This window comes from Cinclus cinclus, chromosome 2 (assembly GCF_963662255.1).
Source record: "Cinclus cinclus chromosome 2, bCinCin1.1, whole genome shotgun sequence".
In the NCBI taxonomy this organism is placed as follows: domain Eukaryota; kingdom Metazoa; phylum Chordata; class Aves; order Passeriformes; family Cinclidae; genus Cinclus; species Cinclus cinclus.
The window spans coordinates 46,186,983-46,331,161 of NC_085047.1; the positions used below are offsets into that span (position 1 = coordinate 46,186,983).

Consider the following 144,179-nt stretch of genomic DNA (forward strand, 5'->3'; position numbering starts at 1 on the left):
AGACAATTGGGTAACTTGTTTGCAACAGGGATGTCTAGGAATAGAAGCTTTTCAGTTATAGTCTGATTTTTCTGCAGGTGTATTCTGTTTTTTAGCTGGCTGGCTGAGAATTTTGTAGAGTTCCCTTTGAACTGCTTTGTTTAAGTCATCAATGCATTTATTTCATGTTTGCCCAATCCCTGTTTGAACTGGTTGCATTTCTAACCTCTGTAGCCTTCTACAGCAGTGACTCAAAATTAAGAAGAAAATGTCTTAATGCACATTAGATCCATAAAGCTTCTTAACTATTTATTTTAGCACCCTTTTGTTCTTGTAAAACACTGGACAACTCTTATAATCAATGTATTTGTTGTATTCTTTCAGATTTAGGATCTTCCTTGAGTTGTTTTAATAAGAAGTGTTTTCCATGAGCATAAATGGTTCATGTGTCTTATCTGTTTTTCCCCTTTCTCTGAAAAGTGGGTGATCTGATCTCATGATAAGCAAGATGCTGGTGGAGTGTGATTTTTTTTTTTTTTTTTTTTGTAGTAACAAATGTGCTCTGTGTCATTTGATATTTTTTTTTAATTTTTTTCCTCTTTGGTTATTGATGATTGAGTAGCTTTGATTTGAAAGAGTAAGAGAGTTGCAACTTGGATCTTAAGTTATGTGTATTCTCTTCCTGCCCTGTTCATTACCTTGCATTTATCACTAGTGATTTTGCCTACCACACTGTTTTACAATCAGTTTGTGTTTTCAGCTGCTGTAAATAAGTTCGTATGACTAGGAAGCACTCATTTTGGGAGTCACTATATTTTTGGCTGACTTGTATATGTTGATCTGTGTAATTTTATTTTGGAACCCCTGCGGTCACTTGTCTTTGTGATAACAACAAACAACACATGATATTTTTCTCTTTAAATAATTACAAATCCCACAGGGAAGGTCTTCCCACAGTCTTTATTATAGATAATTTCCACAGCAGTCTTCACTGAGTACAGTGTTTGAATGCATTTTGGAAGACTTCAGTTGGATATACCATTTTAATCAGGATTGGTCAAAAAGTATGTGAACCCTTTTTTTGATTTCAGCAGTGGTCCTTTGAGATGTTACATTTTCATTGGAAAATTGGTGTTACTCCCCTCCCCCACATTTTTTTTTGGTATATTTATTCAGCTGTAGTTTCTATCAATTTATTTAGTGATAGAGATAGGGCTGTAGTCTGAGTAATTGTTCTTGCTTTCTGCTTAAGTAATTGGTTGCAGATACTGAAAAATTGCTGACTGCCTTTGGAAATCTTCAGTGACTGCCACATGGCCCTAGTGATTTGTTCTAAAATCCTCTTGTGTTAGCACTTTGATGCAACATTTTTCCTCTGACCTGACCTGTAGAAAGAGAGCTTAGATGTGATCTTCCCTGATCTTTTCCTTACTGAACGTCAGTGCAAAGAATTTATTCTGTGTTTTCTGGTTCAGGCTTCTTGGATACTCATTCATTTCAGGAAAATTTGACTGATTGTAAAATTGACAAGAATTGGGATTTTAGAGAAACTGTTGCTCTGACACAGGTCAGTAGTCTGTCTCTAACCAAAAGGTGTGTGAAATATATATAGAACATCACCCAGTACAATTCCAGCACCTTTGTAGGTTAGAGACTCCCTGATAGTAGTCTTTATAGGGTTTTTGGAGTCTTTTTGGGCTGGTTGTATGCCATAATATAGTGAGTTTTTTTAAAACTTGGCCTTCATGCTTTCAAGCTTTTTGTTCTAGCTGCTCCATTTCTTTTCTTCCCACCAACATTGCTCTTTCTGAAGCCAGATGTTGAAGTAATGAGGTTTTTTTTGTATTCGTATTTGTTTATTCCCCATGGAATTTAAATATGCTTTTCTGGAGTGCTGTCTGGATAAGTACATCTTGAACTACGTTGTGTGGCTCAGAGTTAGACTAGGACTGTTTTCTTGAGAGACTTCTCTGTGTGGTTGAAGTTGGTTGTGTTGTAAAAACTTTTTCCTTCATTCAGCGGCGGGCTGACTTTGCTTTTCCCTTCCTTAGTTTGCACACCAGGAGTTAAAATCTTCAGTTACTACTTTGCAGTCTCATTTCCATTATCTCACCTATGGTGTCACTGTTAAATGGAAGTGATTGATAGTGAATGCTAGTTAAATTAATTAATTCTAGTTAAATTCTAGTTTTTGCTTTGGTTAAAGCAGAGGTTTTTGGGGTTTTTTGGCTTTTTTTTTTTTCTTTCATTTTGGGGTAGTCATACACCTCACCTAGGTTTCTGCAATTCATGATATATTTAACTCTCATCATTCATCAGTGGAGTTGATGCTACAGGTAATACTCTTGGCTGTTTTAAGAGCTGTAGTAGTTGTCATCATTCTAAAGTAGTGCCTGCATTTTGTCTCTTATTTCTTCCAGCAATTAAGCCTTGAACAAAGCAATGGGATTATAATTTATTTCAGCGTGAAGACTTAATAGGTGAGTGTTGTAGCATAAAATTAAGAGGGAGACAAGGCCTGGTTCAGGAAGGGCTGTTGAATCTTTGCAGTGCTTCTGTTTCCATCCCGCTGTGATTTTGGTGTACCATCACAAACCCTTGAGCTTGTTCTTCAGCTGTATTGAGCATGTGTTTTCTGCAAACTAGGTCTCACTTATTTGTGGGGTTTTTTTTGTTGTTGGTTGATATTTCTTGTTTGAGATGTTTGTTGTTTTTAAATTATTGTTTTGTTGTTGTTGAGGGTTTGTTTTGTTAGTTGGTTGGGTTTTTTTTTAATTTCGGTTTAGTTTTTCCCCCCTGAATCTCAGCAGTTCAACCATTGATCAGTCTAATGAATGTCATGGGTTTCTAACAATTGTATTTCTGTTATAAAGCATCTTTTGCTATTGCCAGTTTTGAGGTGTGAGTTTCTTCCTACTTTTACATTATAAAGCTTTTTTTTTTTTTTTCCTAAGTCACTTATTTGGGGTAGTTTTCAATTTAGAAATACTTACTGACTTGACATTACCTATGCGGGTTTTACGTTTTTCCTTGCTGGCCCTACTTTTAGAAAAAAAGCTACCTCATTTTGCACATTTTATGGGTAATTTTGTTGTCAAGACGTAGAAGCTATTTGCAGGGAAATGCATACAGATTTTGGTTATGACTTTGCCCTAGTAGTTAAACATAAATTTTTCTTAGTTTTTTTAATACTTACTGGTACAGCTCATTAAAACAGAAGCTTTGTGGAAAAAGTGAATAGATTTAGGCAAAAGAATACGTGTTTTGAGTTTTAACTTTGCTACATGGTTCATGCATGTACTGTAATAGAGCCAAGCCTATCATTCTGCTAAGGCTATTTGTGAAAATAGGAATTATAAAGGTTTTGAGTCAGGCCTGGGTTATAGTCATGGCATAGTTTTTCTCTGCTCATGTCTCTTTTCGTTTGCATCATTTTTTCTCTTCTCACGTCTGTTCAAGTATATGTAAAACTTCATGAAAAGTCTTATGTGCTTGTAATGCTTTTGTCCTAGTTGAGAAAGGAAATATATAGAATAAACCTGTGAAACTTTAAAACCTGAGTTAATTTTTTTCAGCAATGTCTGAAAGACAGAAAAATCTAACTTGAAGTTATTCAGCCCTAGAGGAAAAGTTGAGAATTTTGAAGAAAGAGAATTTTGGATTAAATTAATCTTCAGTGTAGCTGACTGATTTCCAGGGGAGGTAGAGGCCAACTATACTGATTATACTTTTTTTTGGTAAGAGACTTTTTTCATTCCAATTCAGTGTTACCTCTGTTGTGGTTCAGATGCTATTATGTAATGGCATTTGGCTGTAAGGCTCACATAGGAAGGAATTAAAAGGTGGTCGCCTCTCTTCTAGGGTTAATCTGGTTCACAGCTTTACTGTTTGGTCCTTGTTCTGCCCCCTCCCCCCCGCTCAGTTAATGGACAGCAGGGCTTGAATAGTGTCAAATGTATAGAAGAGTATTTGAGGTTTGTTCCTCTGGGCATCTTTACTGTCTGGGGATTATAAGGGCTGTCCTCAAACTGTAGATAACTACACAAGTTGATGCTCACTCTTTTAAAAATGCTTCCAAGTTCTGGAAAACCTGATGACAGTTATAAAACCTGAAGAGTAAATAGATGCTTGAACTTTGAACCTTTTCAGTCTCTTGTGAGTGATCACATCTGTTAATACAGGCTATGGATGCCTGAATCTGTGCGAAGTATCACTGCAGTGCATATATACAAGTTGAAAAATATTAGCAGTGTAAGGTTTATATTGCATTGTAGGCCTGATTTATGTCCTGTAGTTTTCCTTTTATAACTTAATTTTAGCATGGTGTATTCTGCAATAGGCAGTAAGGTGGTTGACCCAATTGAAAAAGAAGGAAATGCAGCTGCGAGGATTTTTCTTCTCAATTGCTCAGTTTACTTAAATCATTTATTTCCTTGATATACTTCTGAATTCTAATGTTTGATTACTCAGTTGAAGTTATGTATGTATGTCTCTTACCAAACATGACATTTTCCCCGCTCCATAAAGCCTTCAGGATATGTGATGCAATAGAGTAGAAGATCTCAAATAGTACTGTTGCTGCTTTATTCAGAGCAGGGTTTAAATACTCACATTCTCTGTTACTGTACAATCGTAGTGCTGAAACTCACATTGGAACCTAAATTGTAAATTTAGAAGAAAGTCGGTTTAAGGAACATAACTGGTGGATGATGCTTGAGATGAGGAAATCGTTTTGGGTAGCTAATGTTTGTTTTAACCCTGTTTCAGACCACAGTACTGTTGTGAAAGGCAGCAAGTTGGTACAAGAGCAATTTCCCCACAGGAAGGAAAATAAAAGTGCTTGGAGCAACTTATTAAGGTAAACAGATTGCAGTGGATATCTGGATGGGTAAGTATAGATAAGCAGGATATTTCTACTTCTTGTATTTACATTCCTGTATTAAGATTTTATAAGAAAGCACAGATAGCTACTTCTGACCTTCTACACAAACTCAGTGATGTCACACAGCAGCATATACTCCAAGATATATCCAAATTATAATTATGTCTGTATTGTTCTTGTGGTATTATATCAAGATCAGTTTAACTTACTGATCTTTTCTAAGGATGTTTTTTAGAGCCATCTTACGTGTTTTAGCTTCGATTATATCCAGGTTGACTTTTACAAATTTTAATTCGTGCTTGAATTGACAGTTATGAAGAGCAGATTCCCCAAACTGAACAATTATTAAAAGCAAATGGATCTCCCCAGGCAAAGTAGCTGTTGGAGAGTAGCCTGAATAAACACTGCTTGCTCTTAAAAGAAATAAGGCAAATTCATTGAAAGTTGCAGGAGCGTGAGGTAATAAGTCAGAACCTGAAATGAGCTGCCAGTCTGTAATGGCTCAGGATGAGAGGTTGCTGTCCACTTTCTGCTGCTCACTAATAGATCTATTCCTGTCATGTGCAAGGGTTTCCTACATATCTGTTCCTTACTGCTTTGTACCAGTCATCTTGTGGCTATCTAAGGATCTTTGGCAATGTGAGGTTGGGGGAAAATCAATTGAATTTCAAAGTCATTACCATTCCTAGTAGGGCTGAAATTTAATAGGAACTCATTTTTTCTTTCTGTGTGCCTAACTCTTCATCTTGCTTTGCAGTCAAGCAAAGGCAGTGTTAGAAGATTGTTGCTTGCATAGCATGTGGGGTGGGAAAGGGACTGAGAGATCAGGATCATGTATTAAATAGCATTGAAAATTCTGGTTCCTGTGTGTATGTATTGATAAATACAATGTGTAGTGATTGTGTAGTTTTTGCTGGCATAGGATTAGAAAGTAAATGAATGTTAAGACATTCAAAGAAGAGCATAGAAAAACTTAATTCTCTTTCATGTTATCTCAGGAAGAAAATAAAGTAAAAGTTGGAACTATTAATTCTGTAGTTATTTTTAAGAACTGTTACTGGAAAGTTGTCTTATTCTAAAGTTGGATGTGTTTTTTTTTTTCTTGCTTTGTTTTTCTTCCAACAGCAGATCTGGAATGGACAGGAGTCCTCTGGGAGGATTAAACTTGTCTGAACATACTCCTAGTCTGCTAGGGAGTAACACCATGGCAACAGGTCTTGCAAATGTAGGAAATACATTTGGAGGGCCACCAAGTTCTTTAGTTTCTAGACCTAATAAATTCCAAAACTCACCTATAGAAGATGATGATGATGTAGTTTTTATCGAACCTGTACAACCTCCGCAAAATTCTACATCACTGGTAGCAGAGCAAAGGAATGCCGCATTTACATCATCTAAAAATGAAGAACTTAAAGGAAATGATTGCAAAATGCTTCCTTCCCCCAAAGACTTGAATTCTCGAAAGGGGAGTATAAGTGAAACTATTATTATTGATGATGAAGAAGACATTGAAACAAATCAAGGACAGGAGAAGAATGCTTCCAGTTTTAATGAACGAAGACTACCAGAGTGTAAAAATAGAACCAACGAAATGGAATTCTCACCTTCCAGTTTTTCAAGAAGTAAGGTAAATTCAGGAATAGGTAATAGTGGTATAACCACAGAACCAGACTCTGAAATTCAAATTGCTAATGTTACTACATTAGAAATAGGTGATATAAGCTCTGTCAGCGATGGTCATTTAGAAAATGATGCTGACAGGCATGACATGAACCTAATGATTACACATGTAACGTCACTGCAGAATGCCAGCTTGGGAGATGTATCTAACGGACGGCAGTCAGATAATTTTGATGTTAATTTGCAAACATACACCCCATCTTTGACTTCACAGACCAAGACTGGTGTAGGACCTTTCAATCCTGGTAGAATGAATGTGGCTGGAGATGTTTTTCAAAATGGAGAATCTGTGACTCATCATAATCCTGGTAAGTTGCAATTTTGAATGTTTCCGTAAAGGTTGAAAATAAATCGTGAAATAAATTGATATGGAATTTTTGATTGAAGTATTTTTGGCAGTGGCAATGATTAGTCTAGTAGCTGAAGTTGTGTGAAAGATCTTGATTCCCTTCATGCCCATCACTGCTTCATCTGTGATTAGAATAAAATATGCTCAATGGCATAATACATTAGGAAACATGTCTTCACAAAAGGATTATTAAGTATTGGAACAGGCTGTCTAAGAAAGTGGTCTCCAACCGCGGAGATATTTAACAGGCGTGTAGCTGTGGCACTCAGAGACATGGATTAGTGAGAGTGCTGGATTAATGGTTGGATTTGATGATCTTAAGCATGTTTTCCAACCTAAATGATTCCGTGCTTATATATGTGGTTTGGAAGATTTTTTTTCTGGCTCTGTTAGTCTGTTCTCCTTGAGTAGGTACCTCTTCTCTATATGAAGCAGTAGGTGCATGACAGAGAAACATCAGTCCAACACATTAATTTAGAGTCTGATGTCCCCAATAAAAATTGGAGTGCCTATAATAGAATGGTTTGGATTGGAAAGGTAATTTAAAGATCACCTCATCCATCCAACCTGCCAAGGCACGGAAATCTTTCACAGGATGAGTTTGCTCAAAGCCCCATCCACCCTGTCCTGGAATACTCATGGATGGGGCATCCATAGCTTTTCTGGGTAATGTGTTCTTGTGTATTGCCACCTTCATTTGTAAGAGTTAAGCCTTATGTCCAGTGTAGGCCCACCCTCTTTCAACTTAAAGGTACTGCCTCTTGTCCTGTTACTACAGGTCTTGTTAACAAATCTCACTGCATCTTTTTCTGTAGTCCCCCTTTATATGTTGAAAGACTGCAACTCCCAACTCTCTTTGTGTGGTTTTTTTTTTTTGTTTGGTTGGGTTTTTTTTGTTTGTTTGTTTGTTGTGTTTTTTGTTTGTTTTGTTTGTTTTGTGGTTTATTTTTTGTTGTTTTTTTCTGTTTTGCTTTGGTTTTTTTGCAGTAGATGTGTTCAAGCTTTCTGTCACTTTTTGTGACCCTCTTTTGTGTGCTTTAACAGCCCCATTTCTGTCTTATATAGGGGACCTCAGAGCTAGATGCAGTATTCCTGGTGGGGGTCTCAGCAGAGCAGAGAAGAGGGACAGAATCACCACAGACCAGGATACAAATGACTTTTTGTTCTGTAAGCACAGGTTTTTGGCTCGTGTCCAGCATCCATCTACCAGTCCTTCTCCACAGGGTTGCCCTCAACCCATTCAGCCCCCAGTTTGTATTGGTACTGAGGATTGCCCTGAGTGACCTTTCACTTGGCCTTGTTGAGCCCTTGAGTTTTCCATGTGCTCATTCATCCAGGCTGTCAAGGTCCCTCTGGCTGATACACTATTCCCTCTGGCTTGTCAGTTGCACTGCTCAGCTTGGTGTTACAAATAAACTTGCTGAGAGTCTGCTTAATCTCACTCTGTGTTGTTGAAAAAAAATCCTAAATGATATCAGTCCCAGTACAGATCCTTGAGGGACACATCTTGTTACTGGTTTCCAGTTGGACACTGAGCCATGGACTGTAATTCTTGGGACGTGGTCATCCAGCCAGTTCCTTATCCATCAAATGTGTCTCCATTTCAACATCAAAAGCATTGTGGGGGACCGTATATATCAAAGGTTGTGGGAGAGGTCCAGGTAGATGAAGTCCATGTAGATGTGCTTCGTAGTGGAACTTAAGTTTTGTTTCTCTCAATGGAATCTAGTTTTTGTGCTTTAAAAATGCTCCAAAGAAAGAGCCAACACCTAGTAAATTGAGGATACAGTTTACAAGTGCCCTGATTTGAACGAGGTTATCAGTGCAACTCTTTGTAGCTGATTATGTTTCAACACCTGCATACCTCTAAAACTGCAGTACTCTCTTCTTCCCCACCTCTGCCCCAAGTTGTACTGACACATTTTTTACAGCTTTTTAAGAAAGATTCAATTTTTGCAAGACGACTCTGCAAATAAATGGTCTAAATGGCAGGAAAGTATAATTTTATAGCACTTTAGAGCAGGAATGAGTAAGAAATAAGAGTAACAACCTGAAAATCCATAACAGTAAGAAGCAGTTGAACGTCAAACTGCATAGTCTCACAAACTTGGCCAGTATGGAATTGTAGTAGGAACCTGAAGGATGAAGATGTAAGGTAGTGAGGTACAAAAAGTCACCAGGCATGAACTAAGGAAGTGTGATACACCTCAGTTCAAGGACACGAAAAGTGGATTTTACAGATCTTTTGTAGAGAACTTAAAGCAAAGGAGGTAACATGGTTGAGAAGTGAGATGTGAAGAAAAGGCATAGTATAAAAATGGGTATCTATGGAGCTGGGATAATGGAAGAAGTCAAAGAAAAGGTAAAGGATTTTTAGATGTTCTTCTGGTATGGTTGTGGAAGGAGAAATGCAATCTGAGGCCTTAATAAAATAAGGAATAATTGTACTAACCTGAATGAGGTATTATTACCTACCTTAATTAGTGTTAGTGGTGCTGAAAATTTCAAACCCAAATGAGTAGCAAACTCAAGTTTTCATGAGTGGCAGTTGAGTGCTACTGGAATTACAGGCAGATGTAGCTCTATTGCACATGCTGTGCATTCTTGACGAGAGAGGCAATGTGCTTTCACTTGAAATCTTAGAGAAAAGAGGAGAATCTCAAAATATTTTGACGTGTTAAGGTGCTACCAGGATATTAGTGTATTTGAAGTAGTAGAAGTATAGAAAAGTTTGAAGAGGGCCCTTAAGTTGAAATTCATTTCTAAGCACTCTGATAGCTTGTCTTAGTTTGTCAGTTAGGATTTTCATGCCTTCAAAGGTAAACGTCTTTAATGTTTTAAAGAAAAATGTGTTTTGTTTTGTGTCCTTTTCCCTTTACCTCTTCCTTCTAGCTCTTCTGTTTACTCTCAAGCACTACAACAGGTAAATTTCTGGCTTGTCTTAAATGCCTGAGTAGTAGGACATCCATGACAGCTAATATGTCACACCAAAAAATTATCTTTTACCTGCTAAGGCTTGTATGTTGTTTCTTGCACTAACAAGCGTTCTTGGAACTTTATCCCTAAATGGATTTTAAAGCTATGCATCAGAATATGTTGTTAATAAAATGCTTTGGGGAAAGAAAGGAATGCAGAAAATAGGAGGAAGGAGTTCCTTCTATCAATGGACAATTAAGGACCAAAATAATGTCCCTTAAGAATATGGTGTGGGCAGTTACCATATCTGTAGGTTAATGATTTTGTTACCTGAAGTAATAGAATTTAAAATCATCTTTTTTATATTTGGGTATTAGTTGTGTATTATTTCTAATAACACTATAGAAATACTCTGAATTAGTGCAGTAAGACATTGAAGATGAGGTAAGTCCTGAGTGCTGTCACAGTATTTGAATAAGTGGCACACTATTAAAAATTTGTACAAATGATTTTTTGAAGTGCACCATTGGTTCTATTCAGATTTAATTCATGCTTAAGTAATATATTACTACTGGCTGTCTTCAGAAGGTAAATATTTCTGAATTCTGATAATCACTTTAAATTTAAGCTTAAATTCCAGAGAAAAGCCTTGAAATGACAATTTGTTGGGGGATTTCTTTCTCCCCCAGAACTGTATCTCCTGTCCAGACCAAGATACGGTGCATGTAATTTAGCGCATGATCTTTATAGATGTATTCCTTTAAAAAACGTTTTTCTTACATTCTTGTTATGTGACTTCTTCATATAGCAGGTTTTGCTACAAAAAGATTGGGAAAATATGACTTTGTTCCATGGTAGTTTATTTTCCAAAGATGAGGATAGAAAAATAGTGGAGTCTGAAACGTGGGGACTGTATATGGCCAGAACTTAACAAACTGTTATTTTTTAAGTTCATTGATTTCTGCTGAGGAAGATGTATCTCTCATGACTTTGCAAGTTCGCTGCTATACAGTTTAGTTCTGTGGCTGCAGGCTGGACTAGGAGCCAGTTCCAAGGTTTATCACAGAGGCTGGACACATTATGGTTGTTACAGCTTTAGAACAAAATAACTAATGAGAGTTTCAGATCTAAATTTGCAGACATTGTCTCAAACATTTGTTTAGAAATTCTGTGTTGTCTGTTGGTCTCTTTTTTTAAATTGTAGTTCTGTTTGTCTGAAGAAAAGATTGCCAGTTTGTAAACTCAGTACAAGTGAATTGAAATCTGCAAAATCTGTCACTAGATGTAGGATGGAACCATCCTGAAATTTGTTCATGTTCTGAAGCTTTGTAGCAATGGCGAGTGGTACCATTAAACAGGATTTTTTACCTTAAACCTGAATTTAAAATGTAATTATTCTGTGGTCATTCCCACAGAGGAATGATTTTATGATCATGCACCTGTGAATAGTATTCTGTACATACATATGTTTCTCTTGATTTACTTTTATGTTTGGGTTTTTTGTCTTGAAGATTCTTGGATATCCCAGTCAGCTTCCTTTCCTAGGAATCAGAAGCAACCAGGTGTGGATTCCTTGTCACCTGTAGCATCACTTCCTAAGCAAATTTTTCAGCCTTCTGCCCAGCAACAGCCTTCTAAGCAGGTTAAAGTCACATGTGCGAACTGCAAAAAGCCTTTACAAAAGGGACAGACCGCATATCAGCGGAAAGGATCAGCTCACCTCTTCTGTTCCACTACTTGCCTCTCATCATTTTCACACAAACCTGCTCCAAAGAAACTTTGTGTCATGTGCAGAAAGTGAGTTTTAAATTTTGTTTTACTCTAGCACCTAAATCCAGTACTGCTTAAGGTTCTTACGAATGCATGAGAGTTGCTCCATTAATGATATAAAAGCTGATTAAGTGCTTTGCATAGTGTAGCTCTAGTCTTTTAAAAAAAAACATCAAATTCACTATGTCTAACCAAATAATACCAGCTTTTGAAATCAGAGTATGGGATGCTGTTTTCTTGAAGGCCAGTACACAAAAATAACTGTTCATTTTTTTTTAAAGACAAAGTGTCCAAATTGTGACGAGATGTACTTAATATGTGAAGTCCTTCATGTAAAGGTGGACCTTGTATTGTGTAGAAAGTTTTTGTTTTGATAGATGAAGATGTAAAATCAAGAGGCTATAAAAGGATGAGAAAGTCATACTTGCAGGAAACTGGAAGAAACTTGAGAGTTCTTCCACTCTTGGTTGTAGGGGGATGGGAGAAGACTTAGATTTTCCCTGTAGTGGGGCAATTGTCAATATTGTAGCTTAAGATACCTTAAGTGGGCAGTACTGAAGGAGTAACAAGCATAGCTAGAAGTGGCTTGTTTTAAATTACTGGTTAGGCTTGACTTCACAGTTTTTCATGATTTGCCAGACTTGAAATAGCCAATGAGGAGTTTTCTTTAATTGTGTTCTTGTAGTGTTAAGTGTGCAGACTGGCTGTACTATCTTTTTCTTTCAGTGTACTGTTTACTGACCTTTTTGCACTTTTTCATATTCTCAGTCCAGTAAATGGTGCAGTGACACTGGTTAAAGGATGAATTTTTGCTGAACTAAAGAAAGCTTGCAATAAAGATTGCCTTTGTTAGTGTGTGCTCCAGAGAGCATGGTCTTTGCTCAATCACAGATTTAAACTAGTGAAAAAAACCTTTTACATCATAGTCCAGTGTGCTGGATTAATGGCTAGTATTTGGATGCAAGCTCTTGGTCTTTTTTTTCCTTGGCACTCAGTAAAAATATGCTATAAAAAACATTGATATCATGCATATTCATACCTTCTTTCCCTGAAAACCCACAAAATGTAAGATATTACAGCTTTTTAAAAATAGATGTAAATGCTCAAATTCTCTGAACCCTTCCTTCTACTGGGCTAGTTAAAAGTAATCCTTGCTCTTTCTATTGGCTTATGTGTTAATACACTTATTTTTTTTATACATAGTCTGGTGACTACCATATTCAGCTAGCTGCATGATCTATAAAGATGAAGATTAGAGAAATCTTTTCTGACTGAATTAATGGCAGAATCCATGCTCCCTCTCCACTTTGGAGACACTTAAGCTGTGTTTTGCAAGAGGCTATGTATGAAACTGCCCTAATGAAAAGGCTTTGTTTTTGAATGATAAGCAAAACACCTTATTTCTAGCTTTTGAGGTTAAAGAGAATCTTTGTGAAGTCACCTTTGACAGTTTTTGAGGTGATGTCAGTCTTTGCTTTTCCACCACTATGAAGTTTTTACTCAACCACACTTAAATAGAAGATGGTATATGCACTAAATTGTTCCCCTGTATAACTCCACAGGAAAAGTAAAAATTCTTATGTATTTTATTATAAATCCATCTTCTTGCATTTCTCTGAACTCCTCTGTAAGTACATAAATAGCAAGCTCCTAGGGGCAGGAGCTCTACCTTTGTTTTGCAGAACAGGAATGAAGGTAGCACTCCTGACACAAGTCCTAGTAGTTCTCCAAAAGTGTAAGCCAAACTCTGCTGGCTTTCCCTTGATGGAAGAAGGCAAGCTTGCAGGTGTTGGTATCAGGGCTGTACAAGTTTATTTTCAGGGAAATATGTCTAGGGAAGCATACATTATCCTTGTTTTCCCTGTGTTTGACTGTTTTCCCAGTGTTTTTTACCCATCTTGTTTTAAAGCTTAAAGGTATGAGTTTGTGGGGCATGTGTTTTACATCTGGTGATACAGATGTGCCCAATCAATTTTTTTATGTATTCTGCTTAATAGCATTTCCTGTATGTCAGTAATAGGTTTTAGATTTTTGTGGGTTTTTTTGCTTAGAGGGCAAAAGGGGAGACTTATTTCATCTCCTTACTTCTGATATGTGGTGTGTATTACTTTGAGACGGTGTAAGTCTGTTTGGTTAGAACAAGGTTTGTTTGATTTCAAATTACTTTTATTGATGGTTGGTTTTCTGGTTTAAGGTGTTAAATTGGCCCAGTTCCATGTGGAACTGCATGAAGTGCTCAGATGCTTTGGAACTTTTTAAAGCAATGATGGAATTAACTTTTGTAAATGTTGAAAAAACTTCTAGGCAAGTTTGTGGTAGAGTTCTAAGCTTTTTGTTAATTTATAACTTTGAGAAATATGAGAAAGCAACTTTCTCTCTCCTGTCAACCTGTCCTGAGATTAATACTGGAAATGGTGGAGGTGTACCTAGAAACAAAGACGGTTTATTGCTTTTTGTTATAAATCTGAAATTTTTTCATATGACATTTTCTGTAGAAGGACAAGCTGTTGGAAACTTGTATTAGTCTTTTTATGTAAAATTGAGTTTCCATAACTACATCTAGTGGTACATTAATACTGCTTAGTTCTAGAATAATTTAATGGGAAAATTAACTGAAAATTGAAGAAAAATACAGGGGTTTACACAGTAAAGATTTACTTGCAGTAGTTGTAAGAATATTGTAAAACTTAGTATTCATCCTTTGACTAACAACTTTACACTGAAAAAACTCTTTTGAAATGTAAACCTTGAAAGGAAGCATGACTCTTACAACATGTGTTCTTGCTTATATATGTATTTATACATAAACACACGATTTAGGGGGTTTTTTTGTTTGTTTCTTTTTATTATTTCAGAGATATAACAACAATGAAAGGTACCATTGTTGCTCAAGTAGATTCAAGTGAGTCTTTCCAGGAGTTTTGCAGTACATCGTGTTTATCCTTCTATGAAGATAAACAGAATCCCTCAAAAGGAGCCTTGAATAAATCAAGATGCACGATCTGTGGTAAACTAACTGAGGTCTGGTTGACTTGTTTTTTGTCTTTCTCAGTAATGATGTATTAATAGCTTATATACTGAAATAAGAGAAATGAAACAAAGAAAATGTAAAGTCTTCAGTATTTTGAGAGATTAAAATATGCAGGCTTAATAATCCCAAAGAGCAGTTGAAGAAAGAAAGTGTTCTGAGAGATTGATACTTGTTTAAGAACTTGAAGAACCTTTTGCTGGTGATGTATTCTGTTAGGTATAGAGTCTTGTAATTATAGCCTAGATCTCTCACATTAAAGAATTGCTGCTGAAAAAGTCAAGGTCCACTGTATAACGTATTTTTTAACTGTATGTTTTGAAAGGTAATGCAAATGGTTTTAGAGATCTGTAGAATAGGTGTTATTTTAAATTTTCTTGAATGTATATGTTTATTCTTGAGCCCTTCTTGATTACTGAGCCCAGCAGAGTTCAGGCTGCTGCTTCACGCAGCATATTGTCTGGCCAATCTTCATATGCCAGGTTCTTCACCTGTAAATTGACCATTTTATAAAATTGCATAAATTGGTGTTCTGCTCTCAATATGCAATTACCACATCCTTCCCTCTGGTCTTTCCTTCTAGGCTAATGGGTATATGAGTCTTTAAGTGTTTTCATAGAACTTGTGAAACTACGGAAACATCCCTTTCTCTTTGTATATTTCGTGGTCATTTCAGGTTTTTAAATAGATAGGTTTTTTGAATGTAAGACTTGTGGCTGATCTGCTGGTTTCAGGCAACTTTGTGCCTGTCTAGTGATATAATACTTTTTTATTTTTATTTTTTTTAGATTCGTCATGAAGTTAGCTTTAAAAATATGACTCATAAGTTGTGCAGTGACCATTGCTTCAATAGATACAGGATGGCAAATGGTTTAATTATGAATTGCTGTGAGCATTGTGGAGAGTATTTGCCCAGTAAAGGAGCTGGAAACAATGTCCTTACTATTGATGGTCAGCAGAAAAGATTCTGCTGTCAGAACTGCGTTGGTGAATATAAGCAGGTAACAACTTCTTCACATATAAATGAAAATTAAATAAACTTAAATAGTTTCTTAATTTATTCCATTACTAATAGCAGGGGTTTACTTTTCCTAAAAAGACATAAGTAAGAAAGACTTCTAAGAATGAAATGAATGCCTGTGAGGAAAAAGTATCTGCAATGCAACTTTTACTACTGTCTCTTTTTTATGCTAATGTAATAGCAATACCGATTTGTTACTCATGAAAGTATAATTGAAATTAAATTTTGTTAATAATGTCTATTTTTTCTATTGACATAGTATCTGATGTTATTATTATATATATATAATATTATATTAATAGCAAGCACGCCACACAGCCTTTACTGCTCCTTTAAGTTGTGGGGTTTTTTATATAAAAGCTCACTTGTATGCAGTTGAAACATTAAAAACCATGCAGAGCATAGAGATTGGGTATTGCTGTGATGAGGCTCTAACTGGTTACAGTTTGGCTGTGTTCTTGCGCTGTGTCTCATCTCCATTGTACAGCACAGGATTCAAAAAATCATTACTTTCATGATTCCATGTGTTAAATTTTATCCTCATTTTATTTACTTGATTTGTCTTTCATTTGTTTTTAAGACTGTTAAGATAGTAATAATTGTGTTTAAAAATAATTCCAAATCAAGGAATCTGATGCTGATGTCTTTTACATTTTGCAGAGCCAGCTTAGCTCTGAACTGTTGCTGATGCTGGCTAGATGCTGGCTAGAAGGTTTATAGTATAACAGGATAGTCCTGAAATACTAAATATTTCAGGGGAGGATGTAGAGTATGGGGATTTTGGGGGGTCTTATTATTTGGGTTCTTTTGCTTGGTATGTTCTACACTGGTATTATAGGGGTAATGTTCTGATAGTGCTGTTTTACTAGCAAATTTATGTTTCTGGTTTTGAAATGTACATTTGAATATGTGAGTGGCCCCAGTGCTACACACTGCTCGGGGATCATCCTTCATCTCTTTCCATTTTTAAGAAACAGTGGTCCAAGAGAAGAGGCATTGCAATGCTATGTTGTAAAGTTCTTTAATGTTGTATCGCGTGTGCTTGTATTTTCTCACTGGACACTGAGCTCTGACACTCTTGGGGATGGCTGTTCCTGTCTATGTGCTGTGTGTGAAGAGCAAAACTGGAAACGTGCATATGTAAACAGCCTAACTGGAAACATAACATAAGCATTATTTTTTTGCCACAGCTGTACCAAAAGGGACAGGATAGGTTTTCAAGCTGCTAAAAACGTAGGCATGCCCAGAAGCCATGGAAAGACTTGAAGAAACATTGAATACATTGAAGAAACAAAAGTACAAGAGATTAACCTTGAACATGAGACATTCCCACAAAACCAGTATAACTTAAACTGAACATGGAATTATGAAATGAATATGGAATTTTGAGGTTGAATGATAAATTTGTACTTTAATGACAGAATATACTGTATTTGTTCACATATTGTTGTATTTTGTGTTTAGATATATATTTGAGAATGAGAAGAATATGGGTAGTAAGTTGTATGTTCTGGTTTAATTTGGGGAGGAGGAGCAGTTTGCAGTACCAGGAATATTAACAAGTAGTGTGAAGTTGGTGTATTATTGTGAGAATCTTTAAAATCAAGACGTTTTATTGGTTCATTCACTTCTGACAGCAGATTTTATTCAAGCAAGTTCTTAATTCCTGTATCAAAATGTATGGTACTGTGCAACTATAATAGGCTGTGAGAAGCTTGAGTGGCTGTGTGCATCTGTTTTGGAATGGTAATTAGGTGTAATTCTTAACTGGCAAGTTTCAAATATTGAGAGTGTGAGGAGTTTGGGGTATTAGTAAGGGAAGCTCTTAAGGGAAAATCCTGTGTGACCACCCAAGTAAGTGGCTTTCTGTTAGAGAGTAACTAGACCAGTGGATAAGGGAAGGACTATAGATGTTTATCTTGACTTTTGTTAAACCTTTGACATGGTCCTCCACAATGTTCTTTCCAAATTGGAAAGTGATGGATGGAACAGGTGGACTGTTAGGTGGATTAGGAACTGGTTGGATGGTTACATCCAGAGGGTAGTGGATCAGAGTCCTGACAAACCAGAGTATCTGGTTCAGAGTCCTGATAAACATTGGTGACAAGTGGTGTCCCTCAGGGGTCCATATATGGACAGCTGGTATTTCATGTCTTCATTGAGGAATAGACAAAGGCACCAAGTGCATCCTCAGCAAATTTGCAAATTGCACCAAGCTGAGGGTGCAGTGACACATCTAGATGACAGGATGGCATCCAGAGGGACAGGACAAGCTTGAAGTGAGTGCATGTCAAAGGCTTCACAGAATTCCAGATGAAGGACCAAGTGCAAGGTGCTGCACTTGGGTTGGGGCATCCCCCAGTATCTATCTATACAGGCTGGGGGATGAACAGATGGAGAGCAGCCCTGCTGACAAGGACTTGGTGATGCTGGTGGGTGAGAGGCTGGACATGACCTGTCAATGTGCCCAGAAAGCCAAACGTGTCCTAGGCTGCATCCAATGGTGGGCAGCAGGGCCAGGGAGGGGATTCTGCCCCTCTGTTCTGCTCTGGTAAGACCACACTTGCAGTGCTGCATCCAGCTCTGGGGTCCCAGAACAGGAAGCTGTGGACCTGCTGGAGTGAGTCCAGAGAAGACTCACACATGATCACTGGGAGGGAGAATCTGTCCTATGAGAAGAACTGAGGGAGCTGGGGTTGTTCAGTCTAGAGAAGAGAATGCTTCAGGGTGACCTAATTGTGAGCTTCCAGTAACTGAAGGGAGCTTAAAGGAATGATGGGAAAAGACTACTTACAAGAGCAGACTATTTACAGAAAAGACTATTTACAAGAGCACGTAGTGATGTGGGGCAAGGGGAAATGGGTTTAGGTTAAAAGAGAGTAGTTTTAGATTAGATATTAGAAAAAAAAATCTTTGCTGTAAAGGGTAGTGAGGCAGTGGAACAGGTTACGCAGGGAAGTTGTGGATGCCCTAGCCCTGGAAGTGTTCTAGGCCAGGTTGGATGGGGCCCTGAGCAGCTTGGTCTAGTGGCAGGTGTCCTTGACTGTGGCAGAGGGGATTGGAACTAGGTGATCTTTCAGCCATCCATTCTGTAATTCTATGAATATATGAGAATCAAACCATTAAAGTGGAAGTTCTTCTAGTGTATGCTACAGGTGTCTAAAGTTGCTCAGAACATAAATACTTGAGAATATTTAGTTGATGTAATATTTAGGTTTGAAATTTATTTAGATTTTATTGAGCTGAGTATGTTCAAGGAGTTCTGTTTTTTTAGCAAAGAAGTTTAGACTGGAAAATGTCACTGACAACCCACTGGGCCACAATTGGTAAATTATGGGTTGTTTTGTTCAGTTGTTACCTTGTTTCCTTGGAAATGACTAGATCTTGCTTTAAAGGAGAGCTGCTGAAGGAGAGATTTTGGGAGAGCCGTTATTGCATACTGAAATAAACTTAATGAAAGTAATAATACAGAAAGAATTCATGTCATTTGATTCCAGCATTGTGTTGTACAACTAATTATTGTTTCACATAAGAGTTTTAGCAAATGTTTTCTTACAAACAGTTGTAAAATAAATAGGTATTATTATAGGTATGAGCTTTGTATTAAGCAGTTTATATTGTAAATGTCATACACCTATCAATATTGCTATACATTTGTAGTTGTAATAAATGAAAACTCCTTATTACTTGTACCTGCCTATATACAAAATCCTCTTTTAAAAAATAAATATTACACTGATTTGAACACATAATTTTTGAATAACTCATCATGGACTTTTTTTCTTCTTTTCTTGGAAAAAAAAAGTATTGTGGGTAATGAAAATTACGGTGGCTCTCAGAATGACAAGTAATTGGATTTCTGCAAGTAATCCATCTGTTGCAAAGTGTGTCTATCCTCTGCTTTAGACTGTTCTTGGGAGTAAGAAACAGTGTTATTCCTGGAACGGCCAGTAGGTTTTTTTCTCAAATGTTCTGAGTCACCTTTCAAGGTGATGTATGCACTTATCTTCCTATGTACTAGTTTCAGAACCTGTTTTAAAAATTAGACATACATAATCTTTAATATTGCATTACGAGTCTTGATTTTATGAGAGGTCATTGTTCTTTCTTTCCTAAAACATTAAGTGATTGCAGAGCTTAGGTATTTTTCAGTATTGAAATATTATTAAATAGAAATAATAATTTCTTAAATAATTAAAAATAATAAATATGCATAAGTAATGCTCACTGTAGTTATATGCAAGAGGAAGTTAATATCTCTATGACATAACAGCCACGTGTGAAAACAGCTAAGTGTAACTCAAGCTTTTTAAAAAAAGACAAACAATGATAATATCCCTTCTCAAAAAGTAAAGTGTGATGATTCAGATAAAAATGTAAAAACAGAACTCTCATTGGAAGTGTTTATTTTTTTTTAAAACCTGAAGCTGACAATTACCACTAGGTTATACACTCTGTTGCACGGAGGTTCAAACTTTTCACATGCAGAGGGTCAAGAGGAACTTAAAGGATGACCCTGAACAAAAGGGAAAGAATCCCAAAACCAAACAAAAGCACACTAGAAGAGAATGAAATTATATCTGAATGGGAGCTGAGTAAAATTGTCTGTTATTGTACAAATGCTGAAATACCTTAATTCTTTGAGATATTTTATATAGTTAAAATGAAAATGGAAGTATTTAAAAAATTACTATAGTGATTCATTGAAAATTAACTGTGTAGTAAACTGGAAGTGACCCTCAAATATGCCTGTCATGAAGATGTTAACCACATGCAGCACATACCTAGGTCGTTTCAGTATTTTTGCTTCTGCTACTATTGCATATTTTCTGTCACCACAAAATTAGTTAACTTCCTTTTCGAAGTAGTTCCTATGTTTGTGTCCTGGTTTGCTGGTTTTTGGTACAGGCTTGACAGCCTTGTTTTAAGAAACAAGTAGAACATCCTGTGATTTTGTGACTTAGCTTGTGCAACCAACCGTACCTTTTAAGCTTTTCCAGCTAAGCTAAAGTAGCATCTGTGTCTGCTTTTAAAAATATTTTGCTCCCTTGCCTGATCAGTCTATGGTGCTCTTGATTATACCAGGAATGTATTTCATCCCTTGCTAGGTAAAAATGTTCCTTTACTGTTTTTAACTTTGCTTCTATAACTGAAACTCATCTTAGAATGTGACCTGGGATTTGCTTGCTTTGGGGGCTTCTTAAATGAATGCAAGCCAAACAAGAGTTTTTCTAGTTAGAGAGGATGCTTGCAGTGTCTTTTCATTTAGTGAAAAAAATTTCAATACTGAATAAAAGTGCATTTGGTTACTTCTTGATTAGATGAAGATTTAATACTGAACATGCATCAAGACTTTGACAGGGATGTGCCATGCCCATAAACTATTCACTTACAAGCAGTAGAAAAAAAAACCCTCCTTAGGCAGTTGTGCTTCCTTGTTCAGTTTCTGCTCCTTGCCAAGGAACTGCTTTTATGAAACTCTTAGAACTTATTTGTCTATTTTATCTATGTGCAGGGGTTGAGGAGCCTTTGCTGTATACAGTAATTGTGTATCAGTTCTGCATCTGGCAATTAATTGCTTACATGGAGTTGGTACTTAGCCTCATAAAGTGTATTTTTATCTACTGTTTTAAATGTCAGCAAATGCTGTGGTGAAATGTCCTGTCACTTAGCACTTAAGTGGAAGAATCTAGGGGTTTTGACTTTGTTTTGTGCCTTGTCCCATGCAGTGTCTGGGATTTTTTCTGTGCTTCTTTGCTACTAAGACAGAGTGTCCTTCCTGTCTTCCTTTTTATCTTGATAGTACAATGAACTACAAAATCTGCCACTTTCTGCTATTTTTACTGTTTTATAGACTCTCATTTCCAAGCGTTACAAGAGTAAGTACTCTTGACAAAGTCAGTAATTACTAGAATTGAATAGCCCACTTAAATTGAAATGTTAGCTATACTGACTTTTTTTTTTTTAATTCTGGTCACTTTTAAATAGTTGTTTTGTGGCTTCAGCCAGATCAAGCTGCTTTAATAGTGGAGTTTCTCCCTCATATAATAAACCACTGCTGTTTAGTTCAGGTAATACTCAGTTTGGTGTTCAGTAATCTCTGATCATACTCCTGTCTCATACTATGCATATTTCTACAAATTGAGATAGCTAGATGGTTTTTATACCATCTAACATGGTTAAAAGACATATCTTTATAAACCAAGGAATAATCATTTTCTCTTCTTGCTTAGTGATATGGGAATGGTTTTTGAGACCTATTGGTATTTATGACCCCACATTTCTTGCATCTCTGATGCAAATTGAGTCATAGAAACTATCCTGTTCTACCTTTTCTTTTACTGTTTATTTATTCCTGCTTTCTAGAGCAATTTATTTTGCCATTTCTTCTTTAAAAGTCTGTCTTCTAACTGTAGAATTTGCTGCTCTTCAATAAAAACTATGTTACCAAATTCCTTAGACATCTGAATATGGTTCATCATAACAGTTCAGAAAACTTGTTATGTAGTTATTTTAGACTATAAAGTTAGATCTATCAGAAATTATAAAATGGCTTTGTAGTTCTGAAGAAGATGACATAGGGCAGATAAAAGTGTGAGGTGTGATTTGTGTGAGAGAGCACAGGAGCTTTTTGGAAAGAGGAAGCAAGCAGATGGAGTGACTAGGTATTATGATGGACATAGCCACGTCCATACACTGGTGTACCTGGAGTAGTTAGGTGGGTGGGGTTGTGGGGAAGACAGAAAAGGGAGAACAGAAACAGCTGAAACATCAAGTTAATGTAGAAGCAACTTGCTTTTTGAAGCAGGTATTTCCAGCTCTGCTTTTCTCAAAGGGAGACAGGTGTCTTGAGTCTTTTGCTCTTAGGACATAAGCAAATGCTTTTGACTAAGGGTTTACAGTTGTTACTCTTGGGGAAGAGATGGATGAAATATTTTAAGAGAAAATTAACAGTTTTTTCTTACTTTGATGCAAGAGATTCTGCTGATAACTGATTCTTTCTTAGACATACATGTTGCCTCTGGATCCTTTAGACCATGTTTTCAAATTAATTTAAAGTAGTTTAGCTGCTCTTTTCTTGATGATCTTTCTGAGGGATCACTCATACCATAGAATTCCATGTAGCATATCTATCTGCTTTTTTACTTACAGAAAATTTTGTCTTCTTTCTTATTTTTTCTTTGAACACAGGCATGCTGTGTTTCTCTCCTGGAATTTCCTGATGTTTTTCTTAATTCTGATCCAAACCTCTTGTTCCATAAAGATTACCAGGAAGGTTTGGCAGGATTGAGAAGTATTTAACAGTCTGTTTTGCCATGGAGTTTTAACTATAAAGCATTTCCTTTAACTGGAAGCAAGTCTTTGGGCTGCTACATAGCATCTGCATCATTGCAACAGCAATCACCTGCTGTTTGATATTTTCTGTTGACTGGCCCTTGCATGGGAGTTTTGTAGCCAAAACTCTCTTGTACAGCTTGCATGTCCATGTTCTCAGCTTTGTCAAGGCAGATGAAGCAGATGATACTGCTTTTTTTTTTTTTTTCAGTCAAGTATAGAAGTGTCTAGCACTAGATGCCTAGATTCAAGGCAGTAATAGCTTACTGAAGTACTGTTACAGCCAGAAGGTTGAAGGACAGAGAGGCTTCCATTAGTTTCAGTTGAAAACAGAAATCTGGCTTCTGATAATGCCAAGAAGTTACGGTATTGCTCTGACATTTATTTTTGAGCTTGATCTTAATTCTTAGTGGGGTGCATGCAGCAAGAGCTCTAGACTTCATCTTATGTGTTCCTTTCAATAAGATGTAAAGGAAGGTCAGGGTTCCTTCTAAAATCATAGTTGCTTATAGTGGCAAGAATAAAAATTACTCAAGAACCTTCTAAGTGAATTTTATTTCCTGGAATTAGTAATTTTGTTGAAACAATTCCTTCAGTTCTGGAATATGTCACATTAATCTGCTTTGTCTTGCATTTTGATAGCTGTTTTTGCAGTTGCCCTTTGAGTTGAACACTGTCCTAGAGAACAGAAGGAATATTTGAAATATATCTAGAACTAGTGATGCTGGAGTTTTCATATCACATTATTTAATGTCTGTTACTTGTCATGAGATCCCTATCATGAAACAGACCTAGAACTAACTCTCTAAGGATATACAAACAAGTCATGAAAGAATGAGTTTAGAATCAAACATAATGAGAAGAATATTCAGGCTTCTTAATCTACCACAGACTTTATGCTTTGGAAGAGGTCAGACATGCAATAGGATCTTGCCAAACTTAGGTCATCTCAATGCAGAGTGTAGATGGAGTAGTGAAGGAGAGGTGTAGTCAGATTACTGTGCATCACACTGTACCTCAGAGGCCACTGGCCCTTTATTATCTTGAAATTTTCCTTCTGGATTACCTTAGTTTATTTGTACTTAGTAACTGATAGTTTTCTTTAGTAATTCAATGTTGTTTTAACTTCAGTTTTAGTTGAAATTACAGTCCTCAAAACATGCATTTGACATTTTCATGAGATGTTGTAGATGTGAAATCGCACATGGGAGGAAAATGCTTGATACTTTCTCTTGCAGATTGGTTTTGTGTTAATTTCATCTTTGAAGGAAACTTGAAGTTGATGCTGGTTTGACTGTCCAGGTTTTGTCAAGAGGCATTTTTCTCTACTGTTGAAATACCATGGGGAGCACAACATGAAGCTAATACTTGATCTGAAATGGAAGATAATTGCCAAGAAAGCAGCTTTGGAGAAAGAGACTTGGGGGTCCCAGTGGAGAAGCTGAACTGGGATTAGTAGTATGCCCTTGCAGCAAAAATGGCCAGCTGGGTCCTGGGCAGTCTCATAAAATTCCTGACCTCTGGAGGTCATCTTGTCCACACCCAGCTCAAACTGTATCACCTGGAACAGGTAATCCAGGACTACATTCATTTGAGTTTTTTAGTATCTCCAAGGATGGGGACTCCCCCGCTTGTGTGGGCAGCCTATTGCTATATTGGCAAGAGTAGAGGCAGGAGGACAGAGGAGGTGGTTTTCTGTGCCCCACCACCCCCCTGCCCATCCTTCTGCTCTTGGGACTGCATCTGGAGTACAATGGCAAGTTTGGGATTTGACAGGATGCAAGGCATTGTCATGCTGATGGAAGTTCAGTGGAGAACTACCAAGATGCTTAGATGGCTGGAGTTCCTGATCTAGTAGGACTGGGTCAGGATAGGTTACTTTGTTCAACCCTGAGAGGCATAAAAAGGGAATGAGTTACCTAATTGGAGGAGACAGAAGACAAAGTTGAACTCTAAGGAAAGTTGCACAGTGGAAGGAAGAAAGGCAAGAGACAGAACTTGAAAACAAGGGGAAACTTACTTATATACAGAAGAAGGTGTTTGGTTTTTTTTGTGTGTGTGTGTGTGTGTGTGTGTGTTTTTTGGTTTGTTTGGGTTTTTTTTGTTGTTGTTTCTGGGTGTGTTTTGTTTTTCCTGTCCTATAAGGGTTGTGAAATCCTCCGCAGGCTTTTTGGAGTACTTGTCCTTGAAGATGCTCAGATTTAACTGGACAAGATCCTGAGCAAACACCTGTGGACCTGCTTTGAGCAGGAGGCTGCACTTGACCTCAGGAGGTCTCCTTCAGTCTTTATGATTCTGTGGTCTTGTTCTTCTGAAACAAAGAAAGAAGTAGTTATTTTTTAAAATAAAGGCTCAGAAAGTTTTGATTTTTTTTTTTTTTGTTCCCTCTGAACTTAGTCACTAATGAAGATTTTGGTATTTTGTTCTGGTTTTCCTCTGCCAGTGAAGATCTTTTTGTGTCCTGCCAACCAATATCAACAACATTGACACATCTATATGTTTTCCTTAATTATTTTCTAAGCACCCACTTTTCCTTGAGGATGGTTAAAATATTAAATTAAATATACACTGTAGTAAGAACTTGAGAAGGCTGTTAGGGTTCTCATCAGGGATTGAAATTCCTGTAGTGGTGTAGTTGGGTGTACACGGAAGAGTAAAACTAGGACAGGAACTTAAAATATTTTCCTCTGAGCATTCTCATACCTTCTGACTCCCTAGAGGTCAGGGCATCCCTTGAACTTCATGCAATGTTCATTTATGCTGTTTTTGGTAAATCTCTTTAATTAGTGCTTGTCCAGACTTCTCGTGAACACGTATAAACAGTTTTTCCATCCGTGACTGTCTTTGGTAAGAGGTTCTGCTGACCTGCTGTGTGTTACATGAAGAGCTGTCTCCTGTTTATTTTGACATTTCTGTTGATATTTGTGTGATTTTATGTAGTTGTTAATATAAAACATACTGAGCAATTGATCCATAATGCCCTACATAATAACCATTTTTGGTTCTGTCATGATTCTCCTAAGCTATCTTGTTTCCAGGCCAAAAATCCTTACCTCATAAGAATGCTCTTTGACCCTCTGTATTACTATACCTTTCCTTAATTTTAGTAAATCCTCTGTTTGTTTATGGCAGCTAGAAGGGTACTTTGAGAAAAGGATTCTCAAATGTTACTTCTTCTGCAGAAGGAAGTTAATACTGCAGATTTTAGAGATGAGAGAGATAATGTTTGGAAGAATTTGAGAGTAGAACTGTAAGTTAGATCAGAAACTTGATAGTCTCATTTGGAAATTTTACACTTAGGAACGGAAAAAAAATCTTGGTTTGCATTATGGGTATTCAAAAACATTAGAGATCTATGAAGGCTCTCTGTTGCTGTTGTCAGTGGAGGAAATCATTGAGTTAGACTTAATAAATTCTTGAGAAAGATGTATAATCCTGATTGAGTACTTTCAGGTGTGCATTAATCTTTCTTTATAATAGTGTGGTACTCCTTGGGGGTTTTTTGAATGGTTTTAATGTTTGAACTTGGAAGTTTAGGGAGTGCTGGAAAAAGTAATAAAAATACTAGAAAAAATGTTTAGCTTGAGGGAGATAATGATTATAGCATTTTAGAAGGTATGTATTTAAAGAAGGTTTGGGCCTTCTAATTTTCTTCTCTTCCACCATGCCCTGTCTTGTTGACTTGTGTAACAGTATGTTTAAATTCCAAATCAGAAATGCTCATTCTTTTAGTTGTTATTACAAGAATAAAATGAGAGCTTTGGTATTACAGTTTTGCTCCTACCCACAGAATCTTCTGCATAGTTGGCATGTTTTTTTGGAAATTCTTATTCTTTGTTATCTTTATAAATTAGATCTAGCTTTGTTAGATTATTACTGGATAGGAATAAAAATTTTTCTTGCTTTTAAATCTGACAGAGATGGGGTGAAGTCAGTGAACAACTCCAGTATTTTGAAGATGTACGAAATTCAGAAGCAATTGACATGCTGTTGCACTGTTCTTTGTGTGCATGATCCTTTCTTGATATCCCCTAAATGATGAGGTATTTGATATGCTGGTTAGCAAAAGCTATTTCTGCATTCCAGGAATTTTTGTCGAAATATGTAGTTTGCTGACACAATGAATTTTTTTCTGATTATGCTCTGATCAGTTTACTATACATTCCTTTATTAAAACCTATACTTTTGTCTTGCTGTCTCTTGAAGTCACTGTAGCCTCTGTTGGATTTCTCTTGTGGATATGGAACTTGTGAAAGTTTCATTTGCCTGTGTGTTGTTTCCTGATTGTATTGCTGAATGCTCTTGCTTAAGTTTTTTGCCAGCATATTTGCATCAATGCTTCTAGATTTATGTTTTGGTTTATTCTGGAGCTACCAAGGCTATTTGTGCAAACAGTTTTTTTTTTTATGGTGGTTTTCCATTAAGCACATTTCAAGAAATTAAACCCTTTGTAAATTGTAGCCTCCTGTACTATTAATAATATAACTCAAGAGTTTTCTGGATGCCCTGCTTTTGTTTCTTAGCATGCCAGAGGAGGTGAATGTATAACAGCAGAATAGCTCTAACTCACAGAACAATATATCTGCTAGATTTTGGTCTTGGCACTAAGTGTGAATTTTGTCAATATTTTGACTGATTAGGAAGATAGGTGATGTCCTGAGTAACACGTTTAAAGGCAAATAGAAAAAAAATTAAAAGAAGGGAGGAAGGAAGGATCCTAGAATTGTATTTCATACCCCCTTCTATAGGAGTTTGATATCTTGACAGGTACTCCTTTTTGAAGGGAATTCCCAGCAAATGTTTCATCAAAACAGCATTTTAAAATTGTGAAGTTTTCTGGAAATTTTACTGGTCTCTGTAAGGTGCTACATCCATTTTATGTCACAGGCATGTGGGTTTGTATGTTTTTATCTGGATGCTCTTAGTATAGGAAAGATGACATTATAAACCCATAAATTTAATCTCTAGCTGTCTGTAAGACTAGGATTTAACTAGTCCTCAAATTTGGGTATTGTAAATTAGGAAGAGCAAATATATCCTCAGAAACTTTTCTGACTCACAACAAAGTGAAGCACGTATGAAACATGCTTTGCCTTTCCTTCCCCTTTCCATCCTTGAGAAAAGGGGAGGAGGGAGAGAGCCAAAATAATTTCCTCAGAAGGGAAGGGATTTTAGTTGCCTAAGTGACAGTTTTCTAGTACTTAGTAAGGTAAGAGTCTGTCTAGTAAGAGGCCCATAATTTTTGGTGAGGAATGTTCTTTATGACTGTCAAAACCATGATACTATTTCTATGGACAGAGACGGTGTCTAGATGTTTTTTGCTGAAACTTGCTTTATTGTGCTTGAGATATTTGCCTAACACCGGTATATCTAATACATGTAGCACATCAGAATTATCGATTTTGTATGTTGACTATGTCATTGGTATTTCTCCTCTGTGTGGCTTTTTCTGGGCTTTTTGTAGAATATTTGTTCTATTCTGTGCAAAATTGTTGATGGACTGACTGCTGTGTTGGGAGATGTCAAAAGTGAGTCTGTTACCAGGTACATGGAGTCACAGTTCCACGTAGAAACTCTGCAGTATATAATTCCTGCCTGGAGGATTGGAGATATAATGTATTTTCCCCAAAGTTTATTTATTCTTCATATTCATAACTTCTTTGGCGTGCAGGTGACTGCACAATGAAACGGATTGCCCAGAGAAGTCACAGTGTCCCCCTCACTAGAGATACTCATGAACCATCTGGGATGCAATCCTGTGTCATGTGCTCTAGGAAGACCCTGCTTGAACAGGGAGGTTGGACCAAATGTCTTTTCTAAGTTTACCCATTCTGTGAATCACATTAACCATGCTAGAGTCCTGTTCCTTTCCTTACAGTCATTGTCCCATTAACAAGGAGAGAGGAATAGAGTTCTTTCAAACTCTGAACCCAGCACAACTTGTTGCACACTCTTACCACTGTTCAGTTTGCAGTCAGTGGGGTTTGGGGTGGAATTGGGATGTTGTGGCGGGTTTGAGGTTTTTGAAGGATGTATTTATATGTGTGTGTGTGTCTTTACACGGAAGGTTAGTTGTAGCCAGCTTTTTCCCAGGAGTAAAAGACCCAACCATAGTTCTGAATGCTTTTGACAGGACGGACGATCAGGAGAGTTAATATAGTAGGAAGGTTCTGATGAGGGAGCAGATGACAGAAATAAAACTTTTCATTTGTTGGTTTGTTTTTTTTTTTTAAGACCATAATTTAAGTCAATAGCCAAGCATAGTTTTAACTAATGTATTGTTTTGCTTTGTTTTATGTTTTAGAAATGTGGCCAATTAACATCTTGTACTGGCTGCAAAGCTCAGTGCAGGTTTTTTGACATGACTCAGTGCATAGGACCTAATGGATATATGGAGCCATACTGCTCAACTGTATGCATGAACACACACAAATCAAAATATGCAAAATCACAAAGTAAGTGAAAAGGATGATGGGTTTTCATCACTGCCAAGAGTAGACTTTTTTAAAAGTTTGAATACTGGGGGTGGGTATGTTTGTTTTACAGTTAGTCTATGCAGATATGACTTTATAGTTTTTAACTTCATTAAAAAAAAAACAAAAGATCTTCTGTTGAACACCAGTGAATGGACCCATGAGGCTTAATTTTCCTCACTGGCCTTTTTTGTGATGTTGGAAAGCATTTTCAACAGTCTTAAGGCTTGCTGTGAAAAAAATGCTGAAGCATAATGTGCTCCAGTGTGTCACAGGATGATAGTGCAGGTTTTTTGCATATGAATTCATGTTTTCTGAATTCTCATGTGAATCCCACCCCGGATTTTTTTTTCAGTCAAGCAGGAGATGGATAAGAAGGGAGGTAGTTACAATGCATATAGGTATTCTCTAGGTGAAGTTTTTGATCCTGTAAATAACTCAAAATGTGTCTTCTTCAGTATGCAAAGCAGATCTCAAGCTGTAGATGCTCCAGTGAATTTTATGGAAGAAGGTGTTTCCATATTTAGTACTGATCTTTAGTGGAAGTATTTATCCAAACTTCTGTAATTTCTTTTGTTCTGTGTGACTTGTAGAAGCTGATTGGAAAACAGACTAATCTTAGTTTTTGACTTTGAAAAGTTAAAACAGGCTCGCCTATAATATTCTCTTTTTTTCCCCCTATTATTTTGTTTATTTTGTTTGTAAACTACGTTTTTCTTTTAGGTGTGGAAATTATTTGCCACTTTTGTAAGCGAAACTCTTTACCTCAATATCAAGCCACAATGCCTGATGGAAAACTGTACAACTTTTGCAGTTCCAGTTGTGTAGCTAAATTTCAGGTTAGCTGTTGTGTTAAATATTTTCCTCCCTAAATTTTTTTGTGCCTGTGTTTATGTTAAATATTTGAATATTTAACTAACTTGCTGGTATATACATGCTTGGGAGTTACAATTAACGTAGCAGGTGCTTCTGGCTCATAACAATTTCTTTGCTCAAAGATCTGTTTCATAATAACACTAGCTACTGTCTTAAACTTATAAAATTGGATAAGAACAACCAATTTCTGCTTTATACTGTTAGAAAACACAAAGCTGTATCACTGGTTATCTTTATTTTTACCACTGAAGCCTCTTCATAAATGTGATCCATGCTGTTTTGCACTGAAGATGAACAATTTAGCCTCTTTTGTACTAAACACAGTAACAAAATTCTCATGTTGAATATAGAACTAACAAAGGTCTGCCATGGGGAAAAGTGATTCCTCCTGAAATGAAAGGTTGGAGCCTCAGCCATTTCATTTATGGACAAATGTAGCTGTTTAAATGGTGGCCAGAATATGGGGGGTTGCAAGGCTAATGACATGCACTCTGGGTGAGGCTGCTCTGCTTGTTGAAAGTGTCATATTTTCAGTATGAATTAAGGTTAGAGCATAAGTAAAATGTGTTGTAGCCATTAATGTTCTGGACGATCAAAGGATTTTTTTAAATAATAGGTTTCAATTTTTGTATGTAAAAACATTTTTCCTCAGATTTATGCAAAAAGTTGATAATTGCTCCCTCGTGGAAGGGTGTCATACTCCCACACAGGGTTTTCCCATTTGTCATTTAACTTTGCTGTTTTCTGTCAACTGGACAGCAAATTAGTCTTTTAATTGCTTTGTTAATATACCCTGGGTAGGTAGGACTTCTATCATGTAGCCATGTTCTGTGTTTCCCTCATAACCAATTTGGTAGGTGTCTCAGTGGAACTGGTTCACAGAGTGAATCACTTCTTGCTGTTAGTATGTAGTGACAGACCTGTAATACTTCTTGCAAACCTATTTAACATCTCTTTTGTTCTCTGTGATTTTACAATTAACTCCATCCCCAGGAGCTCTCGGAACAAATACAACCAGGGAATGATGAATTCAAACTGGGCCTTCTTGGATTTGCACATAAGTCAATATTGGGCAACATTATTGAATAGAACTGCCAAAACATTTAATGCTGGTTGTGGGTTTCTGGTCTTACTGAGTCCTTGTGCTCATGCTTCCATTGCAGTCTCAGTGCTGCACATCAACCTCTTGTCAGTGTTGTAGTGGAGTTTCTTTGAATCAATGTTGCAGTCTGTACATTCTCAGTAAAAACCAAGAATGGATAGGTTGCTTACAGTTAGTTTGTTCCACCAGCACTGTGGGATTTTAACTTTTGATAGGTTTTGAATAATCACTGTGTATAAGAATAAAATGTATTCCCCGTAAGGCTAGAGTAGAATGTATGAGAACAGCTTCTTTGTTCTGTTTAATTAGTATTTAGGAGGAAATGATGGTATTCCACAATGTGAGCACTGGACTCTTAAGTGTTCCCTTGAGGCTTTTCTTGTACCCAAGTGACATGTAAGGTATTGAACCTAAATTTAAAAAATGGTCAATTTACTAGGATGCTCCACATTTTTCAGTGTTTACTAATGGAGATAAATCTTGTTTTAATTTTCTGGCTTCATAGTCATCCCTTTTTCCTGCTGTGCTTGTTCTTCCTAGACCTTTTTCTTTAAAGGTTATCCTTCTCAGATTAGAATAATTGCTGTTTCAGGCCTGTGTTTCCTCCCTTCCGCATGATTTTAGTCCTTTTGGTTTACAAATAGCTACGTTTGTTTTACAGAACTTGGGGATTGATTATAATTGTTTCTTACAAATAACCTTTTGTTTCTAGCTGGTTGTTCTTTTAGTGTGTTGAAATATCAGAAAGATTCAGCTGAACTGCATGTTCTACAGTTTATGTCCATATCTACATTCTTCTTTGAGCAGCCATCCTTTAAGAGCATTTGATCTTGTAAGAAAGACAGTAAAGGAGAGAGACCAGCCTGCATTATGGTAGTTTGGTAGCTGGTGGTAGAACAGTAGCACTGAAACTTGTCTTCCAAACTCTGTCTTGGACAATGTTATTGCAAAGTTAGACAGATCTGTTCCCAAGGTGTATTGTTTTAAATCAGTATTGATTTAAAGGTACTTTTACTGGGTCAGATGTTGCTGTGGATGGAAAAAGAAACTGATTATTTACTGTGAACATGGAGGCTGTAACACAACTGTCTTCACAAAGTTAGCAGCTGTGTATGTGTCTGACAGTACAAGCTACCTGGCAAAACACAAGTCTGTGCAAAATTTGTGCTAAAGCTTGAATTGGTTTGAATTTTGCTTCCAGTTTATGGATGTATCTGGAGAATTGTAGGATCAGTATCAGTAAGAATTACAAGTACGATTTTTTTTTTTTAGTGGGATACTCTCTCTGGTTATTCACTAATGCTGTTCTTTTTCAGCATTGCAATGGTGCCTAGAAGTGTTCTTGGCTATATAACTTATATCTCTCTTGAATACACATGTGTGCCCACAGACAAATACTCTTCTAAATTTGATAATAAAAATATTTAAAGCTTCCATGCCTAGTCTAGAAGGTCAGTGTGTGCATGAGTGCGAGAGCAGTGTTTGTTTCCTTCCCTATTTAATTTAGTTCCTTTGATTTTACTTGTGGAACAGTCCTAGTGAATGACAGCATGTAAAAGATTCCTCTTAAGTGCTTCTCTCATGCACCTTAGGAACAACCCAATTCTTTAAAAGGGTTTTTTATATTTCCTCAGCTGGAAAAAACACCTAATCTCAAGTCTGGCTGCCTACAGCTCTTCACTTGTGCACTTATGTACAGAAATGTTTGCACAATTTGATTTCATGTAGCTGTGAGCAAGGATAACCCTCTGTCACATATGCTGCCATGGCAGGGGCAGGTTAGAAGTTGTGCTGCTGTGGTGGTCCTTTCAGATCCTGAGCTGTGCCTGCCTAGTCTTTGTTATCAAACAAGCAACTTAAAGCAATTTGAGCTGGTTGCATGGAAGACTTAAAAGGGCTTTACAGTATTTTTGTTTGTTTGTTTGTGGGCTGTTGTTTTTTTTTTTTTTTTTTCCCCTTTGCTTTGCTTGCACTTCCCATGCTCTTGTTATTCAGGGCAGGCTCTCAAAAGAAGAGACATAGGTATATGACTTAAAAGATGTCTTTCATAAAATGTAGCAGAGATAAAAGTTTGTGTTCAGGGTGACTGGTGAAAGATTTTCATGGATTTGTGATCTTTTTTTCTTTTATTATTCTTTGTGTGTAATTATGCTCCCAGATAATTCCTAAAGGTGTAGGAGTACCTTGGAAGTTAGAAACAAAGCAATATGGTGAAAATACTACATGCATGTCATCTTGGCTCAAAATATTATGCAGAAGCAGTCCTTAATTGTAAGCAGATAATTGAAACTGTAAAGAGGCATGGAAAATAATGTTGTGAATAACTTGATTTCAAAACTGTCTTCTGCTTGGTTTAGGACTTTAAGTAATATGAATTCAAGCCTTTACAGATTTTTCTGGAAAAATACTTAGAACAAAGAGCTATGTTTTACTTTTAACTTAGCACCTTATAATAGGGTGTTTGGGTCTCATGTTTAAAGGTAACTACAGATATGGTTGCTTTTCATTTGATGACCACTTAGTACATTTCATCTTCATTCCTCCCTCTGTCTGCAGTGTTTCTGCACAAGCTGCCACATCTGCTAGTGCTTTACATCGCCTTAATTCCAGAACTGGAGGTGCTGGCTATTCTTGATTTCTTTACATTTTCAGTGAGAGCTTCTAGACTCCCATAAGCCGCCCCGCAGCATGTGTCGAGCGTGGTGTTTGCTCTGTGAAGACACCTGAAAATGCAGAATTGCACAGCTTGGACGTTGCAGTTAAAAATGCCTTTGTGGCTCTCATGTTTGTGCAAGTCTTCAGCTGATTAGAGCAGCCAAAGTGAAGCAAACCTTGCTCAGCCGCAGGGACGTTTGCTGGCTCTAATGGGAGACATATGATGATATTGTGTGTAGGCATCAGAACAAAGTTGTTGTAGAAGTTATTTATATTAAGTTGTTATAGGCCTATGGGCCATAGAGGTAAAGGTGTCATCTTTCTGCTGCCTGGCATTTGGTTCTCAGGTCCTGCCTGTGATTGGGAAATATGCATGACTACTTAATGTCTGCAAATTCTTGATACAGAATTCATGCATCTGCATAAAATGATAGTGTTTGCAGTGCCAGCTAGCTCTCAGCAGTACCAGCCCACATAGATCAGGATTTATATCAGCAATAATCTCAACATTATTTATTTATTTTTGAGTGTAGGTGATCCCTTACTGGCATGACACTCTGAAGAAAGGTATCCTGTAACAGAAATGTTTTGAATTTTCACTGTTACACAGTGAAGAGTTAGTAACAAATTTGTCTGAAGAGAATTTTTCTTTGAATGTGTCCGTTTTGTTGCAAATAGTGTGGGAAAGTTTGTGGAGAAGACAGATGTAAGAAGTTTGTCCTGAATTCAAGTGTCTGTGATAACTGTTGATTCAGATTTTTGTCTTGGAACATCACATCTATAATACACCAATAGTTCATGCTTAATCAGGGAATATGCAAAACCACACTATTCTGTTGGCACAATATAAGGCATACTGAAAGATACAGGTACTGTGTAATTGAGTTGTCTTTTCTACTGATTGTCTCAGAAATGTATTAAAGAAATTACTCAGTTACAGAACTAAATCCTCACACCTATACATGTAATCCATAGTATTTTTCTCAGTTTTAAACCCCTGGATTTATTAGGGGCTGGCTATGGGAATAAATGCATCTTCCTGCCATAGGATTGATGTTACTTAGGACTGTTAGCTGTTTTTTTTCTTAATCTGAGTAGTTGTGAGGTTTCTCACTCAAAGCCTTTTATTTCAGTAGTTGTATTTTCATGTGGTATACTTGCATAAGATTTTGATAATCTGCCTTGGTGAGGTTTGGCTTTGAAAATATTCGCTTGTTGGTCTTTATCTGTCTGTCACCAAAATAATACAGGATGTGAAATGTATTTATTTGAAAATAAATGTTTTGTGATCACCAGAAGCATTCCCTTTGGGCATACTTTTTGATGATTTTTACAAAAAATTTGTTTACCCTTAAATAAAAGGCATAAGAAAGGTAAGGTAAAAAAATATGACTTAAAGTAATTATGGTGAAAGTAAGGGTAAAGATTCAAAATTGGAAAACCTGGAGATGACAAGGAAAAAGCTAAAGAACTAACCTCCTGTGGTTTTGCCAGAAATGCTCTTGTGTTTATTTATAAACTCTTAAATTCTCAAATACTTAATGCTTAATTGAAAAAAACCCCACGTTTTAAAAGTAATTTTATTTTTCTAGTGATGTATGTATATGTATTTATGTTTTTCAGACTCTCAGTGTGCAGTCTTCAACAAATGGTCAGTTCGTCTCTCCCAGTGATATTCAGTTGAAATGTAATTATTGTAAAAGCTCTTTCTGTTCAAAACCAGAAGTACTGGAATGGGAGGTAAGGAGAGATGTTGGTGTTACTCTTAGAATGATGATGTGTTTAAAAGTTTAAACTTAGAACTTTAATATGGTTTTTCTAGCTCTTTTATAATGTGTTGAAGTTTCTTTTTAAAAGTTCAGTTAAATCTACCTGGTTTTGTAGAATATAATTTAATTTCAGTATGGATAAAAGCAGATGTCTCTGTTCATAAATAGTATCTGTGGAATTAAAAAAAAAGTATTTTCTTACATCAACTGTATGTCTGATACCTGCTTTCATTTTCAGTTATTGTAGATATCATAGACCATTATTACACTTCTTTATGAACTGAGAGAAGTATGTAAAGAGGATATGCTGAGATTGAGTGGCATATTTTATGTTCAGTGTTTTCATGTGAAAGTATGAGTATTTGTGGCACTGTCAGTTCAATTGGGATTTGTAAGTTTTTAGCATTGGAAGTAATACTGTAATTATGTGTTAGCACTTCAGTTTACTTTGTAAGTTGTCTTAATGGCAAATATTATTTCAAGTTGCACTACTGAGACCTTAATATTTCATCCATTAACCTTATTCACCATGTTTTGCAACTTTTCATTTAGAACAAAGTGTATCAGTTCTGCAGCAGAGCATGTTCTGATGATTATAAGAAGCTGCACTGCATAGTTACATACTGTGAATACTGTCAGGAAGAGAAAACGCTCCATGAAACAGTGAATTTCTCTGGTATCAAAAGACCCTTTTGCAGTGAAGGTATGTATGTTTTTGTTCTTTTTCTGAGATACTCATCTTTGCTCTACTGCAGTTGACTTTTTGTTTATATGTAATATTAAAACTAAAGGTAACAACTTGTTCTGTTGTATTTGAGGCTAAACCACAGGTTTCTTCATTACAGTTATTGAGGTGATTGTACCTGTTATTATTAGTGCAGGTAGTTTTTAATTTATCTGAGCTGCCTTTAGAGCTTTTCGCCACTTAGTCCAGGTTAAGGGTAACACTCTTTAGTGTGTGTAAGTCCTTGCACAGATATATGGCAGTAGAAGTTCTGTGCTGGCTTAGAATGGTTACTTAAGCAATAACTTGAGTAATACCTGTTGCTGTGTGTTGATTACTATCACCACAATTTGCTTGACTAATTATTGAATTTTCAAAAAGAAAATGAACTAAAAGGGAACTCCATGGCCCTAGGATTTTTTAAGTTGCATTAAAGCATGGTTTTAATGGAAATAGCAAAATAGATTTTTAACAAGGACCTATCCCTTCCACTTCTGGTGAGCTCTCCATTGATACTGGTATTTAATCGTGATATTAGAAGTTTAGGTACAAGTTTGGAAGACCTGTCATTCACAAATATGGTGAATATTTTTTTTCTTTAGTTGTAACAGCAACACTGCCAGAGTCATTTGATAGGACCTGTGGAAGATCTCTGCTTTCAGGCAGATTAAATAGTAGGTAGGGGAGTTTACTTGTGGGAGGATCCTGTTAAGCTGGAGTGGCTTGGCATGCAGGGCTGAAGGCAGTCTTCCATCTATACCAGTCCCTGACAGCTCGGGAGACTTCTGTTTCTGAAGGATGGAGTTTGGTGTTCTGGACTGCAAAATGATAGCTGGAGAGTAAAAAACACAAATTAAGGCCCAGCCTTACAGTGTAGCATTACATTCACTGCTCAGCAACCTCTAGCTAGAAATTGTTTCTGTGAATGAAACAATTCCACAGAATACATTCAAGCAAGAGTAAGATAATTTTCTGGAGATTGAAGTATATGCTTCTATTACTGTGAATATTTAGGACTCCCTCATTCTAAAGCCAGGTGACTGTAACAATGAAATGAGTAGGATTCATAATGCCAGCTATGCAATTACTACTTCTGTATGAGGAGCCTTGAAGTAAGTGAGGACTTGTATTTTCTACTGGAAAATTTGAGGAAGAAAAGGAATAAAAACCACTCTCTCCTGTGTAAATATAGGTACTAAGTGGAGGGGATCTGTTGCCAGGTGTCTTAGTGTGCAGGTGTTGGACTGCCAGTCAAGAGCAAATACTATATGAGGGTGAACATGCAAAATGTTACCATAAAGACAAAGTTTATCAGCTTACTGTGATGATATGAACCACTGAGTAGTAGAGAGAGAGGATTGTCAAAAGCACCATTAAATAGATCGTAACTTGAATAAATACAGTGCATACCTGCCAGCTGTAGCAGAGGTCCACTTGGTGATGCAGTGATGAAGAGCTGTATGTGTTCCTGTTGGAAATAAACCAACGACCTGCACAGAAATTCTGAAGGAACCCTAGACCATTTATTTTGAAAGAAAACCATCAGTTGTCATCAATGGCTGTAGAAATAATGTAATCTAAGAATTAATAGTGCTTAGATCTGATGTGGGAAGGACAGGGTCAGGACTTTTGGTGGACAACAGATCATCATCAGACATCTTAGATTTTTCTTCCCCGTTTTTCAGGCACCTAAACATCACTGCTTTGTCCTTAATTTCAAAGCCTTTTTTCCAGATGTGTCCAGCTGTTTGTGAAATAACAAAACTGGTATAAGTATCGAATACTTTTGGATATGGAGGTCAACCTGGTTTAGATACTGCAGATTGTTCAAGGAACCTCACCAACACATATTATTTTTTTGAGCATGCATTTATTCTTCATCAGAAGACAATGTATCATGGTTTGAGAAGGAATAGCCAGAGGTACTTACTCAGTCACAAAAGCTGCTGGCATTTCTGGAAGGAATTGAACTCTCAAGAGAAAATATGGAGAATTTTCTGGGGAGTGTTTATAAAAGGCTCCTAGATAAAATCAGAAGTTGAAAACATGTTGAAATTTCCACGAGTGTACTTGCTTGTTCATCTTCATGCAGACTGATGGGAAAGCACTTATAAGACCAACCACAAATATCTCTTGACTGCTTACAGCTGCCGTGCTGCAGTACTGAGGGTGTCGTCATTGCTCCCCTTCTTCATGCCTGAGAGTTTTTTTGCACGTGCATATACATATATATATTTACACACAAACACTGTCTAAAGGGTTAAAGTCTTTTGGATCATTTTTTCTGTGCGGTTTTATTCCAACTCTCTTTCTTTACACGTTTTTCTTGAGACACTTAATAACATATTCAGGAAATAGCTGAGACCTCCATTACAATAAGGTGTGATTAGAACTGACCTTGACTTTGTGCTAAAGATGGTTATTAATTCTTTCATGGAGTACTGGATGCTTTTTCTGTTTTTGTCCAAAAATCAGATGCTATGTGGAGAATGAACAACCTGAACGGAGTAGATTAAAGAGTTTAGTCTGTTCCACTGGTGCTGAGGCTGTCCTGGTGTTTTGCCAGAAGAATGCTGCATTCCAAAATATCTGTATTGAAATTAAAGAAGATATATATTATGTATGCTAGAGTAAGAAGTAGCTTGTGGGTTTTTATGTATATGTAGTTGTGTAAGTGACAATTGAGGATAGGCTATACAAGTTTTTAATCCTGAGGAAATCTGGTTTGGGATATTTGGGGAGTGGGGTTTTTGTTCATATATATTCCTTCTGAGAGTCTGGTGGAACAAATCAGTCTTTGGCAATCTAGCAATGAAACTATTATATGATGATTATCACCATAATTTTATTTTATTTGTAGACTTTATTCATCTTTGCAGTAGAACTAAGTGCTATGACTTGAACAACACAGGCTTAGTAATTTTATAATGCGAATTTTAATACTATCTTAAAATGGATAATACAGATAAAAGACAGCTGTCAAACTAGCAACTGTGCTATCACCCTGATAGCCTGCTAATAAATTTCTGGGGATTATGGTTTCTGCAAATGAAACTCAATGCAGACATAGAGTTTTCTCTAAAATGGTCTCTGATATTTCAGCAAAGGAGAGATAACCTCTTACAATACTGTAGAGATGACAACTGGAAAATGAAATTTAGGAAATTAAGTAATCGTACCTTCATCTAGGAAAGGTCTATATTCAGTTAAAGCATTGTAGATTTTTTAGAGTGGGATTTTCCCAACTAGTACTGCACAGTGGATTGTTTGGTAAAGTACAGTAGTAAATGATTAGTTGATTAATTTTTGGATTTATTTGAAAATACTACAGATACTGAGACAGTCTTAACATAGGTGTGTTAAGTTTTATAGAGGTGCTTACATACCAGTATTTCACAATTAGGATACTACCTGATACTTATAGCAGTTCCTGTTGTTACTAGAAACAGCAACAAAATATGTAAAAACTGATGTGTGATATGAAGTGTTGGAAAGACTTAGTTATAGTTGCTGGGCTTCTGTAGTGGGTTGGCCAAGGAAGAGTTGGTGCAATGGCCCTGCCATGCTGAGCTGCTGTGTCCCCCTAGACAGAGGGAGTTGCCGTCAATACATCTTTTTTATAGTTTGCATTAGCAACTCTCTTTTTTAGAGACACTGATACTGCTTTTAAAAGTAACATGTACAGAATTTGGGCTAACATACAGAAGTTTTTGAAGACAGTACGAAATCACCCTTTTGCACACTCCTGGATTTGTGCTTCACAGAGCTGTTGGGTCCCTTTCTACAGCTCTTGATAGAGGCCTGCCTTGTTGAAATAATTTGATCTTGCTATGGTGCCTAGTTTGGTTTTGCTCATCACCACTTCTTTTGGCAGTGTCCCTCAAGATAAATTCTAACCTGGAATGTCAGTTTCCTTGTGCCTTTCATCTGAAGCTTTATTTGGTGCTGAGTTGGGATATCCTGGCAAAAGGGGACAAGCAAAAAGCAGAACAAGTTTAAATCCTGAAAAATGCATGATTCGTAAAAATACTCGTCCGTAATTGCAAGTCATGTTCCTACTGCAGGAAGATACTCCTTTCCTACAGACTGGGTTAGTAGAAAAGTAGATGTGAATGTTGGAGGTATATAGAGGTGGCTGGGCTATTCTGAGACTCTGTGACCTCCTTTGACTGCCATGGACAGAAGTTAGAATGGGACATTCCTGGAATCTCCTTTGAGCCATGGCAGTTTTTTCTAGGGAACTCTGATGGCATGGAGGCCATGGTCATGGCCATGGCTGTTCAGGCCATGTCATCTGATAAATTGTCTGTTTTTAACTCTTTGAGCCACAAATGACTATTCCAAACAAATTCTGCTACTGTAAAAGCTAAAATTATATTTTTTTGCTTATAAAAATGAGTTAAGGCAAAAGGGTCAGCATATTCAATTCTGACAAGTTACTTTGGAAGTATTTAACAGGCTCCCTTGTTTCAGAAGCACCAAGTGAAGGCTCTTGGCTATGCTGAAGGAAAGCATCTTTCTGCATCTTCTAGACAAACACACATGGAAGAACTGGACAGTTGGTTCTTGTGGTATTCCAACTTGTGGAATATTCTCATTGTAGATGTACTTTCCAATTTGTGCTTCTTGGATGCATCTTTTCTGAAGTTGCTTAACAGTTTTAACTTGTTAATCTGGATTTTGATATTTCTACACTGTTGTAGTTGAGACATGTAAAGATGGAACTATGCTGTGGCAGAGATTGTTTATCTTCCTTTCTCTTTGTAGAGAGAGAACATTGATAGTGCTCAAGTAATGTTATTTAAATTTTCTATAGATGTATCGAGTCCTGAAATTTTTGTTTTTCTTTGTGGAGAGATAATATGTAACATGGTAAAGAAAATCAAGTGAAATCCTGTGCATTGTTCGACACCAGTGGTCCTTGTTAGATTTTCATTCTTCAGTGTTAATTCCATGGTTGTGTTTCTTAAAGAGGTTTGAGATATTTCTTTGAGCAAAAACAGCATTCACTGTTGCAGATAAGGGCTGATGCAATTTAATGTGCTGAGATTATGAGCACAAGAATAAGAAAGCTTATAAAGATGCTTCTTATTAACATGAAGGAGTTATCACCCTGAAAAGATTTAAGAATAAGCAAAACATGAGTAACTGGATTGGAGTAGGGGAGAGGAGAAGGGACGGCAATAGTACTTAATATCAGGAAATAGTGGGTTAAACTGAGGTTGTATGAAAAATGGAGTGAATAATAATGAAAGGTTCTTAGGGTGAAGACAAGGAAGGAAAGGTGGGTGTACACGACTTCTCTTTACACAGAGGAGTGTAGGGTCTACTTTAAAGTTAATCCAAGCAGCACCCAGAATTTTGAGACATTGCATCTGTTTTCTTAAAAATAATAATGTTTATTATAAACCAGGAGGCAGCAGGTGATAGCAGTGTGGGTATGGAAGAGGTTTTGCATGTGAATCAGTACAGAGTGAGACAGAGCAGAAAGATCTGGATGGAACATAGCTCCAGAAAGCTTCCAAGACACAGCTGGTGATGCTATAGGCCTGTTGTTTTTCTTCTCCAGAACAGGTAACAGTTGAAGTTATTACAAGATGAGAGTACAGCAAGTCTTGTATGTAACTTGAAGGACAAAGGTAGTTTAGTAAAGACAGCCTTTCAGAGGTAAAAACCAATTATTTTAGGATGGAACCATTACTTTCTATAAAAGATATTAAATCCTTTGGTAAAAAGGGACTGGTGTTGAGGACTCGGGATTATTTCTGGTTCAGCATTCCTTTTTACAGAGCTACTTGATGTAGAAATCTACTCAGTTTCCTGTAATTCAGGTAGGTGCTGCTGGTAGATTAAGATCATGTTCTTATTAGCTTACCTGCACTGAGTCTGCAGTCAGTCAAGTGAAGCAAGTTTTCTGCCATGGGTGAACCTAGCAGTTCTTGGATCTGCCAAGAGAAAGGAAGCCGTCTTAAACCTGGAACTTCCCTGAGGTGAAGGTTTTGAGGAACTGCCTGAGTGTTTCTTGTCAGCAATCTTCTCTTGTATGTGTTCAGATTGTTGTTTTCTCTCTACCATTTATGTGGGGAACCATAATTTGGGGCTGTTAAGAGTTAAGTTTTGTGTTGGCTTTAGCTTGGAAGCCAGAATTCTAATAGTGTAATTAAGGATCTGTTAAGTTAGCAGGTACTTACCTACTCGGGTTCTTTTTGCTTTAGATTTTGAGTTGGAGATACTTCTGAAAAAATGGTCCTTAGTGGTTTTCCTGAGACAGCCAGCTTGTGGGCTGGTGTTAGAATTTCATAATTAAGGACTGGTGTAGCTTGAGCCAAATAACCTGTGCTTATATTTTCTTTCAGAGTAAGAGCTGTATTCTCTCAGAGGCACTTTAAAGCAGTAGAGGTTTCCATCTGATCACAGTATAACTTGTGGGTCTGGTGTTGTAGCAGAAATCTTGAGGAACATAAGATTTTACTCAGATTTTTTTGCTCAAAATGTTGGAACTATCAGCTGTTTTATAGTGCTTATACTCATGAACCCCAAGTCCCCAGGGGAGTTAGGCTGAACAACCCCTCAGGATTTTAGCGTTGTTATTAGAAAGGTCAGACATTCAGTGCTTTTTGTAGAACTCATCTACAGTGTGCTGTAAATCAAAGCCCACTTCATGGTCACATCTCCGTAACCAGCATGTGTGTTACTGTTATATTGATTCAGGATTAATCTTGTGCAAGAGAAGACCAAGTTGTTTGAGCTTAGAAGTCTGTTTTGTCAAAGGTAAATACCTGTTCCCATACAAAGCGTCTTTTTCAGTCAAAAGCATAGCATTGTAATAAAAGTGTATAAACTGGATTGCAGACTACCAAGAGCCTAAGAAAGGCATTTTGTTTTCTCTTTGTTTGGAGTCACAAGATCTTGAGGTTAAACCAAATTTTCCCTGGCCCCATTGATTAAGTTGCCTCTTACAAACATACAAGAGTTTCAGACAAATCTATAGAATTTTTCTCATTATGTTGGAAAAGAAAGACTTTGTAAAGATTCAACTTCAACAGTCTTCAGGGTTGTAACAATCTACTGTCAATATTCAAAGTTTTATAAAAATGGATTTTTTAAAAATCTTCTGTAGAGGCTTCCTTCTGCAAGAAACCCCATACTCGGTGATCTATTTAAAAAACCCCATGTTTTCCAGGCATTTAAGTCTTAAGTGCTGGAATTTTTTACTTTTTTTCTTTTTGCCTTACTTAATGTTCACTGATCATTTTTCATAAGTCACAGAGATGTGGGAGATGTCTGACTGTAGAATGGAAAATTTCTCACCTGATAACTTTTTTGTAATAAAACAGCAGCATCATCTTCAGCTTTAGTTCCTGTAGTTCAGCAGCCAAGAAAAATGTCAGTTTTTTCCATTCCTTTTTGTAAACTATTTAGCCAGGTGGACATAGGTTGCCTAATTGGTAGTAGAAGAGTAAAGTTAGTCTATAGTTTTGAAAGGGTGAGGCAGCATTGGGTGCCTTTTCTAAGAGACAGCTGAAGAGAAGAATACATGGTGGTGCTAAGATGTCTCTGGAATTTTAAAGAAATGGAAAGAGTATGATGCTCCATGCAATAGTGAGAGATACAGCCAGCAGGAAAAATACTGGCAAGAAACTTTGCTTTTAATTGGTTTTTTTTTTAACTAATAGCTTGCACACACTGTTATCTTTAGGATTGTAATTTCGTTCAAAGCAATGTATTTAAAGTCGAAATCGGTTGCAATGTAAAGATGGTTGCTGGATGTGGCACTTTCCATCTGTGCTAGTAATTTTCTTTATTCTGTTTTAAAGAACTTAAAACTCAAAGAACAAACGAAAAAAAACCCCACCCCAGCAAAACCACTTTAAACCAAATTACCTACAGTTTCTTATTTGTTCAATATTCTATAAATGTCTTGTTTTGACATTACTAGCAAATTTAATTCGTTAGCAAAGCTTGTTGCATTCCAAGTTAAAGTTCCTCAATAATGTTTTGTGTTTGGAAGACTCAGTCTGCTGCATCTTCCACTTGCATTCTTGTGCTTTTAGTGGTTTAAAAATAGTATTTCAGTTTCACACATATGAATTCTCCCATAATAGATAACAGCAGAGGTCACATAGTTGAAATGACTGAAAACATTCTAGTATTTTAGTATTCTGATGGCAGAGGAAGTACAGCACGTATGGTACATACTGAGTTTCATTAGTTATCAGAATTACAGAAGTGTGCATCTGTTAAATTATATGTGTGCCCTAGCAGAGTGGCCACTTGGAAGACCTGAGTTCTGATGTTTGGTGGTACTGTGGTATTTGGTAGATCATAAAAACGGGTTCAATACCTTAGATTAAAGGTCTGTGTAAATGTGATCTTGTTCATCCAGTATTCTATATAGAGAGTTACTTCATCTTCTCATTCTGTTCTCTCCTGTAAAATTAGGACAATTACAGATGTATACAGTATATGATTTAGGCATCAGCTGAATAGGCACTGGCTTTGAGGTCGTTTAAATGCAATAAATTCTGAAAATAGCCTATATAGTAGCTACAGCATTAATCTTTTAATGCATTTAATATTAGAATGTATTTTCTAATTTGCTTGAGGGAGGATCAGATTATGGAAAAATATAGCTGTCATCATTGCAACCTTGAAACTACGACTGCATGGTAAATTAAAACAAGCAAACAAACAAAAAAACAACAACAAAAAATCCCCACCTCAAAACAAAGAAAAAACCCCCATCAAAAACCAAACCAACATAAAACAACAACCAACCAAAACCAAAGTAACCAACACCTTCACCCCACTCCAGTGTGAAAAAAATGAAAAATTAATTGCCTACAAACTGTTCAGAAATTTCATTTGTAATTTCCTGTAATTGCATAATTCTCACTAGTGTCATCATTGCTTGCTTTACAGTTACATTTTTAAAGAAGTTTCTCAGTTCTTAGGTAATCTTGTACGTATTAGTTTTCTTAAATATTAATGAGTTATCTTAAGTGGTTTGTGGCATTAATATAAGCAAAGGTAGTAATAAAATTAAGTTGATCCATGAAGATAGGTATTTCTGTAGTAGATAGTGTTGTCTGGATGTCTAGCATTTTGAGGATGTGTAACTGGGCAATGTAACTCCAAGTCAATGCTTTTGCATGGGTCTGTATTAAAAGAAAATTAAGGATTTTTTTCCCTGACTATTCAGGGATTTGATAAACAAAGATTCAGCATAGGGTTTTGAAAAAGATTTGAAAATAGATGGAGTTTGTAGGGAAGGTATTTGGGTAAAAATGTTGTGAAATATAGTCTACTGTGCAACCTGAATTTGTCTGAAGCCCCAGCTGTTAGCTGTTTTTGTACTCATTTAATTTTCAATATTTAACCCTTAACTGTGATATCTCTCTGTAAAAATTACTTTGTTCCTAATGTTTAAAATCTGTTTCCAGGCTGCAAGCTGCTATATAAACAAGACTTTGCAAGACGGTTAGGACTGAGATGTGTTACTTGTAATTACTGCTCACAGCTGTGCAAAAAGGGAGCAACTAAGGAACTTGATGGTGTAGTGAGAGATTTCTGCAGTGAAGAGTGCTGTAAAAAATTTCAGGACTGGTACTACAAGGCAAGTAACTCAGAATTTTTGACGAGAGCTCCACAGTTAAAAAAACCAAAAATGCACATGTGAGGATATCTCAAGGACTGTGCAGAAAATATGGCTTATTTCAGCAAAGCATTTGCCATAGAATAAGCAAATGTGTTAATTTCACCATTTGAGTTTTTGTAGATCTTAGAGCAGCATTTCTATCACCTGATTTTATTAATTCGTTTGGCAAGGAAGTCTTGAGTTACAGAAAACTAAAAAATTACTATGTATATTTGTTACTTTACAATTCCAATTTTTTCTCAAGTTAATACCACATTTTTCGTGTCAAAACTTCCTAAATGTATGTTCAGAATGTTGAAAACACTGTTAGTAGCAGCTGGATACCTTGAGTTCACTGACATTAGCAGAGTTTTTCCTGTTCCTGTTTTTGCCTCCTTTTTTGCCTTTTCCCTTCTCCCACAGTTTGAACTGCAGAGGCTTTGATTGTTCAGTATTGCCCAGTGGAAAGGATGCCAAAGGAAAAAGCAAGACCAAATGGATTTCTAGTGAAAGTTTAAATCAAACATATGGCATCTGTTTCTAGTCTCTGGAAGCTTAACTGCCTTGTGAAGCACCAGCAAATACTTCACAATAAGAGGGTTTTTCCTTACATTTTTTGGAAGGAAAAGATGAAATTGGACTGGGTTTAACCTGCGATTAGTGCCATGGATAAAATATTTGATCACTGGTGTGAACGTCCTGGAAAGCTACACTGATAATTTCAAAACAGGAACTACACTGTGGATGCAATTGCAAAAAAAGACAGTACAAAATTCATCAGCGTACCAAAACTCTGCACACAGCCTGGAAGGTAGTAAAAAACTTGAAATGTTAGAGGGCTAGATAGAAGTCCTGTAATTCAAGATGATCTCTCTACCATAAAAGAAGTGAATATGAAGACATACCTGATATTTTGGAATGTCTGGTACCAGAAACGTTGCAGACAAACATTGTAAATTCTTTATTTTCAGTAATGTATGTAGGGTCTTGTTAGACATTCCTAAAAGAAAACTTCCGAAGACCACAATGTGTTTCTTTTGTCTCACATGAAAATAGTGTGACAAAGCTTGGCTGCAAAGTTCTTAACTGAAGTAGTAACTACATACAATAATATTTAATCTATCTATATGCCTTAAAACTCAGGATGTGAGATGAAATTTATCCCTGTGAAAAAAGTGCCTTCTGGTAGAGAATTTAAATCTTTGGTGTGCTTTAGAAATCTTTTGGTGATTCAGCAAAGAATATAGTCTGGAGATGTGCATACCAAACTACTTTCATGTACCTAAGCTTCTGTGGAAGCTTTTCCTGTGATTCAGCTTTGAGCACCACTTGAAAACTCAGGCTTCAGATTATCCTGATTCATGGGAAAAGGTAATAACTGGCCCATGAAGTCTGCTTAAGTGCTGTTGATACTGTGTTACAGGAAAGTTAGATCTGATGTCATAAAAATGCAATTTAAACACATTTGCTGGTAACTTTTGATATTTATGATGACAGTGAAGTGTTAGATACTTCTACTTTTTGAATCTTACACTTGCTAGTGGAAGTAATGTTCCATGATGTTGAAGGATTGTTAATTGTATTTTTTTTCAAGTGCTTCTTAAAGCCTTAATGCAATTTGGTTAAATTTTTTTTTTTTTGGTTTAAAAAAGCTTGAGATTTATTACATGGGAAAGACTTGCATTAGGGTTTGGGAAATTGTGTCTTTTCCTAAAATTTATCTTTTTTTTACTTCTTTACAACCTTGCTGGTAACTTCTCCTACTTTATGGAAGTCACTCCAGATAGATTAGATTTGGTAGTGCACTGTTAGCTCATATTCTTACCTAGCCAAAAATAGACAATGATCAAAACACAGTAAGACAGAATAGATAAGGACCTTTCTCTGAATTTGTACTTCATTAGCTGTTTTGTCTGTTGGCTTCTTAAAAGAATAGTTACTTATGTATGAGCTTTGTCTCATTTATGCAATGTTCAGTGTTATTTTGGAGTTTCAATGAATGTATACCTGAAGAGTAGTAATAACCTAGTAATGTTTTAACACCATCATTGTGTTCATTAAATAAGTGTTTGTCTCCATCTTCTTTGTCTACTTTTTTTTTATGGACACATCTTTCTCATGTAGTATTATCTGGAGAACATTGTAACCTATTAAATCAATCAAGTATTGTGGGAGCACTTCCCTGAGTGCCAAAATTTTCTTCTCAGAAAGGCAAAAGAAATTAGCAGTTGTAGAAGCACAGCAGCTTACCTAGAAGTATTAAAAATTCATTAGACTTACCTTGATAAGAGTCCTTTAAATCTAATGTGAAGCAGTGAAATGTAAAAGAATAGTTTTAGTCCTGATCGTCTGCTGGACAACAGCTGCAGTTACCAGTTGATGCCAAGTTCTGAGGAAATTTCTACTCTATGGGTTCCATGCACCTCTGAGACAAGAGGCAAAATTTTGGGTGTCTTGAAGTTAGCTCCCTAAGTTTTTAGAGCTCCTCCTGTAAGCTTTGATGCAATGGTTTGGATGTTAATCCAGAAAATGCCTGGGAAACATCAATATAGATCTTTAAATAGCCTGATGTTTGATGACAGTTTCAATCATTTGATATTATATTAGGGCATTGAAGTTACCTTGGAAAAGAGTGTACAGTTCTGAGAAGAGCACAGAAATCTATTTCTTTAAATATACACTGGGAAACGTTGATGACACTGCTACAGCTGAAGTGCACACACAGGTCACGCGAGGCCACAGTGGAGAATTGATTAGACTCAGCATGTGCAGTGATGACTCTATTCAGTGGGGGTCAGGTGTCTGCAGCAAAGAGTAAGTAGGAGGTGGGGAGCTACAGTCTGAGGTAAAGAAAAGTTATTGTGGCTGGTGAGCTCAGCAATGATTGTCAGCAGTGGTAAAATTTGAAAGTGGAGCCAGCATTAATAAAAATGGTAAAGACAGCAAGACAGCCGTGTGGAATTTCTCTTGTTGGAATTCAGCCATTCTCTAGCTAGACATCTCAACCTCCAGTAAATACTCTTTCAGAAGAGTTGATCTCCTCTCTGTTACAATCACTCGCTCTCTGGGAACAGCTTTTACTTCCTATTTACTGCAATTGAAGCTGGAACAGACAGCTAAGATTAAGTCAAGTTAATAGCAGTCCAAACCGTTGGAGAACGTTAGGAACAGGTGATGGAGGGATTAAAATGTAAATAAAAACCCCGCATATGAAAATTTCATTTTTTCAACGCAAATTTGAGGTGAACATTCATGATTTATACTAATCAATGTGCCCATTTGAACTTGTTGAAGTAATGGGAAAAGAAATGCAGCACAAAGCAGTCGTGAGTGGCAAAGGACTTGTGCAGTGCAAGCATGACAAGCAGAGATGGGCTTTTTGGAACACAGAGATAAGCAGACTTGAAGCAGGTATTTTGGAGATTCGGTTAAATTTACAAATATAGCACCAGTATCCCAGGTGAAAACAAATGAAAAGGGGAAGGAAATAAGGAAAAAATCATACAATCATAAAATGTCATGATAATCATTAATTCATTTTCACTTTCAATAAATTTGATGGTCAGAGAAGTGGGTAAGCAAGCAGCAGGAAAATTCAGTGCATGGAATGGTGTATAGCATTGATTGTGAGCAGAATTATTGAAATAGTAGAATTAAAGTGTAGTAAATGTAGAGAAGAGAAGCATCAGTATAAAAGAATCCCAGGCTTCCTGAGGGATAGCAATTTCCATGTGAAAGCAAACTATTTTTTTTTAACCCAAATAGTTTATTAGAGGCTCGGGAGAGAAAACGATATACTCATTCAAAAGCCTAAATGAAAAAAGGAAACAAGGAGAGAGAGAGAGAACACTTACAGAATAGTTGGGTTAGAAGAGACCTTTACAAGGCTGCCTAGTCCCAACAGCTCTGCAATGAGCAGGGACTTCTGCAATGAGATCGGGTTGCTTGGAGCCCCATCCAACCTGACCTTAACAGTTTTCCTATCTAATAACCTCTCTGGGCAGCGTGTTCCAGTGTTTCATCCTTAGTCCAAAAAGCTTCTTTCTTCTATCTAATCTAAGTTGACCCTCCAATTTGAAACCATTTCTCCTTGTCCTATCACAACAGGCCCTGCTGTAGGAAGACTGTAGTTGCTGGATTTGACAAGATTTGACCCCTTTTTCTTTCTTTGAAGGAGAGAAAAGTGAGCAGAAAGTAGTGCTTTGATAGTCAGGCAGTGTGGAACAGGTCAGAATAGATGGGCTTTTCTGTACATGAGTCAGCTGTCATTCTTAATCAGTATTAGGTGGGTTTGAGATTTAGGGTGAATTATACTTTTTTTCCTACTGTTATTTCAGTCTTCTGGTGGCTTTGGAAGTTGCATTTGCCTTAAAGGTGTGAATTCGCAGCTTTCCTGAACTGATTAAATCTACGCTATTTTGGCAGCACTCTACTTTTTATCTTCTTCCCCACTCCCTTCTAAGAATACAACTTACTTGCTCTTTTGTCTCACTGAGGTGATCTGCAAAAGGAACTGTGGATCAGCATCAGTGGAATATCCAAGTGACAAGCATAACAAAAACTGAGGGAGGATGGGGATAATGAAGTGCAGTAAGGTCTCTGACCTTGTGTGCCCTACAGGTGCATAAGCACTGCTGCTGCTACCTGCACAGAGGAGAGGGAAGAGAAATACCTGCTCTTCCAGGGCCACCTGGTGCTCAGTGTGAGGTGATCTTGAAGCTGCAGCTTTAATTGCTCCCATTTTAAAGCTGATTATTCTGTTAGAAACTATGTATCATCTTTACTTAAAAATTACAAGTGAGAGCTTAATTTCCTACGCTGCTGGAGAATGGTGTCACTGCTCAAATACAAAGAAACGAAACATTATTTTTTTTTTAAAAATTGAACTAATTGGCCTGTTCATACTTTTGGAGTCACAAAAACTACAGTTGGACTTTGTTTTGTTATGTTTTGTTTTTTTAAGCCCATCAGAGCCTTGTGCATAACTGCGATGTTGTGTATGGTTTTATGTATTAATGTTTTATGTTGCATATATTTTAACTTCCCTCCTCTCCTGGCTATATTACTAGGTTGACTTAGTTTGGATTCCTGAGCATCTTTAAGAGGTTTTAATTTTTTTAAGGTCTGCTTTAAGGATGGAGGTTGCAAACAATATTGAGGCCAGCTGTACTGCAAATAATTTTTTGCTTACTTGTAGATGTGAAATTGAGACTACCAATAATAATTGTCTGTCCAGATAATAATTTATGGCATGGTAGATAAAATGATGTGGAATCTATTTTGGAGAAAAATAGTGTCTGTCTTAGTGATGCCTCATGAAAATAACATACCAGGTTCATGATAGATATTTTACTTAAATGTTTGTGTTTCCAAGTTACATGCTAACTAAATTTTGGGGAGCTCTCTCTTTTTGAGAAAAGTTGTTTATAAATCACAGAGAAATTTGTATGAATTAAAGAATTGGAATCTAAAATTGTTGCTAAACAACTAAAATAATGGAGATATAAAAAATATTTATGCTGATTTGATACCTAGAGAAGCTATTATTTTTGGTGATTTTTTAAATCTTCTGATTCTTTTATAAAACAACAACAACAAAAAAAAGCCTGCCAGATCTTGGAAGCAGAAAAAATGGCTTGTGTTTGTCCTCAGTTCAATAGAGTTATTAAGGAGCCTAACGCCTTCTGCTCTTGTTTTGCAGAGTGATTCAATGAAATTAATTAAAATTGATGCACAAAATTCTTTTTTTTGGATGACTGTTTAGAAGTGAGCAATTTTTATTTTACATAGTGACAGATCAATAAAACAAAGTAGATTTATTCTGGGTGCTAACACCCAGCAAACAATTGAAAAAGAAGGTAGTTTAACTATTGTACGTGAGCGAGACTTAACTGTATGGTGGTACTGAATCCTCAGTACTCTTAGAAATGTAGCCTTCTGAAATGCAGAAATAATATTTTCCCAAGGCCTGTTTAAAAATGTGGAAATCTTCCTTTGCATTAAGGCTGTGCGGTGTGACTGTTGTAAGTCTCAAGGAGCCCTCAAAGAGAAGGTGCAGTGGCGCGGCGAGATGAAGCATTTCTGTGATCAGCACTGTCTGCTCCGCTTCTACTGTCAGCAGAACGAGCCCAACCTGGCCACCCAGAAGGGACCCGAGAACCTGCACTATGGTATGTGCTGCTGCAGGGCTGAGAAGTGTCCAGCCAGATGCTTTCTTTAAAGGAAAAATTGAAAGCTGCACGAATTATTTATTTGTCATAATAAACTGTATTAGAGATCATCCTTTTCAGTGTTATCGTCGGAGGCAGCATTGAGCTGTTCCGGGTTAAGTGTAATTTTAGTGCTGTATCATCATGGGAACAGAAAGTGTTTTCCTCTTTGGTTGTGCTCCTGTTTGTCATTACTTGCTCCGTGGAGACACTTCTCAAAATGTTTTTTGGTCAGAGAGACCACATGCACTAGGAATGAAAACAAGAAATACGTTACATGGAAATAAAGGAAATAAGTGAAATGGAAATAAGTATACAATGGAAGTATCTAGATAAGATGAATACATTGCCTTTTTTTTTTCCCCTTTCTGTTGGCAGTAGGTGCTGTGTGCAGTTTGCTGCTGGGCGCTGAATACATTTGTGTGGTTTAAATGGCAAGTCAGGAAAAGTTCAAATAAACCATCTTTTAATTTAATGTAATTATGGCAACTCAGCTGCTTTGTATAGCCATTTTCATGCTTGAACGTTTTGGTGTTTACTTTTCTGAAAGAGGTTGTATTCTCATCTGGCTGGGGCATTGATTTATCATTTGCCTTCTGTAAGGCTCAACACCAGAGTATTGAAGGAGATCAGTAGGGAGATGTCCATGAAGGAAAAGTCTTGTGTGCAGTTCTCGCTGCAATATGGTACTAATGAGTTCTCTTGATTTAATGTTATATTTGTGACAGGTGTTATCTTGAGAGGCTTACTGAAATTTGCTTTGATTTTGAAAAAGTGAAAAAAAATTCTAAAAATATTTCCTTGTGTTTTCAGATCAGGGCTGTCAAACCCCCCGGACAAAAATAACAGTAAGTACATATATTTAACACACTCATATATCTAACACACACTCTCTCTCTCTCTCTCTCACTCTCTGTCTGTGTGTATATATATATGTATATATGTATATATGTGTGTGTATATATATATATATATATATATATATATATATATATATATATATACACAAAACATAATTAGATGTACTTAAAATGTGAGATCCCGGTAAGTTAAAGGGATGCTATTAAAAAACACAAATTAGTGTTTTTGTATGATCCCAAGCTAAATCTATGAAGCTTTTTAGTCTTTTTCACATCTGTAGGTGAAATAAAAATTTCAGATAGTCATAGTTTCTTTTCAGTGTCTTCTGGGAAACTAAATCATCAACCATGTGTTTTACATCTATAGTGCATATAAGTATTAGTTATGAAAATGAAAGTTAATCAACAAACTATGAGTCTTATTCACATGTTTAGACTGAATAGGTGTGTTTATTGAATATAGAAAGGGAAGAGAATTTTGCTGTTGGAATATTAAGGTGGTAGCTCAGCTTTAAAAACCTGAAAATAAATCTTCAGTTCTCAAATTTTATCCTTCCCAGGAGCAGAATTCTCTAGGTGCTCAAGGTCTGATTGACTTTGCTGCAGAGTAAGGAAGCCTTTTGGCTATGGAACAATCACTGTCTGGAAGGGTGGGGAACATCAGTGGAGCAGCAGCCTTCATTCTGACTTTCAGTTTTTCTCAGCTTGTCAAAAATACTACTATTAGTATTATTTTCAGTTAGCTTAGTGTATTTTGTTTGAAACTTAGTTGTGTTTTGGTTTGTTTGTTGCATGGAAGGTCTGAGAGACTTGTCTTTTAACTGCAAATAGGCATTAAAGATAAGTCTTCGATTTAGGTGAAAGTTTTAATGACAGTATAAACACATTTATGCAAACACAGAAAATTGCTTAGGTAACTAGAGATAGCAGACCAGCTAAGGTGTCATGTGAATAAATTTTAGTATTTTATGTTCAGTGATGCTAATTGAGTCCATAAATTTTTAAAGATCGTGTCAAAGCTATGTGTGATACAGTATTTTTTAACATGTCTTAGGCAGTGTGCACCTGTTCTTGGGACTGGGCATTTCTTCCATGTCTGAAAGGCCAGTATGGGGCTAGTCTCCCTACATATGACTAAATAGAACTGAGAGTTTGTTTCTCAAATCAGGTTCTGAAAGAGGTTCTAGGGTACCAAAACCATGTCTAGTGCAAGAGGGTTTTTTACGTCTTGACTGTAAGGACACAGTTTGAACATTATGGGATGTTCCCAGGTATTTGTTGTCACTGTTGTCGAGCCAGCAGGGGGAGCTCGGAGCTCATACTTCAGGTAATAAAAAAGTGTTTAGAGCCTATTTATTCAGAAATTCTTTTTTTTTTTTTTAAAAAAAAAAAAGTGGTCTTTGGACTATAGCATAATTCAAGGTTAGATCTTGAGCCTAAACTTTGTTTGTGATGCTCATAATGAATTCTTTTTACAGCTAAAGGTATTTTTTATGTTACAACATTGCTTAAATGGCACTTACACTTAAACAAGCACATAAAAATTATATTTAGAGTGCCTTCAATTTAAAAAAAAAAAAAAGAAAATAAGCAAGAAGTGCTAGCACTCCTGTTACAATCCTGGCAGTAGCAGCTCAATAATAGGAATGTAGAATAGCTTTCAATTATAGAATAGTAGTTGGTGCTGTTGTGTTGTGCTTCTTTGAGCTTCTTCTTCAGTATCTCATTTATGAAAAGTATCAGCTGATGCATTAAGTCAAGGACTTTGTGTTGGAATCAGTGTGGTGCAACAGCACCTTCTCTTATTTGCTTGTCTGCAGGGCTCAGCTCCACCACCTTCTCCAACACCTAACAGAGAAATGAAGAACAAGGCAGTCCTTTGCAAGCCTTTGACAATGACAAAAGCCACGTACTGTAAACCTCATATGCAGACAAAGTCTTGTCAGACAGGTAACTCCTTAACTGTGCTAGAACTAATTTCCTCACTGCAGCTTTTTCTTAAATATTACTGTATTTTAACGTACTGTAAATATTCTGATGTTTTCTTTCACTATATGCCAGGTGTAAAATATATTTAAATACCTGGCAGTATTTGCCTTTTGCCTTTTTCTTTTAATAGAAGATGAGTGGAAAAAAGAGTATGTCCCAGTGCCTATTCCTGTACCAGTCTACGTTCCGGTGCCTATGAACATGTATAGTCAAAATGTTCCTGTTCCTACCACGGTTCCTGTTCCTGTAAGTGAGACTTCAGCTTCATTTTAAAATTAGCATGTATTCACAAGCATGTGTGGGACTATCTTGTGTTGCTGGTTGTTCTCCTTGTGGTCCATCTAAAGGATTGCAGCACTATTGAAAAAGCATTAGAATCTTACAGTGGCACTTGATTCCCTGATTGTTCTTTAGGAGCTGTCTGCCTGCTTCCAGTGTGAAAATCTTGTGCTGCTGAGCTTTTTAGGAACAGTTCTGAGTGATACTTCTGCTTTTGCTGAATATGCTGAATAAGGCTGTAACAGCAAGATTTGTTCTTGTAATAAGGAAGCTGAAATGCTTGTGTTGGGAAAGGATGGCAGAGTGGGATAAACAGCAGGATAAAACAAGCCACTAAAACAAGATGCTGCTTTGTCCAAGCTGTTAGTCTGAGGTTATGATCAGTCAGGTTTGAAGTTCCAAAGACCCTTCTGTTCTTTCTTTGACCGGCTGTATTTTGTCTTTTTTTTCCTGTGTCCTTTCCTGCTTTCCCTTCTGTTCATAGCTCCTTCATACTGGGTTTCCAACCTGTCAGTATTTTCTGTCAGCTCACACTAGAGTGACTTGTTTCTAATCTGTATCAACTCTGTCTTTCAGAAGAGTATAGAATTTTTTTTTTTTTTGGTTGTTGGTTTCTTTTTTGTGGCAGTTTTTTCTTTCCTCATTATCTCTGCCTCCCTGTCTGCATAGGTGCCAGTTCCAGTTTTTTTGCCCACTTCTCTGGATAGCACTGAGAAAATCCTTGCAGCAATAGAAGAGCTGAGGGGAAAAGTCTCCTCAGATCCTCTGGAATCTGAGCTACTGAACTTGTCAGGGGTGATACCCGAACATGTTGGAAAAGCTGAAGCTTCTGATGTGGCCAGTAAGTTTCCTGATGAGTTTTTGACTGTTTGGAGTGCTGAGGGGGTGTGTGTGACAAGAAGGATTTGGTTTAGTTTTTTTATTTTAGGGAAAGTTTCATTATAACAGTGCTGTCATTCAGGTCTTATGTCAAATTGCATTGTACTTTAACGTCACCTGGCAGCTAAGTACCACACAGCCACTTGCTTACTCACACCTGGTGGGGAAGAGACTGGGAAAAAAAAAGTAAACCTTGGGAGTCAAGAACAATTTTATAACTGAAATGAAATAAAATAAAATACTAACTGTACTAGTAAATACTTTTAAAAGAAGAGAGAGGGAGGAGTAAAACAAGAAAACTAAGTGATGCACCATACAGGTGCTCACCACTTACCCAAGCCCAGCCTGTTCCTGAGCAGCAATTGGTGATTCCCAGCCAACTTCCCCCAGTTAAATACTGAGCATTGTGTGGTATGGGATACCCCTTTGGACACCTCAGCTCAACAGTTCTGGACATGCTCCCTCTCAGATTCTTGTGCACTCTGGCAAAGCATGGGAAACTGAAAAGCCCGTGATTCGGAGTAAGCACTACTGGGCAACAACCAACACATTATTGTCATAATAAAAATTTATATCTGACGATCAAAAAGTCCCACATACTTTGTAGATTTAGTTTCTCAGAGTCCATGTCTCTTTGTTCTTCCCTGGTTCTACTTGCCCAAGTCTTCAAGTCTCTTTTGTATCTCGCTAGGAAAATTTGCCTTCCCTCAGATGAAATTTTGGCATTTTTTTCCAAGCTCTCAACAGATTTCTGAAAAGTTGTTGACAAATTACATAAACCTATAGTTTGTGCCTTGTTACATAGGAGACTAGTGGAGCTTCAGTCTTAGGAGGCTTACTGTATTCCAATCTATTGCCATTCTTCTACTAAAACTGTGCATTTCTGGTAACTCTGCAAGGTTTTCATTGTTCTCTTTTGCAAAGTACAGCTAGCTAAATGAGCAGATATATGGGATCAGAGCTTGCTTGCTTGCAGAGGACTGAATTTGGAGAAATCAGTGTTTGCCAGAAACCAAAGAGAGTTCAAGGTTTGTTTCTCCCTGCCTGCATGCCTTATTTGAGAAACAGATCCTAAAAAAGCAGACTTAAAGTCTGTTCTGTTGTGACAGGATCAGGTAGGAAAATAGATAGGTTTGTCAAGATTGTTTGAGTTCTGGGATTGGTCTATATGATCCAGGTTCACCAGTGTTTGCTTTTCTGTACGTGTACTTTGCTGACTCACCTTCATGGAGAAGAACAATGGACTAGTAAGCATCTTTTATGTTTGAAGGAAATCGGGTTGGAGAAGTAGATCTGAGAGCTTGAGAACAAGAAAATGTAGGATGGTAATGAGCAGGACAAGCGGTTTTAGAGCAACTCAGCTTCTAATGCTGTAGATCTGCACCATTTGGCTAATCCATGTGTTGGTTAAAACAATGGGATTTTTTCCTTTTCTTTTAAACAGGTGTGGTAGTTGCCTCAAATCTCCTAAACTCGGAGTCACGGACAAGCTTGCCTGATGTTCCATATGAGCCAGACCTTGATATTGAAATAGACTTTCCAAGAGGTAATTCTGTGATTTTAATAAATACTGTGACACTGTGGGCAGCCATTGTACCTTGTTTAATCATCCTTTCAGAGGAGCTTTATTTGATTGCAGGATCCACCTGACTGTTATGTAAAACTTTGCCATGCCTTTGTAAGATGGAGGACTTTTGAATTAGTTCTTCCATCTTTCTAAATAGTGTATTTGAAACAATTCAAAGAAAAAGGGAAGATAACCATTCACAAAGAACTTGGCTGCATCATTTGTTTTGAACACGGATATAGGGAAGTTATTTTGAAGGCTCAAGGACTCAGATGGCATGTGTCATGGAAAACATAATGAATGCATTCTTCAATCACCAGGTATTTTCATGGTTTAGAGAAGAAATTACTAAAGGGTCAAATTCCCACTGGAGTTTGTTAGAAAATTGCGAGTTGGCATGCTGTACACCACTTGTGTTACCTTTTAATATCTTGGTAATATCCATATCTGCATTTGAAAAGGTAGCCTTATTTGAATCAGCAGGGAAAAAAAAAACAAACACTGCTTTGAGACCTTTCTTGAGAGAAGCTGTTGATGCTACATAGTACAATTTCTACCACTGTACAGAATGCAGGGAACAGTGTCTATGTCCTTACACCATACCCCAGTCAATCCAAGAAAGCTGCTGGCTGTAGTTGCTGTCCCTCTTCCATTGCTTCTCTTGGACATGTGACTCTCACACCTCACATGTAGGAGCTGAGAGGCTCCTTTTGGGCTGTGTTGTAGATATCTGCAATAGATGCCTGGCTTGCTCTAGTTTAAGGAGAAATCTTGGGGATTAGTGTGACCTTACTCTTGGGAACTTTACTAGCCAGATGCATACTAGGTTTTTAACCCTCTTTTTAAGTGAGGCCAGGTACATGAGAAGGTGAAAACATAGAGGAAATAAGTAAGTTGGAGTAGTAAGTAGCAGCAATCTGTAAGAGGCATTGATTACACTGAAGTGCTTCTGAGATAAGATTCTTTGTGGTATCAGGAGGAGAACTGCTTTTGAGCCTGGGGCAGAGTTCTGAAATCTGTGCTTGTAAGTGCTATTTCATCTGCACCAGTTGGAAAGCTGTCATGATAAATAAGGTGGTGAAATCAGATTATCAGAAGAGCATTCAGCTGTGAGTGAAAACATTATTTGATGGCTAAATGAGGGATGAACCATCTTCACTAAAGTAAATAAAGGTGGGACTTGCAACATCAAATCCATTCATATGTTGTCTCATTCCTCAGTGTCACCTGAAATAGAGTCCTTGATCATACCTCTGGAATACTAAATAAACAATATCTTGATGTATTGCCATACATCTGCTTACCAAACTTAACTGTAATATCCATCATTAGCTAGACCTCCACCCCCTGTATAAATAGACACTAAACCCAGTTTTTCTGACAGAGTTTGCCTTCTGATTCTTAATGTTTTTAAACTAGTGTAATGTGCTACAAGAAATAACAAAACACAAATAGAAATAATCTAAATACATGAACAAAGCTGCATATACTGAGTTAATTTGTGCTTTTTCCAGTCATAGCTGCTCATTCTCACCGCTACTAAAAATTTTTGATAGCAAAAATAGCTATTTAATAGCCTGGGCAGAAAATATTATGTAAGAGTCTACAGTAAGAAATTCTGCTGTAGCAATTTAAAATTATACTTGAAATGTTGAGCATTGTGTCCTCTGAAACTAACTTAAAAATAAACTATTTGATAGCTTTGTCTTACAATTGGACAGCTTTTTCTTAGTTTGAATATAAAAATAGGTTTGTTTTCTTTTACCAAAATCCAGTGTTTGGTTGTGTTTATCTGTGTGCCTTTGTGGACATCTTATGTTAAGGCACACCAATATAGGTTTTTTTTTTTTTCTCTTTGAAGGCAGTGTTATTTAAAAGACATTTAGAAATAAGTTTCTGGTAATGTATTTTCAGCAACTGAGGAGCTTGATACAGAAAATGAGTTTTTATTACCTCCTGTTTTTGGTGAAGAATATGAGGAACAGCCAAGGCCTCGTTCCAAAAAGAAGGTAATCTTTTAATCTATTAAAAATATCAAGAAAAGCACAAAATTTATGTAGGAAAAAATATCTGTGTGGGGTTTTTTTAGTTCTCATACTGATTTACAGCACATTATGGCTACTCATACTTTATATCCTGTCTTTATGACATAAATTGATACATCTCAAGTAATAAAATTATTGTAGTGGTATGTCTGTTGCAGATAACTGTTGGATTTGATAAGAGTGTAATTTGTAAACTCTGGTCCTGTTTTTGCTTCACAGTGGCAGAGCTGTTGGTGTAATGTGCCACTGTGTATATACCTGCTGTATTCTTAGCAATGCTGTTTTACCTTCTACTTCGAACAAAGGTGTCTTGGTTTAATTTGATAGTAAGATGGATAAACATTGGCTTTGCCATGGTTTATAATGGGATTCATAGCATTTCCTTTATAAAAGAGTTTAATATTTTTTTTTCTTGTAATTTTTCCAGATTTTATTTTTGGTCGATCTTAGTTTAGACGTTGGATACAAATTAGCCATAGTGTTTTATTTAGAAGGAACCAAGAAATAGTTTCTTATGCCTGACACAAAGTTGAAATGGTTTTGTTCCAATAACTGCAGTAAATATTGCAGCTTTTAAAAAACCAGCCAACTTCTGCAAAAGCTTTCTAATAATAAATTGGTCTTTCTAGTATCAAATCTGGTGTCTAAGCTTTCACTGTTATCCACTGGACATTATCCACATACCCACAGCTGGGCATGTTTTAATCTGGAACCAGTGCTGGCCTTTCCATTGGTGGGTTCATTTGAGCCTACAAGTTGAGCCCGTGACTGAGATGTGTCTCATCCTTAGTTCCCCGTGCGTTAACACGACGAAATTCCGAGAGCGCGCTGGGGTTCGGTGTGCTCTTTGGCCCGCAGGTGGCTGTGCCAGGTGCTGTGCCCCTGCTGGTGGCACTGCCACCGACAGAATTAACCTCTGTTAATCTCTGTGTTGCCATCCCATGGCAGGGTGTGAAGAGGAGAGCCGTGTCGGAGTACCAGTCGCACGATGACAGCTCCGAGAACTCCGAGTGCAGCTTTCCCTTCAAGTACGCCTATGGGGTGAACGCCTGGAAGCACTGGGTAAAGTCCCGGTATTTAGATGAAGAGCTGCCAGAGTTAGAGGAACTGAAGTCAAGTAAGTATTTCCAAAATTCTGGCATCCAGATTCTGACCTGCTAGGGAGAATTGCCGTACCCCTGTGATTCTCAGCTGGAATTTTTGATAGAATCTTTCTCATGTCCTTAATGTTCCCAGCATGACTGAGATTATTTTTCCACAGAGTTACGAAACTCATGTTTTTTCTCCCTAGGTTTTCCTATTTGGTTCAAAATGCTGGATCTCACACTTCTCGTGAAAGCTAGGCAGCACCTTCTTGGCTATTCTGATTTTCTGTGATCGTTGATTTTTTTGTTTGCATTGTATTTTTCCTCATATGCTAACTCACTTCAGAGTTCACACCATTTCTGGGCTTCTAAATGGCAAGGGAGGGACATCCTCCTACTCTTTGTCCTGTAAGGAGATCTTCCTCTGAGGCTGGCATTACCTGGCTGTGGAGCTCGGGTGCAAGGTGGCCTTCACACCCCTGGAGCCGTGCTGTTCTTTCTGCAGCTCTCCTCTCTGTACACATTTGTACTGTGAGGGAAAAAGGGAATTGCTGCTACTCCTGCTGTTCTTCAGCTCCCACATGCATCTCGGCACCCTTGTGTTCTGTTCTTGGATCTTTGGAAACTGCTGTTTCCCCTGAAGGTGCCCCTCTACACCACTGGCTTCACTTTAGCATCCTGGCCTGCCTCTGTGTCATCCTGAGCTGTGCATGACAATACATTTGTTAGCAGGTGTTACTGCATTTGGTTAACTAGACTTAACTGTGGGAGCCTTGATTGTTTTAATGCAGACCTAACATTTTAACTGCTTAGTACATTTTAGTCTCTTTCATTGGTTAATGGAGAGGACATCAAGCCAGTTCTCAGTTTCCAGTCAAAAAATACCCCATCCCACCTTCACTGTGTGACAATTCTGTTGTATAATGTAGCATTTCTTCTCTATTTTACAGTAAAGTCTGTGAAATTAAAGGAAGATCTATTATCACATACTTCAGCTGAGTTAAACTATGGGCTGACACATTTTGTCAATGAAATTCGAAGGCCTAATGGAGAGAACTATGCACCTGACAGCATCTATTATCTGTGTCTTGGAATTCAGGAGGTTAGTAGAGGCTGTAGAGATGGGAAATGGAGCTGCTGATTTGACTGTAACCCATTTCAGTAGAAGAGTGGAGATAACATGGGTTTACTGGCTCGGAGCTACCCTTAATACATGGCTGTGATCAGGCTGCTGTGCAGTCACATTGTAGAAAGCTGTCTGTGTAGGAAATGAGTTTACAGACCCATCCTGAAAACTCCAACACAAATTGGTATATTGTAATAGTTTTAAGCTTCTTGCTGTGTTAAAGTAAGTAATTAATCCAGTTGAAAACTACACAGTCTTTTCAAATGCTGTGCTTCATATTGTTTGCTAAAGATGTCCAGTGTAAAAACAGAATGAAACAAGTCATGATCTCTAAGAGTTTTACTAGTTCAATTCCTTAGCATATAGAGGAAACTATGTAAATTAAGTGTCTTTTGGGTCTAATTTACTGAGTATTGCTAACTGTGGACTGGCAGGAGAGAGTGCAGGAAACTCTGCTATATTGACTGTCTTACACACAGTAATGTATGTGAAGGCAATAACCTATCACTACATAATTAGAGAAGCTGTTCCAAAGCTTATCTTTTAAGCAGGGAGGGTTGTCTTAATTTTTGCTACATAAGGCAAAACATAGGTAAAATAAGCAGTGTTCAGAGCTGACAGCACAGAAAATTTCATTCAAGTTAAAAAGCAATAAAAGATGTGTATGATGTGGAAAGCAAGCTGCTCACAGGATTTGCAGTTCTACTTAAGTTGTTCCATACTTGAGGCACAGGACTTGAATCAAGTAACAAATTTTTTAATTGAAATACGTTAAAAATAAGTAGTGCAATAGTAATTTTCCCATGTTGCAAATACGCAGAAATAAGGAGTTAGTTGTTACCTTTGCTTCATCATTGAAACTTGAGAAACAAAGATTGATTTTAGTCAGCGGCTTTTTAGTCAATATTGCTACAAGGCATGTTGCAAATTCAGGTAGCTTTCTGCTTCTGCACTTGCATGATACACTGTCTCTCTGTACCTTTCTGTTTAATTGAAAATGCTCATGTTAAGCAGGTAAACATTACACAGAGAGAAATACATGTTTATAGAAAGGAACTCAAATAATATTTTTTAAAATCTTTCTTTTGTACCTTTGACATTGTCTGTCTCATCAGTCATGAAGGCTAGTTGTGTATAAAACATCTTTTTTCCAGCTCTTCAGAACTGTAGTTTGTGTGGCAACCACAATTATCATGAGGCCTAATAGGCATACACAATGCTGGAACATTAGTGGTGCAACATGTAGTCATATTTGTGCAATTTTACTGCTTATACTTGGTGTCCAGTATTTAATTCATGCAATGTGAATAGTCCTGATTTGTTGGCTGGACTGGTAGGAAGATGTGCTGTGTTCTGATGAGTTTATATTTCACAAAGGCAGACAGCAGGTGAGGGACAGAAACATGAGCTGTGAAGGACTGCAGCCAATCATCTGTGTGCTAATGGCAAATATTTGGGGGTGTACCACCCTTCTGAAGAAACACGTTTAAGCAAACTAGTGGTATGCTAAATGCAATGTTCACAATGTACAATAAAACTCCATTCCGTTCTAGAATTTGCTTAGTCCTTTCCACCCCAACCCTGAAAGAGAAAAAATTGTCTGCTACTGCATAAAATGTATTGACTTTGTTGGACTTGGAAGGGGCTCCGAGGAGATTAAAATATGCCATTTAAGGATACAGTTGGGCCAAAGATCATTAATATTTTGCTATCTTAAAGTAAGATTCTCTTCAAAGGAAGAAAATGTAGGAACCATAGGCTAGTAAAAAAGTGCATTCCCCTTCCACCAGCATTGCTGCACTCATTGTGGCTAAATATGCACTCATCGTGGAGCTTTTCCTGATGGATAGAATGTGATTTGAGCTCAGGAGTCTTCAAGTCCTAAGTTGGTTGTTTTCTGGTTTGTTTAGTTGGGTTTTTTTTAATTTTGTAAAATAACTTTTTCCAAAAGGAAGCAGTGTAAAATCTGTTCCAGGAAACTGGTCCCTGACTCAAATGGTGCAGTTTCTCAGTTCAGGTTAATTTGCAGCTGAAATTGTTCTGCTTTCAGACAGAAGTGGTTCAATAATGGTTTTGATAACTCTGAAGTAGTGTGGCTGAAGAATATCACACTTAGAAATAAAGGCTGCTGCATGGTCAGGCAGGCATCTAGTGGAGAGAATTCATCTAGAGGAAAGTGTTAGCCTGCCGTTCTCCTTTGTTGCAACATGGCCTTCATTCTTTGTCCCTAATTGGAATTATTGGGATTTGGCTTGAGGTTTTTTTCTTGTTTTTTGTATGTCTGGTAATGGGGTTGTTAGGGCAGGCTGATAGAGTTTGGCAGTCGTTTGTCTGAAGGTCAGACTAATAAAATTGCTGTGGGCAGTGATTCAGCCTGTTCTCCTTTGCTGTGGGATCCAGAGGTGCATCCATTTCCTTCCTGTGTACTGCTGTTACAGTAGAGCTCATCTCAGCTGGGAATGGCTTGTGCTCTTCCTGCCCCTGTAGGGTTTGTAGAGCAGCAGAGCACGACATTGTGGTTTGGGAATGAAGGTTTGCAGGTTTGGGTGATAGGTTGGCATCTACCCTGCCACACAGTGTCATCCTTCTATAGGCTCTGTGGTGCTGGTGGTCCAGGGAGCTTCAGACTTCTACTGGGAATGCCAGGGTTTAGTCAATACTTAATCTGAACCAGGAAGAACCATTATTTTTAGTTGAGTTCTCACAGGCTTGTGAGCTTGTGATAGGTTCTGAACCAGTCTTCAGTCTTCATTTCCACTGCCAGCGTTCAGTGTGAACATTTAATGTGAAGCAGAAAAAAACACATGGCAGAAGAATGTTCCAGGGAATGGAGAGGCAAACACCATGAAGCTTATAGTGAGCTGTATTGCCTGGCTTAGAACTACTTTATAAAATCAAAACTGGTGTATGTAGAAACAAGCACATGTGGGGGGAATATTCTGCTTTGAGGAATTAGTTAAATGTATCATATGTAATTATCTAAATGAAAGTGTTGTTGAAAACCTGTAGGAAGTGTATTCATTAATTTTCCCTTATTATAAAATTAAGTGCAAAGATAAAGAAGCCAGGATGTACTGAACCATGATCACCTATTATAAATAAGTGTTGTGTTCAATGTGATTTCAAGCATAGGTACAGAAATAGATGCCATTTCCAAAAGCAAATGTGGTTCTTGTCTGTCACTTTTATTGTATTCACTAACAGGCATGGTCTTGGCAAAGATAACCCCGAAGTGGAAAATGTAAGAAGCCAGTCTTCCCTTTCTTAGAAATGTCTCCAGAGAGGATAATGTCAAATAGTAATAATCCTCAGCCATTAATTCTTGGTAAAAGTTCAAAAGAATTTCTGTCTGTAAGGTCAAGAGCGATAAGAAAATTAGATTGCTGAACAGGCCAGCCCCTTGCACCATTCTATCATCCTTCTTGCACTGGAGTATATTATTACCAAAAATATATTTGTGGGGTTTTTTTTCTCCCACTTTTGTGTTAAAGACAGTTTTGTCACTGTACGGAGCTCACATTTAAAAGGGCAGACTCTTACTAAATGTTGGTTGGTTTTGGGTTTTTGTTTTTGGTTTTGTTTTGTTTGTTTGGTTTTTTTTTTAAGGCCTAGGTGGAGGAAAAGGTTTGTGGTTTGGGGGTTTTTTAATGACTCCCCATTCACTAATACAATGTTGCACACAGGAAATCTTAGAGAAGAATTATAGAATAGTAGTGACTATGATTCATATCCAGTTAGAAATTCACAACATACAATTAGATTAGAAATAATTGTTGCCTGATAGATACTGGAAAAGTGGCATAGCTTTATTTTTAGATGCTTTTTTTCAGTAAAGTGCTTGCACAGTAACAAAAAAAAAAAAAAAAAAGAGTTCTCTAGTACAGGAGTTGTTCTAATCAGGAATTGTAAATACTGTGTCTCTGTCTTTCCTATAGTATTTATATAGAAGTAATCGAAAAGACAACATATTTATTGATCCAATCTACCAGACATTTGAAAAGGAATTAAATAAAATCCTTCGAAGTTGGCAGCCAAGCATACTTCCAGATGGTAATTTTCTTTTTGGTCATGTATGTCATGTTCATCTCTTAATAGTTATGTATTCTTAAGTGTGTGTGTGTATATATATATATATGTATGTATGTATGTAAGTAAGTATGTATATATCTATCTATCTATCTTATACATTGCAGTAGTAGTTGAAGAAGAATTACAGAGATGTCTTCTAAGATTTAATTTAAGACTGTACCTGTTTTTATTTATCTTGTTTCTGGCTAATCCATGTTACAAGAGTTGTTTTTGCCACTGACTGTTAAAATTGACTCTCCACCTTCAGGAGAGAAAGTTTAAAAAAGCTCTTTGACCTGTAGCTTTTATCTGAGCCAAACATTTTTTTTTTTTTTTGCCCCTTTTTTTTCCCCCAGCTGGAAGCAGGCAGGCAGGCACTGCACTATATGTAGGTAGGGCTAGCAAGTGATGTATTTTAGAATTTCTCACCTGGGTTAAAAGGACTTTCTGCTTGGGAGTCTTCTGCTCAGAAGGATCATCAGTTCATGGAGAAAGCAGATTTTTGCCAGCAGGCGACTGTTGGTGCTGAACAGCAGAATCAACTGTTCTTCCATCTTTCTCACAGTCCTCTCCTGAGTGAGGGCCTGTCCTTGCCAGACCCTTTCTTTTCTCTTCTCAATATTGGCTTTTCTCAATACAGCCCAGAGAGCCTATGTTGGGCCCTTCCTGCATCCTTTTACGGTCCACAAGTGCTTTCCAAGTGAGATATCCATTAGTAATGAGAAGGAAGAAGGTACAGTGTTTGGAGGCCTTAACTTGAGCGGAATAAAATGAATTCCAAAATATGCCTTTTATGGCCAAATTAAGGTTACTCCATTGAACATTAATTTCTGTGAAATAGCATGAGAGAGCTGCATGTCAGCAATGCTGTTGTAACTGAAACAGATATGTGTTCTCTCTGAAATTGCCTGTACTGATATTTCCCATTGAGTGTCTCTAACAGGTGGGTTTGGGGAGTGTGGACATATAAATAAATATAAATAAGTTTATCAGCAGCTTCTGTCATGATTATTTTGTTATATTTCACAGTTAAAAAAACCCCTGTGTTTTTTCCACTTTGACAGTTCATGGGCTAATACATTGTATTTTCTCTACTATTCTTTTTTACTAAGGATCAATATTCTCTCGAGTTGAAGAAGATTACCTTTGGAGGATTAAACAGCTAGGATCACATTCACCTGTTGCTCTTTTGAATACTCTGTTCTACTTTAACACTAAATATTTTGGCCTGAAAACAGTGGAGCAGCACTTAAGACTTTCTTTTGGCACTGTTTTTAGACAGTGGAAGAAAAATCCTCTAACAATGGAAAGCAAAGCTTGTCTTCGATATCAAGTGTCTTCCCTCTGCAGAGCTGATAATGAAGGTACTATGGCAGTTCAAAATTAGTATTGCAGCAGCATCCACATGGCACTGATGAGGGACATCTGGGCACCTGGCCAGGAGCCAGAGCTCTGCCTTTGCATACGAAGTCTACCAGCTCTCAGCTCCCAGAACTCTAATTGGAGTGTGTGGTCTTTGGGGTCTGCAGGGTCTCTGAGTTAATTTGAGCCCACTGGTCTCCATGTGAAACGCTGTGACTTTGCTGTGGCTGGGGGTGGCATTTCCAGTTTGCAGATTTGCACAGTTGTGGTGACTGCCTCGTGGTACTTGGTGGGCTGCTTATGGGAAATTTGGCTGAAAAATGTAAAATAACTTGAAGTTATAGCTTAGGTGTTGTTGATTTTCTTCTTAAAGATAAAATTACTACTGGAAAAAGGAAACATGAAGATGATGTGCCAGTATTTGAACAAATTGAAAACACATCTGATCCAGCTAGATGCCCTGTGAAAATGTTTGAGTGCTATCTGTCTAAAAGGTAAGTGTGATACAGGGTAATACAGCCAGGATCTAGAGTAAACCAGGTCCAGAAAGGAACTGTTTTGCTGCAACATGAAATGTGCTCAAGCAAAGGAAGTGGACTGAAATATTTTGAAAAATGCCTGAATGAAGGTATTGAAATCTCCAGTTCTTTATCTAGACAAGATGGGCATAAAATCTGGGAGCAGTGTAGTACTTCAGTGTTAATTGTTAAGAGTTCCATCTGGGAATGACAATACAATTCAATTTTCTTACCTGGGAATACCAAGTATCTCTGCAGAGAATTGCCAGCAAGGCGTCTGCTGAGATTTGCTGCTGAGGGTTTTGTTTTTGAGGTCCCCATCTCTTCACTAAGAATTGGATTGAGACAGCAGATTTGCTTCATTATAAGTTATCAGGCATCTGAAATGTAGATGCTTTTGAGGTACCCAGTGTGGAAGAATGTTTGAAATATTCTGTAGTAGGAAAACTACTACTGGCAGTAACCCAGTATTTAGAAATCTCTTGTTTCCTTCCAATCACCACAATTAATTGTGCAGGAAGGAAGCAAAAATTATTACATTAAAAAAAAGCTTAAGCAACTCTTAAAAAAATTAATTTACAAGCTAAGTGTTTTGAAAGCTTGAAAACAAGATTTCTTGGAAAGTACTTTTCCTTAATTGTAACAGCTATTCAAGTGACTGATTTTAATGTAGATTTTGTGTAACTCTAAGGGAAATGTGGGCAAGTGATACCAAAGAAGTAAAATCACCTTGTATATACAACACAATAAATTAAGTATGAGACTCAACGTGTGTTAGAGGTACAGGCTCACACACAACATCAGCAGAATTACAAGCATGTGATGTTGCACAGAGAAGCAAGTGAAGAGTAGCTTGTGGTCTGTTAGTGCAGCTGCCTATTTTTCATTAACTCAGCTGGTCCTGGGTGTTGCAGGGGGATTTTGCCTTCTCTTTCTCTACTTTCATGATTTGGAGAGGATTTGTCGTTCAAAAGTCAAAGTTGGATTTTTGGACTGAGTTAAGCAGTCACTGAGGGAGAGACCAGATAGGGCTTTTTTCTTTAGGAGGAACATCTCAACTTTGGGGAAAAGAAAGCTCTTAAACCCATTTGGAGCATCAGTTGTGATGTGGCTTCAAGCCATGCTGTCTTGCAGATGCTGGTCACCATTGTTAACTAAAGCAGAAGACTGTTTCTCCTGGTTCTGCTTCTAATTTTGTTGAAATAATTTTAATGGAATACTTAATACTGTAAAACTATTGTAAAATATTAGGTAATGCCAGCTGTTTGACATATACTTGGCAACCAATGAAGAGCTGTAGCTGAAATGTCAGGATACTTTCATTCACAGCTATGAAACACTATATTGTTGTCTCATTGTGGTCTCAAACTGCAGATGGGGGGGTTTTAGGTTGGACATTAGGGAGGAATTTCTCCACAAAAGGGGTGATTTGACAATGAATGGGCTACCCACAGAGATGGTGGAGTCACCATCCCTAGAGGTGTTTAAGGAAAGACTGATGTGGCACTCTGTGCCATAGTCTGGTTGACGTGGCAGTGTTGGGCCACAGGTTGGACTTGATGGTCCCAGAAGTCTCTTCCAACCTAACTGATACCATGATTCTGTGATTGCTTGTTCCTATAAAAATACTGTTGTTTCAAGAAAGTAGGCAGGCGGTTAAAATATCTAAATTATTAGACTACTTTAAACAGCTGTATTTTACTTCTTATCTGACTCTTAATCTGATTTACATGAGAGCAAAACAATCCAGCAATCACCCCAGCAGGTGAAGAGCAACACCTGAACTCTTATCAACCAATTTGGGAAGGTGAGCCGGTAAAAACCCTTATTTTTACTGAAGGAACAGGAAATAGAGTTGACTCCTGAAGTCCTCAGTATTGGTGAAGGAGGGAGCTTGAGTGATAACTCGCTCATCCAAAACTGAAAATTCTCTTCTGAGACTTGCCTAAATGGATGAACTGCTAGAATTTCCTGAAAGGACTCTTCTTTAGTGTCTTAGAGGATGTTTCTGAGCTGCATCTAATCCCATAACACAGGGTATTATACCCATAATACAGGGTAAGCAATTAAGGGATTAAGATTGATTAACAACCAACCTTTTAAATAAAATAGGAGGAGGAGGGATTTTAGCTGCTTACATTTCTGTGTGTCTCAGAACTACCATCCTTGACTTTCCAAGGGAACCCTAGGCTCTACATTCAGAGGTAGCCGCATCAGCCAATGATTAATTATTGTGTGAGCAATTATTCATGTAATTGGTGTTGTGATTAGTGTTGGGCCTCTTTGCAAAGCATGGAAGATACTTTCAGCTTTAGCCAAGACCTAGATCTGCAGGTTTTTGAAGAGTCTATGGTGTCTTGCATGCTTGTTCAGTCCCAGGCATCTGAGATTCTGAGGATGTGGGACTGGCTGGGTTTGGGCCAGACCTGTCACAGCTCCTTCTGTCAACAAGACCACAATTCTCCACATTATTCTTTTTGCTTTGGTTGGTTTGGGTTTTTTTTTTTGTTAACTTGCCTAGGTACAGTTAGAATTCTGTTTGTGCAAGATTTTGGAACTGCTAACATGCTGTCTTGTCCTGTGAGGCTGTGTTTCTAACCCCCTGTGCTTTGCTCCTTGTAGCCCACAGAATCTGAACCAGAGGACAGACATGTTCTATCTGCAGCCTGAGTGCTCAGTGTCAGCAGAGAGCCCCATCTGGTACACTGCCACTTCCCTGGACCGCAACACTTTGGAAAATATGCTCGTACGGGTTCTTTTAGTAAAAGATATTTATGATAAAGACAATTATGAACTGGATGAAGACATAGATTAAAACAAACTTCCAAAAACTGTCAAGACAACAAACAGCATTAGATATAGTCATGCTGCTAGACCTTTACTATGGAAAACATTTCAAGTTTACCCTTTGTTTTATGAGTTTTGTAGCAGTGTGTGCCCTCACCTGGGTATTACCATGTAAATAGTTTGTGAGTGAAAGTCTCCATTATTCTGCCTAGTGGTTTTAGGATACATAACAAACACATTTCAGATTCTTTTTTTATTATTTATTTGATTAGGTATGTTTGTAACTTTTTACATTGCAAAATATGAATGAGAATGTGCCATGTGTAATTTTTTTCCCCTTGTAGTAAAATACATCCATGTTGCACAACTCTGCTGTTGGAAGCTCCCTTGGAGGAAGCTCTTTTAATGGCTTCTTAAACCAGATGGTTGTGTTTGGGTAGCACTACTAAAGTTTAGAACTTGCTGTGTCTTTCAGAATTTTTAAATAAATTGTAAACTAATAGGTTTTTTACTTCTTAGTTACTGAAGCCTTATAAGGTTATGTAGAGAGATTCCATCTTATGTACCAAAAATAGACAAGAGAATGCTGTCAATATTGGTGTACTGTAATGTGAATCTATTCTGGTGAAAACACTTTTTTGTTGCCCTTATTAAAACCTTAGTGTCCTTTCGTTATTTGTGACTCTCTCTCAATTGCCCCTACAAATAAAGTATATATGTAAAAATAAATGAATATAAGTTTAGAGCATGTGGTCATCAAGACATGTATTTTGTAAAGAGATAAACTAAAACCAAAAGCCCCTCAAAAATAAAAGGGGGGGGGAAAGACAAAGGAAAGAAAAAGGAAAAAAAAAAGATGTCTGATGACAATGCTGTATAATCCTGTTTTCTTTTTTACTTTTCCAATTGTAAATGCCAGTACCTCAAATTAACGTAAATTTGTCCTTTGTAGCCTTATAGAAAGGGGTTCCATGCCATATTACATGAAGTAATATGGTATGCTAAATTTTTAACTTCTGTTCGTCCTTGCATTGCTGTATTTAAATACAGTCAATACTTGACTATGGGTGGGAAGATCCTTTTAACTAATGCCTCCATTCAAAAGCCATATGAGATGTGAAGTTGCAACAAGTTGAAAGATAATTTTTCTTGAAGAAAAACCTTTCATTTGTTCTATATCCTTTCCTTGTGCTTACTTTACTTAAGTAGTCTGATTTCCAGATACATGTTTAACTGCTCAAGTTTTGTTACTTGCTCTTATTTAACTGATGCAAACAATATGGTGATTCAAGCAATGGTTTTGCTGTTGTACTGAAAAAAATGTAGTAGAATATTCTACTATATAGTACTCATAAGCTTAAGTCTCTCCTAAATGGCACTAATAATCTGTTGAGAAGAATCATATACTAAAGGGGAAACTTTCTGTGTATATATATTACTACCTGAGGATTTATTTCTTGCAAGGGCTGCATGGCTTTTCCATTTTCCTTGGCTTAAAAGAATGCACATAAGGATGCATCTTTCTATATAGATAAATAAAGCTTCAGTTGCTTTGTTTGTTAAACAAGTTTATTTAAATTTCTGCTATTCTGGTGTGTCTGTGAGTATGTATTAATTTTAGATAGACCACTATTTCAACTGGAGATGGAAATGTACATGTTTAATTTTTCATTTCTTTCTGGTGGCATTACCCTTCCTGTGAAATCAAAAAATACAGCACAGCACCATTGAGTAGATCACCAAGAGCTTCAATGCACCTTTCCCTTTGTGAGTGAATGCTTAAGAATTTAGTTCATTAACACTTGTTCTTTTCAAACAGCAATCATATAATATGCCCATGATATGTAAAAGAGATTAAATCAGGAATTGTAGTCATTGTTTTGTTCTGGTCTCTCCAGCTTTTTTAATACCTGACTTGACTATAAGTTAAATTTACATATGGGGATCATTACTAATTACCTGTGGGAAATGAAATTTGAAATATTTCATTTAAACATAACCTGAAATGTTTTGATAAATAGCAGTAAGGATCACTTGCAGTCTCTACTCTATAATTCAGACTTTGGAGGCTTCAGCAGAGGCTTCAATTGCTCTGTGATTATAGCAGTGTTTAATCACAGGCACACTTTTTTAAAACTACAAACCTTTAATGGGAAGCTGAAAGTTAAGTATATGTGTTGAGTGTTTTGTCTTAAGCAAGAGTTTTAAATTCTTGTTCTCAAAATCAGATTACAGCTATTTCTTAAATAGTAAGGGCAGTCTTTAGTATGGCATGTTGAACAATCTGTAGGCATTTTCAGCACCTAGAGGAAATAATTAACGCATCTTAAATTTTATCAGAAACCACATTATTGTTGTAAATTCCTTCCATTTTCTACCCAAGTTTCATCCGCAGTCAGTAAAAATACCCAGGTTGGGTTTTGAAATAGGCATTTTTACATATAGATCCATGTTGGAAATACAAAGGCAGTTGTCAGGAAAATAACTTTTCTTCCAGGAGATGGAGCTATTCCATCATCAGCAATAATGTTTTTTGAGTGGTTCATGTGTTCAGATTGAAAGTTGTAAACTGCAGAGATATTGCAGTCAAGTCTGCATTATGGTTCGATGTATGCGTTTTATCCCTAAATTTGAATGGTGATGCAAAATGCAATAAAATACCTTAGTTCTGAAAAAAATAAAGATATGCAATTTTATAATAATTAGGAGTTCAGGGCAAATTATTTTTTTTATTATTTTTTGCTTTGGCAGAACTTCAGCAGCTGGAGTAGAATAAGGTTGATGTCAAGGAATTATATGCTGTGCAGGACAAAAATACAATGCTCTGTTCTGCACAGGCACACAGCTTTCAGGTAGTGATGTGTCTAAGAAACCTGCCCTTACTTTCCTCCTTAAGAGGGTGTGAAGTGGCACCCTGGCTGTTGAGGGCATCCCTGTGAGCTCTGACAGATTACCTGAGAAGTGCAGCATGGGGACTACACCACTGTCCACACACAGCCCTGCACTCCAGTCCTGGCCAGGTTTTCTTAACTTCTCCAATTGTGCCAACGTGTGCTCTGCATCTCCTTACTGTCAGATCAAGTTTTGAACAATTCCCAAGTGAAGTAGAGGCCTTAAGACACTAAGAAAGTTAGCAGCAGTAAGAAAAGTACATAGAAAATATAATTCAGTGTAAGAAACGGTGAAAAATTCATGCTCTTTTCAGAAAATAAATTTACTTTGTGAGTCATCTTTTTTATCTGTGACTGTGTTTGGTCCATGAGAATAATACAGCCTTTTGTAATTAGGGAACTAAGCATTAATTACAGTGGCTGGCTTTTACTGAGCAAAAGGGTGTAGTTGTGAAATAATTTCACTGTGTACAGTATTAATTACCTTTAAAGTACTCACAGTGGGACTCTACAGCGCAGCAAAATTTTTTTCTTAGTGTCTGTGACTGTCCTATGAGAGACCATATAAATAGGTGGGGAAAACAGGAGAGCTGGTCTATAAACCTTGCAGTCCCACAAGGAGGTAGTATGTGAGATGGAAGAGAAAAAGGCATGAGTAGTGGTAGGAACTCAATCCCATACCCATTTTTGCTCACCTTTTTTATTATATAGGAAGGGTTTTTTCTGTTCCATTTTCCAATTTTGTCTGTTACTGTTAGGAACGGCAGTTAAATATTTTAATTTCCTTTTTTTTGGAACATCCACTCTGCAGTTCATTGCGCTCATGTTGTGCATTATATGATACACAGTATGTGCAGGACTGAGCATGTTGCAGAGTAGGTGGAGTGGGAGTTCAAGTTACTGAGATGTAAAAGGGTGTTTGGCCATCACAGGTGAAATGAGTCTCTGGGTTATAATGCCAAAGGCTAATGGTGCTTTGAAAGCATTGGCATTTGAGCTGTCCTTTGTTTAGGGTTAGAACTAAACCATAGGGTTTGTGAGTGTGGCCTGCTGTCCCCAGGGGCTTGGTTATGTGTGGCAATTTCCCATTTCTCAAGTGAGAAGTAAAGCTTTCCTCTGGCAGCTTTAAGGTCTCTTCCAACCTAGTCATTCTGTGATTCTGTGAATTTGAAGTGTTGAAACCCAAAAGCCTCAGCACACGAGCCACAGCACTTGGGACCAGCATGTGATGGGGCACATGCTTTGAAACTCAGGCTGGTGTGTGTGTCTGTGACACTGGGAAACAGGACAGAAAAGGATGACTGTGTCCACTTTGAACAACTACCAGAGTTTAACAGTTGCAGGTTTAATACCTACTTTCTGAGCTTTTGACACCTGTTACAACTTCCAGCACAGCCTGGCTCAAAGCTTTTCAGCTAGCAATTGCTGCATGCATGGTGGATGCAGAAAAGAGGTATGTATTTAAAAGGCTTTAGCCTGGCGAGTTTTATTTTCAGGAAATTGGTGTGTTGGTGTTTCCAAATACATATATCTGGAAAATTGTTTCCTCACCCAAGAACTGGAATAAAGCTACTGTAACAGTAGTAATACTATTACAGTAGTAATACTGATTACTAATAACAGTCATGCATGACACATTTCCCAGTGTATAATTTTGAGTAGGGAAGGATGCAGTTAACTGTCTGTATTTTGTCCCAGGTACTGGTGGGGTATTGCAGCACTTCTACTGGTTTACTTGTTGTTTCATGACTAGTTTTTCTATGTCTAGTGTGCTCTCCTCCCACATACCCTCCCCCTTTATTTGTGGTTGGTTTAGTTTTGTTTTGTTTTGTGTTGCTTGGTGTGTGAAATGAAAGAAGGAAATCTTTGAAGATAACAGAGTTCTTAGAAAAATCCTTCAAGGACACCATCAGCCATTTCCTCTGTTGCTGGCAGGAGGATGTGAGAGGTGGCTACTAGCCAGGAGCCATAGAGTAGCCCTCTTGTTTGTCATAGCTAGGAAGAGCTATGACATGAGTGCCCAGACTGCTGCTCCCCTCATGAAGCATGGTTTTACCCAGGCAAACCGGTGTCAGTGCCAGTCCTGGAAACACTTTGGAGCAGAGCAATTTCTGCAGATGTTCACAAAAAGCAAATAAAGAAAATTAGACGATCAAGCTCAACTTTGATTTCTTACTCAACTACTTTTTCAAATTCTAGCAATGTGAGAATGAATGAGACATGATCTGAGTTTTGCTTTCTCAGAAATGTGGCATTTCCTGGAGAGGTGGTGTGTGGCACTTGGTGAGGGCCATTTCTGGCTGCTACCCTGCCTTGGGGCAGGGGACAATGTCAAGGCAGCAGCAAAGCTGCAGTTTTCCTTCCTGATGTGACAGCTGAAAGCTTCCTAGAATTGTTTCCCAAGTTTAAATCTACTGCCTTGGCGCAGAATTACTGAGAGTTTGACAGAAGTGCAGATACTGAAAACTTGTGTCCCTCTGTCACTGGGTGCCTACAGCTGTGCAGGAGGTGAAAGCTTTGGAATGTAAAGCCCATGGATGCCAAGCAAGTGAGATGACAGTAGTTTGGACTTGAGAGGTCTGGAAAGAACAAAACCTAATATTAAACCAGCTCCTCCTTTGAGTTATGCCTGTTCCTGGGTTTCAGTTTGTGTATTAAAAAAAAATAAAAGTTTTGATGACTAGGTCTTCCCCCAAGCTGGAGCAGGCTCCTTTGGTTTCTCTCAGAAGAGCTCCTCAAGGATGGGTCTTCTGCACAATACAAGGAGCATCTTCTTCCTTTCTTTATGTATTTGTTGATTTATTTATTGAAATAATTGTTCTTGGTTCACAGTCACAGGAGAGGGAAGTTTCAAAGCATTAGTGGGTTGTGTGATGTACGATGTGCTTAGGTACTTGTAAGTACCTACTCTATTTTGTCTTTATACTAAAATTCTGGTTCATAAAACATGAAACCTTTATGTCCTTTTAGGCAAAGGGACATCCTTGTCATCTGTGTAATTTGAACTGCTGATGTTTCATTTGTGCCAAAACACTGGAAGTGCTTTACTGGTTTAAAATACAAAGAATTCTTTTATTTCTTAGTATGTTAGCTGAGTAAGTCATGAAGATTACTTCCAGTCGTGAAGGTTATTTCTGCTTTCAGCATGCATTATACAAGGCAATATGTGTAGTTTTTGCATTTCTAGTCTTTAATTAACATTTTTTAAAATACCCTACTTGGAACTGAAGAGAGAGCTTTTCAGCTCAGGATAAAGTTGTGTCACTAAGACAAAGGCAGGGGCTCATCGCCATTGCAAAATCATCAGTTTCCCTCCTCATTATATCTTAAAATATTTTCTGGTTTTCTTTTTCCAGCCCCATATGTGAGACCCACATTAGTATGTAACAACTCTACTGTGATAATAGAAAGAATAAATACAGGAGGATTTATAATCTGATTTCTGTTAACTTAAGAAATAAAGCTTTTTTTGTTCCTTTTTTTCCCCCTTCTGATGAATTCTGGCTATATCGGTGACCAACAGAGATTGAAGATGAAAACTGTAAAACATAATAAATAAGAAAAGTTTGGAAGAGAACAGGAGGAAGAGCTGTATTTGGCCCTAATGTCAGCTGATGAAACTGAAAAGGCCTTTGAATTCTCTTCCAGTGTGTCCATTCAGTTCATGTTGGTTGGAGGATAGGAGCCCAGGCACCTTTAGCAGTGGACAGACTTGTTCATGTACATGTTCCTGTATCTTGGACAGCTACTGAAGCGGTCATCTCTGAGGATCTTCAGGCAGAAAGTATTTCTTAGAATAAAATTCCACCCAATCCCCAGAGGTGGTGTCTAACATGTATTTTGGGGTATTTTTAAAAAGCGTCCTCACCCTCAATGGAGAACATTCTCATCTCTATCACTGGTATTTTGTCAAGATACAATGTGGTTTCTTCTCCAGCTTCAGCTGGAGATCCATTAAAGTAAGGGGGCAGGAAGTTCAAAGTAACTTCTCGCATCAGCTAAATCTCTAGAACCACAGGCCAGTGGTGAGTCAAGTCTCAGTATGTTGTCAGAACAAGAGAGAATCCTGTGAAATACCAGGGCTTAGCTCAGTTGGTTAGAGAATGGTGCTAAAAATGCCAAGGTCATGTGTTTGATCCCTGTATGGGCCATTCATTTCACTATGAGTTGGACTTGATGATCCTTGTGGGTCCCTTCCAACTCAGAATATTCTGTGATTTTGAAAGTCCTTGGCTCTACAGTCAGTTCAGTAGGGAGCCAGATTTAGTGCTGCAGTTATTGAACTTACTAAGGAGATGAGCACAGCAAAGGTGTGAAAAGGATTTTCTGGGAGCAAGGCTGAACAATTTGGACTGCTTGAGCTCAGTGGGGAGAAAGTGAATAGCAAGGGATGTTAAAGCAAACTGTTGAGCAAAAGAAATAAAAATCAACAAGAAAAGCAGTACCTCCTTCACACTATTTTGTTACTGTGCAGAAATCCATTGGAATGGGATCTCAGAGAGGAGGCACATTGCTAAGTCCTCTTATGGAAGGGTGGATGTATTTTTGCATCAGAATTTGCACCATCACAGAAATGTTGTAGAGATTTTTTTTTTTTAATGCAAGAAAGCTACACTTCCTGTTTGTTTGTTTGTTTGTTTGTTTGTTTGTTTGTTTGTTTGTTTGTAACAAGTATTCTGCCTCCTTCTGCTCCTTCAGCAGCATCCTGGTACAGATTTCTGCAGGGCCGGGAGAAGCAGATGAGCAAAAACAGCCTTGGGGAAACAAGATCATCTATGAGTTTTGTGCTCTGCCTTCCCAAAGGCACAATTGTTACCAGCATAGGGAAGGAGTTAAAGGGGGAGTTGTGTCTTGCTGCTGTCATCTTCTGAGATGAAAATTACCAGGAGGAAGACTTCTCAGTGTTGTTGTCATCCTCACTGCCACCACATACTAGAGATGCACTAATGGGGGCTGCATTTGGGCTGGTGGAGGAGGTTGGGGGCTGAGGTGCTGCTGCAGATGCCAGATGTGTCTGTCCTGGGAAACACCAGCCGAGTTTAGTGTTTGCTCTTGTGTTTGGCTGTTCCTGTTCCTTCTCACTAATAGAATAATTCCCATGTCCTGCTGGAAATGTCCCACTTGCCAGGGGTGAAGCAGTGGCAGCTGCACCAGTCATGCCTGAGAACTCCTGATCTTTGTCCCTCTGGCAGAACCCTGCCAGCTCCCCGAACTGTGGTGTTCCTGGCCGACCCTAGGAGTGCATGCGAGGGACAGGGAATTTGGTATAAGCTAGCTCATTTAAATGCAGCTCTGGAAGCTCTGCTGCAATCTGTTTTTGTGTGATTCTCAACTTCCCAGGGGGAATCACCATTCAGCTTCCCAAACTCCGTGTTTTGGAAAAAGCAGGTACCAGGGAGAGTTATAGGAAACCTTTAAGGGCTGGGGTTTGCTTTTTCTTTGAGAAGGTTTTGAAGTTCAGCATTTATAGCCCATAACTTCTAGTTCATGACTGTTCCTAGAGGAATCAATAGATCCAAACTTCCTGTTTCAGGAAGGTAACCAGCACAGGAGTAAAGGCCTTTGAAACAGCTTCACTAGCTCTGGAAATTGAGACCATTGCTCTGTGAAAGGTCCTGTCATTTCTCTGTCTGTGGTTAAGAAAGGTGAAGTATTGCCTGGGTCAAAGGGGGGACTTAACCCAAGATGCCCAGCAAGGTGCCTGGTAATTGAGTGCAATGCAAGAAAACTCACTTTTTATCAGGACAATATTTCAACTTCTGAGAAATACCTTATTTAAGTATGGCAGGGAGGTCAGACACAGAAAACTGATCTTTGGATGCATCATTTTCAGCCCATGGGCAACTGGGTTTGCATCCATCTCTGGGGTCCTCAGCATAGGAAAGGCATGGACTTGTTGAAGCAAGTCCAGAGGAGAACTACAAAGATGCTCAGGGCTGGACCACTTCTCCTTTGAGGGAATACTGAGAGAACTGAGGTTGTTCAGCCTGGAGGAAAGAAGGCTCTTAAGGAGGGGCGTAAGGGGGCTTATTGGAATGATGGGAACAAATTTTTTTAGAAGTGCCTGTAGTGATTGGACAAGGGTAATGTTTTTAATTTAAGGGAGAGTAGATTCAGACTAGATATAAGGAGACATTTTTTATGATGAGGGTGGTGAAACACTGGAACAAGTTGCCCAGAGTAGATAGTTCATTGCTTAAAAGTTTCACAGTCAGGTTAGGTGGGGCTCTGAGCAACCAAATTATTCCGTGATTCTAGGATTCTAATCAGTTTCAACCACTGGGATCACGATTGTTATTGAGTTCTGAGCATGTATAACACACCTGAGACAAATCAACTTTTTTCTTTTAACAAAACATAGTACTTTCAAACTAAACATTTTGTGTAATGATTGCCTTTTCCCCCAGTGCCAAACAGTATTTCTTAAATAGAAAAATGCTACATCTCTTTTAGCCTTTTTGAGCTGTATCACCTGCTGCAGTGGTGGCTGCAGGAAAGAAGTGACAATGGCTTCCATGAGCTTTGTACATAGATCTGCACACATATTATGGTGATTCTGTTTTTCAGTTACAGTAAGAATTAAATCAGGGTTTTTTCCCTGTAAAAGGGAACATTAACACTGTTTGCTGTATACTGCTGTAGTCTCTGCCAGGTTTGACTTCCATATGTCTTGAGCTGGAAGTTTGTCTGTCATCTTCACAGGAAAAACAACATATGTCAGCAGGCAGGTAGCTTATATAATGCTACTCCATAATTTGTAGTTATTTTCATCATTATTTTTAGTAGTTCAGTGTTGTGAGTGCTGTAAAAGAATCCAGCTGGCAGTGCCAGCTGAATTAGCTGGTGATGCATGAGGGAAGGTAGACCACAGTGCAGCCATTGCATGTTTCTCACCAAGGCAAAAAAGCTTTAAAAGACAAATGATATATCAGAGCTTTTAGTAAAATATATGCTCTTCCAACAGAAGACAATTGTTTGAAGTCTTTTCCTTTCTTTTTTTTTTTTTTTGACAGATTTGGTGTTGCTGACAAGACCAGAGCCTTTTTATGCCATTGTGTGAGGTGTCTGAGACAGTCACATGGGTGCGTGCACAGCCAGTGCCCAACAAAGCCCACAGCACATCACTGACACCACACACAATGAAAGCTTGGTGTAACCACATTTTTGTCAACTCTGTGAAAACTCAGGAACATGGACAATGCAGGTCCCAGAGAGTTTCATATCAAAGTGAAATGAGATACAATAATTACATAGTGCTGTTAACAAGCAAAAGATTTCAAGAAAAAAAAAATCAGTTTCATTTGAGAATGATGTGGACAATAATTATCCAATTTCAACTCTGTTACTTTCCTGAACTTTAAGTGCTGCTGGATTCCATGCACATTGATGTGCTATAATAAAGCGGGGCAAGACAAAGCCAGTGTTAACCAGATAAATTCAAACAAAAATACATTATTAAAAAGCAGTTGGAGAGCGGTGGGAATTTTACACCGCACATTTTTCTTTCTAATTTGACAGACAAGAGAGAAATGAAGTAAGGCAGCAGAGCACTGCAGGAGGCCTGCAGCCACAGGACATGTGGGTACCTCTTGTGGAGGAGGACTGAACCAAGCAGCAATGATTTCATCATTGAATCCCTCAGCATGGAAGGAGAGGTTTTGGGAAACCAAGTCCACTTGGAGACCACTGGGTGCATGGGGATCACTCCACCTAATGTGCACACCCATCAGCCTAACAGACCAGGTTATATCCATGAAACCAGTACATATTCTCTGCATTTCTGTTACATATTCATTACATTTCCTGAATACATTCATACATGCTAATTACATCTGTAGAATATTTGGATATGAGTAGGGGGTGTCTTGAGGGTGTTTGGTGGTTGTTTGGGAGCACCCCATTCCCTAAATTTCCTTTTCATGGTTCCAGGTCTTCTAATGACTCTTTTCTCCTTAAGAGTATCTCAGGTATGTGGTCAGGTCATGATGCACTTTTCTTATCATTTTTTGCTTTGGCACACTATCTTTGTTTTCAAAACTGAGTCATCTGCCAGTACATATTAATCACTGATATAGGTAAATAAGGAAGCTCTAACTGGCACAGGACTTATTAGTCACAGATGTAGGGAGTTAATACAAAGCCACATTAATCTCTGGCATTTGTAGTAAGCACTATATGGTACAAAAGCAAGCATTAACCATGGATATAGGGATCAAACACTATTTTGCTAAAGTTAAAAGAGTTTTCCAACATCTTCCGCCAGTGCTGCATAGACTCCTCTTTAAAGAAATATAACTTGTTTGGTACCACTATCATGGAGGGTTGTTAGAGGATCATTTCTGTGTTGATAGCCATATCTCATCTGGCCATTGTCATAGCCCATATGAGCTTGAGTTTCCTAAGCTGGCCACACTGTATGGCCATACATCTTCTGTATGGCTGTGAGCAAACAAAATCAAAACCAGAAAACCAAAGTAACAAAATTCCCCTTAGTCACCTGGCTGCTACAGAGTATGAGGAGGTTGGATAGTACAGTGAGTACATCTCTCTAAGTGCTGGAAACAATCATTTAACTATTTATCTATTTAACTATTACTTTTGCTGAATAAATGCTGATTCAGTGGTAAAATAGCACCAGTGGGGGATGGATTCTGGAAGAAACAGATCTCTGTGGTAGCCAGCAAAAGGATCTGGGTTTGGTGGGCAGGTACCTTTCCCATGGGAAGGGAACCTCTGATAGCTGCAGGAATGCTCATGCTGATTCCCATACCGCTCCCTATTATTCACATGTTTCCCTATGCATGCTCCATGGCCCAGGTGTGAACAAAGTGGGGCAGCAGCTGACTGGCCAAAGTGACTGCATCCAGATAAGAGGACAGCTGAGATGAAAGAGGACAGTGAAAGCTGTGCAAAGGCAGCATATCATGAGCCACGCTGGAAGATTAAAAGAGATCCACTATAAGCCAGTCCTGAAAAATTACCTTTAGAAGACATAATGAAAAATATGTGAAACAGCATGAAAAAAGAAGTCCCTGGCATGATAACCAGTCTGTGCAAAATGAACAAAGATTTTGTTTAAATTTGAAAACCAGAGCAATGTCCCCCATGGGAGATGTAAAATACTTTGGACTGTGGAATGTCTTATGTGGTTTTTTTGTGCAAAGGAGTTTGTACACAACATTTTTGTGGGCTATGAGAGATTAGGGGAAAGCCCGAGCCTACCTTGCTTTTTCCAAGTGAAAAAGAGGCCACTAGGACAGACTGTCTCTTCATCACAGAAGAAAATACGAGCAATTGAGAGAGGAGCAGTAGACCGTGGAATAGGGTTTTAAAATGAAGAAACTGAGGTGCTGTGATTCAGATTGATTGGGATTTTTTTCCCTCAGGAAGGGAAACTACCATTGGGTAGACACTGGCCATCACTCAGCACCTGGATTTCAGCAAAAGCTGAAGACTTGGCTCAGAAGGTGAGCTAAATTGGCTGAGCCAGAGGTGTAGCTCAGACACGCAGACGGACACCCAGAAGTAGGGTAGAGGGCAGGGGGATGTTTGCTGCCTCACCACTGTGCCACTCCATGTACTCAGTCTACAGCTTTCAATCAAACCTGCTGCTGTAAGGCTATCCTAAATATGCTAAATTTAAAAAAATCAGGACAAAATCCCCTGCCCTGAGGCACCAGGAAAACAGTGCCCACAGTGCCCCAAGCCAGCCCTGTCTCAAGCAGGTTTGCCATGGAGAGGTGGGTGGCAGAGCCCATAGCAAAGCAGTGTGAACATGACAAATAATGATAACTAAGTGAAAGCAGAAGAGAAGTAGAAATATCCAAGCTAAACCTCAGGCTGGGATCTCCTTTGAGCTTGGGCTTCCACACCGTATTTCCACCTGGAAGCTCTTGGTGTGACATATGGCAAACAGGCTGTGGCACCAATCCTGTGGGCTGGAGGTGAAACACTCCTTCCCTGTCCCACAGCAGGGAGAGCTGCCTGCCCTCCAGTGCCAGCAGCAGCCTCCCTGTCCCTTGCCCTCCCCAGGAGCCCTCGGCACAAAGCTGCTTATGGTTCAGCTCTGGCTAAACTGTTCTCACAGCTTCAGACAGCACCTCGCTACCTTTTATTTTCATGTTGGTTTGATATGCAGATCTCTCGAAAGATACTAAAAGAAAGAGCTAAAGTGAGAAAGATCTGGTTTCGTTGTTTGTATCACTCAATAAAGACATGGAACGTATTTTCATTTTGTCATCAGCATACCATCTGTGACAAAATTGACGCACGAAGGTGATCTTTCCTTTGTTATATCTTGATGTGTTTCCTAAGAAATACATCAATGCTGCATTACCTATTACAAACCTAGACAGAAAGATCTACTCAGTAACCTTCAATCTTTTGATATTTATCCTCATCATACTTTACCATTATGCCCTAGTAAACAGCGATAGTGCATAAAGCATGAAGCTGATACTGTATTAAATCAGGTTTTCTTCAGTGGTGTCCTGTAGTTCTGTGAAAGAAAGATCTTGCTCACTGGTTTAGCTGGTCACTTTATTTTAAACACATCAGGACATTTTTTTTGGAAGATGGAGATTTCTATCTAGCAGCGTTGGCCGAACTCCAGATTTCTTCTATTCATTGAGAGCTATAACAGTACTGAACACAGAGCTGTGAGTGTGAAAGCAATGTTCACCCCTGCATTTTTGTTTCTGTTCAGTCCTCTTGTCCTTTTAGACAGCATAATAGAAGTGCTGCAGTAAGCAGGGTCAAGTAGGATATGCCAGTGAGAAATGTTAAAATGAGACTATAGGCTGCGATTATGGGCTCTAATGTGCAATGAATCCTTTTTAATCACATGATATGAACTAATGTCACCATTTATTATAAAACAGCAAAGTGTTCAGCTACAGGAGGAACAGAATGGATGACAACTGCATTTTTCAATGTTTTGTTTAAGCAAGTACAGTGTGATCTTTTCAGATAACTAGGAAAAACTGAAGTTAAAATAAGTGCAAGTATTTCCAGATGGTTTTGGTTAGAACAAATGTCTTTTCAGGACATGTAGATTTATCCCCTGAAAAGGAGATATGCAGTCAGAGATTTAGCATCTCTGAGCTCAAGTAAAAACTAAACTTGGTTATTATGCTAAAAATATATTTAAAAGTTAATTCAAGTTGTGTTTTTAAAAATCAACTGCAGTTCTATTCTAAAATTATTTCTAATGGTGATTTAAATACAATTTTCTGAAGTGATAGACTTTGCTTCATGCCAAAATGTCAGAGGAAAAGTTTGAAAATACTGTCAACTTTGACACATCTTCAACTGTCCATCCAGTATCTTAGGTACATATATTACAAAATATTTCTGGTGTTCAAGACAGTCAAAAAGAATTGAACCCGAAGAGATCATGCGAGGCACTCCAGGGCCTTATCATCCCTCAGAAATCATGGTTACGTGATTACCAAAGTAGGGACCAGTTTGCCCAGCCACCCCAGATCTTTTGCTTAAGATCACAAAGCTGATTTGCTGAATATATGCTGCTTTACATGACTAATTCATTTCATTTCATTTCATTTCATTTCATTTCATTTCATAGGACTAGAAAAGGTTAGTAGCTCCTGGCGGGGGATAATGGGAGTATCAGTGGGAAGCAGTCACTTAACTCAAATACCCAGCAGCCAGGTAAACTTCTTTGGTAATTAAATTGGGGGCAGAATCTCTCTGGATTCTTAAACTGTTTACAAGTCCTGACTGGAAGCACAGAAGCATTGCCATGATTTCCTCTGCCTTCTGCCACCCCAAATTACACTGTCATGCCTCCCCTCTGCACGGCACAGCCCTGATTCCTCAGCTTTCTGAAGCGGGAACCTGCACTGTTCGTCTCCCCACCCTGCTCCCTAATAATCAGAATTTAACTGAATGTTGCTAAAAATTGCTATGGTGTTGCTACTGATTGTCCCCAAGTCCGACCTCCCATGACCCTGTGTGTCACTAGAACCTCAGCACCACGACATTATTGGTTTCACAGGTTTAAAGTGCATTGATTAAGACAAAAATGGCAAAAAAGTCTTCATGACTTGTGCTGTAAAATAATTTTGTAAGGAAATGTTTAGAAGTATATGAACCAGGAGATTTAAATTTGGAAGAGTTGTACCATGGTGGAGTGTCTTATGGGGAACAACACTGCAGTGATAAAGTGCAACAGTTTCTTCCATTTCCAGAGCTTTGGGTTTATAAATAAATAAATAAAGGATAAATAAAGAACATGTCGCCATTCCTGCTCTCACCCTTTCTTGTGTGTGACTACATTTCTGGTTTTTGAAAGAAAGCTCTGCCTACTATGGTCTGGCTTTGTTGTTACAGCTTTGTTTGCTGATAGATGATACAAGCACTGCCAGAGATTCTTCTGTTTCACAGCCTTTCACAGAGTCACAGAAAGGTTTGATGTGACCTCCAGAGACCACCTGGTTCAGCCTCCTCCTCCAGCAGGGCCACCTAGACCTGATTGCCCAAAACCATCCCCAAATGACTGTTGAAAATCTACACATGATCGAAACCTCATAATTCCTCTCACCAGCCTGTGTCAGTGCTTAATCACCCCCACAGTAAAAAAAGTGTTTCCCAATGTTTGGAGAAAACTTCCTATGTTTCAATTTGTGCCTGTTGCCTCTTTTGTCCGTGGGAAGACTCTGGCTCCTGCTTTGTACTTTCCCTTATGTTATTCACATATATTGATAAAATCCCTCAGAGCCTTCTCCAGGTTAAGCAGTCCTAGCTCTCATCCTTTCCTCCCAGAAGAGATGCTTCCATCCTTTCATCATTTTTGTGGCCCCTTGTTGGACTCTCTCCAGTAACTCCATGTCCCTCCTGTACTGGGGCACTCAGCACTCCAGGTGTGGCCTCACCAGGACTGAGTGGAAGGAAAGGATCCTCACCTGTGACCTGCTCACAGTGCTCTGCCCAGGGCAGCCCAGGATAACACCAGGTTTCCTTGCTGAGAGAGCCCACTGCTAGCTCATGTTCAACCTGGTATCTACCAGCATCCCCAGGTCTTTTTCTCCCAAACTGCTTTCCAGCTGTCTGGTCCTCAACATATGTTGGTACCTGGGGTTGTCCCTCCCCACGTGCAGTACTTGGCACTTCTTTTTGAACTTTGTGATGTTCTTGCTGACCTGTTTCTCCAGCCTGTTAAGGTTCCTCTGGATGGCAGAAAAAACCAGCAGTTTATCAGCCACTTCTCCCAGTTTGGTGTAATCTGCAAGCCTGAGAGTACACTCTGCTCCACCTTCCAGATCATTAATGAAAATGTTAAGAAGATACAGCCCACTGTTGTTCTCTGGGTTATACCACTAGTCACATCACTAGTTATTTGCCTCCAACTAGATTTTCTCCCACTGGTCACCACCCTCAGGTGGTGCCAGAGCAGTTCAGGCAATTTTCAATCCACCTCACTCTCTGCAGATCCAGACAGTGTTGGAAACCCTACTGAAGTCTAGTTGGCAACATCCACTGCTCTGTGCCCCTCCTAACAAGCCACTCATCTCATCCTAGAAGTTTGTCAAGTGGTCAAACGTGACTTTCCCTTGAAACTATGATTTTTTTGTTGCAACAGGAAAGGTGGGCAGACATCCTCAGAAAAAGTTTTCTTTTTTCTTGCTTATATGCTTCTGCCGACTCTTGTTATTCCAAGTCTTTTGAAGAGGTATAAATAAACCAAATCAAACCAGAGTATAACTGGGTCTTCTGCAGCACTGTCTTTCTTACGAAGTGAAGCAAAAGACTGACAAAGTAATTATGAGTAACACAGCTGCACCTCAGTATCCTCTCACACTCAAGATTTACAAATGCACATTAAGAGAATTATAAAGTGGAGACTTTTCCAATATGAGAAATCAGGACAAAACAGGAGAGTGAAAAGGGAAGAAAAAAGCAGTAATTCCGCAGTGAAAGACAGTGAATTACTCAGCTCAGGTTGGACAGGTAGTCAGCAGCAAAGCTGGAGCCTAAATCTGTGTATGAGCCTTTCTCTAGTTGCACAACCATAAAATCATTCTTTTGTTGATTATATATGGAAAATTTCCCCTAAGTTCTTGATGTCTTTTATGCTGACTACAATCAAATACTTTTAAGAGTATATTTACAAAATTTGCAACTAATTAACATTCAAGTTAATGTTTCCTCAAGTTTCCTCAAGTTTCACAGAGGAAATCATTACGTCAAGTTTGCATACGAAATCTCTGAAATCCAAGAGAACTACTGTCTTCCCTGGAGACAGGAAAGTGCAGACAGGATGTTTACAGTGAAATGGGAGTTACAGAGGAGATGGACACGGACCTGGCTGCACATCAGAAAATCTGTAGCTTTACAGCCAGGAAGTATGATTCACATGTCAGCTATGTATAATTTGCCTTTTTCATAGAGGCTTTTTATTGATGGAGACCCCTTCCTACCATTATTTCATGAATACCTGGCAAGGGCATGGCGCGACATTCTGTGCTTGAGGGACAAGCCTGCAAAAAGCGTGGGTGGAACGAAGAATGTGGCTGCTGATTGCTGTGCCCATAGTATTTTCTCTGCTTCATTGATTTCTGCCTCCTTTATAGTGATAACAGCAAGGGGAGTCCAAAAGATGGCTTTGGATCAGAAACATTTTCACACAACTCTACTAGAAGGAAAGGGAAATTAAGGTCAACAAGAAAGGAATATTACAGTGTGTTACCAGAAATCATGTCCACAGTTTCCCACATCCTGGAGTTAGATGATTTACTGTTGAACTAAAGACAATACTGCTAGAACATTGTAATACAGTGCCCCATCTAAATGGTCAACATGGAATTTTTCTGTACTTGAAAGCACAAAATTGGAAAGACCTAAAGGAGCTAAAGGGAAGATCAGCCAAGGACAAAAAATATTTCCCTGAACAACTCAAAGTTCATTTAGAGTGGAACAACAGTTTGTTCTTCATTGGGTAATCAGCTTGCAATACTTTCTTCCTGCAAAGCTCCCAGGAGAATTAATGTCCAAGGAAAGGTGTTGCCCTCTGAAGCTGGAGGAAGGGAAATGTCAGAGGACACCTGGTGATTTATCCTCATTGCCTCCTTGAGAGCAGGAATTATGTTTTCCACATGAGCAGAAGTTTGCAAACGCAGATACTCCATGGGCTGTCTTGATCATTCATCAGTCGGTCCCTTTCTGCCTCAGCACAGGCTTCTCAGAGAAAAGCACTTACTGCTCTGTAGCTGGCTTCACATAATGTCCTGACAGTGACCATGGCCCTCACATCTAGCTGGTTTGCTCTTGCCAGCTCTTTTCTGATGATGTTAGGTGGGGACATTAAGTGATATCAGTGTCTTTTAAACCTCTGGCCTTCACAAAACAGTGATTAACAAAAGCAATATGAACAGTTTAAATAGCAGGAAGGATGCCAGTAGAGCCTCACAGCTAAGGCAAAGTGCTAAGACTGCAATCGTTGTATGCAAACAAGTGAGCCAGAACAGCAAATTATTTGCTCAAAAAATATGACCTTAGAAAAGGATTGCTCCTACTTCTCCTAAAGGATGCTGAGGTCCTATATCTTTGAGTGGGAGCTGGGTGTGTTTCCAGCCCGTGGCTCACCAACCCTGGCAAACACCTGATACCTCTGCCCTAGGTTAGGAAAGCACTTGCCAGAGGAAAAGATGGCAGAAATAAAGAGTTTGTCATGCACTGGGGAATCAGAGGACTGAGGAGGAAATCACTGCCTGGAAATACCACTGTGTCCCTATTGGTTACTGGATGAGCCTGCTTGAATGGGATGGACCGGCTGTGCAGCACTTTGGCAACCAGCAGTGGATGAGATATGTTCCACCCTTCACACAGGAATATGGGCTGTGGGAGTAAGATATGTGACCTGAGGACTAGGCTTTCATAGGTTTGGGCCCTGAAACAGCTTTGTCTATTGTAGCTGGGCCTTTAGAAAGCTGTTTGCCATTCCCCAGTCCAGCCATCCTCTGCATTTGATGAACTGCTCTGGGCTTTACTCTCAGCTATTCTTGGAGTTCTAAGTGAGCCGTTCAGAAGTCATAGCAGATATGAGCAGCTCTCTGGGGAGGCAGGAGTAGAGCACACAGAATTTCCAGGAAAGGGGCTATTGTTATTCCTTGCCACTTCCTGAGAAAAGTAGAAGCCTAGCAATCCATATGGGACCATAGACATACAAAACCTTAAATATCAGGTAGAATCATGACTGTGTTTGAGGTGTGAAAAGATGAACAACACAGACTTATGCTTTGTGTACAAGGAAGAGCTAGATAGGACCAGAACTAGGGAGAATAATTACTTTTCCCAGCAGAGGAAAGTTTGTTCAGATCTCCAGTAGATAGGTTCTTCTGAAATTCAGAATAATTCTTTATTTTCTTGGCAATGTGAATACATATAAAGCATGAGAAACAATAGGAGAAATCAAGAGTGTGGAAACATATATTTTGGTTATATTTTAAAAGCAGTTATACTCCTTTGGCATATAATTTCTCAGTTTCATCCCAGTTTTGCAGAAATGTGAGGAAACCCTTAAGACTTCTGGATCAAACTGGAAAGCTATTTTCCATCTTAAAGATAATTCACCAATGTCTGTTCAACACATGCTACTGGGACAGTGTTCACCATACATGCCTTTTTCATGGTTATATTCCATTTTGAAACTTCCTATAAAGGAGCATTTGAAGGGGAGAGAGGGGGTTTTACAATTTTAGAAAGTCCTTGCAGATACCTGAGTTTTCAAACACACTGGACGCGCAGACAACTTGTGAAAAGAGAATCAGAAGCAGGGACTTTGCATCTCACACATTTTTGCCATGTTGAGTCATTTCACACTAAATGAATTCTTCCTGAAATTATCTGGCTTTGTGGGTCTTATACAAACAAAAATTCTAGCAAATTTAATTGAAGCTCAAATACCACTAGCAAATGAACTTTTTCTCTTGTTCTTTTTCTTCTTGGCAAAGCAAATCCAGTGGTATCAATAATAAAATCTCTGAGAGGATGAATCCCCTGCAAAAGCTTCATAGATTATTAAACTGAAAAATATGTTGATCATGGCAGGGTTGGAGGCTCGGTTGCCTGCTTGCAATATTCTGACTCTCTTTTCTGACCACAGGGTCATCTTTTTCTGAGTAGGTATTGTTGAAGTGACTCTGCCATGCCTCCACTCAGGCTGGGGCAGGATGGAGGCACAGAAACCTTACAAAAGCTGTGAACAGCCTCGTGTGCTTCTTCAAGCAAAATTAATTTAGGGCCTTGTTTGGGGATTGTCATTACAGAGTGTATTAAAAAAAAATACAGCAAAGAACCCAGCTGAGAAACTGAAATATATCAACAGTTTAGAAAAATGGGACCAGATTTATTTTCTCAGAAAACAGTTGTGGATTGTAGTTTGCTTTTGTTCGTGACTTATTTTGTCTAAGATAGCAATAACTTGTTCCATCTAAAAGTATCTTCCTGTGAGCAGACATCCTGCATACAGACTATGATCAAAAAGATTGTGGTGTAGATGTTTAAGTAAATTAGTGCCAAATGCCAGGAGAGCCTGTGCTAATTGCCCTAATGATGTTGTTCGTTTTGTCTCTAGCAGTTTTAGACATTTATTTTGCAACCTGCCTGAGGTCAGTGTAGTAAACACAATGTCAAATGAGATTTAGGTATGAAAATGATAAAATGGTACAACATCCTACTTTTTATCTCATTTGAATATTTTTTTATTTTCTCCAAAAGTAAAGCTGGAAGAAAAAGCTTCTTTTCTGGGCAGTAGCCACACATAACTTTCAAACCTCATGTGCTGGCATCCAACTTGTCATCTGTTCTGTCTTTACATCCCTCATCATTGCATCTTTCCAGTGTCTTTGCAACTCTTGGTCTGCATTATTCACTCTTGCATCCCTCAGCCTCTCTTGGTGTTCCAGTTTAACATCAGCCTGTAGCTGCAGCACACCAGTCAGATCTGTGCAGCGTCTACTGCTAGTTTGTTCTGGGACAAATCATCTCCAATCCCCTCTGTGTGGCACAGCATCAAAAGAAACATATTTTACCATCTGAATCCAATGCCAAAATAACTTCCCAACAAGATACTAAAACATTTCAGCTCTCTCTTAACCATTTTCCCTCTAGTGTTCTGTCAAAGCTGAAAGTTGCTGTCTACTGGGAACAGCAATTTGATGATGCTGAAATCTTCTTCAACAGACCAGAAGTGCCCTCTTCCAACCACACCAGTTCACGGTACCTCCTCTCAAGTGCCAGCATAACAGAGGAGAATGAGTGAAGGACTGAGTGTTTCTGCACTTTCAGTGCTTGACCTCATCACTAGCACTGTCAACAAGCTGTCAACATCTGCACAGGACTGGAGAGATGAAGAGCTGGGCACCATCTCTGTTGCTGCAGGCTAGACAGAACCACCTCCACAGCCCAGAAGTGCCAGTCCCCCAGTGCCATCCTGCCCAAGGTCTAGTTCTTGTCCAAGACTACTCCAAAGCACTTATTCTCCACTTTCTGAGATTCTCCAAAAACAGATTTGACCAAACTCTGCAATTGCTTTCTGAAAACAACCATAGGAATATATTTCCTACTGAAAGATTCTGGAGCAGAGTTAATAGCATCTGAAAGAAAGGCCAAGAATGCAGAGTCAATTACACATTGTAAAAATAGTTGCCTTGATCTTGAAATACATTTTCAGCAGTAACCCCCTGAGACATGACCATAAGCTCCTTTTGCCTGTTAGTTGTCCCAGTTTCATGAAGCCACTGCGCTTGGATTTTATGCCAGACATAGGGATTCCTCAAAAATAAGACCTCTCTTCTTGACAGATCCCACAAAATGCAGTCTTTCAAAATGGGTGAAGTTTCTTGCTGTTTTTCTAGTGTATGAAACAACAGTTAACGCAGATAACCAGTAACACACTGAGTTTCTTTCTCAGGATGGACCAAAGGAGCCTGGAGAAGCACAGGTTTGCCTCTCAGCTCCTTTTGCCATGTGGCACCATCCCCCTCAATCATATTTTGGTGCTTTCTTTGTTATGTTGAACATCCATTGCTCATGGAAGGTCTTCAGATTCTTCCTCAGTTTGGGTGTTCTCTCTAAAATTACCCTGGCTTGTGTCTTAGGGACTTGTTGACACATAATTCGTATGAAAGATGACTATGTTAATTGTCATGGAATGATATGGCACACTTCAGCATGTCGTTAGCTAGTTAGTGAAGCTATAGACACAGTTTTAAAGCTGCAGTAAGGGATGAAGCGATATACAGAATCAGCAGTGTTATGAATTTTTTTCATAGGCTGTCTTCTGCAAGACTTTGTATTTTGCCTACCATATTCAGTTTGCTAAATTTCACTTGCTTAATTTGAAATATTATTGTGCATTTGTGTATAAAAGAAAGCTTATACTAATTACCACAGTCCATTCTTAAAAGTCGTAACCTTCAGAAACCTTGGGCTGACATAGGCCAACAGTTTGTAATTCATTGCCATAGGACATGAACTCAGACATACAGAAAAATATTCAGTCAAGTCAACTATCAGTTGTATTCTTGATACTCAGAATGTGTTTTTCTGGCTTGGTGTCCAGTGCTTTGCAGTCTTTCTTTAAACAAAGCAGCTGAGCTTGCAGGAGAAAGGGACATGAAGCTGATTATGCTTCCCAGGCCCACTTCACTCTGTCATTCACACCTATTTCTGAGCAGCACAGTGATAACACAGTACTCCATACAGAAGGGAAAATAGCTGCTCAGTGACTACTCCATATTTTATATTTAACCCTTTAGCCCTCTTTTTTGGGGTTATCCATATTTGATGCATACATAAGGATAGCTGATAAATTGCACTTTGACACTAATAGACAGAATTTAATTTCTTACACATAGAAATTAGGCATTTTTGCCTGGAAAGCAGAGCTTGAAAAATTCAATTGACCACTAATGGCCAAAAGTCCCACTAGCCAAATGCTGAATGGAGGGCAATGTCTGCAATATCAAAGAGGAATAAAATCCTGGTGAGGAGAGCAGCTGGAACTCCCCATATGGAAAAGTTTTCATTCTTTGCCAGTAGTTGAAAACAGTTAAATATAAGCAAGTTCCCTGTGCATATCACAGACAGTAATTTGTTGTTTTTCTAGTTCAAAATGTTTGCAAGTCAAGCATGGATGTATTCTGTAAGTCTGCCCCTTTTGAACCATGGAGGCAGTAAGTTTTCCACTGATCTGTTCCATGATGAGTGAGGGGGGAAACACAGAAAGACCCAGCTACACTTAGAGGAAAATCTGGCTAGAGACACTGTGGAACAGGGGTTCAGTGCAACAGAGCTCCTACTGCAGGCAGATAAGCATCCTGGAGTCAGCAGATTCCAGTATATGGAGATGTGTCAATGCTTTGGCTACAGCAGAATGCAGAGATAGCTCAGAGAATTAAATAAAATAACCTGAAGGCCAGAACCAGAACAACAGTCAGTTCAAGGACTCAGTGTTTAATGAAAGTTTTTGTAGAAGGAAAAAATAATATTTCTGAGCCATTAAGAAGGGAAAATATTCTTTCAGTCTGCCATGTCTAGATGACACTAGCCAATCTATCAGGAGAAAATATTTTATTTTTACAAGCAAAGTGCTCTATTTGTCCTTGGAATCTGTCCCAGAACCAAACAGCTTTCAATGTCTGGATCTCTTCATCACATGTGTTTATCTGTGAGATACTTAATATGCATGGCTCTACTTAATTTTTCATGACTAACCTTGTAGAGTGCAACCCAAGCACCTTTAAAGTTTATGCCTTTTAAGACAGCTATCTTACAATCTATATTTTAATTGTGTCTCAAGAAATTGCCCATGAAATTCTGCTTAAAATTATGCTAAGGGTAGGTTCTCAGTAGCATTAAACCAAATCGATATGTAAGCACATTCACATGAGAGCATAATTCTGCAGGGATTGGTATGATCCTTCATGAGAAAAGAAATCTGATGGAAGGATAGTTTGAGAAGGGAGCCAAAAGACTTATGGAAAGGGGAGATGTTTATCTGGAAGAATAAGGAGTTACAAAAGGCAGCACAGGGGAATGACTTTTTTAGAGATGAATTGGGTGTTGCAGAAGAAGCAGAAGGTGGGGAAGAAATTAACACATCACAAAACAGTGAGGATGAGTGTCAGGGAGAAAGGACAGAAATAGCAATGGCTATGGTGCTTACCAGCATAAATAAGGAAGGATGGAGAAGTGGGACTAGCTCTGAGTGGTTAAGGAGAAGGTAGAAGAGCAGCAGGCAAGGGAAGAATTATAAAGGGATGAGACCACAGAGTATGTGTGGACAGGAAAGGGAGGAGAAAGAAGCACAGAGTCACAGCAAGAGTCAAAAAGAATAGCCTAGATAAGGTTTCTAAAGAAGTCTGTCATTTTCAGTGTGACATTTTCAGCTGTTCTTGTGAAGCCAGGAAGCAGTGACCTCTGCCTCTGGAGGGACTGAGCAGGGAACATCCCTGGATGTGATGACGTGATCCTCTAAGGGCTCCTCAGCAGCCTCACCCAGAATCTCAGTCCAGCCCTGGTTGCTTCTCTTAAGTGAGACCTTCTTTAATCTCTTAACATGACGCAGTATCAAATTTTAGGAAAACCAAACCAGTAAAAACCCTTTTGCACTGTAGAAAGCAATCCTGTAATTAAAATGTACCTTTGCAAATATAAAAATGAGGATCAATTTTGCAACATGTGGTTTGCTTAAATTTTAAATTAATGAGTTAGGGGCCAAGACTGAGAAACAAATTCCTTTTTTCTGGACATTATATTTAATAATGAATTATTCAGCAATTAGGTAGATCCCACAGCTGTATCAGTGCTCCAGGGAGTGCCTATAAACTCCCTAACTGGGGGTGAGGTACTTTGTACCTACAAAGCTGGACTCCAGTCCTTCTGAAAGCTGGTTCCAATCAATCATCTACATCCTCCCTCCCTTTCTTAGTAGGGTTTTTTCTTCCTGATACTTAGTATCAGAACTTCCCAGGATCTCTGGACAGGAAGAGATCTCCTGGTTTTATTCCTTAATGGATTTCTACAAAACAAGCAACTGCAGTTACTAAAAGTAGTCCTCCAATCTTTATGGCACGTTGTCTCTGTCCCTTCCATTGAAGAGAATATTCCTGAAGTATCAACTCACTTTAGTACACCCTGGTCATTGCCTAGCCAAGCTCTAAATATGTGGGACTATATTGTTGAGAACTCCCAAGAATCATCAGTGCTTTAATTCCTGCCTAAATTCCAGGTTTTCACAGTAGCCATGCAGGAGAAAACCTGCCATGCTGCTGCCGTGCCAGAGGCTGGAATGCAGCTCAGTCCAAACACGGCAATGCAGTGAGGCCATTAACCTGACTGCAAGCAGAGTTGCAAATTGCAAGAAAATATTGTCTGGAATTGCAAAGATGAGACTAACCCTTGAGCAAGATTGTCTCAGGGTGCTGAAAAGTTAAAAGTATTGATAAAAAAGGGGTGTGAGCAAGCTGCTTGGACAGATCTGCTGGACCACAGACACCATAGTTGCAGCTCTAATCACACAAAAAGCATCACAAATTGCAACTCTTTAAACTCTGAGAAAGGCTGGCTTCTTTTCTCTCTGGCATTGATAGTTGCCCTGAGCTCCCTAGTTATTTATAAACCATGCTGCTCTAGGAAACCCTATAAATATCCAGAGCGATAAGCACTCCCTTATTATTCTTAGAATGGACAACTATGTAAAAATGGAAATCACCTTTGGCCTACTGGCACTTCTGCAATCACATCCTCTGTCCCCACCCCACCAAGCTAAAAGCAGCATTGCCAGCTCGGAACTTGACCTCATCATCATAGTCAGCTCTTTGGTCATACCTCAATCTCTGTATCTGATACAGTGACAGCTGGGTATCTGACCACCACACACAGCCACTGAACTCAAGAGGAGATGCAGGACATTTGATAGACAGTGCAGGAAAATGAACAATGCACAGCACAGAAGATTATATTCTTGAAAGTGCAAAGATTATTACTAGGAACAGCACAAATAGGTCCAAATCTGGCCCTACCCATGGCACAAAATAGCTATAAAAACTCAAGTCTTCCACAGGAGCATTTGCTGCCTAGTTGTTCTAGTATATACTTTGCAATGCTTTCACTTTACAAAAATAAAAAAAGTTTACACTTTTCTGGGCTCACTTGTTTTTGACCTCTTCTTGCTGCTGAAGATTTTTTTTTAAGTTTTATTTAAAATCTACCTGTGAATGAAAGAGAAACCTAACCCTGTTCCAGCAGAGAGCTCACAGCATTTTTATCTGAGTGTTCCCTGCAGCTCAGGCTCCATCTGCCCTGGGAATTATCATCTCAAGGAGGAAAATGAGGGCAAATTTCTTTTATTTGAGCATCAGCAAGAGTACTCCGCCTGGAGTACTGTGTCCAGTTTCACAGCCTTCAGATCCAGGGGAATGTGGAGAAACTGGAGAAGGTGCAGCAAGGGTCAGTAAAGATTATCAGGGGCTGAAGTCCCAAAAAGAGGTTGTAGGAGATGAGTTTATTTAGTTTGGTGAAGGGAAGGCTGAGGGAGGATGTAATAATAATGTAAAACTCGTTGTAAATAAATTACAAACACAATAAAGCCAAACTCTTCTTGGTCAGGGCAGATGATGGTGTAAAATGTGGCAAAACCACGAAGAAGCAAAAGGCATTTGTGCAACTGTGACAGATAGTGATTGCCTAAAACATTCAGCCCATGTGTTCCTCTAGCAGAGTGTGAATACACAACGATCTCCAAAAACACCGTGTTCACTGTTGGCTGAAGGACTCAGCAGCTGTAGCAAAAACATTGCTGGTATCATAACATTCATAACTGAAAACTACGCAAAATTCATGCCTGAAACCAGAGAAAAATTAATATAGCATTAACTTATTAAAAGCTGAATTAATATATTCTGGATCTGATTTGGTTTACTCTTCACACTCCTGGACTACTTTTATTACTTATGAGGTCTCTTCCATACAAGCATTTCAACCCCTTTTGAATTAAAGGAATAACTCTAAGAATGAAACTCAAACATTTCAGAATTGGTGAAACTATTTCTTTCTCTCCATTTTGTTACAATAGCATTTCTAAGTGCACAAAAGTGTTAAGGGGTAAACATAGCAGAATAAAAAATCATGTCTGACAGCTATAATGTCACTTTGTAGCTAGAGGGAACATTCCTGTTGTCACTAAAATACCGCAGATGTAGCCAATTGAACAAAAATGGTACTGTCTAAACAAACTCAGCACACAATGGTTAGTTCCTAACTTCAGAGGTTCAGCAGACCAACTGTGCTCCAGACAATGCTGAGTTTGTTTAAAGTGTAATACATTTAGTTGTACATGGTTATATTTGAGTTATTGTAAAGTTGCTTCAGGCTATATTTATTTCTGCTGCAACACCACTGAAATGAATGTACTTACAACAGAGATTAATTTGGCCCATTATGTACTAAACTTGCAGATCTTTCTTTCTTTCTTTCTTTCTTTAAAAAAGAACTATTCTTTTTGCAACTGATCTTATTCACTGCAGTCATTTAAACACAAAGAAAGTCTTATCTATGTTACCCCGGTGTGGTGGAGTTATACTGGATTTACGTTGTTGCAACTGAGAGAATTCTTTCAGCTGAAAATAAAGACAGCTGCCTAAATTACATGCAGATCACTGCACTTCTCCTATACACCCTAAAACTTGTAATTCACTTTTCAGTGTCATGCCCGACTTGCTACAGCAGCTGCAGGGAAAAGGAATTCCTGATACACAAAACTTTGTTAGAAAGTTAGGTCATGGCTATAGCTGTAAGAGTTTTCAACATCTAACCAAATATGTTTAAGCTTTTCTATTATGCATGGACAGCAGGCAGTCCATACTCTCCCCAAATTATGTGGCAGCAACAGAATTATTTTCCCATTTGGATCATCTACAGAGGTGTCATTTCAGCATTCTGGGTATGGAAACTGAATTGAAAATGGAAATTTGAATTCAAAGATGGAGGAATAAGATTCAAAATAACTAGGTGAAACAAAACTATAAATTCAATTACTGAGGTATTTTATGGTCTCATCTTACACAGGAAGACAAGAATTTCTTTCTAGTCCTAAGGAAGTTTTGAACCTGAATTAAGCCCCACAGCTGGAATGAGGCAGGAGCAACCTGCGCTGCCAGGCTGCTCGGAAGGACTGAAGTGCCTTCTGCAAGGAGAATGGCATGGAGGCAGCCTAAAGGCAGGCACCTGCAGCTCCACCTACAGCCACAGATATGCTGAAAAGAGGGTCCACTCCTGTAAACAATAAAAAACAGACATTTAAAAAGTACATCCTGAAAGTTAGACACAGAATTCTAGTGTAGTCCACAGCAACAGGCTGGTGCAGACTGAGCCCTTCTCCATGCTGCAAAATCCCAAAACACTGCAGTCACTCGTACAGCCCCATTCACAGACAAATATAAATGCAGGCATTATTTTGTAGACTCCTGGCCAAGAATTTTGCTCTTAAAGCACTGTCTTGCACCACTTTAATTAAGTGCAGAGTTTAAAAGACTACAGGATGTAGAAAATCCAGAGAATCAGCCATGCGTGTTTCTGGTATCCCAGCCAGGCTGGCTTTGCTGCAGGTTTTTCTTTCATAATGAAAACTATTCTTTCCCCTCAGAGTATCCATAATCCAAACACAATGAGTTTGCTTAGGCAAAACCTCCTTACCTGCTTACTTCTGCATTTTGTATGGAATTTATAGAGCAAACCCCACTACATGCAAAGCAAACACCAGGTTCCTCTGTGGGGCAAGATAATTCAACCATAATTATCCTTTAGTCTCTGCTCAGAAGACCACAACATTCCTTAAAGCCAAAATCTTTAAAAGTTTAATCTTCTCAGACAGGAGAGTGGGATATATGACAGCTGATAATTGTTTGCTCTTCCTTTTCAGTTTTCATTAAATTGAGTATAGACATAGAATCTACATTTTCACATGGTTTTATTTCACTTTACTCCATCAATTCACTAACTTTGGTGGATTCTGTGCAAACGCAAGAAAAATGTATCCCAATGAAAAATGTATTGTCTTTTTGAGTCTGAACTCGTGAAGCCCTTTCTGTTTAAAAAAAATATCACCTAGAAACTATAGGAACTCTTTAAAAAGCCATGTCTCATGCTACTTATAAATGCAAAGGTCTGGGCATTTTAATATATTTTATCATACTTTAATGGGACAAATAAATAAGGAGGGTGAAGAAGATATTTGATTTTTTTTTTCCCTCAGGAGACAACCTCTAAAATTACAGACATCTGGCTGAAAAAGGTAAGAGTTGCCCACATTAGTGATGCAAACACAGTGAGCCTGGGCAGTTCTTTGTGACCTTGGTCACCTTGGTGTCAGTCTGCTCATTGCCACTGTCCATGGCACCAGGAACCTCAACTACATCTGTAGCCACCATCATAAGTGCTGAGGATGGCCCTTAAAAGCAAGGTATGGCAAAAGCCCACACATTGAATACCCTCTTCTAGCAACTCTACCACCACTAGTGACTCAAAGATGCACAAAAAAAAAAAAAGAAAAGGAGGTAACTACCCAGGAAGGACAGCATATCATTACTATGTTCCACTAATCTAGCTTAAAAATGAAAAAAACCTTTCACAATGAAGACCAGATGGTGCAATCCAACTGTCCTAATGCATCAACAGTAATTAATGACACCTGTAATTCTGGCATAACATCACATACCTGCACATGCTAAAATGTGTGCTTTCACAAACACCCTGTTTGCCTGGACTGTGACACTAAGAAAAACAGTCTTCCTAGATCATCTTTATGAGAAGGCTCTCTTCAGTTTTGTGGGTTTGGATAAACCATCTGCTTTCTCTGTTATCTGCTGAAAATACACACAAAGACAATTAGACTTGATGCACATCCAGTTGCCAAAAGTGATCAAAATATCAGACCTATTAAGATCTCACTATCTGACATCTGTTTCCTTGAGAGGCAATGCGTATTGCCTTCATTGCCTTCATTCCTGTTCCAGCTACAGCGTGGGGAAACACTGATGAGGTTACTTAAAGCCCATTCTTAGTGCAGTCACAGTGAAAAGACTTGCTAAAGCCCAGCTGATTGGTCCTGTGCCAAATCCCTGGGAACCGCAGCAGCAATGCAGGGGTGTGTGGAATGTTCCTCATCTGGCTTTCAGCACAACTGTTCAGACATTTACAGGAGCAGGTTAGGGTTCCCCCCAGTACGCCTCTTTTCATTATTATCAGAATCTTCAGGGTGCTCTGACACAGCTGTGGATGAGGAGGACACACCTTTCACGCTTTCTCCAGAAAGCTACCTCGCTCATTGTGGTGGCAAAAGGTACCCACACCATCACAAAGGCCTTCAGAGATTAAGAGCAGCAACATTTGTATCTCCTACTCCAGACAGAAATTCTTTACAGACAGTGGATGCAAGGTAACTGTTAACAGTGTGGCTGCATCCCAACAGAGGGAGAGTCCATGACCAAGCTGCTCATGCACTCAGCTCCCTTGTGAGTTCTCCACCTGTTCTTCAAGTGACAAAATTGTGGAATATACATCTCAATACAAAGCTTGCCAGATATATTTGTAGCAAAAAGAGCTCTTGGTCAGAGGAAAATGAGTTATCAGCTAGTATTATCATACCACTTTATGCACTTCCTTAGCTTATTTCTGCTAAGCACAATCTTAGTACTAGCCATATCATACACCTGTCAGCTTGCTTTACCCCTGTCCAGTCATCAGAGACAATGAACAGTCTGGTTTACCATGTGGGTACATCATGTAAAGCAGAGACAGACCTGCCTGAGCACAAGGAAGTACCAAAAAATATGCTTGACTGTACTCCCATGAGAGAGAAGCACTCAGTACTACAGGGCAGAAACTACCTTGCCCTGCCAGGTCCATGTAAGTGCTGCAGATAAAATAAAGTTTTACAAAGTCTTCATACTCAACACTTCTGGAAGAGACACTTAGTCTTGCCCACACTGCTGCTTTCCACAAGTAAAACTTCTCAGAAATCTGGCCCTGGCCTCTTCACAGGACTATGCAATGTCTAGACTGACTTGCCTTTAGTACACTGTACATTTTCAGTGCAGAATTGGTGTCACTTCTGCATACTAAACTGAATGTTCCTGTAAGGGGCAAATCAGCAAATTTCAAATGCAGTGGACACCCCACATGATCCCCAGTAAGGATACACTTTCCCTGCACTAAAATCCTTAATGCATTTATAGGTAACTGTCTCACAGCACAGCAGCTAGCTGGATAAATCAATGTTAGGGAGTCAATACTGGGGGGGAAGGTGGGAGTGACTGCCAATGCCACGCTGCACGAGATGAACAGTGACTCCTGTGTCAAAGCAGGAGCCAAGAGTGAAACCTGGATTTGGCAGAAGGCAGAAGCAGACCTCCCACTGATGCCAAGGTAGTCAGCGTTTCACCTTTGCACATGCTCGAGCAGGTCTTGTTCCCATGTGTCCTCTGGACTATGAACTTCCTTTGAAGTCACTGGGACTTCTGCATGGAGACAGGTTTCAGCATCCAGTTTTCCTAGAGATGCAATTCAGTGAGCACTTCACATGATGAAAAAAAGAGCAGTGTAAGTGAATAAAGGGAGGGAGCCAACTGTTTTGTCACATTAGTATTTTAAAGGACCATCTACACAACCATGAAAATTTAATCTAGAAGACACAATTCTGTGGTACAAAAAGTTTATTTAGTCACAATTTTGTAAACATATGAGGTAAATTAACGTTTACATCAACTTGCTTCTTACAGAATTTAATATACAAGGCACTTCTCTGAAGACAGTACTTTCGACTGTTTGCTGGTTTTATTGTTACTACAAGCTCCTGACTGCCCAGAAAACTTGCCATGTTTTTTGTCAGATTCTGTCATGCAAAAGACAAACATCTGGAAAGCAACAAGAAAGTTCTGAGTAAGCTTTCTTATGCTTTAGAACCCTGTAACTATGAGAAACAGTGGCAATACAAATAGCAATGTACTCTCCACCTTAAAATATGCTCACACATCTCGCATAACTCTTCAAGAACTGAAAATTCTAGAATTAGATTGGCATCTTACAGCAAACTTAAAATGCAAATCTACAATTTCTTTATCACATCAGTGTTTTTAGTTTATGCAAATAGTCCCATTGTCTTTAATGGTCTTATTTGCAAAAGTTAAAATAACTTGCATAAAATTGTATTTGCAGGCTCAGAACCACATTTTTGCCTAGAAAGCAAAACATTTAATTTTTGTAAAATCTTCTACAGTGTAACAGTGCAGTGTTTATTCACAAGTACTTTGTTTGGAATTTTAAACCAGGCTGTAAATTTAGCTCATAAAGGACATATGTCACAGCTAATTTTTGTCATTGAAGCTCTAAACACACAGGAAGGAGTATGAACAATAGCAAACCTTAAGTTTATTTGGCAATAATTGAGTTCATGATGAAATATATTTTTTCCATGGTGTGTTCCCTATATATCCAATGCCCATATTTTAATTACACAGAGAAAGCTGATACTATGCATCAGTGATCAGGTTAAATTTTATGGTACTGCCTTACGTCTGAAAAGTTCCTGTGTTATATTCTCTCACATTTAACACGTTGGCAGAGTCATTCTTTTACTTCTTATACAAATGTAAACTTAGAAAGCAGTTTATTTCATCCAAATGTGCAATCTGAAATCAAAAACTGAATGTAAACTTCAGAAAATGTAAAATTACAAGAGCACACTTTTCACAAGAAAAATCAAAGTAAAACATTTGTAATTAAAAAAAAAATCCAGCCTGTTCAATCCATGGTGTTAGAGTCTGTATAAAACAAAAAGACCTGGGGGTCTCAACACTCTGCTCCTGCAGACTGCTGTCACTCACATGAACTCAGTGGAATACAATAGTTTGTAGCAGCTGAGGAGGTGGTCCCATGCCTAACCAAAAGAGGACCTAAACAGTGATCTCATTTTTAAAGCTTGCTTTTATTATTTTACTGATCCTACACTTACATATTCATACCAGATAATAATCTTAAGAGCTGCAAAATATCAGACATTTAATTAGCTCTGAGTGCCTTGCTGAACAAATGTACTGCTAAAAGAGTAGTACATCATACACCTGGTAACTTGTTCAAAGAGTATCTTTTTTTCAGTTTTCTTGTCCATAGTTTACCTCAGCACATTTTTTAACTTCAAGTAAGAGACAGAACAAGTTTTCCCACAATTATTCTACTCAAAGAGCAAAAATTAGTGGGTTTTTTTTTCAATCTGCTTAGTATCAGGCATGATTCTGTTCTGACTTCTGCTTTTGCGATAACTCATCTACAGGTTTCATCTTTGCTGTGCATTTGAGGTCTTTCAGAATTGTGGCTTGAATAGCCATATGACCAGGCTAAATCAGGGCATCACTACCAGTTCCCATGAAACTTTGTAATTAAGTGATGTGAAAGAGTCAGTGGCTTAGAAATCAGAAGATAATTTTTGCCAATAGACTCTATTCTGCAAGTCAATGGGTGTTTGTACATATTCTCTAGAACTGCAGAATTCTGTATAGAATTTGGCACTTGACTCACAGCATGTTGAATTCAGTGATCATTCCTGAGTCAAGACTGAAGTCCTCAAAATCGGCCACACCAGTAAGATTTTTCTTTTAACAAATCTGAATCCAGATGTGATGCAGCAACTACAAGCAGTTGTAAACACTATGGAGGAGTTCTGCCAAAACAGTTACCTGGGCTCAAATGAAGAAACAGTTACTGGACTCCAAAAGAAACTGTAGGCAATGAAGAGGCTTGACGCTGCATAGTTACGTGATGAAATTTAAGCTGATCTTAAAAGCGCAAGCTGTGAGTTGTAGCTTTGCTTTCTCAGACAAGGACTGCCTGGATGCAGTGGCTGCTCTCTCAGACTTCTCTTAGGGGTTGCAATAGAGTTACATTTCTCCCCCCGAGCTTCACCTAACAGGAAAAACCATCTTTTAGAGCTTTCCAGTAGTTACTCTGGCTGAAAATAGCACATATTCCACAAAAGCTTTCTGCAGGTCTAATCACAACACACATTAACTTGAAAAGGTCAGCCTAGGTCTCAGTTGATCCTAAGTTAAATCTATCTCTCTTACTATTTTTTATATACAATATGGATGCAATCCTGCAGGACACACTCTGTGAGGGTAGTACTAAAGTAAGGGCTGCAAGATGAAGAGCCCCATCAAACAACATCAGTTTTGCTCTCAGGAAGTGATATAAAAAAGCACACATTCCAGGTAGTCTGGTTTATATAAATACACTCCAGAAAGACTTTGACTTTATTCTTCAGAAGCGTAAAACAAATGAAAATGTAGCCCATAAACTCCAATATACTAAAATACAGAGATGCATTATATTGCATTATTTCAACTATGTAGTTAACTGGCATTTATCAAAACTTACAAAACTGCTACTATAGATTCTTGGAAATCTAAAATTTTTGAATCTTAATCTCTGCCTTTGCTCACATCTAGGCAACTTCATCAACTTTAGTCTATGTTCAGCATAGCTGCATGGATACAATAAAAAGCAGAACTTGGCTTTTAGTTTTCTTGCAGAAAGCGTTTTTATGGCTTATAACACAGAAAATCCATGAGAGCATGCCTGAAGCTGAACACCTAATAATAAATATCTTTACCGTATTACTACACATTGACTTTTAATGCAGTGGCTGCCCTTAAGATCCATGGCAGCAGAAGGACTTCTCCTCACCTGGTTCAACACAAGCAGGACAAGGAAGTCATGAGACAACATAACCGAAGGTTGCAGAACAGTGCTGATCATGAGAAGCTCTTTGTGACTACCCAGAATGCAGTAAGAATGTTTAATCTTGAGTAGTGGGAATATATTTAGACTGTTGAATAAAATAAGCACACTCAGGAAAACATTTAACAGCAGAAATAACTGGTAATGTTAACTACTTGCTACAGGTTGACTCTGCTTTGCCTGAGTAAGGACTGCACTGCCAGGCCAAACACTTTGAAGATGCAAAGGGCTATCCCAGTGTGTTTGATTGCTCTTTTCCAGTTACAGTACTTTCGATTTATAGCAGCAACAGGACTGACTCCAAGCTTTAGTTCTTCTGGATTTTGCCTAGAACAGAAGCTCAGCCTAATTCTGTATTCCTTCTGTACCGAAACTCTCCTGAGCCTATTCAGGCATGCAGAATTCTAACATCTTGTTAAGGAGGGAATAAAGGACAGAGCCTGCTGAAAGGAAAGCTGCACCTTACAAAAAAAAAAAAAAAACAAACCAAACCAAAACAAAACAAAAAACAGTACTTTCCTTCACCCATTTTTAAGAGGCACACACATTTTTCAAAAGCAGGACTGAGTCTTGATCAATGTCTTTTCTAAGGCCCAAAATCTAAATTTCTTCTGGCTCCCAAAACTTCATGTGAACGTTAGTCTTGCTTGAATAAGGCCTGCAAGTTCCATTCCCAAATCTTGCTCCTTGTTAAATTGAATGGAAATTCTGAAAGTGACTTCAGTCGGATCAGGATAGACCCTGCAGCCACCAGGTTGCCCAGATATTTTAGCCACCTTTTCTGCAATACAATATTATCTAAGTGTGTTTTCACTGACCAAAAGACACTACAGATTGATGTTAAACGGTACACAACAGGTAATAATGTTGCTTTGGGAATTTCACCATTAGTAAGTTTCTTTCCTCTTACATTTTCTTGTAATATCAAAGATCAAACTAAAATTATTAAGTACACAGTCAAGTAACTTTAAACCTACAGATTATTCTCAAAATGTTCAAATACTTAAAAATAAGCACTCAAGTTTACTTCTAAAAAGCATTTTTCCAACAAACTAAAGCTGATATCTAACAGTCTAAAATGTAGAGCTGTACTTTATCCAAATTGTTTGTTAACGGGCAATGTATGGGGCCGCAGTGTATTGAAATGATAATCCTTGCTTTCGGAAGAGAAAGTGTTCTGTGCAATAGTTTCTGAGGTGTGATTTGAATTCCTGTCCTCCTGTAAGCAATTTTAGAAGTCAACTAAAATTATAGTCAAACATGCTCAAACATATCTGCAGGCTTATAAACATGGTGTGATCATGGCTGGCAAACACTGGATAGAAGGTCAAACCGAACACTTCCTAACAGGTCAAGAGTCAAAAAAAAAAAATAGGGAAAGAAGAACCTCAAAAATCTATTCCAGGGGTTCCCTAAACTTTGCCTGGCCGAGGACCGCATGTGTGACTTGCCATGAACACAAAGGTTTCATTAAGTCATGTTATATGAAAGAAGCTGAGTTACCTTTAATAAGGCAAGTTGGTCCGTAGACACAACAGGTGCCAACAGGCAATAAATATACCACCCTGATGTTTGCCATAGGGCGAGGTAAGATTTAAGAGGAAGAAAGTGAGTCATCGCCTCTGCTCATGTAAAACTTCTGGGAAAGAGCTGAAGCGAAGGCAAGGGCAAGAGGGAGATGACAGCCAGGTGCATGGGCACAAGGGATATTAGCCTTTTTCTCGGATGCAATTCGGCCTCAGGGCACACGACCAGCTACCATTGCCACCTGTTATCTGTGAAGACCTCCCCTGTGGCTGCCCTTGAGAGATGTGCCATGAACATGAAGGAAAGCGGGACTGGTCCCCCGGCCCACGGGCTGTGCTTCGGTCACCCCTGACCTATTAGAAAATGTTGATAATTTTCCCCACTACAATTCAGAGAGTGCAAAAACAGCAAGCGTCTAAGTTTGAAGCCCAGGCCTTCTCACCCACGCCAGGCCTGGGCCTCCCCGGGCAGCTCCCCTGCCCACTCTGCCTTCCAGCACCTGCTCCCCCAAGCACGGGCAACCGCCTTACACGGCCAGGTCGTCTGACCGGGCTCTGCAGCTGCTCGACTTACTGGCCCTGCTCAAGCGCCGCGTGTCTACGAGCAGTGGTGGCTCGTGCATCTCCACCGTGGTGCAGGCAGCCGAGACGGGCCGTGCCCCCGACAGCTCCACCTCACCCTCCACATCCCACTTGCTGCCGCTCGCCCCGCTCAGACTGGCGCTGCTGCTGCTGTTGGCCGCGGTGATGGGCAGCACAGCCGGGGGTGGGAGTAGCTGCTCCAATGGCTCTTCCTGCTCAGGAAGGGGATGCTGGACGCTGCTGGGGGTAGAGGAGCCTGCTGAGCTGGAGGAAACCTTCCCCTGGTGCTCAGCTGCCATGTTGACCCAGTTCTGCTCGGATGGCGGGGCACGGCTGCCGCTGTTGAAGTAGTTGATGACAGCTGGCGTGGGCGTGGGGATGGGGGTTGGGATGGTAACGGGAGTGGAGATGGGTGTGGGAGTCACGGCACGGTGCCTCTCCTCAGGAACTTGTGGAGCAGCAGCGTAGCTTGCCATGGACGTCGTGTTGGAGGGGGGCCGTGGTCTCGGAGCAGCTGTAGCATAGTAGGATGCCATGGTCACTGGGGCCAGCAGCGGTGTGACAGCACGGGTGTCAGGCAGAACAGGGGCCGGCGTGGCAGTCGTGACCACCACAGGTGGTGCTGGTGGCGGCAGGGAAAGAGGTTTGGACTCCCCTGTTACCATAACTGGTGTCATCGTTGTGACAGGCATCTCTAGGATGTACTGGCTTGTCATGCCCTGCTTAAGCTTCTTCCACCCCAAGTGATATATCTCAAGCATGTTCAGCAGCAGGGAGACTGAGGCCACCACCAACATGAAGATGATGAAGATGGTCTTCTCAGTGGGCCTCGAGATGAAGCAGTCCACAGTATGTGGACAAGGTGAGCGGCTGCACTGGTAGACTGGCTTTAGCTCGAAGCCATATAGAAAGTACTGGCCCACAATGAAGCCCACCTCGAACAGTGTCTTGAATATGATATTGAAGACATAGGTACGGAGCAAGGCACCCCCCATACGGATTCTACCACGTTCATCACGGATTGGGAGCTTCTCTTTCCCCCTTTTGACAATAGGTTGATCTCTGACGTTATTGCTGCCTCCTCCACCGCCAGATGCTGCTGCTACTTGGTAGTTGCCATCTTTGCCGCTTCCCTTCTTTTTCAGCTCCTCTTTCTCTTTCCTCTTCTCCTCCATGCGTACAATGTGCAGGACATGGCCCAGATAGATGAGAGTTGGAGTGGAGACAAAAATGATCTGCAGCACCCAGAAGCGGATGTGAGAAATGGGGAAGGCTTTGTCATAGCAAACATTTTCGCAACCAGGCTGCTGAGTGTTGCATGTAAAGTCCGACTGCTCGTCTCCCCAGACCTCCTCAGCAGCAGCCCCCAGCACCAGGATCCTGAAGATAAACAGTACCGTCAGCCAAACCTTGCCAATAACCGTGGAGTGCTCCTGCGCGTTCTCTAACAGTCTCCCCAGAAAGCTCCAGTCACCCATTGTTTCAGATTTCTAACCTACAACAAGAACACCAGAGCCATTAGAGCAATGTTAAAACATCTTACAACTACACAAGGCTGGGGAAGAACAGATTGATCCTCAACAAATGATTATTTCTTAAGGTCACTTGCTTTTGCAGAGTATTACACACATACATTAAGATCTAGATAACCCTGGGACCATGCAACCGTGGGCTTTGGTGAACACAGAAGGGAGATGTTTAATGCTCTCACAGAGCCCATGCAGGCTTAACTGCCTATATACAACTGGCAATTCTAAGTTAGAATTTCTACAATGTTTAAATATTAAAAAAACCCATTATTTCCATTTCCTCTCTCTGAGATGGCTCTAACTGCTCCTGCTTATAGTTAGAAAAGAACAGGTAGAAATCAGATAAATTAAAAAGAACAATCCCACTATTAATGCAAATGCACTGGTATTCAGAGTGTGATGCAAAATTTGCCTAACTCTAACACTTTTACTGTTATCAGAACTTATTTACTACAGCAATCAAGAAGTTAGTAATAGGTTTCTGCTATTTTCAAACTGTACAAACACAGAAAAAGAATTACTCAAAACCTATGGAATTTACAGTTGAATTTTGGAATCTGTACAACTCAGCAAGCATGTTCTCAAAGCCTAATAACTTTCAAATTTGTTTCTAAAAAATCCCAGATATTTTAGTAACTTGAAGTATTGGGAAGAAAGACAAATTCTGAGAGGAATGGTGAAAAAGTTTCTATGCCATTTCCCCTACTGTCCTGGCAGTTGGTGTTACTGAACCATAACTACTGCAACATCATTAAAACAAAACAAAACAAAAAAACAAAACGACAAACTCAAGGTCATTTCAGAAACTATATATAGATATTTTCTTGGAAAAAATAGAATTACATCCTATGACCTTACTTCTGTGACAAACAACTGGCATATATTCTCAGCAGTTTCCACCAATTCATGTATGATGGGCCTCCCATGTCCAATTCTAGGCAGAGATACAGTTGTTGATTTGGAAAGGCTTAAAATGCAAGATCTTTTTTTTTAATATATATCAGATTCTTCACAAGCTTCCTCCAATTCAGAAACAAGAAAAAATCTCCTGGTATCACTTCTGTTATCCTTGGACTGTTCCTGACTGGATTATACATAAGAATACTGGAATATATGTAAGAAGTAAAATTCATACCCCTAATAAACTCACTTCTATATTTTATATGTCAACCCTTAACTAAAAACAAAATTAAAAATTATGCTTTCAGCTAACTTCAATATCTTCAGAAATACTTGTGTCATAATTGTAATTCATATTTAACAATTTGAATTAAAAAAACACTATCAGAAAGGTAATTATCTCCTTGTTCAAAAATCTTAGAATATTTTATATATATAACTCAATTACCTCTTATTATGTTTATAATTCTCATCCAAATACCTAGGTGTCTTACAATTCCAGAGGGAAAAAAAATACAGATAGGAATTTACCACTGAAGAAATGTACTATTCTCATAATTACATTAGTGTAATTTCCAGCAATTATGTCCTGTTGTGTACCTTTTTTCCAAAAGAAGTACTTCCAAAGTCCTTCCTGAACTTCTTTCAGGCTTTCAGTTAAGGCAACAAAAGAAACTACTTTTATTTAAGGTACTTTTTTATAACTTGTTTTTTCTGTGAGGCAATGGAATACCTACAACTGCAGAGTAGTACGCTTTCACACAAAAAGCAACAACACACCCATCAGTATTTTGCAGTTCTATAAATCCTGTTACACTAATTAATTTTTTATCATACAAAGTTAATTTCACAAAAACTCCCCCAAAAAATACACCTTTGATATTCTTCAAAAATGCATTCCCTTTAATACAAGTGAATTCTTTTTCCAGCATAACATGATAAACTACAAACGATGATACTAACAACAAAATACTGATTTTATGTACATATGTTCCCTGTCCTGGGAATTTAAATTTTTTTAAAATATATTCAGAATCTGTTTGAAGAATGTATTTTTTCTCCTCTTAAAACAGTAGCCCAAAGCTGAATAAATTTTGTTATAATATTTTTATAGTCTTCATTCATTATATTACTTTAAAATTTAATAATCCATCTTAATTTTATAAGGTTTAAAATATTTTGGATGGCTAAGTAATTTTAATCTTGATAAATAATAATTCTTAGGGCAATAATGAATTTTTTTTTTTTTTAACTCAAAATCATTTGAAGATATTCCCAGTTTAGTTCCAGCTTTTCGGAACTTTTCAGTATTAGTTACAGTTGTTCAGGCATGTTTTCATCATGAGTGGGAAAATGTAAGAAAAGAAAAATAAATTATTTGATATTTGATGGATTAAAGAAGTTCAGCATAAACCCAAGTTGAGTATTGCCTTTCTTTGCTATTCTTTACATTGTGCCTCTCTGCTCAATACTCTCTGCCTCACTCTTTATTCTCTATCTGGATCAAACAAAATAGGCAGCTCAGGTAATGAGCAGGCGATGAAGTCTATAATGAAAACAGGACATTTTGTGCTTTTCTGAGGATTGATCTAGTGATTACCAGAAAAACAATAACAGATTTTAAAACTGAAAGATGACAAATAATTAATCCATCTAACTTTTTCATAACCATTCTCCAATCATTAATACTACTCAAGAATTTTTTTTTCTTTTTACTACAGGTCAGCAATGCCCAGGCTGAGTTAATTCAGGAAACCAAAGACATGACACAAATCACTTCTCATAAGATACACATAAAAAAGCTATTTTAGTGCTTACATTAGTTAAAATATTTATTTCTTCATATTAGAGTGTGCAAATTTATCCTGCACAGCAAGGGGAAGTGTTTAAGCCATGAGCAGACACTTCACAGCATCTGAACAGCACAGAGGTGAAAAATCTCAATGTACATTTTTGTATGAATTGCAGCAACTGTTGCCTTCACAACAAATGTGTCTTGTCCATAGTACACAAATACTGGTACATAAATACTGGAAGGACATAATCTCCAATGTAAAGTTACAGAGCTCCACTGGCTGGAGAGCTCCCAAAAATCCAGGTCCTGTGTCTTTTTCCAATGTCAATACATTCTTCAGTGAGCAATTCCTAAGGCAAATGTAACTCATCCAAAAATCCCAACAACAACTGCACAGGGGTGCCTTCATACAAATCATTATTAAGTTACATTAAGCTAATAGAGAAGGTTCATAAAGCTCAGAGAATATCTGATTTTTCCCTATTAAGTTCAACAATACTATGTCTAAATTTAAACAACTCAATATTTAGGCTGAGAATAATCCCAACCTTGCTTTTGTAGTATTACATAAAATTCAACTGTATAGTATTACTTTCAGTGCTACAAAGACAGGCAACTGTTAAGACCTAATCTTCAATACAGATTGAGAAAGGAAACATTTTTTCTTTCTGTGCTTGGAAAAAGATGCAGATTAAGAAATGAAACATCTTTATCTGCATTTCATGATGTCCATGAATAACCACAAGGGAATGACAGAGAATCTGTCTCAGAAAACAATCTAATTCAATAGTATGAAAAGCAAGGACTTAATGAACCTTCATATCATTTAATAAGAACTGGAAGTATTGTATTATTTGTTGTATTTTATTGCATTGTATTTCTTGCATTAGAAAACCATTCCTTTAAGACCACACTGAAAAATGGACATTAATAAAAATTGGCATGGCATTTAGGAATCAATGTTGTGTTATTAATTACTAGTTTAATAAATGCACAAACACACTTTGCATGTAGCAAAGAGAACAAGCAAGCAAGAATAAATTTGCAAGCAAGAATAAATGTCATATCTATGCTTTTGCAGGATAGGAACAATTATAATGTGACATCGACAAACTTTCCAGTTATTTTTATTTCTGATGATGTCACTGAAGAGGTTCATCACTATGTGCACTATGGGCAGTAGGTGTGCAAAATTTGACATATTATTTATAAATTTACTCAAACATGTGCATGTTTATGTATTTATGTACACATACGCACACAAATAAGTATACAGCTGTATTACATACATTACCAGATAATAATGTATTTATGATTTAATTATACTGGTAGATATCCTAAAATCCCATTAGACATCCTAAAAATGTCCCATAACAAATATCTAGAAACTTAACAGATATCTTTGTCTGAATACAGTTTCTTAAATTCAGCCCACATTTCCTTGAATTTCTCATGACAGCCTATAAATTTGGGATTTAGATTTTTTTTTTCAAAATTATCTCATTTTATAAAGCAGTATGACAAAAAAAAAAAACTGTTAAAACAACTTGCAATATTTAATTTGTTTTTACAGCAAACAATCAGGCATCTTCACCACTACCAAGTTCTTAACTCTGCTAACCTAAATCAGACAAAAACAGTCATCCTGAAGAAAGTCCACAGCATCACCACGTAATTCCAGACAAACTGGCGCATGTGCAGGCACTGAATGAGCTACTATTTTTTCCAGTGAAACTTAATGGTATTTGGCCATGTACATCTATAAGAAACACAATGGTGAGTGTTTCATAAACCACAACAGAGGTTTCACAGTTAATTTTACAAACTTGTTTAATGAGGATTTGAAAAATACCCTTCATCACGCTCCCAGTGTCAAATTTTCAGACACATCTATTGCCGCTCTCATTGTATTTTAAACACTTGTTAAAAATTAATCCCTTAACTGATCCTGTTATTACCTTGAACTTACTTTACTGCTATGGAGCCTCCTTCTTAAATCCCAGGCAAAACTTCCTTTGACTTCTTCTTGACTCCACTTGACCTCTGAGTGAAAGTTTGGCCTGAGTAAAGGAAAAGCGCAAGGAGTGCAGGGCTGAGCCCAGGAGGAGAGCTACACCCTACCTGTTTAACTCCTGTCTTCCCTGCTGGAACCCCTGCCCTGATTCATTAGCTGCAGGAGAAAAACAGGAACAAAAAGCAACCCCTTTTCCCCACCCCCCCACCCCCCAGAATACTCAAATGCCATCTGAGAGCTGTACATGGGAAGGAAAAGGCAGTGACTTACCAGTAAAGCAGAAAGGTGTGAAGGGTGTGGAGCTACCGGGGGACTGCGGAACAGCCGTGGAGCATGAGGGCGACAGTCCTACATCCCGAGTGAGTGAAGCATGAATGAGACAGAGCTGTCAGGTGCCCACATACCATCAGCCACACAGATCTAAAAACTGCACCGTGAGGAGTGTCCCGCCCCCGCCCCAGATATACAAACGAAGGATGAGCCTTTCTGGCATTCAAAGACTCAAGACCCTTTTTCACTGCAGAGAAGCAAGGACTCCAATGTTTCAGCATCTGTCTGAGAGGACTTCAGGCAAGTTAAAGTTAACTGCAAGAGAGACCCTGTTCAAACTCCTTAAAGTACACTTCTGTACTATGGAAACTATTTTTTTTCTAGTTTAATTCCAAAATGTTCCAGCAAGATTGTCTCATTTCCCTTTAAATAAGAGGTAAATATCTCCAGTATCTCTGACTACTCAGCTCAATTCATTCTTCATATCTGTGTTCTAAAGACCTAACCCACTAAGGATTTCTAATAACATGCTAGGCTTATATGATTTCTTCAGTGAGTCAGCAGTGAACCAAAATATTTTTTGCCTACAGGAAAAAAAAAAAAAGACAAACAGATTTTTTTTTTGCCTATAACACTGGCAAATTTTTACTTCATCAAGCTTCATACCTTCTTAAGAATATTTATTCATCGCAATACTTTGCATCACTTGTGAGTCCTAAGTGAGCGAGGGAGTAACTGGCATGTTTCAGTAACTCTCAGACCAAAGATACGAACAGAGTGAGGTAACAGCCTGATCAATGCAGCGAGGCTACCCGGCCGTTTTCCCCACTATCAGCAGAAAGTGTTTGTATGGGCCAGATAACACAGAGCTCACCTCAAGGAACCCCAGAAGCATCTCGGGTTATGCTCGTGAACTCCATCATTCTGTGTGGCACCACCTCACAACGTTCAAAGAAATTCTGGCTCTGTTTTATAAAGATTTAACTCTACTGCAAGTATAAAACCCTCCTGAAATGCACATCAACGTTCACATGTGAGTGGCATCTTTTAAGGAAGATACTACGTCCCTACACAACCATCCTGGATGTTAATACTTGTTGCTTTATCCTCCACTGCATCTTCTGAGGTGTTTGGTGAGGTCTGGACATTTCTCCCTGCCACACCAGGCTGTTACCATCCCATCTGCGAGCACCGCTGCCTGCAGAGGGTCCCCTCGGTGCGGCAGGAGCAGAGGGACACCCTCGCCAGGCTCCCTCAGCAAGCTATTCAGAGCAGCAGAGCCCCTGCCACGGCTCCTCCTCAGCAGGACGAGCAGGCTCGGCCCCGCCCTGCCCTTCCCTGGTGCCCATCCCACGGCCGGGACACACGGCGGGCGGGCCGAGGCACCGGGCAGCTCCCTCCCCCAGCGCCGGCTCCGAGCGTGCCCGCGGCCACGACTCTGCCTGGGGCCGAGCGGCGCAGCCCAGGCCGCTCTACTTACGCTTGGCGGGAGGAAGGCTTTTAAAAGCGCCAAACTCGTTCACAAGAGTCCGGGCGGAGATGGCGCATACGTCGTTTAAGCGGGAGGAGGAGGCTCCCCCGAACTTGGCTGGGCTGTGGCAGAAGCGGCGGGGCGGGGCGGGCGGTGCCGGGACCCCGTGCCCTGCGCCCTGCAGAGTGCCCAGTGCCCTGTACCCCGTGCCCTGTACTCCGTGCCCTGCCTGCTGCCCACACTCCCCGCCCGACGCCGGCACCTCTGGCGGCCGCCCCGCAGCCCCCAGGCACCCGGCCCTCCCTCTGCCCTCCCCGCCTCCCGCCGCGGCTTCACACGGGACGGGCCGGCAGCCTTCCCCTCACCCAGGAGACTCCAAGCGGATTGTCCGCCTGTATTTTAAAATGTTTGTCACTGTGCAGATGATCCATCCCACCTGCGTGGCATTTCCTGGGAAATAAAAGAGTTTCTTTGCCGCTGAGGATAGAAGCGTGAGAAACCCGTCCCCGCCCCGCCGGGCTCCGGCGGAGGCAGCGCCGCGGGAGCCGCCGCCCGCGGGACGCGCGGTGTTTGTGCCCCGGCTCCGCGCTGGCACAGCGCCGCGACCCGGCCGCTGGCTGCACGGCCCTGCTCCGTCCGGTGTCAGAGATACCTGAGCAAAAGGGATAAAATCACCACCCCGGCCGCTGGCTGCACGGCCCTGCTCCGTCCGGTGTCAGAGATACCTGAGCAAAAGGGATAAAATCACCACCCCGGCCGCTGGCTGCACGGCCCTGCTCCGTCCGGTGTCAGAGATACCTGAGCAAAAGGGATAAAATCACCACCCCGGCCGCTGGCTGCACGGCCCTGCTCCGTCCGGTGTCAGAGATACCTGAGCAAAAGGGAAGAAGAAAACAAACCGCCGAAACAACCGAACGAGGGTTCGGTTCTTCTTCACCGAAACGAGGTTTTTCTCTCTGAGAGCTGATAACCCTTGCAGGTGGTGCCTGTGTGTCGTGCATGAAGAGCCCCAAAGGGCTGCCAACCCCTCTTTTCTTTTTCTCAGGCCCCTCCTCAGTCAGGATCAGCTGTCAAAAAAAACTTTTGGAAAAGGTTTTGCACAAAACTTTTGGAAAAAGAAAAAACAACACCCCCACCCCCCCAAAATAGAGATCAGTTGTCACTGTTCTGAAAATTATTACTTAAAAGTAGCTCTTGACATTTTCAGCATAAATACTCAAAAATATTACTATCACCTATATTTTTGCTTAGGCTTTTGTGTGTTCTGTAGTGTTGCCCCAAGGAAAGGAAAACAACCTGGGCAGCATCTAAAGCAGTGGAAGGTGATTCTGCTCAAAGCAGGTCGAGAGAGGTGACTCTCCCCTGCTGCTCTGCTCTCATAATGCCTCACCTGGAGTGCTACATCCAACTCAAGGGGCCCCCACCATAAGAAGTTGGAGTGAGTCCAGGTGAGACAGGTTGAGAGAGTTGGGACTGTTCAGCCTGGAGAAAAGGGTCCAAGGAGACCATACAGCAGCCTTCCAGTTCCTACAGTGGCCTACAAACCAAAGCCAGAAAGGAACTTGTTGCAAGGGCATGTAGTGTCTGGACAAGGGGTAATGGCTCAGAACTGGAAAGGGGTAGATTTAGATTATATTTTAGGAAGAAAGTCTTTAGTGTGAGAGTGGTGAGTCATGGGAACAGGTTGCCCAGATAAGTTGCAGATGCCCCATCCCCAGAAGTGTTTAAAGCCAGGTTGGATGGGGCTTTGGGCAACATGGTCTAGTAGAAGGTGTCCCAGCCCTTGACCAGGGGATGGTTGGAACCTTAAGGTTCCTTCATACCCAAACCATTCTATGGTTCTATGAAAGAATTACTTAAAGTGCTATGATGACTCAACAACTCTTCAGCAGGAACATATGAGTTTCTCTTGATAGCTACTCTACAAAGACCTGGAAACAGAACCACACCAGTCATTTCCAAGGCTTTATTTAGTTAAAAAAACAAAAATCCAATAAAAATTTTGAGACACTTTGAGGAGCTGTGTGTAGCAGAAAACTGAATCCGACCATGCCCGTGTTCTTGTATTCTTGCATTGCTTGTTTGGTCCCTGTAAATATTTCAGGTGAAAGCACTAGAGGAAGATCTCTGTTGACCCTAAGCATTAGAGGTGGCACAAGGACAAATGACTGTTCAGAGATGGGTGATGTATCTGAAACACAGTGCTGCCATGATTGTAAATGCATCACAGGGTTAATCCTGACGTACTGGGGCATGAGAGACTGTGTTAGGGTACAGGATGTAATCCCAGCAGCTGCAGTAACTCCTAACATTAAAACTTTGCTCATGCAGTGAAGTCTCTCAGCTCATAAGTTTTAATAGCATGAAGCATTGGGTGTTTCTCTGATGGCTTTTTCACTCTCTGCAAGTTTCAAGTGGTATTTCCCACTATCTGGTCAAACTGGCCTTGACGCCTGTTTTTTTTTTAAGAAAATTATTCTTATTTAGGAGGGCAAGGGAGATTTTAGAGCATCCTTTTAGTAGTGCCAGAGAAAGTTTTCATGATAGAATCCTTTACATTTCAAACTAGGAGAAGCTGATGCAGTGCCTGCCTGCCATGACACTACACCCATCAGCTAACAATTTCCTTTCCAAGAATTCCCTTCTGTGTTTATGCAAAAAGAAGTTTGGTCTGTCAGCAAAACACTCTGGGTCATTTTGTAGAATTTGTAGACAACAGGACAGGCAAGGATGCAAAATCCATGGGGAAAACTTGAAAGAAGTGGTTTTAAAAGTGAAGAACCAATTATGTGTTGGTGAAAGCCCAAGCATGAAAGCATGTTGAGGACATATGACTTGTTAGTCATATACTAGAACAGGCGAGGATCTGTAGCCATACAAGGATGAATAGAAAAAGTAGGAATTGTCTCCTCAAGAAGTTTATTCAGAAAGAAAACAGGCTCAGATTTAGTTAATGGTGTTCAAAAGTGTCTCTTCATGTGGACTTTCTGACAACAGGATTTCTTTGGAAGAGCCATCCTGTTTATTTCCTCACTTATCTTTAAAGAAACACAGCACTGCAAGTTCTCATTGTGTTTTAAGGGTTCTCTCCATTGGCATTAACACTAGACAGCAACACACAACTTAAGGTGATTTTTAAATTTTTACATTAAAATGCACACTTAGAAATTTTTCAGCCTTTCTTTAATTAACACAGAATCACAGAATGATTAAAGTTGCAAGGGACCTCTGGAGATCATGCAGTCCAACATCTTTGCCAAGGCAGATTCACCTACAACAGGTTACACATGGAACATGTCCAGCTGGGTTTTTAATGTCTCCAGAGAAGGATTAATTATCTTCTTTAGTACTGTCTTTTGTCTACCATCCAAACCTCCACGCAGGTGACAACCCCCCTTCCACATGCAGACAGACATTTAGTAGTACATTTAGTAGTGCAAAGTGAATTCATGAAGTGGGGAGACAGAGCCATCAGGAAACTTCTTAAGATTAGATGAATCAGGTTTTCATGACAAGGTACACAGAAAAAAAAATAAAATAAACACCAAGCTTTATGAAATTATAAAAAGATCTAGTAAGATAAAGATATTTCTTAATTGATCTTAGTCTGAAACTGAGCTGCTGCTCAACAAGGAAAATATATATTTTCAGATCAGTATTGATCTAAGACAGTATTGTACCCCCTGCTATTTCTAATATAAAAATGTATTTTGAAGTACTGAAGATGATCACTCTTATGTAACTGTGCATCCAAGCACGATCTGGTGGAAAGACCCCTAAACTGTGGTACGTGTCTTCAGTCATAAACCATGGCAAAGTGACACATGGCTCAGCAGTGCTGATAGCAATTTTACTCTCACAGTCAGCTGAAAAAAAGAGCTACAAACGCCTTCAGTTCAGCTCATCGTGGCACTGTACGGTGTATCAGTAAGGAGAATTGCGCTTGACATGCCACTTCCCTACAGAAGATGGCACTAAAGGTATTTAAATTCTGGGAAAGGGTACTGCTACCCCCGGAGGCACAGCTTGAAGTAAGGAGCATTAAAATCTCTAGTTGTTTTCTACACGGATGAATCGAAGGACTTTAGAATTATTAAATAATAAATAACACGACAGTAAAAAGACTGACGTTGTAGTTTGATCTCATATTATGTACTAGTTTTTATTATTGTACCAGTTAGTGATTAGTGTTCTGTTCTGTATGACACTACAGCTAAGCATATCACAGAAGGCAGCATAAGAACTGATGTCAGGAAGTATTACTATTTCTAGTTTTGTAGGACAACACTGTGAGTTCTCCTTTGTAGGAATGGAGGCACGGGAAAACTAAATATCTCGTCCTAGGTTATATTGTTCTGAGAATAGCACTGATACTCTAGGCTGGTGTTTCACCCACCAGAACCAGCTTCCTCTGGTCCTTTCTGATTCTTTCCTTTGGAAATGCGGGAAATCTCCTAATGCTACAAGAACAACAAGAACAACAACAACAACATAAATCTGAGTGTTCTGGGATATGGAACAGCAAGATGCTTTCCATTCATCTTCATGGAATCAAAAGCTCCATGTAAGATGTAGCAGAGGAAGAATTATAACTATACAAGAGCCAGGCATCCGTTAGGAGGAAGAATCAAAAAGAGAAACACAGGACATGCAGACTTCTAAGAGGAATTATACCTGCTATCATTCTGTCATGGTATGATGCTACTTTTTTTTCCTGACACTACAGACAGAAATATGAAATAAAAATATTGGAATTTGAAACACATTGATTCCTGCCACAACAGGAAATCTGGCAGAAATCTGAGCTGAAGAAAACAAATTTAAAATGCAGAGTTCAAATTGTTCACTGCTGAGTTAGTGAGTTGAATCAACTCATACAAAAGTTGAGGAAAAATTGTGTTGTAGCAAGGAAGAAGATGGCCAGTAGCTGAGAAGCACGGTCAGAAGAGAATAATAGGGAGCACAGAAGGGTACAGCAGCAAAGGGAGAAAAGGCAGCTTTTTGCCTTTCTAGTAGCAGTCACTCAGGAAAACACAGCCAGAGGCTGCGGTTTGAAATTGCAGCATGTGTAGCAGCAAATAAACTTCATGTTGCCATTCCCTCCACCCATTCCACTCACTCCCTGCAGCTCTTCTTGCCCAACACCTTACTGCTTACTGCTCCAGTCTTGTCAGTGTGGAAGTTCACATGGTCTCCTTGTAATGAAGATCAAGGAATTAATCCATCTGAAAAACAATCCAGCAGAGCAAAACATTTGTTTCTTCATCAGCTAAAACAATGGGTCAGTCCAGTGCTGAGCACAGCTGTGCAAACAACTGTGCTGGCTCAGTGCAGGTCCTGGGATTGGAGGCACCGTGTTGAATGGGCTGGGAGAGAGATACAGACGGGATAAGAAGGAGCAGGAAGGAATGACATCAGTATTAATGCCCTAAACTAGTATTGCTAGTGGGCAGCTCATTGTGCCAAACCACAAACAAGGCTTCTAAACAAGGATGTTATTTTTCATTGTGTTCAGGATAAGAGCAAATACAGTATGTTTTACCAGGAATGTACCTGGGTGCCATGCATGATGAATTTGTAAAGGTCTGAAATAATTACTGCCTTTCACAGAAAGGAACAGCAATAGGCATTTTCCTATAAAATAGAATAAACAGTATTATGTAAGGGAAAATTCCTCTACAAAATTCAAAATGCTGCAGTATGTGATGGTCTGTCTGTGGAATTAAAGACATTGGTAGCACAAAATGGCATGCCATTGGTGGGAAGTAATCTCCTGGCTGTGGACCAGGCTTCAGTGAACTCCACCAATGTTTGCACATACAGTAAAATGGGCTGCAAAAATGAACAGTGATCAAAACTGAACAGTGATCTGGGTTTCTGTCTTTATCCTGTTGGGACTGTGCCTGTTCTGTGAGACATACAATCAAGGCATAAGGAGCTTTTTACTAACTGTGCTGAGGAAAAAAATACATCACCAATTTCGCTTACGTTAATTGGAATTTTATTTACTCACAATACCACTTCATATAGTTAGGTAGAACATACTACAGCACACCAATATTTTATTACATTTGCTAAAAGCACAAAAGAATCATGTTGACAGAAATAATCCTGGACAAACCCTGCACTGGCAAATAGACTTCTGGGTGCTAACAAGACTTAAAACTTAATTTCAAACATCTTGGTTTTGATAAACCTTGAATGCATACCAGTATGTTTTTTCAAGTCAGCCGCGTTATTGTGTAATGTTCCAAGCATGGTCTTCCACAAACTCCAGCTCTTCTTTACAAAACTTTGCTTCAGAACTGGTCTCCATCCCACAGTTTTGCAAGTGCTTAATGTTTCACAACAGAAGCACTTAGACCTTCTTAGCACTTAGACCTTTTAGTCTTCTAAAACTGCTATTGTTAAACCATTTCTCCCGGTGATAAAGATCTTATTGAATCCTAAGCTTATCTTCCCACTTACCTTCAGCTCCTCCCAGCTGCATACAGTTTATCCCATTTGGTGGATCCTGATGCTCTGACGATGAGTCATTAATAACTATTTTACTGCAATACACAAAATCAATATCATGGCATAGGCAGAAATTATGCCTGGCAAATCCGTGTTGCAATGTCTCATTGAGTCTTCTATCAGACAACAGCGAGGGAATGATTTAGTCAGTTTGCTATTCTGTGTCTTTGTGCACATGTGTGTTAAGAAGTAGACTTTTTTTTTTTTTAAATCTGTGCTGGACAGATTCTGGAAGCTGTTTAAACTGTATATTAAACACTCAGTCTTTGGAAAGGATGCAATACCTAGGGCAGGGACATGACAAAGTGTAAGCAGACATTACACTAATGATGCAACATAGGTTTGAAATTTTTATACACAATAATTATATTTTTTCTGGCACCTGTTGCAATGATCTTAACAAACAGGGCTTTATTAAACTGTTCTGATCCCTGTGAACATGACGCAGTTGTCCCCTTTATCTTTCAGTTGGGGAAACTCAGGAACAATGAGAGTCAGGGTTGATTCGGTGTACCAGGACTGCCATTATACTTTCAAGTCAAGTGAAAGAAGTCTTGTGATGAAGGAAATGTTGATAGTTGGACACCAAATAGATAGCAAGTTTTCCAGTCATCACAACAGAAGTGCAGCATTCCTCCTGCTAATGTGTGGATTGATGAGAGGTGTTGGAGGAGTTTTTATATGTTTTCGTAAAGATTAAATCTCCACAGAAAATTATATACAGAACATTTTTAAACCCTATTTCATTATCTCAACTTACAGTTTTAAGCCTGCTACTGTCTTTCCCAGATGATGTGTCCAAATTGCCATAATTGCCCAGACAACAGAAAATATAAATCTTGCATAGGCAAGTAAACCTGCCCAGCACAACTTGTCCATTGAAAAATGTCTTGTGCTTCAGACCAGCATGTCTGCACCACACATTGCAAAATTCCTTTTCCTGGGGACTGTGCCAGGCTATAACCAAAATGCTGGTTCTTAGCAGCACACAGAATATATGCTGCTGTTCAGAACATTCATCTACAATCTGCAGTCATTCATGGCTCAACTCTGCAAGTTCTTTCAGTTCACTGAAAACATACTTCCCCAAACTGTACCTCATACTGCTACTGTACCACTCCTTTACCACAAAGACTTCTGCAAGCATCTGTCAGCCTGGTTGTATTCTTGGAAAGGAGGTTTTTAGTAGATGGCTAATTCAAATACAATGGATTTGTGTATTCAAATACATAGAGCAGATAGATGTGAAATAATCTCTGAGTTAGTGGCAGTGATTAAATTGTCAGAAAAAGGGAGAAGGCAAATGCAATGATGCAACCAATTCTGACATTTAAATCTACAGTAGGATGGGGGACCAGCCATAGCAAGAGCAAGGAATGCTCTCAGAGATGGAGTCTGAGATATGACTTTGTGACAATCACAAACTGTGATTGTTTCCTCATCTGGGCCTTCCAAATTAAACAATGAATTTCCAAGCCTGAGTTATAAAGACTTTCTTTTGGTGGCTAGGAAATTTTGTATAGAAAATAGCCAAGTCAAATCTGAGCCAGCTTTATAGAAGAGAAATATAATCTGCAAGAGAAAATGATAAAGACAAGGTAGGTTGGTCAGATGGGGACAAAAGTGTAGGTACCTTCTGAACTATCTTGAAAGTCATTACCATTAGTCTTAGCTCAATAAGCTTCAAATGGTTACCATTACTCTTGCCACTGTTGACAAGCAAGTTCAAATGACTGTGTAGATAATAAGATCATGAAAAATCAAATGACCCTGTAATTAACCGTCAGGGTAGTGGCTGTCCTGAATATCAGAACAGGTGAACAAAAATACAATGCAATTCTTTGAGTGTGATTTTGCTATGGGGGTAAATCCCATTAGCCTAATTTTCAGGTGAGGAAATTTTAATTAGAGAAAAAGAACATATTAATTTTCACCAAGTTTAATTTTGCAAAGTGCTCTTAGTTGTTCCTTACTGCTGCAGTACACTTTTAGAGAATAAAGTAGGATTTAACATAGTTGCTATTTTGAGTCGAATCTCCATAATACAGGAGTGCATTTCTCTATATGGAGAAATATATACTGGTCTTTTACATTTGTCCTATCAGCTATAAAATAACTTAGCACATTGGCTTATAATAACTGCAAACAACCAAAGGCTATTTTTATTTTTGTCCAAGAAAACCTTCAATAAAGGTACTTATATATCCAGAAGTTATAAATATAGATCTATACTTCTGATTTCCTTTTAAATCAGTCTTTCTCCCAAGGTAGTTATGATTTTTTCTCTGTCTGGGACCATGAGTTACCAATGAAGTTTGCTTCCCCTCAACTCCTTACTCTTCTGACAAACATGTTTGAAGTTTTGGTTTCAAGGTTTTGCATGAAGTTTACCCTGATTGAGTCAATGATGATTTTTCCTGGCAATTTCAGTTGAAGAATAATTTCAGCCAGTTCCTAGTGCTGATACCACATTATTAAGCACTTTACGTCCTGGCTATGCTGGACACTGAACAATGAGGAATCAGTCTCTTTCACAGTCATGACCTCAGATTTGCTGCTTAAGTTTTCAACAAGTTTGCAATCTTTATTCTGAGGAAAGCCTACAAACCAAGTACCAGAGATGCAGACACTACTAGTGCATTTCAGGAAAGAACACACACAGTTTCAAAACAGTGATATATTTTAATCTGTATGAAATCCATCTGTAGAAGATCAGCTATGCAATGTAGCACATGTAGAAATAGGTGCAATTCCTATGTTCCTATAAAGTATCTGATATTTTTTTTCACATACAAAGCAGCTGTTCAGTCAAATTAAATATATACAGATCTCATAGCTATCATTGCCTGATGCTGCTGTTCTGGATCAAAGCCCTCTCTTGGCTACATCCAAACACTTTCCCCAGTTCCATCTTTTTTTTTTTCCTGTCTGATAATCTGGTTGCCAAACTGCTAGTTGAAGATGACTTCATAGTGTTAGTGTTAAGTTTTGCTGTATCTCATTCCAAGTTCCAGCTAAATTCAAAGGTAGGGGGCAAAAAGAAACTCTTTCCCTAGAGTTTGGTTAAATTTACGGAACTGGTTAAGTTTATCACTGGCCTTTTCCAGCTGCAAGGCTGTTTTAAGCAGCATATTTGATTTCAAGAGGAGCACGTATGTGACCTTCCACTATGAGCTCAGGAAACCTCAGGGTAACAGGCAGTGTAAGCAATGGAAACAGCAACCTGCAGCAGAAGGCTAAAATCCTTACATTAGCCCTTGGCTATTGAGTATAGTATTGCTGCATACATTTTCCATTATAAACACATTTTCATTAAACACATTAACACATGATTTTCATTAAACACATTAGGTAACAACAGAGCACATACAAGTAATGCAGAAAACAGACACCACAAAACTGCTTTAATTATAATTTCAGAAAAAAAATCTTGTTACAAAAGAAATGTAATACTAGAATACTGAGACTAGCTTGCTTTCTTTGTACATGGAACAATGCAGGAACTCTATCAAGCACAAACCTGATATGTCCTAAATAGTGTTCTTTGGAGCTAAGTTGGAATTAAAGATGTTTTCAGAGTCCAAATTTCTAGTCCAGCTCATTATGAATGACCAATCTTTTTTTCATGGTTCTGAGGATTGTGTTTTTATGGTTTTCTTGCTTCCCTCTTAAATGACAGATTTCCATCTGCAGTCAAGTTGTAGCACTGGATGTAGCTCACAAGCAAGGGAAGCCTGTTTATGCTCTTATGCTCCACTTTCAGTGCACACTGGAAGGTCGTGGGTCTTAATTAATACAGCTTTTTTTACTCCAACAGTAACAAATTTAAATGTACAGTAAAAGATGAATGCAAAGAGAGAAGCTGAGATAGCGCTCATTCATTTTGGGGACAAGCCAGTTATTAAAGCTAAGGAGGAGAAACAGCCAACTTTCTAGAAGTGGGTTCAATGGGCAGACACCTGGGAGATAACTGTGTTGCCCTAAGTGCCCTATGCTGCCCATTGCAGGCATAAAACACCTTCTGAGACAAGACCAGACTGACTGATACAGTACTTCAAAATAGTAGTATACAGTTTACAGCACAGCAGATATTTAAGAAAAATACCAAGTTCCTCCTCATTTCTTATTGGGTTCCTTTGCTACTTTAGCTCTGCAAACTGTCTGCAGTTCCTGCTAGACCAACTCTAAGAAAAGGAATGGTGATTTAATCTCACAATGTGGAATGTCAGAGAGACTGGGAGTGGTTTACTCAACTCATTTGGAAGGCACCTCAGACAGGGAGAAGGTTTTATGAAGAAAAGCTGTGGAGGCTTGACACAAATAAAGCAGTAATGGAAGGAGCACTGGATAGCATACTGTAAGTTGATGTACTTCTTTTGAATAACCAGCAGAATGAAAAAAGGCAGCTTTTTCTTTGTTTTTATTGAAAAAGTTTTAAAAGTTTACAGCGGAGCAAAGCACAGTCAGGTGATAAAACATATAATCATCAGATAAAGTCTACTGTACTGAGAGTCTTCACAACCTATTGGGGGAGAACAAGAGAAGTAAGAAGACAGTTGCACTGCCTCTACCCTCCCAGAGGTGTCAATCCCTTTTTTTGTCTGATCTGATCAAGAGAATGAAAAATTAACTTAATTCCTCCCACTGTTGTAGTCTCTGTGACTATGGAGAGGCAGCATTGCCTTAATGGCATTCACTGGCCACCCCCAAACCTTAAGGAAATGCTTCTTAATGCAGGCAAGAAGATGAGAGGAAAAAAACATGCTGGTGCCAAGCAAAGCTGACAGCATGCACTGCCAGAGTATCTGTATTCCACCATCATTTTCTTGCTTTCCTGATTACTTGGAGAGGACACCTAGTATAAACACAATCACCTCCCCATCTTCCTTCTCAAAAGTTGTGATGTGCCCCAAAAAATCCTTTACCCTACTTTTAACCAAAAACCTCTGGTAGTGTTTTGCCTTTGAGCCAACACAGTGTGTTTGTGATTCCTGGATCTCCTCTGGGCACTAGAGCCTTCTCTGATCCTTTCCACTCCCACTGTTTGAAGAGTTAACTGTCCAAACAATAGGATCCCAGCAGTAAGCATACTTGGAGAAGCTGGTGCCAGAAGGCTGCTCTAACTGTGGATGCAGGAATGCTGAATTAGCTTGTGATCTTTCAAATCTGCCTCAGCATGAGCTTCCCAGGGAGGCTATCAGTTTTAAAACAGAAAAGAACATTCATTTTTTATCCTTTTCCTTCAGTGTGAAAATATTGTTTACTGTTTTCTTACACCTAAGAAAGTTTAAGGGAAATGGGGAGCCAGTAAATCCTGAAACTGGGGACTTATTTCAAAACAGTTGTTTTCCTGGATCCTTTCATGCAAATTTTTATCACTAGGTAGCACAACTCAGCCAGATTCAACATCATGCAGATCCCAGATACAGCAAGCATGAAAATAGTAAATGTGGTTTTCTCAGTGGGCCGAGACACAAAACAATCCACTGTGTTGGGGCAGGGCCACGCGTCGCACTTCACCAGGCGGGGCATCTGGTAGCCATCGTACATATAATAGAACACATACATGAAGACTGCTTCAAAGACAATCCTGAAGAAGATGCTGCTAGTGTATGTCCACCACAAGGGGCCCCGAATGTGAATCTTTTCATTTTTTAGCTCTTCAATATTAATTTTATCACCATTTCTGAACCGCCTTTTCTTCTCATGCCTGGTGTAAGCCACATGCATGGCCACCAGCAGCGCAGGTGTGGAGACAAAGATCAGCTGCAGGGCCCAGAGTCTGATGTGAGAGATGGGGAAAAAGTGATCATAGCAAACATTTCTGCAGCCAGGCTGAAGTGTGTTGCAGACAAAATCTTGTTGTTCATCTCCCCAGACTCTCTCTGCAGCCACAACCAGGATCATGATACGGAAGATGAAGAGGACTGTGAGCCATATCTTCCCGATACTGGTGGAGTGTTTATTTACACCTCCCAAAACAGCCTGCAGAGTTCCCCAATCCATCTTCTTTTCTGTGTCCTTTTACCTGTAGGATGACACAATACACAGAATGGTCACTTTTCCAACAGTGAAAAACCAACTCCAGACCTTTGAAAAAGAGAACTTCCTAACAGTCTCTCCAGAGCCACAGGCAAGTGTAAGTCACTTTCATTTATCTCACCCATATGTTTATGGATCCAAACAATTGGTAAACTCTCTCCTTCCATCAGTTAATGATGGGACAAGCATACCTCAGTGTATTACTCAACAAGGCTTTGGGCAGAAAATAAGTACATCTTAATACAGTTCCTCTGTACATCCTCCGTGCTCTCCTTCCCTTTCTGTGGTTGGCTCTGGTCAGCATTTTGCCTTTAAGTGTACTCCTCAAAGTAATAGAAATTACTATCACTGCATGAGTTAAGTCACATCTCGACAATAAGTAGAGACTTTTCTAGCATTTTTAACAGGATTTCTTTGCCAGCACCGTAGTCCTAGAAGGCTGAGCTGCTTTCTTTATCCTGGAGTTAAGTACTACTTGGCCTCCTTCAGCAGAAGTCCTTGCTCCACCCAAACACCTCCAGCAGGCCTCCAAGGCTTTCTGCTGCAGGTCAGACAAAGCCCTTAATCTCACAAGTGCAATGTTTGAATTTGCCAGCACTGCTGAGAAGCCTCAAGCCAGATCTGTCAGGGCTGCATGCTTATACCGCACAAACCAGCAGGCAAAGGCAGATAGAGTAGAGCCTGCCATTCCACATTCATTGCTATGTCATCCAAAAAGGAGGCAAGCAGAGTCAGAGTTGAGAAGAGAAAGCCCTCAGCTAAAGAGTTTATGTTGATTTCCTAGATGCTATCACAGTCCAACAGAATACAGAAAGTCAAACATCAGAGAAGTTCCATTTCAGCTTTCCTCCTACTCTTAAAAACTAAAATCCACACTCTTTGCCCCTTTGGAAGTAAGTTTTCTGAAGTTCAGACTTCAGTCTCAGGGCTCAGCTTTCACTGATTGCAGCCATCTGGAAACTATCGCTGAAATGGACAAAACACTTTGAAACCCGAGCTGGGAACCTGTATAGCTGGTCCATCATCTCTCAAGGCTAGACTGGGAGAGCCACACAGGCCATGGATAAAAGCTCCATCCCCTCTTGGTGCTAGCTGCGCTGTGGAAAGAGCATGATACCTTGCGATGCAACACTGCCCGAAGTCTACAAAAACCTCTCATTCTCACACAGCAGAGAGGGGAAAAAACAACTTTTTTCCCTGGTGTACTTACATCCCAACCAAAGGACAAACGTGCCCCAACACATAGAGGGCCTAGCTTGTACGGACAAGCCTGGAGGCAAGAGGGAGAGGTCAGATTTACAGTGATGCGGAAAGGTGAAATTGGGTAAGGCAAAAAAGAAAACAACTTTGAGAAGATGGCTGGAATTCCTGAGACTTCTCATGCTTTGTCTCTGCTTAAACTGGCACAAATTTTACACTGAGCTAACATGCAGGCTATGATGAGATAGTTGCATCATTCTGGTAATTTCCTCATATCTGCTGCAAAGTCATTAAAATAAAGCAAATTAAACCTTTGCAAGGGGCTAATCGGAATTGAAGAAAAGTCTCTCTGAGAGGTGCATATCGCTGAGCTGAATGGTCTGGGTTCCAAGCGCCGTCTCACACTGTTGTTCCGAACCAAGGCTGCAGGTTTTCTTTTTTTTTTTTGGGGGGGGGAAGCTTCTCTCCCTCTGATCTACCACTGCCGAAACACTGCAACTGCCTGTTAGGGAGCCAATCCACCCGGACGCCCAACTTGCCAACCAAGACACCGCTACTGAAAACCACTCCAAATCCCCATTCTGGGGTTAGTAGCTGGATCCCAGCCTCTCCCTCCCTCCGCGCCGACCTTTATTCCTCCGAGTTCCCGCGCGGCTGCGAGCCTTCGGCGGCGGGAAGCGGCAGGATCCCGCCGGCGAACACCGTAGGCGAACACCGGGTTTGGCTCGGAGTTCCGACGGCTCCTGCCGGGACGGGCCGCGCGGTCCGAACGCGCCGGCCCGACCCGCCGGGGCTGGGGGCTGACAGCCCCTGCCCGGGCACGGCTGTATCGGGTCGGGGCCGCCCCGAACCTGCCCGGCCCGACCCCACTCCGGCACACGGACCGCCACCCGTTCGGGGGGGCGCACAGCCTCATCCCAACCTCGATCCCGATCCCACCGGTTCGGCACGCGGGAGCCGCTCCGGACCCTCACCTGGCACGGCTGGGCAGGACACGAGGAAGCCGCTCGGGACGCTCCGCTGGGCAGGACACGCGGGACAGACACGCCACGCTGCTCCGCTCCCAGATCCCCTGGCGCCTGTGGAGCGGATGGCCCCAACCTCTCCGGCCCCGAGTTTTCAGGTCCCTCCCCGTTCACCTGCCGCCGCTTTTTAACCCGTCCCCGCCCGGGGAGGCGGCGGTGGGATCCTCCGGTGGGGCGGGGCCGGGGCCGGGCAGGGGGCTGAGCCGTGCCCGCGGAGCGGGAGCTGCTGCGGACGGAGCGGGGCTGGGGTGGTGACACCCGCGGAAGCGCCCTCGGGTTTGACCGGGGACGTTCATGAGCGCAGGGCACACATCGGGAGGAGCGGACCCGGTACCCGACAAATAGGGCCCGGCGCCGGGACTGATTCCCAAGTGTCGGCAGAAAACATGTCCCGAAGTGAAATCAGTCCCGCGGGACACTCCGAAACTACCCCTGACCCGAGAGAGCGGAGGAAATCGTCACTTTGTGAAAGTCCGGACAATGGTCAGATAAAACGCAGCTCCCGTAGATTTTCTCTAGGATGAGGCAGAGCTAGAGAACAAAACCTCAGAGATCCTCTTAGAGCACCTGAGTTGGAAGACAAGGAATAGGTAAACGAGCTAATGAATTGATAATAAAAAAGTTGTTTGTGTAGCCAGATGTAAGGATAACAAAGACATCAGGCAGCTAAGGGCAGGATAGAAGTAAGATGCTCGGTTTTATTTCGAAAAGCAATTCCTCACTAGGGTGCACAGCCTTGATTTCACTGTTACTGCGAAAAGGGAGTAGGGATTAAAGTTGGTTTTGTGTGAGAAAGTAATCTAGCAGGAAGTATAAAGAATGACTCAAATCAGAGTTACTTGCCTTGTGAAGATCTGTCACTAGGTATTATTTGTCTGGTGATTGAGCTCTGTTGCTCACCAAAAAAAAAAAAAATAAAAAAGTTTATTCTTATAGCACTCTTTAAGCCGCATCTTACTTGGGCTTTGCTTGTAACACATAAAGTATACCCAGTGTTTCTCTCAGGCTCAGGTTAGCCTCATATCATAGTCTGCACTTCATCCAAATGATCCATCCAAGACTTCTATTAAATGATGCTTGATTACAACGTAGTGAAGAGTCTTGGCTTTTCAAAACACTGACAAAAATTCCTACTGGCAATGAATGCTGTGTTAAAAAGGATGTATGGGGAAAATAATAAAAATTTGTCTGAGTATATAGAGTAGTGCTGAGAATGCTGTGTTTGTTACTGTGTATTGAAGTAAAGCTCTGTATGTTACCCTTAGTACTGAGCCTGTTTTTGTGACACGTGTCTGGAAGTAAAAATGCTTTCATCAGTAGGGACTTAAATAATATTTAAACTTGATCTAGTAATTGGTATAAATAACAGTTACTAGAAACTCGAACTTGTGTGTGTATTTGTAAAATTACACATTAATTTGGCTTTGCTATGAGAGGTTTAGAAAATTAAGTTGGACTTCATAGAATATTCTGAGTTGAAAGGCATCCACAAGGATCATCGAGTCCAACTCCTGGTTCTGCACAGGACACCCCAAGAGTCACACCATGTGCCTGAGAACACAAATGCTTCTTGAATTCTGTCAGGCTCAGTGCTGTAACACTTCTCTGGGGAGCCTGTTCCAGTGCCCTAACACCCTCTGGGTGAAGAAACTTTTCCTAATGTCCAGCCTAAACTTCCCCTGACACAGCTTCAGGCCATTCCCTCAGGTCCTGTCACTGTCACACAGAGCAGAGATCAGTGCCTGCCCCTCCTCTTCCCCTCTCAAGGAAGCTCCAGACTGCAGTGGGGTCTGTCCTCAGTCTCCTCCAGGCTGAACACACCAAGTCACCTCAGCCACTCCTCATATATGGCTTCCCCTCAAGGCCCTTCACCACCTTTGCTGCCCTCCTTTGGACACTCTCTAATAATTTAATGTCTTTTTTTTATATTGTGGCACCAAAACCTGTCCCCAGCACTGGAGGTGAGGCTGTCCCAGCTCAGAGCAGAGCAGGACAATCCCCTCCCTTGCCCAGCTGTGATGCTGTCCCTGATGCCCCCCAGGACAGGGCTGGCCCTCCTGGCTCCCAGGGCACTGCTGGCTCATGTTCAACTTGGCCATCAGCCAAGGAACCCCCAAGTCCCTTGCTGTGGCACTGCTCCCCAGCATCTCATTCCCCAGAGATGTACATCCAGGGTTGAACCCTCCCAGGTTCAGAATCCAGCACATTCCCTTCTTGAGCTTCATCTGGTTGGTGATTGCCCACCCCTCTGATTTGTCCAGGTCTCTCTGCATGGCCTCCCTGCCTTCAAGGGAATCAACTGCTCCTCTCAACTGAGTATGGCTGGTAAAGTTACTTAGTATCCCTTCCAGTCTTGTGTCCAAGTCATTTATGAAGATACTGAAGAGCACAGGGCAGAGCATGGAGCCCTGTGGAACCCCAGTAGTGACAGGTCACCAGTGTGATATCACCCCATTCCCTGTAACTCTTTGTCCCTGACCTGTGAGCCAGTTGCTCACCATGTTTGCATGACATGTTTATCCAGCTGTGCACTGGATGTTTTGTCCAGAAGGGTGCTGTAGGTGTATTAAGAGCTTCACTGGAATATAAGATCTTTAAATAATCTAAAAAGAAAGATCTTGAATAGCTAACTATGTTTTATGGAATGATTCCCAGGTTTGATACATAGTAATTGTAAATGCTTGGAAAAAATTCACAGCTCCTGTTGCTCAGTACTGCCGCAGTGTTTCTTATTTACAGACAAACAAATTCTATGCTAAAGCTAAGTGTTGCTGTTAGTTTCCTTGATTTTTGTTTGCTTGCTCATGTATGTAATGCTTTATTTGGGAAGGAGAGGGAAATACTAGCAAGGAATTCTGACAGAGCATAAATCCAGGATTGCAGGCTTGTTGCATACACTTTTCTTAACACCTGTTTCATTGGCAGGAGGTGCAAGAGACAAGTTTTAACAACTCTGGAATCCATAAAGGTTCATTTGTAAGGAAGGGATAGCACTGAAGCTGGTGAACGCTACCAAGTGTTCGTGTATATACAAAACTTTATTTCTTGCGGGTCATGAAGTAGTGCGGAAATAAAAGCTTTATAAAAATAGGAAAATAAACACTGTTGTAACTTCCTCAACTCAGAAACAGGTTTTAGCTTATCTCAGGATAGCAGAAATCTTGGCATCATCTCCCGGTAATGCCCTATGGCTTTCCAAAGACTGTGTCTTCATCTCTGCATTCAACAGCCCTCAGCCACCTCCAGAGACTCTGTCTGGATCTATACTTTTAATATTTTTAATACCACTTGTTTAACACTCTGCTTTGCCTTACTGTGTCTTGATATCATCTCTATATGGTTTATATAAATATTTAATATTTATCACATATATATATATATCTCTATATATATATATATATATCCACATGATCCTGGAGTAATTAACTCAATAGCTTAATTATCTGTGGTGAAAGAAAACTTGCTCTTAAATAATTTCATGGGACATTCCTGAGTCCTTACCATTGGCAATAATAGCTAATTGTCTTTCCCTGTTCATCTCCTTTAAGAGTACATAAACTTCTGTCATATCCTCTCCCCATGCTTTTTATTCTGTGATGAAAGGCCTAATTTGCTGTAGCTCCATGCATGAGCTGTTATATGTCTTCATTATTCTCATCACAACTTGTGAGGTGTGTCATTTTTTACAAAAGCAGTCCAAGTTCCTGAACAGTTTATAAATTCACAGAACAATACTTCCTGTGGCATCTGCCATCATTTTCTAGTCATTCCTATTTGCCTGCTTTCATTTTTCAGACACATAGTAGCAATAAGTTGACTTTTTCCATGGTCAGTTCAAGATTCTTTCCCAAGCACTGTTAGAAATTAGAATAGTACCTCCTGGTATACATATGCCCGTACACTTAAATAGGTGTGTTTTGAACTAATTTTCACACTGTGTATTAGTTTGCATCAGCAGATGCCCAGGTTCACTTACAATTTTATTATCCTGTTACACTGGATAAGATCTGCTATTCCTTATGGTCAGGTTTAATTTTGACTGACACAAAACACCACTTTTATAATTCACAAAGATTTTAATTTTTGCTGATTCATATGTATCGCAACCTCCTTATTCACTACTTCTGCTTCAAATGAAGCTCTTTCAACACCTAGCAGCTTACTCACTACTTGTTGTGCACAACTGTCATTAATCAACTGGAAATGCAGCTATGGACTCAGACCACGCTTTGGAAATAGTTTTCATTTCTTTGAGGCTGGATTAAACATGTTACATCTGGGTTTTTACACTAACATCAGCAATAAAAGCATCTTCCCAGTTCAACTCAGCATGTGTAACCAGTTTGCCTCTGCTGTTCAAACACTCATTTTAGTCATTACACGACCAAAAATACTGTACTTGTTTAGTCCTTGAGCAAATAATTTTGTCTCCTTCAATATTTTTATGTGTATATTAGTGTCTGAAATAGGTACACAGTCATTTTTGTTATGTTCACTTTAATTGCCCTCCCAGCCTTCTATTTTATAGAAAAGTGCCTGAAGTGCTGTTGGCAAGGTCTGGCTAATGTAACTACGTGGTTGTAAGAGCTCAAATCCATAGCGTCCATACCTATTACACAATATTGAATTGTTAAATCTTACAGAGCCACCATGCTGGGTACAACTCTGCCTCCTCCCTCCCCACACAGAAATAATGGGCTCATGTGTGATTTTCAGGGAACATATTATTTACAAAGAACAAACTTTCATGGTTTCATATAAATACTTGATTACTTTGTCAGCTTTCAGATTTTTTTTTCAGTAAAAGGTTAATGTGATAAAAATACTGCTTTGGTTTATGTTGTAGGAGGAGGATCAGGGATTGAGGGGCTGCTCTGTGTGTGAAAACAGCACACAGTGTGCTTTGTAAACTCAGCGTGATGTAGATGCTGGTTTATGTCAGTGCTGCTGCACAGGCATCAATCCCATGATCATTACAGTCTCTGAGGACAAAGCTTAAGACCCCTGACAAAAGAAGGCAGCATAGAAGACATCAACCTTCTTTTATGTTTGCTGCCTAGTTCAAAGAATTCAGGAGACTTATGGAGAGGGACACAGCACCTGGTTTACTTCTCTGGGTAAGAGCTGTCTTCCTGAAGTTCCTCAAGATCATCTTTCAAATTTACTTCATATAGAAGCATGTGTTCTTCCTTTTCACTTGGCTGTGCAGAATAACAAAAGAAAAAAAAAAAGAGTGACATATTTTAAAGTGTAAATCCCTGCCCAATCCTTTGTTTCAACTCCCTGTGGCAACCAGAATTTTCTTTGTCGTAGCTGTTCGCCTTTCCTCCCTAATTAGAATAGATAAGTATGCTTCCCTCTGCTTCCCAGGTCTTTTGTCCAAGCCCTGCAGCTCCTGGGACACCTTCCACTTTCACAGCTTGCCTTGCAGCTCTCATAGTCTCTCTCCACTGTACTCAGCTCCACCAGCTTCTGTCCCTGCTTGTGCTCAAAGGCTCAAACCCCTCCACAGAGTCGGTGGGTAGGACCCCTCTTTACTACCTGTTGAAAAAAAAAAAAATTGTGGCAGGGTGAGGAGTTTCATGTGAGAGAGTGATAACTTTTCACAAAGATGCACCATAAGGCCAGGAACAGGCAGAGCAGGATCTATAAAAGAACTCTGCGATTTTCTTTGTGTCTGAGGAGATGCTTGCACGTCTCAGAAATAATGTCTTGGAAATATTCTCTTCCCAAAGAAGAGGGATGTAGGGCACAGACAGAGCTAGGAGCAGACCTTACCTTTGACCAATTCCCACCCTTTGCCATGCATATTCCATGTCTGTAAGTGAACTGTTAGAGTTCAGGCAAACTTCTCAAGTTTGCCAGGAACGCTTTTAATTTTTGATGCTTATCTGAGGAGGTTTTGTCCTTCTCTATCTCTCGGAGAACATAGAGATTAGAAGAAACCCGCAATAATTTGCTTATTCACAGATAAGGGTGGGAAGAAGACAAAGAGACATATCAGTGGCAAACACTCAGTTAGGGGGAGAGAAATTGCTTAAAAGCTGGGATGATGGAGCTTTTAAGGGCTCCTGAATACAAAGGGTTGTGCCAGTGAAGATTGAGGAGAGGCTGGATGCCAACAATGGTAAAAGGTCTGATTCTGCACACCCCACAAAAAGAAGGGGAAGATGTGGGTGGAAGGCGTTGTGATTAAAATTTCTGGTGTGAGTCCTTGGACCCAGTGACAGGAACGCAAGGGGGATGGTGGAAAAACAGGCAATAGCTGAGAATAATGTGTGATTCCTCCACGGAAGTCGAGCTGGATTCACATCTTTTTTACTGCTTTAATTTAATTGGAATAAAGTACATTCTCTTGTTCCTTTTGTCAACATTCAAGTCGTTGACTACGTGACTGATCCAGCAGTTTGCCAAGGTCTGAAATTTGTGTCCTGAGTCAGATTAAAAACAAGAATAGGATGATTCAGTAACCACCTGGTTGCACCTATGTATGCATCATATTAACCAAGTAATTTCTTGCATGCAAGTGTATAATGGGAAACATTTCCTCTTGCTTTAGCTTAAGAGATAAAGGGGTTGAACTGGGAGTTGAAAGGAGCTGGGAAGGAAGAGTCACAAGGAACTAAAGGGATACAGTGGAAATCTCATGCTGCTAACAAAATTAAGAAAAGGAGTGACTATTAAAAAGAGCTTTCCAGGCAGAAGCTACAGTCAAGCCCACACCAACATGTTCCTCCAACAGATCCGTGCTGGGTTATAGCTGTGCCCTGGAGGTCATGTGTCTCTGTGGTGCTCTCAGTCAGCAACAATCCCAGGGCCCTTTGGGTGCTATTCCCGTGCCCAGTGCAATGCCCATGAGAACATGCTAGTGAGGCTGTCTGGGACGTGTCCAGGCTGTGGCCCAGAACATATGGACAAGTCACATTCTCAAATACCCACTCTGTTTTTTCATTCCCTAGATTTTCTTCATACCCCACTTTAAAACTTTTTCCTGGCAATTCAACTGTTGTGAAACGCCTGCCACAAGTCCCACCAGATGGCTCCTTCACTTCACGTGTCAAAGCCAAGTCTCTCTCTCTTCATCTGTGGGTATCCGAGAGCAAGGGCTTCACTGTCACTGAGGTTTGAAAAAAAATAAGCACATAATTTGGAGAATGCTCAAAAGCTGCTGACTTTTAGCTGCTGTCTATATTCAGTGCAGAAGATTAAAAAAGAAGGCAGGGTGACAGAGTAAGATTGTTACGCTGATGGGGCAAAATCTACAGCACCTAAAGAGCTCTTGGGCACTGAAACACACAAAGCTGTGTGCAAAGCTGGCACTGGTGCCCCTGTGCAGAGACAGCATTAGGAGAGCTCCTGTCCTGACAGGAACCAAGCAGGCAGCTGCACGCTCAAGATTGACTGCTATTGGTCAATAGGCAACAACTTGGAGCTGTAAAATTAACAGAAATTTTGCAAGACTATGAGGCTCTGCTCTGTACAGGAAATAATAAAGGAAGCTGAAGTAGGCTTCAGGAAGACTTGTTTGGCCAAGGGCCACTAAGTATGTAATATAAAAGGATATACATCTCCAGGTTATACACCACCTTGTACCTAAGTGGGAAATGTTGCCAGCAGAGTGGGGAGTGGTTAGCTTGCTGGAATGATTCTGCTGACCTGAAACAACCAGACACAAAACCAAACAGCAAAATACACAAAAGTGCTGTTGAACTGAGGGCAGCTTCCTTTGTCAGAGGAAGGCAGATCATGCTTCTCTGGGGTTTGGGGGATGTGGAGCCAGGCTACACCGTAGCACTGATGCTCAGAAGGACTCTTCTCAATTCTGTGGTACAGACAAATTCCAGACTAGCAGCAGCACAAGTCCCAGACAGTGTATTTGGTATGTAAAACCTCAAAAATAAATGTGTGAGTTTAGCCAGGGAAAGTATTAGATGCCTTGCTAACATTAAAAAACAAACAACAAAAAAATCCCAACAATTTTTTTTACAAAAGTAATTCTTCTGCAGATGAATAAAGTGTTCCTGGGCCAGTGTGACCCTTTTCTTGCCCAAGTGTTTCTGGTTTCTTATGTTCCTTTCCTGCATGTTCTACAGGTGATAAACAAATGTTAGGTATAAATAGAGGAACTTTTGAATTTAAGGGCTAAGTAATGGTCAACGCTTATAGTTTATAACCCTTACTGATAAATTGGGATGACAGTTGGAGATAAAAACTAGGGACTGAACAGGTATTTCATTAAAAGAGTCAGTAATTTATAACAGCATAAATTATTATGAATAGTTATGGGAAGGGTGAAGTGGTGGTTTTGTATTCATCAGTTTCACAGCTCTTGTCTGTAACAGGTTGGAAAGGGATAAGGATGTTGGCTCTTCCCCTGCTTTGTGCAATAAGAGGTGGAGAACATTTTGAACATGGCAGTATCCTTGGGGTACAAAGGCTGCTGGTGAAGAAACCTCTGGAACTCTTGCCCCGCTAGTCTGAATTATCTGTCTGCTATGTTAGGCTGTCCCTGACATCCTTACAAACTTTACATATATTCTTCCCAGTCCTGATTCTTCTACTGCCCTCCTTTCATTGCCCAAAAGACAGTGCCTTTTCAGCCCTGTAACTCCCCCCAGTCTTTTTGCCAGCAGCTTCCACAGACTGGAAAAACTGAGAACTTGTCTCACTTCTGTGTTGGTTTTTGTTGGATAACAAGAAGTCTGTGGTGTGGAGAATAGTCCCAGAGAAAATAAAGGCTTTTCCCTGGGTCTGACCGGGTGGTAGAAAGTGACTTTCAAGCTCTTTGAGGAGACTTGTACTGGCAGATCTGAAAAGAAGGTAAGTTGCAAACTGCCAGGATGTTCCCTGAAAGATCTCAAGGATTTCTCTGCAGCTGCAGGTGCATTTTAACTGCACAGAACCAGGGAAAGAAGCTCAGGTGGTTATTAAGTCTACACATAGACTGAATCAGCTAGACTTGGAACAAGCCAAAGGGACCAGATGATTTAGGAGTGGATCAGCAATCATTGCTAAATTAATATGAGGAAGAAGTCCTTGATTTCTTCCTCCAAAGGGTGGTGGAGCCTCAGGGAAGATAATGTTCCAGGTACCAGTGTCTCTTCTCCTAGCTTGTCATCATGCTGCTACCCATAGGAGTCCCAACAGAGCCCACAGCAGAGATCTGTGGGAAGGGATCTTGTAGACATGGACGAAATAGAGATATTATGCCAAGAAATTGCAAAGAGCCACACAGCATTTCCTCAGAAAGATCACCAATCTTATTCCTAAGAAATGTAGGCATTCAGGATTACAAAAACTCCAGGTAAACACAAGAAATATCCCTTTCAACCAGCACCCCAAAAGAAGGAAAACCAAAGCCTTTTGTGTCAGGCATGTTTTTACCTCTGGTCTTCATTTTATTCAAGTACACCATGAAGGGATTTGTTTCAGGCAGGGAAAGGTGGACATCCAACAAAACCACTGTCTTTTGCAATGTTTGCATTATCCATGTACTCTCAGTACTTAAAAACCTGCATGAAGTCAAGGGTTCCAGCTGAACAGGTGCTTGGTAACTTCCTGGCATAATTTAATGGGTCAATAGATAATTTCTTTTGATAAGAAATAAATTTTCGCCAGGTTGCTGCCCCTTATTTGAGATTCTTTCTCAGCACCATCACATGCCTGCTGCTAGGTGGTTCCTGTTTGAACTGACATTTCTATGAGCAAATGGTGAGTAGCAGAATAAACTGACCACAGGAAAAAGAAGATCTGTTCCTTTGTTATTTGACCACATAAAAGGGTAGCATTTTGAAAAAAAGGTTGGAGTCGCTTGAGGCATGCTCAGGGGGAAGTGCCCAAACCTCACGCATTAAGTGCATGCTGAGCTGTGTTAGCTGGGGCTTCCTCAACAGAGCCCCTTATCTGTGCCAGGATACCCCTCCAAGAGATCCCCAGTATAACTCCCAGCACTTCTGGCAGACCACTTTTGCCCCATGCTGCTCTGTCTGATCTCAGCAGCAGCCACAGGCTTTCTCTCCCTCTGGTGCACACACCTCAATTTCTCTCTTCTCTCCAGCCTGTGTGTGTAGTCCCTTCTCAGTCTGGCACCCTGAAGGACTGGGATGTCTTTCGTGGTCAATGCAGCACAGATGAACTGGGTGTTGGGCTGTCTTGGCACATAGCTAAGGGTACAAAGGCAAAAAACAGGGAAAATGTTGCTCCCCAAATATGTTGGGGTTTCAGAGAAAATGGAGAGGATGGGAACAGAGGCAAATTTCAGGTCTTGGTGACCCACAGGCTGGGGGGTTCCAAACCAAAATGAGACCAGGAGGCATTCACAGTGGGGCTCACCTCTTGGGACCAGTGTGGGGAAGGAGCATGGTGTTCCTGCTGGCATTTGCCTGGTATGGGCTGGCTGATGTCCTGAGTTGTGCAGGGAATGTTGTTTGAATAAAGGAAAATTGGGATTAAAACAAGCTTGCAGCAACTCTGTATATGTCTAGTTTGAGGAAAATAAGTCAGGTCCAAACCACACCAGGTGTTTTACTGCTAGATATTTTATCTTTATGGGTAGAGTACCAGGCAAGGGTGCTCATAAATCACTTGCAGTAGTTTCTATTATTTCAAAAGAGATGGAATCTACCAGAAATTATTTGGATTGACAGCATTTATGCAAAGCCACAAGGAAATTCCATTCAAGATCAGAACACGAGAGTTTTCAGTTCCTGCCAGGGATTGCAATTGCTGTTGAAACACTTTATTTCCAGACTGCAACCCACAGCCCTGCATGAGGTCATTCTTCCTTGTGTCAAGACATGTTGCATTGTTGGGCAGCTTACTGTATGTCCTGGGAACAGGTATTTTGCCTGTAAGTCAGCAAAATTCACATGCATGTCTGTAACTTTGGAGACATGAAATAAATTTAAAAAAACCCAAAAAACATAAGGGCATAAAAACCAAGATTGTTCATGAGCTTTTAGCTATGTACAGCTCCAGTTGACCCAGTTAATTGTATTTGCATCTCTTTTTACTTTTCTGGGGTACTCAGTACACTTCCAGCACTACCCAGTAATGTAATACCACTGCCTGTTGATGTGAAAATCACAGCATGATTTCTAAAAATAGCTAAATTGATTATTATTTTTGCTCTTTCTTATTTGACATATGCTATGACAGAGTTGTGGCCACAGTCCAGCTTCAGGAATAAAACAGCTTGTGCTCCCTTTGAAATTCCAGAGAGCAAAGGAAGAGATGGGGAAAGTCAAACACTCTTCTAGGCCTAATTGGAGAGTCTAAATACTCTTCAATTAGGGCTAGAAGTTACTGGCCAAATTTCTGAAACCCACCACTTTCTGGAAAGCATTACATTTCTATACCACAGCCCAGGACAGCTAGTGAGGGCTTGTGAGCTGTGCCAGTGCTGGGGGAGGTACTCTCACCTCTCCCTCCTGAGGTTAGATGGAGATGTGAGTTTGAACCCTTCAGTCTAAAGGAAACACTTCAGCAACGTTTCAGTCCTCAGTAGTGTCCTCCACCCTTTGAAAATTATAGTTAAACCCCAAAATAACAAATATTCAGGCTTTTCCTGTCAGTGTTGCTGGGCTTGGCTACTGCTGAGAATTTTACCCAATGTTCAAATTGGTTTTGCAGCACTGACAGCTTACCAAAATAAGCTGAAATAATGTATCCAAACTTTCGATTAATTGAAGTATATCTGCCACGGGAATTTTCCAGGAATTTATCAAGATAAATATAAAATTAATTTAGTTAATCCAAGCAGCCTTTCTGATATAGAAAATGCTCAAGAAACATCAGGCAGCCCTTATTCTTCAAGCATTCTTCAAGACAAATACACCTCAAGCATGATCCAGGTGAATTTGATTTTGCTTCAGATTTGCAGATTGTGATATCTTATTTCTAACATTCACCTTTCTTCATTGGTTAGTAAGCATGTAAAAAAAAAAGTAACACTTCTTCCTATCTTTCTAACAGATCCATATAAAACAATGCATTTTCTGCTGCCTTTTAATCATGTTTAATAGCTGGCTACTCTTCAATGGTGGATTCGATAATTCACCTTTTGTGAATGACACTGCAAAATACCAGAACTGTTTAAAAAAAAAAAAAAAAAAAAGAGAGAGCTAGAGTTGGCTTGCTAAGGGGGTAAATTAAGCTGATGAATTGTGTGTGAAGCAGGTGATGTCACAAGACCATTTGGGCCGAGGACATACAGCTGTACAGGTCTGTCTTCCAGAGGCTGTGAAGTGCTCCCTTTGCTTGGTGATTAGCTGGTAGGATGTCCTCGACTGCCAAAACCTTTGCTAAACAGGGCTTCCCTACACAGTGATAAAGGGGTTAGATAGGTTTTGGGATGAGATCCAAGAGAGTACTTAGGTACGTGATAGGATTTAAACAGATGTCAGACACCTACTCAGTTCAGAGCTGTAATAAAGGAAACCCCCATCCAGCTGCCACCCAGCCCTCCAGGCACTTAAATTCACTGGGTGCTTTCCACTATCACCTGCAAATTCATCCACATCTCCTCTCTCTGGTGTCACTGGAGGGATCAGAGGGGTGGACAAGGGGTGTCTCCACATAACCCCACATAATTTCCATATCAACCCCACCTCGGTACTGCGAAGAACAGGGGAAATACCAGAAGGAGAAAGCGTGGGTGGCGCTTTGGCAAGTCAGGCTCTCCCTTCAGAGGAAGCCCCAGCACGACTTTAATCTTTACAATAAGCAGTGGATAAACACAAAACCAAGCTTGGAATCAAGGTTATCCCTCTTGGCTGTGAGGAGGTAAACTGAGTTATGCAGCATTCACCTTTCATCTCTAATTCCTGTGAAATAATACACAGTAAATGCAGTTCCAGGTTATCAGTGTCATGTGTCTGTGAACAAGTGAAGAAGTTACTCTCATTAGTGCTGCTGTTCTTCCTTACAGTGAGCAAGAAAAAAGATGTTTCTGGTCATCACTTCTCACCTCTGCTGGCTGTGGACTACACCTTCCAGCTCTGTGCCATAATCACCTGTGTCTTTAGGAGCAACCCCCTTAGGTCTCTGACCCCCAAGGACAGCTGAACCTGCCTCCCACCCAACAGCACAACTGGGTGATATAATTATCTATTTAATTAGCAGGTTTTTTCCTTTACACATCTAAATATTTTTGTTTTGTTTTTTTTTCTCTTTCACAACAGGACATAGAGCAGAGCTGACTGAATTGGCTGCCTAGACAGTTCTTGTTCCTGAAGCTGTTCAGGCCACTGGAAACCAGGGAGTTGGATGAGGTGTTAAAACCTTTCCTTGAAATCAATTTTAGTTTTCACCTACCATAGTGTTACTGCTAAGAATATCTTCCCCCAATGTGCCTTAATTCTTTTCTGATCCAAACTAATTCTGTCTCATCATCTAATGAATTTATCTTCTGTCAGCCTCTTCTCCTGAAAGTATCCCTTTAAACATAGATAACTATAAGGGATGCCAAAATAAACTTGAGTCCTTAACCCAGGTTTTGAAACATTTGCTGATTATCCTGCTTTTTGCTACATGTATTCTGTGTCAATACAAACTCCTATTTTCATTATTCCTCCCTGTGGGATCAGAGTTCAGTTCAGCCCCCTTTGGACAGCAGTGGTGTGGGAGACACAAGTGT

At 39.4% G+C, this 144,179-nt stretch overlaps 3 protein-coding genes across 3 annotated transcripts; 1 reads left to right on the top strand and 2 right to left on the bottom strand.

Annotated features, from left to right (window-relative positions):
• Positions 1 to 5,630: 5,630 nt before the first annotated feature.
• ZMYM2 (zinc finger MYM-type containing 2) lies at positions 5,631 to 71,611 on the top strand. Its single transcript, XM_062487590.1, has 22 exons — positions 5,631 to 6,849; positions 11,318 to 11,603; positions 14,432 to 14,597; positions 15,393 to 15,605; positions 29,265 to 29,415; positions 30,157 to 30,272; positions 35,690 to 35,806; positions 36,388 to 36,538; positions 46,003 to 46,175; positions 52,201 to 52,366; positions 53,219 to 53,253; positions 55,086 to 55,215; positions 55,385 to 55,500; positions 56,203 to 56,374; positions 57,857 to 57,958; positions 59,894 to 59,988; positions 60,973 to 61,141; positions 62,060 to 62,211; positions 66,171 to 66,285; positions 67,416 to 67,667; positions 68,039 to 68,159; positions 70,806 to 71,611. The coding sequence occupies exons 1-22, from the start codon at positions 5,997 to 5,999 to the stop codon at positions 70,996 to 70,998; spliced, it is 4,044 nt and encodes a 1,347-aa protein (XP_062343574.1). The 5' UTR covers positions 5,631 to 5,996; the 3' UTR covers positions 70,999 to 71,611.
• Positions 71,612 to 107,726: 36,115 nt separating this feature from the next.
• GJA3 (gap junction protein alpha 3) lies at positions 107,727 to 109,259 on the bottom strand. The gene has a single exon (XM_062514647.1). It carries the CDS (start codon positions 109,257 to 109,259, stop codon positions 107,727 to 107,729), a length of 1,533 nt encoding a protein of 510 aa, XP_062370631.1.
• Positions 109,260 to 127,604: 18,345 nt separating this feature from the next.
• LOC134057675 (gap junction beta-2 protein-like) lies at positions 127,605 to 128,282 on the bottom strand. Its single transcript, XM_062514649.1, has one exon. The coding sequence runs from the start codon at positions 128,280 to 128,282 to the stop codon at positions 127,605 to 127,607; it is 678 nt and encodes a 225-aa protein (XP_062370633.1).
• Positions 128,283 to 144,179: the final 15,897 nt, after the last annotated feature.

Coding starts and splice junctions, on each gene's coding strand:
- LOC134057675 (XM_062514649.1), bottom strand. CDS start 128,282: ATGGATTGGGGAACTCTGCAGGCTGTTTTGGGAGGTGTAAATAAACAC.
- GJA3 (XM_062514647.1), bottom strand. CDS start 109,259: ATGGGTGACTGGAGCTTTCTGGGGAGACTGTTAGAGAACGCGCAGGAG.
- ZMYM2 (XM_062487590.1), top strand. CDS start 5,997: ATGGACAGGAGTCCTCTGGGAGGATTAAACTTGTCTGAACATACTCCT. Junction 46,176..52,200: donor TTCAGGACTGGTACTACAAG/GCAAGTAACTCA, acceptor CTTTGCATTAAG/GCTGTGCGGTGTGACTGTTG. Junction 55,501..56,202: donor CTACCACGGTTCCTGTTCCT/GTAAGTGAGACT, acceptor CTGTCTGCATAG/GTGCCAGTTCCAGTTTTTTT.